The sequence below is a fragment of the Arvicanthis niloticus genome, chromosome 1 (assembly GCF_011762505.2).
Source record: "Arvicanthis niloticus isolate mArvNil1 chromosome 1, mArvNil1.pat.X, whole genome shotgun sequence".
In the NCBI taxonomy this organism is placed as follows: Eukaryota; Metazoa; Chordata; class Mammalia; order Rodentia; family Muridae; genus Arvicanthis; species Arvicanthis niloticus.
The window spans coordinates 3,624,282-3,766,185 of NC_047658.1; the positions used below are offsets into that span (position 1 = coordinate 3,624,282).

Below are 141,904 nucleotides of genomic sequence, written 5' to 3' on the forward strand. Positions count from 1 at the left end.
CATAGGATCTCCCAGAGAATAATAATGATTTATTGTCTTTATTTTTTAAAATATCAGTGAGACAGGTCGCACAGCTGCTGAAAAGCACTGGATCTTGAGAAAAACTGCTGAGTTAGGTCAGCCTATAAAAGTCCTAACTTCAGAATAGAAGCAAGGAACTATGTTACATTGAGGAAGTTTCAATGGGAGAAAAAAAAAAGCTATAGATCCAGTCCAAATTAATAAAAATCAGATTTGACCAGGGAGAGACCCCCCCCCCCGAAGCTCTTGACCTTTGACAGGAAGAAATAAATCAATACATTGGCATAGATCTTTTACATTGATGCAAATTTAAGATTACAACATACTATGTACATGTTTCACCTTTTACTTAAGGTATTATTCCTATGCAATTCATTTTTTAAAATGCATCGTGAAGTCCTAGTCCTTGAAGGCTGCTGTCACAAACTGTTTGGGATAATTAAGAAATTCGTGTTAGTAGTCAGATAATCAAATGCACAGTTGTGTTAGATACCAGTTTAGTTAATTACAGGAATTCTTCTTAGGTTAAACAGATAGTAAATAGCAAAAAAAAAAAAAAAAAAAAAAAAAAAAAAAAAAAAAAAAAAAAGCAGTTCAGATATACTGTAGATAAATGGTCTCCCAAAACCTCAGAGATCTACAGCATATGACATTTAAAAATGGTTTGTTAATAAGAGGCTCTTCTTGATACAGTCAGGTCTGCTCCTGGCAGTACCCCAACTCTATTTCAGAGACGATGGGTTTGGGAGAGCTGCCATATGGAGTTTGCTTCTTATGTGGCAAGCTAGGCACTGCGGCAGACAAAACGCTGTCCAAGCGGGAGAAATGGGATGTAGGAAAGTCGGCTGCTGAGCTTTGCTAAGACAAGGTGAGCAGTTTTTCATAATTCCAGCTTCACAGAGAAGTCTGTTAGACATACTGGGCCAGAGGCTGAATAGATGCTCCAACACTGCTGGGGAACGTTAGTGGCTGGCCAGGCAGCCAGCTGTCTCGGTCACGTCTATAGTTTTGGAAGCTGCTTGCTCGGCACTTCCTGTATACTCTGGTAACATTTATTGCTTCATGGATCTCTGATGGAATTGAAGACTAGATAGTTACAGTCTCACACATAAGCTTCGTGTGTTTAGGATTAAAAAACATTTCTAGGTCTAAGCAGACTTGTAGGGAGCGACCTTGCCTAAACAGTAACAGCTTTGTCAGCCATACGTGCTTACTGGCACAAAGTCTTGGCCTCTGTGGGAAAGTGCTAACCCAGTTGAGAACAAGTATCTATAGATCTTGTGGACAGGTAGCCTCTGTGGGAAAGTACTAGCTTAGTTAAGAACAAATAACTATAGATCTTATGGACAGGTACCTAGCAACCTGTTCTGCTCTGTTCCTTCTGCTGAACTTTTCACCCAGCCAACATTCTGTTCCTGAGAACACCTGCACTCCCCAGAGACAAAGAGACCCTACATCACCCCCCTACCCCATATTCTGCTTCTATGTGTATATAACCTGGTGTGGGAACAATAAAAATTTAACAGCATGATCAGACTTCTTGACTTGCTGTCCGGTTCTTTGCACCCCTTGTCCCCCAGTTCTCTTTCAGATGGTCCCCCAGTCCCAGTTCACCGCCCCGCAGATCAGGGCACAGATTATTTTTTTAGGTTGATAAATGCAAACTATGATTAAAAATGATTTAAGTGCAGACTCTGAACTCTCCAAAGTTGCCGATTACAAAAGGACCGGGCATTGTGAATGTAATTCTTACATGTTAATTTTCATAATTGTTTAAAAAAACTGATCTTATTGTGTATAGTTTATTGTAATAAGAAAAAGACCCTTTTATTGGACTAAAAGGGGGAGACACAGGATCATCTCTTGTATATTGTGTGGAAGCATTGAAGACCCCCAAACTCGGGAGACCCTTCCTTAAGTCTCAGGAAATCACGACCACCCAAAAACCACAAGAAACCATACCTGGATGCAATCAGCAGAGGATTGGGGAGAGTTGGCTAGCCAATGGTCAAAACTGCTCGTTCACGCAGGAACAGAATTTTGACAAAAGGCCAGCAAGCTGAGAGGTTTTTTTTTTTTTTTTTTTTTTTTTTTTTTTTTTTTTTTTTTTTTTAGCATGGGGTGGGAAAAGGAAGAAATTTTCATGCGGTTACACATGATTGGTTGCATTTTCACTCGGTTAAACATGATTGGTTGTTTTACAAATTTTGAACATCAGCAGGCTGTAACACTGGGAAAATCTCAAGGGTGGGGGGTAACCAAGAACAGTGGAACACTTCAGAGGAACCTACCCTAAATGATTTAGAGCCACGTGAAAATCACTCTGCATACTCATTCTTCTCAAAAATGTAGTTTTACCATGTCAGTGTGTCCTACCCTGTCATTACCAACTATTATTTCAGATTAACTATTTCTCACTTGCCATAGCCCCACCCTGAGGCTTGAGGAATGTTAATCCAGCAAAGTGTCCTGATTCAGGGATAATGCTCTCCACCCAGAATGTGTCCCAGGGGCAGTGAAAGTAAAGGACTGAAATCTTGCATCCAGTTCCGTGTTCTGGAATTTGAAACTTGTCTTCTCCTGAACCGACCAGCAGACAGCAGACAACGGACACGGGATCTCCTTCCCAACACGGTTTATTCAGAAACCTTGAAGTATCTCGAAAGGCCCATGAGCTCTAGCTCCCAGCCCTTAAATCTCTGTGTCCTCTCCAATCAGAACCTGCCACGCCATCATTCTTGATTGGTGCTGAGCGCATATGTCACATGGCCCCATCTTACCTACGATGAACAAGCAAACTGCATGCGCAGTAAAGCCTAGCCTACGTGCCACCCAGGCTTCCTAAAATGGTTAGCCAACACGCCAGGGGCGTCTGGCACCATCTTGAGTTCCGCTCCCCACATGCACTCTTTCTGCTCAGGTCTAAGGGCAAAGAAAAAGCCTGCATATTTTTCACAAAATGGTCTTTATAATTTTTCACGCTACAGCATCACCTGTCAACTTAAAAAATTGATGGCCTATTAGCAAATGGCAAGAAATAGAACATGGGAGTTCCAGTAGAGGCTGGGACCCCTGGAAGGAGTCAGAGGTGGGAGATTGTCCCTGGATTCTGAGGAAGTCAGACATTTAAAACCAAGGAGAGGTAACTAGACATGTGGCAGACTTAGAATTGAATAAATGGGTAATTTACAAGCTAGAAGGAGCCTAGGCATTCATTCTAAGTCTGTGAGCATAGGGAACTGGGGTGTGGGTGGAAAAGCCCTCGGTTACAGACTTCTTCACAGGTTCTTTTGTCAATACACTTATGTTTTATTATTTATTATTTTTTGCCAATGCATTTCCAAAGCCCCTACCTGTTTCAGCTGTTAACACCATGCCTGCGTCATGAGAGTTCTTTCACTGCAGGACTGGTTTCTGGATTCAAGTTATCTAACCCTGATCTCACTGGGGATGTTTTTGTTCTGTTTGGTACAACCAGGTCTCACTGTGAAGCCTTCTGTCCTGGACCTTGCTATGTAGATGAGCCTGACTTAAAATCACAGATGATCTACCTCTACCTCCTGAATTCTGGGATCAAAGGCATACATCCCCATGGTTGATCCACAGGATTTACTTTTACTTCATGGATGGAGCTCACAAGTTTAGGAACATACTTTTGAGCAGGGCACAGTGTTCAACAGTAGAGGCCTTGTTTAGAATCCACCAGTGATGGGCTGGGGGCATGGCTAACATTTGAAAAGCCCTGGGTTCAGTACCAACATCATCTCAAAAAGAAAATTCTTGGGACTGGAGAGAAGGCTCAGTGGCTCAGAGCCCTCTCTGCTCCCGCAGAGGACCCAGGCTGGGGTCCAAGGGGCCCACACTGAGTGGCTCACAACCACCTGTAAGTCCAGTTTCAAGATCTTATGCCTTCTTCTGGCCTCTGTAGGTACTGCATAAAAAGTAAATCTTTAAAAAGAAAAATAAAATTCTTCCTTGATTTCTACTGGCCTTAAGGAGGTTGTAAGTTAAAGTCTGTGTTTTAGAAACAAAATAACTCTCTGTAGCTGTGAATGAAAGTTCAGTATCTTTTGATGGAAATTCTAGAGCTAGAATAACTGAAAAAAAATTTAACACTAAGTGTGCTCAACAATATATTGGCAGTGGAAGAGAAAACAAATGAACCAGCAGCAGCATGATAGAGATCACTAAATCTACACCACAAAGTTTAGACTGAAAAAGTATTACCAAACCAGAGGTGGTGGTGCACTCTTTTAATCCCAGCACTTGAGAGGTAAGGCAGGCGGATCTCTGTGAGTTCAAGGCCAGCCTGGTCTGCAGATCAAGTTCTATGACAGCCAGGACTGTACAGAGAAACCCTGTCTTGAAAAAACAAAACAAAAGTGGAAGCCATAATAGAGGACCGAGGGGCTGCTGAGGGGTTCAGCGGCTGAAGTACTTGCTCTGCAAACCTGACAGTCTGAGCACACAGATCCCAGGAGTCCATGTTGCAAACCACAAGTTTGCCCCTGCCACAGCATAGACAGACAGATAAAGTGATAGGGAAAGCCAGGTGTTATGGAATCGAACCTGTAATCTCAGTATGTGGAGGCTAAGGCGGGAGTGGACACATGAGCAGCCCTGGAGCCCAGATCCAGCTCTTCCAAGCTGCAGTCTGAGAATGTCCTGTCTGCCCAGAGACTCTCTGGAGAATACACACATCAGCAGTCACCCACAGACAGCCAACCATGGTCCCACTGTGTATTTTGAAACGCCCCTGTATGCACTGCCAGCCCCTATCCCATGATGCTCAGTCTTGCCCACCTGGCATCTTGAGGGAGAGAAGCTCTCCTGTGCCGCTAGTAGCAGGCTTCGAGGCCTCACTGGTGATGGTGGGACACGAGTCACCTGTGTGACTCAGATCCAGACTCAACCGCAGTACTGCACAGACAGATTGGGACAGACCTGCTGACCCAATCAGGCTTCCTAAGACATGGAGGAAGCCACACCACTCTGCACACATATTAACTGATCAAATAGTAACTCTGAAGTGGACCTAGTCTAGAATATCCTTTGCTTCACTTAAGGATGGAGATCACTGGGAAGCTCTCAAGCAAGGTGTGGTTAGGACACGGCCTCTGACCCTCAGCTTACAGTGACCAGGAAAGTTCTTAAGGTGTTGTTGTCATTATTATTATTAGTGTTGTTGTTATTGTTACTATTATAGTTATTATTACTGATGATGATTGTACTGAGAATTGAATCTTAACACAGAGACACTTCCATGTTCCTATGGAGGCTAAGAGCCCGTCCTGAGACACACTGCACCCATACTGATAATGGCAGGGGATTTAGGAGAGAAGGGCCAGAGCTGTTCCAGCTCAGTTTGTTCATGTCCTGTGACCAAAATGTATGCTACTTTATTTTCATATATGAGTGCATTCGGTTCATAATTCTCAGGCGTCATCATCCACTGATTTGGGTATTATTGTTTTTCATTCTTTATCTTCCCCTTTTTCTCTTCCCATCTCCCAGTAATCTTCTCGTCCACATCAGGACACTGGGCTCCACTCTGAGATGCGGATCAGAGAAGCTAGTAACTCACTTGGACCCACAGCCTCAGCTGCCCCTCACCTCTTCCTAGTTTGAATGACTTTTAGGAAAGTTAGATCAGTTTTCTTTTATGTAAAAACACGAGCCTGGGCTGGGGATGTAGCTCAGACGTAGACTTCCTGCCTCGTCTAGGTAGCTCTGGGCTCAATTCTCAGTACAATCGTCACCACCACCACCACCACCACCACCACCACCACCACCACCACCATCATCATCACCATCATCATCATCACCACCATCATCATCATCAAGCCTTGAGAACTTTGCCTGTCATTGTAAGCTTAGGATAGGAGATCTAACCACACCTGGTTCACAGTAGAAGACTCTTTTCCATCCCCCAGGCATGCTGTGTACTTTAGTTTCATCTCTGCTGCTGTGATAAAACACTGACCAAAATAAGTTAGAGGAGGAAGAGATTGACTTCACCTTGCAGGTTATAGTCCATCACGGAGGGAAGTCAGGACAGGAACTTGAAGGAGACACCCTGGAGAAATGCTGGCTTGCTCACAGGCCCCTATGTAGCTAGATTTTTAAAATACAGGCCAGGGGATAGTGCCACCCACAATGGGGTGGGCCCTCCTACAATGTTAATTAACAATCAAGACAACCCTCCATGAATATGCCCAGAGAACAATTGTATCTGGACAATTCTCTGAAGTGAAATTCCCTTCTCTGGTGACTCCATGATGTGTTGAGTTGACAGTCAAAGCTAACTAGTTAATTGTCATTGGTCGACTGTGAAATGACGTTTGTGGTCGACAGATACGCAAACTATAGTGTGCCTGTCTTTATCTTTCTCCAACCCCCTGCATCCCCATCATCTAAGTGCTGGACTTATGTATCTGTCAGCTTATCCAGATCCCTGCCTTCTAATTGGAGAGTTTATTTATTTAGGACTTAGGGTTTTTTATTTGTCATTGTCTACATGAAGCATCTTTTTTACTCTTCCATTATGCCTTCTTCCGTGTTTAATTGGCTCTGCTGACATTTTTATTGTGAGCGTGCTGCTGCTAAGGTGGCATGCGGCAGGTGGACGGTGGTGTGTGGGAAGCAGTGCTCTCACTGTGTGTGTGGGGAGCGTGGGGTCCTGAACTCAGTCCGTCGGAACTGGCAGCAGGTGTAGCCATTACCGATGGCCCCTCGGCTACAAAGAGGAAATAAGCAGAGCCAGCCTGGAAAAGAAGCGCTGCTGTTTCCAGGCATGGTCGTCAAAAAGCAGGAAGGGACACCCGCTCAGACTTGTGAACAGGTACGCATTTACAATAGCACAAGAAATGTAGAGACCTTTAAACTTCAAACCTAACAATCATGTCCATAGATAGAAAGGCCCAAGGTAAAATATCAATATTTCCCCCGTACTTCTCATCAAAATTGCAGCAATTGGAAAAAAAAAAAAAAAAAAAAAACCTTAACAAAAATGTTGGGCATGGTGGAGTGTTGAGAACCGCACTAATCCCACGTTCGGGCGGCAAAAAATGTCGCGGCCCGAGCAAAATGTTGAGGCCCGGGCTGCCCCGAGTTTGGGCGGCCACTGTATCCTGGTCCAAGCTGCCACTCCGGTCCTCGGGTCAGGGTTCAGCAAGAGAGAGAGGGCAGACTGGAAGAATGGAGACCAGACAGAGTGTGATTCAATCCCGTTTATTCTTCAGTCTCTCTTCCTCTAAGTGTCTGATTCCCTCATCTCTGATTCTGTGATCTCTGTCTGATTCTCTACCGTCTGCCTCTGCCTTCTATATCTCTCACTTCTAAGCCATGCCTTTTGGTCACGCCTTTAATCATGCCCTTAGATCTTGTCTCTAAATCTGATCTCTACACTTCTAAGTCACACTCTTAAGTCACACACCTTTAATCTCACACACCTTTAATCTCACACACCTTTAATCTCACACACCTTTAATCTCACACACCCAAGGTATCTAAACCAAGATTATCAGAGTGTGCTCAGCTGTTGTAGGCTATTGTAATCCAAGTCTCATGTCAGGGTATATGGCTCAAGATGGCTGCAGAGCTGATAGCCGCTTTCTGCTACAAGTGGGCCCCCAACAGTGGCACATGCCTTTAATCCCAGGCGGTTTCTGTGAGTTTGAGGCCAGCTCTGTGGTCTACATAGCAAGTTCCAGGAAGGCCAGACCTACATAGAAAGACACTGTTAGAAACAAACAAAGAAAGTTATTCTCCAACTTACAAGGAAAAGAACTAAATTTAGGAACAAAGTTGGAAAACATCACTGTGGGAATGAGCACAAGGAGAGATCACATGGTGAGAAGCCAGGGTGGGGCCAGGCCGAGGCGAGGCGGGGGCGGGGCCAGGCTGGGGCGAGGCGGGGGCGGGGCCAGGCCGAGGCGAGGCGGGGGCGGGGCCAGGCTGGAGCGAGGCGGGGCAGGGGGGGGGGCCAGGCCGGGGAGGGGCAGTATTGCTCTTTTATATAACAAGACCCCCCCCAAGACCTACATTAATTCCTTCAAATGACAGTGCCATACCCCTTATCTTGTCATAATGGGGGGGTCATGCCTTCAACACACAAACTCTTGGGTGACAAACCACAAAACTACTTGTGTTTACTCAAGAGAAAAGGTGTGTGTACGTGTGTGCTCATGTGAGTGCACGTGTGCTCTTGTGAGTGCGCGTGTGCCTGCGTGTTTGTGTGTGTGTGTTTATGTGCGCACGTGCGCACGCTCATGCATGCACATCTTCAATTCTGCCTTTTATGATTTGTCACATACAATCGATCATGGCTGAAAATATTAAATGAAAAAGAATTTTTGCATGCTAAATTACATTCCGCCTGTTGTTAGTACATCGTGTCGCATCCTATTCTGCCCCAGCCCAGATGTGAAGCACCCTTTACCCAGCATACCCACGCCACATCACGGCACTCTTTTGAGAGAGAAATGGAGAGGGAGGGGAGAGCACGAAATGTGTTCAACATTCCGCATTATGCCAGAGCCAGGCAGTGTTCAACCTGTGAAAGGCACATGAACAGAACAGAAGGGAGGCTCGTGCTTAGAGCTGAGGGACTGTGTAACAAACAGTAAAGGAATGGACGTTGAAGTAGAAAAATGGCCCTTTCACAGCCATCAGAATAACAGTCTGTTGGGTCAGAATTAGTATTGCCTGTTAAAACCGGCAGAGGGAAACTTGGAAAACAAAGGTGCTTTTGGAGTAGAAAGGAAAGCTTCTCCCCGTAGGTGACTAATTATGAAGGGGTGGGGAGATGTGATTTTGCTGAGAGAAATCCCAGCACCTTCTCCATCGAAGCACCCAGGTGGAGATGGCACAAGCTTTCCTGAATGTTCTCACTCATGCTCTCCAAGTGTTTAAATGGTTACATGGAAGTGACTGACAAATCCAAACAGAGATTCTACAAATTAACTTCAGAAATATGGCCGTCATTGAAAACAGTAATTAAAATGGGAGGTTGAGAATAAAGGTGCCCAATGCACCTCCCTGATTAGAATTGGGACACACCATAAAATGCCAGTGGGGACAACTGGTGACATTTAAATAAGCTGTCTAGGTTTAGTGTTGCCTATTGGTATCAAACTTGGTTAAACACTCGAGTGTTTGGCATAAGAGATTAGACATTTATAAAAGTGTACATACTCAGGGGTCAGCATGGGCAAGACAAACTCAGGGATCAGAGAGGATGCGTCAATAACAACAACTGGTGAGTCTGGGGTAAGCATATAAGATTTTATATAATTTTTATTGTTTTTCTAAAAGTTCTAGATTTCAAAATAAAAGCTCAATGTCCATATGGGATTCAAAATCTCATCAGAGACACACCTAGATCTTTTTATTAAAAAAAACAGGATTTCTCTTTAATTGTGTGTGTACACACAGGGGCAGGTGCCTGAGGAGACCAGAAGCACTGGACCCTTTAGAGCTGGAGTTACAGTCAGTTGTGAGCCACCAGATGTGGGCACGGGTTAACAAAACTCGGGTTCCCTGAAGAGCACTCACTCTTTAACCGCTGAGCAGACTTTCCAAGCCCACAACAGTATGTTGTGTATGTAGTGTATGCTACAGTTTTTGCATACATGCACAGGCATGTATGCCATGTGAATGTGTTTGGAGGCCAAAGGATGATGTAGGGTCTTGCTCTGTCACACTCCCCTGTTGTCTGGAAACAAGCTGTCACCAAGTCCCAAGAATCCTGTCTCTATACCCCGAGGCACTAGAATCATAGACCTGGCAACACCCAGCTTTTTACATGGGCATTAGGGATTCAAACTCAGATTCCCATGTTTGTCCAGCAAGCACTCTCACCTACTGAGCCATCTTCTCCAGCCTCATTTATCTCTCTTACCAACGCATCTAACTTTTACATTGTGTGGTTTTCCATGTTAATAAACTCTGAGCGTCTGTCAGCCATCGGAGCTAATGCCCCCTCTTCTCACTGTATGCTTGCAGAACACCATTGGGCTGCAAAGCAGAAATCTCCTTGGAAAAACCAACCAATTAAAAAACAAAGATGCAATGGATATAGTTTTACATACAGTTATAGCTGACACAAATTTACTTTGATGATCAGAGATGCATTGTGGGTACAACCTTTCTCTGTAACCCTTCAAACCACATAAGGAAAAAAAAAAACCAAAGTATAAATCCTTGGCTACAAGGAATTTTAGTCAGCAATTTTATTTTCCATAGCTTTAAGGTTTTAGTAAAAATAATGGCCACTGTTAAGTATAAAGATAAACACATACATCTAGTTAGCATACGGCAAGCGCCTGTTCGCCTGTTACTTTTTGACATACAGTCCATGAATGATGATTTCTGATATTCACAATCTCGCCAAGAGGACCACAACCTGTACTGCTTCCTTTAAAAATGAGTTCTGGTGCTGCTACTCTGGCGTATTACGACTTTAACAGGTGCATTAGATCCTGAGTCTGGAGAAGTATGTCCCTGCTTGTAATTGCTGAAAACTTGAAGATGGAAATCTTCCCAAGAGAAAGTGTCATGCTTTGGAGCCAAGGCTGGCCACAAGCCTATGATCTTCCAACTTCAGCCTTCCAAATGCTGGGATTACAGACACATGCCACCATATCTACTCTGGTGCTATTTCGGGTACGGATTTTCTTTATGGTATCGGAGATAGGAATGGTGATTAAAGCCCTTACAACACACATCACATTTACATGGATTTTCTTCAGTATGAACTCTGATGAGCTTGAAGACATGAGTTCTAGCCGAAACCCTTCCCACACTCCTCACACTTCAAGAGTTTCTCTATGCTACGAATATTCAGATGCACTTGAAGATTTGAAGGGAAACTGAAAGACTTTCCACATTCCTCACACTTGTGAGGTCTCTCCCATGTGGACTCTCTGATGGCAGTGAAGGTCTAGGCTCCTGCCAAAACCTTGTTGTGATAAATCTCCGGTCAAGGAAAACACAGCTCAGTATTTATGATTATAAACTTCAAGCCTAGGTTGGGCAGATTTATCATTACACTACTCTATTCCTCAGCTATGAGATCCCTTACAACTTGAGGTTTTTCTAGGCCACGTTCTTCTCCTCCGTCCTCCTTAGCCTCTCTCCCGTCAACTTCCTCTTCTGACTCCTCCTGTTCCGACTCCTCCCCTTCTGACTCCTCCCCTAAGCCTTTTTCTCCACCTCCCCTTCTACTGCCCAATCACTGGCTCCAGCCTTTATTTTACAAATTCAATTGGACAGAAGATTCACAAGATTCACTCCTCCTCCACAGCCCCTCCCAGGAGTGGAAATACCTTCAAAACAAGAGGCTGGGGCTATCCACAACAAAACCTTTTCCACGTTCCTAACGTCTGTGAAGTTTCTCTCCAGCATGGCCTCTCTGATGACAAACTGAGAATGGTACATAAAGCTCTTCCCACACACGTCACACTTGTATGGCCTCTCCCCACTGTGGATTCCTGATGGGACTGGAGGCCAGAGGCCTGGGTGAAGCCTTTCCCACATACATCACATTTGTATGGCTTTTCTCCAGTGTGGACTTGCTGATGCACCTGATAATCAATGGGCTGACTAGAGCTCGTTACACTCTTCACACTTGTAGGGTTCCTCTCCTGAGTGGACTCTGATGAGCACACGGTGCTGACCCTCAAGCGAAGCCCTTCCCCCACACATCTCATTTGTACGGTTTCTTCCCAGTATGGACTCTCTGGTGGGCTTGAAGACATGACTGTGGCCCTTCCCACGTTCCACAGATGTTAGGAATGAACTATTTCTCTCCAGGATGGACACTCTGAGGTACTTGAACATTGGAAGCCTGACTGCAGCCTTTCCCATATTCTTTGCATGTAGGGCTTCTCCCTGTGTGAACATCTGTATTCTGGGAAAACCTTTCCCACCTGCAGCACATTTGTATGGTCTCTCTCCAGTGGGGACTCTTGGGTGGCTTGTTCATGGTGAATTATGGCTGAAGCCCTTGCCACACACATCACATCTGTGGGGTTTCTCTTCAGTGTATGTGAACACGTGTTGCCTGACTGAAGCCCTTACTACATTCTTCACATCTGTAGGGGCTTTACCTCTGTGGATCCTCTGATGGACCCAGTGTGTGCCCTCTGGTGGCACTGGAAATTTGAGCTCTGACTTAAGTGTTTGCCACACTCTTCACATCTATAAGGTTTCTCTCCTGTGTGACTTCTGTAGTCACAATCAATGGACTGACTAAAGCTCTTGTTGATGAGACACTTGCTCTTCCCACAATTGTCATGTCTATAGGGCTTGCCCTCTGTGTCACTGGTCTGATAACCAAAGGGACTCTTGTTGAAGTGGTCAAGTGGTCACTGGATTGGTCTTATTTCTCTCCTGGGTGTGAATGCTAACTAAAGCAGCCCTCTGCTGGGCAGGCAGTGTGATGAATGGAAAGTCACATACTATGCAGATATGGGTTCCTTCCTCCAGGTGATCCCTGATTAACAGCATCATCAACGAATCTGTCACAGTCATTACATCTGTGGGGTTTGTGCTCTTTGTAAGTTTTAACCCACTGACAAAACAATGTTTTCCTCATCAAACCTGCAAACACATGCAGGTTATGTTTCTCACCAACTGGCCTGTTTCTGCTCTGGATCTGTGACTCATGCAGGTATCTATTTTGACAATAATTCTGAGTTCTTGAGATTAAAAAGTCTTCACGTTCAGTGTGTCTGGAGCTATGTCCTTTGTGATTCTTTATACTGCTCCCATTTTCAGAAACCCAAGCGGAATCATCTCTCGGTAGTTGAAAATGCTTCCTCTGAAGATACCTGGTCAATTCCCATGAGAACTGTTCCCAGATTTGTCTGCAAGACAGCAACTCCTGGGAAAGGTTTCCTAGTGCAAATCTCTGAGTCGCCATCTTATTTTTCCCCTGCTACCTGTAAAAGAGCCATTGTGAGAAATGAGGACAGAATATTAGTGTCCCGGTGATTCCACCAAGCTCCTGCTTACATTGTCATCTACCACCATCAGCTGCTGCGTGTGAAAGAACTGCGGGCACTGCAACGCATGCGCACTCCTGCTTCCACCTGTTCCCAAGTGTTCCTGGACAGTCTCCCCCCCCCCCCCCCCTCCATTCTTTTCTGCAACTCTGCCCTTCCCTGCACTCATGGCCCAGCAGGTACCCCTTCATAACACAGGTAATGGGGAAACTCCACACTAAGGACATGGGGTGAGATCTAATCAAGTCAGTATATAGGTCACTACATCGCTTATCATTTTCTCAGGTTTTCATTGAGGTGTAAGCAAAGAGGGGGATCAGCAGGCTCCTGACCCCCATTTTGAGGCATATGTCTAATGTATACCGTGAGTGCTATGAAGCCTGCAGAGAGAGAGAGCGCTCAGTGCTAATCTTCCAGAAGACCTGAATTTGAATTCCAGAACCCACATTAAAGGTTTTACAACTCCTTGTAACTCCAGCTACAGGGTCTCTAGCTCCATGGGCACCCATACACATGTGGCCTGCAAACACACACTGTTTTTTTTTATTTAAAAATAATTTAAAAAAAAATACAGCTGGGCAGTGGTGGCGCACACCTTTAATCCCAGCACTGAGGAGGCAGAGGCAGGCGGATTTCTGAGTTAGAGGCCAGCCTGGTCTACAGAGTGAGTTCCAAGACAGCCAGGGCTACACAGAGAAACCCTGTCTGGAAAAACCAAAACCAATGAACCAAACAAACCAAGCATGAGAGCTGTGGGCTCAATGACTATGGTACAATAGGATGAATTAAAAGCATATTCTCTTTTTCCTTAGTACCTATGGAAAATGGGATTCTATCACATTCACTTAGAAAAGCTTCAAGCTTAGCTAAGTCAGTGGGACGGGTAGCGACTGTGGATGTACTGTTGAGCAGACTGGGCCAGCATACCCGCTTCTCTGGACCTCTGTTTCCTTCAGCCAAAGCCCTTTTTCTGCTTGCAGTAGGGACACCATATCTGCTTTGAGGGCAAGGCACCCTAAGAAAAGACAAGGCAGATGTATTTAAGGTGAACACAAGATAAAGCACATGTTTGTCTAAATTACATAATCCCCAGAACCTGTGGTGTGAATTGATCATGAATTGCACTGAGAAGTCGAGGGCTGGGGTACAGCTCATTGGTTACTGGTGTGCGCTCTGCAGCCACAAGGACAGGGACTGAACCCCTACACCTATGGAACAAGCCAGGCACGGTCTCACTGCAGTGCTAAGTGGAAAAAACAGAAACCTCACTGGGGCTTGCTGGCTGCCAGCCACATGTCCTGGGAGGCACTGTACTTCAAAGAAACAAGGCAGAGAGTGGTAAAGGAGGGTGCCTGAGGACCTCCATGTGCACACACCACACACAGGCACCCCCTTACACAAAGATTCAAAAGAATTTTTAATAATGTATTTTATGTATATGAGTACACTGTCTTAAGACACACCAGAAGAGGGCATCAGATTCCAGGACAGATTGGAACCATACAGTGAACCACCATGTGGTTGCTGGGAGTTGAACTCAGGACCTTCAGAAGAGCAGTCAGTGCTCTTAACCTCTGAGACATCTCTCCAGCCCCTCAAAAGAATTTTTAAAAGTCAGTGAAGTGGAAATTTCTGGTTTCTTTGGAAACTCAGTTGTGCCGTGTGATGTTTTTCTGGAAACTGTCTTATGAGAAGATGTTTTTGCTGAAGCAGATTGAGAGGATGTTTTGGTGAGAATAGACATGTGGTGTTTTTCTAGAAGCTGCCTGGAATAAGGGTATGTGATGTTTTGCTAGAGCAGACACTTGAAAGAACACGTGATGTTTGGAAAAGCTATAAATATAACCCAACAGACAGTGACAATGCTGTGTGGTATTGGTTTACCTTGCCACTCTTTGTTGGTCATTTGTCATGACTTCACAGAGAGTAAAGCCACCAAAGAACTTCTAGTGGTGTTCTGGTGGCTTCTTGCCACTTCCAGTGACTGAGCCAACTGGCAGAACCTTGAAGTTTCTTCTGGATCGAGCTGCCACTGCTGACTCCTGTGAACTGAATGCTGATGTCCTGACAATGCAGACTGCATTTGTTCCAAAGAACTATTTCTAAACAGGTCCACATTCTCATTCACCTTATTAACGGTTCCTTTCCACTACCTCTGGTGGGTGGTGGGCTAGAAGGGAGGTTAAAGTATTTAAGAACTCATATTAAAAAGAAGTTTGGAAAAAAAATATAAGCCTACAAGTAAGTTAAAAGCAAAAAAACAAACAAACAAGGCCACAGCTGTAACGTGTGAGAGGGTCTGTTTCTATGTTTTAATCCTGCCTCTCACATTCCCACTGACCATCAGGTTCTGTTGTAATGGATTCTCAGTCAGGGAGAAAAGGCACTGAGAATACAGGCATTACTGTGACATCAGAGCAGAAGGAGTGAGCAAGATTAGGAGGAGAATTCAGCAGAAGAAGCCGGCAGGCTTCTCCTTACCATGGGACAGAACAGGTCTTTCCTTAGTCTTACTAAAGAGAACAAAGCTTTCTTCTTACAGACTTGGGTTTAATTCATTTAGCAATAAAAGGTTAGAAGCATTTTCTTTCTCTATATAGTAAAGATTGGAGCTCATTTTTCATCCAGAATAAGTAGTGCTTTCTGCACCGGTACTTGGTCTTTTGCGCCACATACATATGTAAATATGGAATGTGTAAGTATGTAATTGTGAGAATGTATGCGTGTGTGTGTAAGTATGTAATTGTGAGAATGTATACATGTGTGTGTAGGTATGTAATTGTGAGAGTGTATGCATGTGTGTGTAAGTATATGAAGGGTTTTTTTTAAAGATAAAGAGATAAAGAGAGTATGTTCTGTGGGTGTGTGGAGAGGTGTGGGGTAAGGGGATGTCAGCGGGCCCATGTAGAGGCATCTCTTCCCATGAGGGACCAGTCACACACTGGTATAGTATAGAATAGAGTTTATTGAGGGCATGGGGAGGGGAGCCAGGAGGGTAGTAGAGGGAGAGAGAGAGAGAGAGAGAGAGAGAGAGAGAGAGAGAGAGGTAGAGATGGCCATGACCATGTAGAGGGCGGGGGGAAGGGAAGGGGAGAGGGGACAGAGAGGCAAGAAGGTAAGAGATTAAGAGAGTAAGAGAGAGAAGAGGGGGCAAGCAGCCCCTTTTATAGTGGACCAGGCCTACCTGGCGGTTGCCAGATAACTGTAGAAGTGGAGTTTAGACAGAATATTAACAGTATGTAATTGTGAGAATGCATGCATGTGTGTGTAAGTATGTAATTGTGAGAATGCATGCAAGCTGGGTCTAGCTGGTTTGACTGGAAATGCATAAATGCTCATGGGTGTATATGAATTTTTGTGCATATTTGCTTATATAAAAGTTTTTCCTTCTGCAAACGTAATTCTCTTCTCCAGGTTCAATACAAGTTTTTTGCTCCAAACTTCTTCCTGGTCTGACAAGCGAGAGGAGGCATGTGGACAAAAGGGGGAAAGGCTCTAGCAATTCATCCTTTACTTAAACCCCCATTAGGCTACTGGTGTTAATCACCTGAGCCCGAATCGCCTGAGCCCGCGGCTTTTAACCCTCAGAATGAGCAAGAAAGTTTTTAGGACGTTTCAGACCTTATCATCAGCATTCAGTACAGTTAGAGAGCTGGAACTCTGGAGACCCGCAGTCTCTAAAGCCACACCAGAGTCCCACTCTGTGTCTTGTTTCAACCCCTCCAGGCCAGGGGCTCCCAGCAGGAGCCATTAAGTTAAAAAAAAAAAAAAAAAAAACAAATCCATACATACATGTATATAGAAAGACGCATGTAATAAGAAAGGGGTTGTTTTTCTAGCGCTTCAATTTAAGAAGTGTCATTGTACTTGAACTCAAATAATTGCCACATACATACATATTAGCAAGCAGACTGACCACATTAAAAAAGTCCAACTGTTTTCTAATGGCACGAGGCACTGCGAAACGAGGTGTTGAGACCCTCAGTTGTAATTCTAGCACTTGGGAGGTGGAGGCAGAGAGATCAGGAATAAGAAGTCATCCTTTATTAGAGACACTGTCCAAAAAAAAAAAAAAAAAAAAAAAGAGGAGGGGCTGGAGAGATGCTGCAGCCATTAAGAGCACATGCAGAGTTTTGGAGTTCAGCTCCTAGCATCCTTGTCAGGTGACCCACAACCTCCTGGAACCAGTGCTCCAGGGCATGACTGGCCTCCTCAGGCACTCCACACACAAGTGCACCATGTGCACATTCCACGTAATATCTCTCTCTCTCTCTCTCTCTCTCTCTCTCTCTCTCTCTCTCTCTCTCTCTCGTCTCTGTCTCTCTCTCACACACACATTAAAAAAATAAGATTTTTTAAAAAAAGTAGATAAAATATGATCATGTTTCTAGTGGCCAATTTTCGGGATCAAGGGACCCCAGTGATGTGAAGGAACACTCCAACAAGAAAGCATCTTTGATGCAGTACTTGGGGCAATGACAAGCCCCTCCTTCCTGCTGTTTTGGGAACACTGAGGGAAAGGACACATGCAGACTGTTTTCTGAGGGATGTGAGGGAAAGGGCCCAGCATTCTCCTAGAGCCAGGGCCTGGCTTCCAGGGGAAAAAGGACGCTTGGGAACGGGATGGGCCCACAGCAAAAGGCGGACGGCTATGCTGTCGCTGTCTCCGTTGAATTTTAACTGAGAACCATCCCAGCTATTGCCAACTTCCGACTCAAAACAACTGAAGAAACTGGAGCTGAAGTTTGCGGGTTGTGAACCTCCGGTCTTAGAGGGCGCTGCCCTACTTCCGGTCTCTGGGAGCGGCCGTCTGGCAGGCTAAAAAGACTTGAAAGGGATTCAAGGAGATGTGGGATGGACTCGCCTCCCTGGTCTGAAAGAGGATGGGTAGCGTTGCTCTCCAGGGTCAGATGCGGCTTAGCTTGCTCTAGCTCCTGAACTACATTTCCCAGAAGCCATCGGGAGCGCCCGCCCTCCAGATAGTCTGGGAATACACCTCCCAGAACTCTCTCACTACTGGAAGGACCACGTTCTGAACCATAGGGAAAAAAAAAGGTGGGGTGGGAGGCTGTGAGCTTCCCAACTACAACTTCCAGACACCCCTTCTTCTGGCCGTTTTATCCGCTTCACAAAAATTAGTCCATGTATCCTTGGGCTGTTAATTCCTGGAATGTTAAGTAGTTTGTATTACTTTTGGGGTTACTGGCAAAACAAAAACAAAAACAAAAAAAAAAAAAACAAACCCAACTTATAGAAACAACCTGAAAGTTTTCTTTGGCCCAGTTTTAAAGGGATTTCAGTGCATCATGGCTCGAAAGGCCTGGTGGGAACAACTCTGGCTGGGGCGCATATTAATGCAGTTTCACATCTGGTGCCCAGTCCAAGAAGCAGAAAAGGCAAGCCAGAACCAGAAGCAAAGGTCTGCCCTCATGGCCCCATTTCCAAAGTTTTAGCAACTCGGGGGTCAAGTCTTCAAATCCTTGGGGAGTGGGGTTGTCCCATCTAGCCCAGACAGTGCCAGTGTGGAGCATCTTGTTACTGCCAGGCTAACAAAACTCGTCTTCAGCCTATACAGTCAGGAAGGATAATTGATTCTACAAACAAAAACATGAGACAAAAATCCAAGATAGAACCCAAGTGGACAAGGACAAATATTATCCATAAAAAGACAATGCCAAGTTGACTGCAGATGACAGTATTGAGTTTTTTATCTATACTGGGGACAGGACCCAGGACCTGTGCATGGTAAGGAAGTATTCTAACACTGACCTACATCCCCAGGTCCAAAGTGGGTTTTTATATCCTGCTGCTTCTGAGTTCCTATTAAGGCTGTTAGGGCTCCTGTGACAGAGACTTACATCTCAACAGTCTCAAAAGCACGGACCCATTTTACTAACAAATACCATCTTTTCCGTACTTGGCACTAGGGTTATGCCAGCTCAGCAGCACCTTGTCTTTATAAGGCACTTCCACAAAGCCCTGGGGAGGCATTGTTCCCAAAGTTCTCCACAGAACAATTGAAAAAGGTCACGGTTGCAACTATAGCTTCCTTATAATTAATTAATAGTGCCCAGAAACACTGGGATGTAAGGAGCAGAAACACCAACCTTAATGAGGTCATCTTCCTTTTGAAAAATGAAAAGAATTCATGAAACAGGCCAGTGAGATGCTCACTGGGTAAAGGGGCTGCCACCAAGCTTGACAGCCTGAGTCTGATCCCTGGTTCTTTACAAGGTAGAAAGAGGGAACTGCCTTCCAAAAGGTACTGACCTCCACACATACGCTGTGACATGCCCACGCTAGCATGTGTGCTCCCACATACACTGACATATGCTGTGACATGCCTACACTAGCGTGTGTGCTCCCACGTACACTAAGTTGTATTTTTAAAAATTATTTATGTTATGTGTATGAATGTTTTGCCCACATTCATGTATGCATGCCATATACTGGATCGTCTGAAACTTACGTAATGGATGGTTGTGAACCACCATACAGATGCAGGGAACTAGGTTCTTTGCTTTTAACTGACGTGCCATCCCTGTAGCCCCCACACTAAACTGTTTTAAAAATGTAATTAAGAGCAAAAAAGAAAAGAAAAAGAAGAAAAGAAGAATGCACACGACACAGTCTTTTCAAGCACTACTTTATAGAACACTTTTCCTGAATGGATCCCTTGATGTTTTGACCGTCCCTCTTGCTTTTGTAAGGTTTACCGCTGCTGTGGATTCTGTGATGAATTATAAGATTTGACCGCCAACCAAAGCTCTTACCACAAACGTCACACTTGTAAGGCTTCTCCCCCGTGTGCACTCTCTGATGGGACTGCAGCTGTGAAGAGCGACTGAAGCCCTTCCCGCACACATCGCAACTGTACGGCTTCTCTCCGGTGTGGACTCTCAAGTGGACTTGGAGGTTTGAATTCAGAGTATAGCCTTTACCGCACACAGTACATACGTATGATTTCTCTCCGGTGTGAATGCCCTGATGGGCCTGAAGACTCGAAGGGCGACTAAATTCTTTCCCGCAGTCCACACACTTATAGGGCTTCTCTCCTGTGTGGACTCGCTGGTGGATGTAGAGATTCGAGCTACAAATGAAGCTCTTCCCGCACTCCTCGCACTTGTACGGTTTCTCTCCGGTGTGGACCCTCTGGTGGGACCGCAGGTGTGAGTTGCGACTGAAACTCTTGCCGCAGGCATCGCATTTGAACGGTTTCTCCCCAGTGTGCAGTCTCTGGTGGTCCTGGAGGTGGGAGGCCTGGCTGAAGGCACTGCCGCACGCCTCACAATTGTAAGGTCTCTCCCTAGTGTGCACTTTCAGATGGACACTGAGGGCCGATCTACAGCTGAAGTCTTTCCCGCAGTGCTCACATGTGTACGGCTTCCCTGCTGTGTGGGCCTGCTGATGGGTGCGGAGATGTGGGTTACGGCCGAGCTCCTTACGTTCTTCTCCTGGGTGAGCTCCTTGATGAACACAGCCATCTGTGCCACAAGGGACGCCTCTTCCATAGCCGACACATGCACAAGCCCTCTCTCCTGAGTCTAACACTTGGTGAGCATCAGAGCTGGAGGGATCGGGACCGATTTCTTTGTATTGGGAGCTTTTCTGTCTAGTGTGACTCACTCCATTCTGGTCAAATGGCGCCACCTCCACACCGTCTCCCCCATGATCACTGGGGCCATACGACTCCTGACTTTTGTGTACTCTGTGATCAGAGTGGGGATGCAGAAGCCAACTTGTAGAGTGAATGCCCTGTTTACTCTGACTTGGTTCATTTCTCTTGGAGACTTGTTGGTATTGATCCTTACAATTCTGTGGCTCAGTCAGGAAAGTTTTCTGGGTTCTCAAAGTGGGAAGCCGGAGCCTTCTGGTACTGATGGGGACATTTATTGTATGACTCTTTATACAGTTCTCATCTTCAGAAACGTGAGCAGATGACTGGCCCTGCAACTGTGGAGTATTTACCACAGAGTCTTGACACGTGGTTATGTCGTCCGTGACCCACTGCCAGATTTGCCAGCAGGAAAGGGCTTCAGGTGACCCTCCACCTCGGACAGCCCCTCTCTCATGCTGATCCTTAGTTCCTATAAAGACAGAGGTAAGGACGAATGACAAATGTTTACACTTTGAGATTCCAGCCTTAGGTCACAATACCAGACTTTAATGCAAATCAAGGTGACTCTTCAGTGTATTCTTTTCACTATTGGTGAAGTTTTTGGGTGTAAATACTAACAGAACCCACTACAGAGTCTACTGAGCTCCCTACTGTTAAGAACCAATAAGAGCTGGAGAGATGGCTCAGCAGTCAAGAACACTGCCCACTTTTCTAGAGGACCTGGGTTTATCCACAGCATCTAACAACTGTAACTCCAGGCCCAGGGGACCTGACACCCTCTTCTGACCTCCATGGGCCCCAGGCCCACATGTGGTATACAGAACTACATGCAGGCAAACACCCACACACATAAAATAATAAGAGAACTAATAAAAACCAATTTAAACCAATTACTGATTGAATTTTGTTTTCTTTTAAAAATTATACATCTTTCCTACTATATGACAGTGTCAACAGGAAGAAACATTTTGTGGTGCTCAGTTTTCTAGCTGCTACCCAGAATCGTGCGCAGCACAGGTTCCAGCAATAAAGTGCTACAACTGCTCAAAGCACGCTGTTTGGACCACACAATGCCAGCAACAGGGACCGAGAACAGCTCGTCCTAGGGATGAGTAACAGAAGACTTCTCACCTAAATCTTGCTCCCTCTGGGCTGCCCTCCTCATTCGAGGCTTCTCTTCTCTTTCTAAGCGTGGTTTATCTCGTTTGAAAAGTTGATACTCTGTGAACATGCAAAATCACAGATGTCAAAGGGCACGCTCCGGGGGAAATGCACTGGGGGACAGTCAGTGGCAAATGAAACGAACGCACCGAAAACAGTGTGTCCAAGCTTACACACACATAGCCCAGGGAAGAAATACCACTTAGGATGGGACCCTTCCACCACACACAGGCGTGTCAGGAACATAGTCTGAGCCCTGCCTGCAGTCCGCAGACCTCTCTTCACTTGTTCCTTCCCTACAGTGTGTGTTATTTGTTTCTGAGGAATGCTGGTGTTTTCTATTATATCATGTTCCATTAAAAGTTGCCAGTAGAGGCGCTGGAGAGATGGCCCAGTGGTTCAGACTACTTGCTGCTCTCCCAAAGAACCAGAGTTCTGTGTCCAGCACTGACAACCGCCTAGCTCCAGCGTCAGGGTGCCCAATGTCCTTTTCCAGCCTCCAAGGGTGCCCACACAGAGGTGTGTCTCTCACACATTCACACATAAAAATAATAAAAAGTAGTATCTTTTAAAAATGATCAGTATGGAGCTAAAGAGATGGGCCAGTGGGTAAGAGTGCTTGCTGCTCTTCCAGAGGTCCTGAGTTCAGATTCCAGTACCCACATCCTGTGGCTCACAACCATTTGTAATTCCTGTAATTCCAGCCTCAGAGGGCACACACACACCAAATAAGATGTGATCCTGCTGTCATTTTTGTTTGTTCGATTGTTTTTCAAGTCAAGATTTCCCTGTGTAGCCCTGTAGACCAGGCTGGCCTCAAACTCACAGAGATCTGCCTGCTTCTGCCTCCTGAGTGCTGGGATGGAAGGCATGTGCCACCACCATCCAGTAAGATGTAATACATTTTAATAATAATAATATGTGGAGATAGCTTCAGTTGTTGAGAGCATTAGTTGCTCTTCCAGATGACTTGGGTTCAGTTCTTAGAACCCACATGGTGGCTCACAGGTACCAGTACACTTCCCCTGCTACATTTTACAATAAACTCGGTAATTTGGGAGGAGCTAATGTGGGAGGAGAGGAGAGGAAGAGGAGGAGCTAGGAGAGCAGAGATGTAAGAGCCAGGGAGAACCACTCATGTATGGAGAGCAGTCCTGGGTAACAACTTATATCCAGGTTAGTTAATTGGGTATCACTTCCAATTGTGTGGGCATCTTCTTAATTGAGCATTACCAAATAGATAAAAGCCATCGGATAATCTTTAGGCATTAGAGTCTCATTCCTCCTGGGTACTGCATAGATGGCGGGATGGTCTGGGCTCAGCCAAGCATTGTGGAGACAGTGTGGTAGATTGGCAGAGCCATCTCCCACACTGGCGTCTCATAGGTGCCAGGGCCGGTGCTTTGGCCAGCATGAGCTGTGGTCAGAGTTGAGCGTTGGCGGGAGCACCTGCCGCTCTTGGCCTCAGGCCTTGCCTAGTCAGGAATATGGTGGCCCCTTAACAACAAGCCAGATTGGGTGCCCCCCGCTAAAAAAATAACCCTAGCACACACAACCATCTGTAACTCTAGTTTCAAGAGTACCAGGCTATATACTCCTATACATACATATAAACAAACAAATTAAACAAACAAACAAACAAACAAAATGTCCTTAAATATCCAGTTCTGAAAAGACAAGAAATGTTCCAACTCCAAGGTCACACGTATGTGCCAGAGGGCACCTGTCCTCACCCACTGAGAGCAGGTTCCGAAAATTCTCCACCATCACATCTTGGTACATCTTCCTCTGGGCAGAGTCCAACAGCCTGAACTCCTCCTTAGTGAAGACCACGGCCACATCCTTGAATGTTACTGCCTCCTACAACAATGACATATGACCTCAATCTTACAAACAACTGCTGTTAGTAATGTTGTCAAAGTTAAAATAGTCTCAATCTCAGGGGACAAGGGGAGTAAGCTTGTAAAGACTCGGGAAGTTCTAAAAGGAGGCTCCTTGAGATTCTGGAATTATACAACTTGTAAGTCACAGAAACTTCCTGAAACTGACTAGATGCCCAAGATCCCTCAGTCATAGAGTTATATTCAGGTCAACAAGAGTTTCCTAGAAGAGCTTCTCCTACTTATTGAGATGTCTGCAAATTGTACATAAAGTTCTAGGGAAACAGCTCATGCAGCTGCCTTGGAGTCACCCTGTTCCTGGGAGTAACCCCAATAGCTCAGCAGTTCACCAACTTGGACTTGTGTGGTATTTTTACTTGAGTCTATTGTGGATTCCCTACTTGGGGTAAACAGACGTTTGTCTCTGTCTCCCTAAGAGAAAAGTCAATACCAATGTCTTCTAGAGGCACAATGGCCCTGAAAAGGCAGAGGACAGTTAAACTTACAGGGACAAACATGCACTTGGCATATCCTCAAGACCTCAAGTGCTTTCATTCATTCTATTTTTAAAATGACATTTACTCATTGTGTGTGTGAGCTCACATGTGCTCACACACGGGCCTGCATGTGTGTGTGATAGTGTTTGTATAAAAGACAGAGGATGACTTGTAGAAGTTGGTTCTCTCCTTCCACCATGTAGATCTTGGGGAGCAAACTTAGGTCATCAGGCCTGGAGGCATGGATCTTAACCCCTGAGCCATCTTGTCTGCTCTCCAATGCTTTGAGTCTCCTTACATGAGACAAATCCTCTAGCTTGAGAAGGACCACTGCATTCTGACAGCAAGAAGGGCGAGCATTCTGACAGTGAGAAGGGCGAGCTCTACTTACCATGGGCTTTTTACCCGTCCTTCTGGGAGGTGCAGAGCCTAAAAGGCAGAAATCAGAAAAGAGAGATGTCTCAACGGTGCCACTGACCACACGGCTGATCGTTGTCAGAGAGTCAGGTGCATGTTCCATGTAGCCTACGGTCAGAGGGTGACAGTAATACCATGAGCAGTATGTATTCAGGAGCACGTCACAGAACAGTGTGCCCAACCTCAGCATATGAGATCTCCTTGTACTGCTTTTTGCAATTTTCTCTAAGTTTTAAACTCTAAGGAAACTTTCAGTAATCAGTGGTGATAATGACAAGGATGTAAAAAGGAAACAGGAGGTAATGCTAACCCACTGTAGCTGGTGCTCGGCGTGCCTGCCACTCCTGATGGAAGTACACGGAAGGCACTGAATCCCCTCACCGGAGTCTAAGGGAGCGTGCGGTGAGTCCTCATTTGGCTCTGCACACACCATTGCCTTGTCGCTTGGGATTTTTAGCAGGTGAACTGTTTACATTGGACCTGTGTAGGAGTCACCTGTACCTCATTAGAACGCAGACTTCTTGGGGGTAGCTGCAAGAGTTCCCAGTTAGATGGGTGGGGCTGGAATCTGGGCGGAGCTTGAGTCTGGGTGGGGTTTGAAAGCCTGGGTACTGTCTCCAGGAGAGGAAATTCTCTCTGCTGGTTCCAGGTGAGTTTCTGAACTGCTACAGGGGTCAGCCAGTCCCAAGGAACACAGCTGTCATTTGACAGAAACTTACCCAAGAAACCTGACAGAACCATGCTAAAGTAGTAACGATTTTTTTTTTTTTTTACATGATTCTGTAATTTTGGACATCCCCATGTCTATAATGTTAAAAAAAAAAAAAAAAAAAAAAAAAAAAAAAAAAAAAGTTATTTGGAAAAACCAGAACTGGTGAAAACAACTTTTGGAAAAACCTAATACTAGGGACTGGGGAGACGGCTCAGTTGGTAAAGAGCTTGCTGGGCAAGCGTGAAGACCTGTGTTTCATCTCAAGAACACACTGTATCTGAAAAGTCAGGGGAAGAGAGGGCAGGGGCTGCATGCCAGTGGCACAGATCTGTAAACCCAGTGCTGAGAAGGCAGATTGTGGTGTTATCTCGCCTGCTTCTTGGTCACCTGCCCTCACCTAATTAGGCAAGCTTGGAGTCCACAGGGGGATTTGGTGTAAAGGCATTTACCACCAAGCCTGACTGAGTTTGATCCTCAGGCTCCACAGGGTGGAAGATGGGCAGCATCTCCCCAACATGGTCTTCTAATCTCCACATCCACACTGGCAACTCGAGTGCCCCAACCCTACATAAATGTTAAACGGAAAAACAGGGGATGGTCCCTGGGAGCCCAAGGTTGACCTCCGGCATCCGTGTACACACGTGTACACACGTGTACACACACACACACACACACACACACACACAGGTCCAACAAATACATAAAAACCTGCTCTCAAGTTTCCTGTGAGTCTATACTCAGGATACAGGCTGGCTTCCTCTGGGAGCTTGGACCAGGAATACTGAGCCACTGGCTGTGGGTTCGCACGGCCTAGCTCCTGAGGCCAATCTCCCACTTTTGTGGTGTTGAACTCTAAAGACTCAAAACCCAGGGACGTGGTCCCCCAGAGATACTCACGGATGGGACTTGCTGCAATAATATGAGATTTATTAATAAATTGATAAATTGATAAAAAGCCAGCGCACCGGGGTTCCCTTGCACGCTGGCAAGAAGAACCCTGAATTATAGCTGAGGGCAGCTTATATACTATTTTTACAGAATTTATGAGGGCAGTTATACAATTACTTCTTAAACATTAACCATAAAGGCCAAACTCCAACAGCGGTTCCCAGGCTTGGTTTCTGTTCCCAGGCCCGGTTGCTATGTAACTCAAATTTGCACCTTATCTTTTACAACAAAGAGGGTCAGCTTAAGTGGCTTCTGTTTACCCACGTTTTACTGTGTTAAGGGCTCATAAACTCCTATCTTGGGTCTTTCTTCCTGGAATGTTTGTTTGAGTCTTTGGAATGTGCTTCTCCCAGAATATGTCTCTGGGAGAAGTTAATGTTTGAGTGTAAAACTGAAATAGGAGCTTTTTATTAAAGTTTCTACAGTGGCTCCTTTTGAAAGGACTGAGGAAGCAGAATAAACTCCATTTTGTTCTTAAGACTCTATTTAAGTTAACTTGTCCTTGAAGAGACATGGCCAGTGAAGAGGCAAAACCCCAGCAGGAGAGATTCTATCTTGTTCTCCAAACTCTTAAGCTGCCGTCCTTGGAGAAAGCTACTGTCTGCTGTCCTTGAAGTGATATGGCCCCCATCCTTGGGCTCTGGGAAAGAGACCAACATTCCTTTACCCTGTCATGTAATGCCGAGGCTTGGAAACACCTGCTTGCAGTTTTTTCCTTTATAAATCCCCTTCACCTAGAGCAGGGGTCGCTCTCCTTCCTGGGCCATCAGGAGGGTTGGTGGCCCCAGCTCAGCTTGAATAAAGACTCTCCAGTGCTTACATCCGAGTTGTGGTTCCTGGTGGTCTCTTTGGGGTTTCTGCAATCTGGGCACAACACTTTGTATAAACTAACCTCTAATTACAGTCATCCCCTGGTGTACAACCCACACATCCTCCAGGGTCAGTCAATCTTAGTCACATGTGGCTTCCAGCAATGCTTTTTGGGAAATCAGGGCTGCGGGGAAACCAAATATTGTAAAATTACAAAATCCCCTACATTAAATCTCACAGTTCTTGCCCCAGTACCTGGTGCGAGCAGCCAGCTCCTCCCTATAAAGGTCATAGGTGGCTCATAGCTGTGAGTAGCTAGCTGATTCACAGAGGCCATGAGACCTACGTGCTGGCCAGTTTTGGGCAGTTCATGATCCATTTGTTTTCCTCCAAATATGCTACTAGGAAGGTCTAATTTTTTTCTTTTGCAGAACAGCCAGTAAATGCACAGAGAGATCAGCTAGCGGCGGGGGCAGAAGCAGAGCCGGCTATGGGGTGGAGAAGGTGGGCTGCGGGCCTGGAGAAGAGCCGCAGGAGCAGGGAGGGGGCTGCAGGCAGAAGAGGGAGCTGCAGAAGGGGATAGCTTCAGGGAGGGGGGGGCTTCAGGTGGGAGGAGGACTGCAGGGAGGGAGAGGGGCTGCAGGGAGGCAGAGGGGGCTGCAGAAGGGGAGAGGGGAACTGCAGAAGGGAGGGGTGCTGCAGGGAGGAGAGAAAGCTGCAGGCGGGAGGGGTGCTGCGGGCCTGAAGAGGGGGTTGCTAGAAGGGGCTGCAGGACCAGAGAGGGGAGTTGAAGGCAGGAGAAAAAGGGGGCTGCGGGAAAGGGGGCCACAGGCAGGGAGGGGAGCTGAGGAAAGGGAGAGGGGGCTGCAGGCAGAGATGGGGTTGCAGTCCAAGAAAAGGGGCAGCAGGCGCGGAGGGGTGCTACAGGCGGAAGAGGAGGCAGCAGGCAGGGAGAGGGGGCTGCAGAAGTACTGCAGAATCGGCTCGCACCGAGGGCCTGCAGGCACGGGGACGCTCCCTCCGGAGCTCGCCGCTGCTCCTTACCTTTCAAACCTCGCTCCTTCTTTCTCGCCCGAGACGCAATTACTGTCGATCTCAGAAGCATCTGGCGGACATTCTAGAGGTTCCTGGTTAAAATAACTCAGTGCCAGGGGTACAGATGGCTAACAAGTCAACCCGAAGCCGATGAGTTCCCAGAATTCCGCGTGGAGAAGCCGTGACGCTCGGCTCCGTGGTAACGGAAGTGAGGATGCAGAAGCGTGGATGGCTCATCCCCAAAGCTAGGGGAGGAGCATCGCCCTCCCATACTGAATTTCCCTGTTGTTTTTCATTTCTCATACTCCCTAAGAAAGTCTTGGGCAACAATGTCTTTACATTGTAAGATGTCTGCCTTAGGACGTTTATAGGCTTTGGCGCCGGAGAGACGACGTAGTGCGGAGAGCGCTGCTATTACAGAGTACCCGGTACTAGGGAGCTCAAAATTGTAGTCACTCCTGCTCCGGAGGACCCGTCGCCCTCTTGTGGCGTCCCCAGCACTGCATGCACTGACAACATGCAGAGAAAACATCCACATTGAAAAAAAAAAACGGTTTCTAAAAAACGAAAGAAAAAAATAAAACAAAATAAACTATTTATTGGTGTGTTCATGCATGTGTGGGAGCATGCATGCTACCGCACAAATGAAGTCATGTGACCGTGTACGGGAGTAAATCCTCTTCTTGCACTCACTATGTGGGTCTAGGGGACCTAACTCAGGTTGTCAGGCTGGGCAACAGGAGTGTTTACCTGCTGAGCCACCTTGCCAGCCCTTGAAAACTCTTAAAAGCCCAGCACAAGAACCAACTTTTAATAAGGAGTGATTCAAACATGGTTCAGCAATTTCAATAGAAATATGAATAGCAAACAAGGACATGCTTATCTTTAGATAATTTTTTAAAGAGATGGATATATGTGAAATGAGCTGGTACTATAAACTTGTGGGAAAATGCTAGCATGCGAGAACCTAACATGCCGATGTTAGACAAGAATACAAAATGGACGGCTGTGTATTCTTTAGTTATTCTTAGTAAAGTTAAATATATTTCACATATATCCATCTCTTTAAACATAGTAGCGCTTCTAGATGTAAATGGCTAGCTGTTTCAGAACGGCAACCCGTTCTCTTAACTCCCTCCTCCCAGTTTCCAGCTTAGGCCCCTTCAAATATTTCTCCCAACTATTCCTCCCGCAGTTTCCCATCAGTGTAAACAGTCCCTTCTCCCAGTTTTCCCAATTCTAACAGCTCCAAACTATAACAACTGTTCTAGCCTATCTCAGTTCAGCTTCTTCTGGCTCAATTGTCTCCTAGTAGTACCTTCTGCTTTCCCTTCTTGTTCTGCTGGCTCCGCCTCTTCCTCCTGCTAGTTCCGCCCCCGTTCTCTGCCAAAGCTGGCTTTCTTCACCTTGGTCTCCTCAAGTTTCTCAGCCTGTGCTTCTTCTTTACAAGAAACGATGCTGTTGCCTACACAGTGAGCGCTTGCCTTTATTTAACTGGCTCGTTTCTCATCATTTTCTTTTCAATCAACTGATCCCCGTGTTAATTTCATTGATTTTAGACTCAAGTTGGAGATAGTCACTGTGGCCCATAGCTGGCTCAGAAACCACTTTTGGCACAAAAATAAATAAATAAATTAATTAATTAATTAACTAATTTTAAAAAATTTAATTCCTTTTTCTTGCTTTCTAATTCTTTTGGAAAAATTTCAGTGACCATATATGAATTAAACTTTGTCTCCTCCTTTAGCCTCTTTATGAAACTCCAGGCTTTGCATCCGCTGCAGCAGGCAGACTGAATAAAAATTTTCAAGTGACTGCCTTTCTTAAGGCTGACTTAACGGTTTACTGAAGGCATGTGACGTCTTAGGCACCGCTTGGGTATAGAGGTACACAATGTAGCTATATAACTCAAACATTTACTATTAATTGGGAAGAAATGTATTTTGAAACAGTTTCAGTAAGTGATAATTTATTAATCACAAACCAAATTTGCATAGTAGTTCCGTGGACCGCTTTCTGTAGGGGAGTAACGGGATGCTTAAAATCAAGCTGAGACACAGCATAATCTGCAGGGAAACTAGCTCGATGCTTGATAAGCACTGCGCAAGTACTGAGAGCACAGCGTCTGCTTCCGGAAGAGCAGGAAATGTGTCCAGTACAACAGTGCTGGCCCTGAGCAGAGAGACTTCCAGCAGTGCCCATGGTCCTGGGTGTGGTGACGGGGACATGTAAGGGTCCATACTGTGTTCTGAGGACAGCTGCAGTGAAGTCACACAGTTGCAGTACGGGTAAGAGCTGCCAGAAGCACCTTTATTCTGAGGGTTTGGTCACTGGGTATGCAGAAAGCTTGTAGCATCCCTAAATATCATGTGACTGTCACTTATGGTTGTGAAGCCCCACATGAGGATGCAACCAGCAGCGTAAGAAAGTTGCTCCCGTGGAACAGATCCGGTCCCTTCCTTTGGGATGCCTCCAGACCACACTCAACTTTTCCGCAGTTACTGTCTCCTTGTGTTAAAGGGTGAGGTTCTGACTGAAGTCTACATGGCTCCAACTTAGAAACCTTCTCCGCTTTGTGGTCTCCCCAGTAGCCTAATGCATCCTGTTCCAGTCAAAATACTGATTCTGTGACTCCTTTGTCTCCCTTGAGAACTCTAAGAATTGGGATCTTTCAGCTTCCATTTGAAATACCAAACTATAAAACATTATAGAGTTTGTTTCCCCTGTGAGCCTTCTGATTCAGGCCAATCCTTCTGACCCTCGTCCTCAGCATGGACTCGCTGGTGAATTAGGAGACTCGAGCTCCAGCTGAAGCCCTTCCCACACTCCTCGCACTTGTACGGTTTCTCTCCGGTGTGAACCCTCTGGTGGGCTTTTAGGTATGAGCTCCAACTGAAGCCTTTCCCACACTCCTCGCATCTGTAGGGTTTCTCTCCGGTGTGGATCCTCTGGTGGTCATGGAGGTACGACCTCTGCCGGAAGCGTTTTCCGCAGACGTCACATTGATACGGTTTCTCTCCTGTGTGGACTCCACGATGAGCCAGGAAATTGGAGGCCCGACAGAAGCCTCTACCGCACTCCTCACACTGATAGGGTCTCTCTCCGGTGTGCGACCTCTGGTGTGCTTGAAGGTGTGACTCCACAGTGAAGCCCTTCCCACACTCTGCGCACTGGTATGGCTTGTCTTCGCTGTGGACCCTCTGGTGCACTTGGAGAACTGAGACGCGACTGAAGGCTTTCCCACACGTCTCACACCTATAGGGCTTCTCTCCCGTGTGGATTCTACAGTGAACGTTAAGATCTGAACTCCGGCTGAAGCCCTTCCCACACGTGCTACATTTGTAGGGCTTCTCTCCGGTGTGGCCTCTCTGGTGGGCCAGAAGATGGGAGGCCTGGCTGAAGCCTTTCCCACACTCCTCACACACGTAGGGTTTCTCTCCCGTGTGGACTCGTATGTGATTGTTAAACTCCGAGCTGTGACAGAAACTCTTCCAGCAAGCATTGCACTGATAGGGCTTGTTTCCAGCGTGGCCTCGCTGATGGTCCAGAAGGGTGGAGGCCCGAGTGAAGCCCTTGCCACACTCCTCACACGTGTATGGTTTCTCTCCGGTGTGCCTCACCTGATGGGCTTGGAGACCCGATAGCCGACAGAAGGAGTGGTCACATTTTTCACATCTATACCTTTTCTCTCCTTCGGGGAGTCGCCCGTTAGCCTGAAGGGGAGAGTCCCAGGAGTCTTTCTCGCTCCTCTCCTCTCTGTAAGGTTCTTCACCACCGTTTATTCCGCAGTGGAGTTGGAGCCGTGATTTCTGACTGGAATGCTTGCTGTACTCCTCGCCTGCACAACACACAGCATCTCGTTTCAACAGAGAGCCAGTCTCCCCGAAGCTTACTCTGCAGTCTCGAGCCCTGGTTAACTCCCTTGTAACTTGCTGCCAGATTTGTGAGCAGAAAAGCTCCTCCTGTGGCAGGTGCCTCAATCCCACTTCCTCAAGAGACTCCATCTCCTCTAGATTCTTGCCTCCTAAAAGCATAAAGAGAATTCAGAGAGAGGTAGGGTGTGTGAATGCTCTGTTGGCTGACGTTGGAGTTAGACAGTTAAAGTGCAGCCTAAGGCTTCACTGAACCAGAGAACCAACGGCTCTCCCTTCTACCGTCCAGGATCCTGTCTTCTCATGACATGCCCAGAAGCCAAGGTCAGTGCTTCCGGCTCCCATTCACCACGGAACAATGAGAACCACCGCAAGCTCTACAAAGTATCCAAAGCAGGAAAAACATTTCCATCGAGATAGAAGAAGCAAGAAAGTGTGATGGCATACCTTTAATTCCAGCACTAGGGAGGCAGAGGTAGGCAGATCTCTCCATGGCTAGCATAGTCAGGGCTATGGAGAGAAACCATGTCTTAAAAAAGGAGGAGGAGGAGGAGGAGGGAAGAAAAGAAAAAAAATTTAAAAAGCAAAGAAGGAAGAGAAAGAGAAAAAGAAGTGGCCTTTTCAAAGCCTGGGAAGCTGCTCAGTGGCTCTGCCTGACACCTGTGCGGTCCTGGGTCCACCCTCAGGACCGCCACAACAAAAGAGACAACACCTCCCCACCAACTGAGTACGACATGGAAAAGCGGGGGGGGGGGGGGGGGGGGGGGGGAAGGACGACGACGACGACATTCTCTTTAAGATGGCTAAAATCCTGACCCCCCAGGAGGATGGATGGCATCAGGGAGGCAGTTAGGTCCTGCAGCTGGAGACCCTGAGAATGAGTTAGTGACTAGAACAGAGGCCCATGAAAGGCTCCTTGCCCTTCCACCCAAGGAGACCCAGCAGGAGACCCAGCAGGAAGGGGTGGGTAGCCCTGGGAGGAGTCCCTGTCGGGCAGCGGGTCTACTGGTGCCTTGAACTTGGACTTCTGCACTTCTAGAACAGTGAGGCATAGTTCTGCACACTTGTTTCTATTTTTGTATGTGTAAGTGTCTGCCTGCATGCATGTCTGTTCGCCGCGTGTGTGCCTGGTACCCACAGAGGCCGGAAGGGGGTCATCATATCTCCTACAGCAGGAGTTAAGTCAGTTGTGAGGCGCCATGTGTGTGCTGAGAACAAAACCAGGCCACTTACCGGCTGAGCCACCTCGTGTGTGGCGCACACCTGGGGTCAGACTAGAGCACAGGTCCCAAATGGGGGGAGGGGAGAGTGACGCCCACAAGTTGTCCTCGGACTTCAACAAGTGTATCATGGCACACATGTGTTGGCATCACACAAACACACACACACACACACACACACACCATCACATGTACACACACACACACACACACACACACACCATCACATGTACACACACACACACACACACACACCAGCATGATTTCCAAACTTGTTTTTGTTTGTTTGTCTGTTCTGTGTTTTAAAACAGGGTTTCTCTGTGTAGCCCTGGCTACCCTGGAACTCGCTCTGTAGACCAGGCTGGCCTCGAACTCACAGAAATCCACCTGCCTCTGCTGGTTTTTGAGACAAGAATTTCACTCTATGCCCCAGGTTAGTCTAAAACTCATAGTGATCCTCCTGCCTCTGCCCTGTGTTCCAATGTTCTAACTGTGTCATAACAAAAGAAATATGTTTTATGTAAAAGACACAAAAGATACAGATATTAGCACGAATATTTAAAAGGTACATTTTCACCAGGACTAGTGGCGCAGGCCTGTAATCACAGCATTTGGGAAGCTGACGCAGGAGGGTTACAGGTTCAAAGCCTGCCTAGGAAACAGTAAATACTAGGCCAGCCTGGATTGTTATGGAACAATAATCCAGATTTTGTCCCAGATACAAAGTAAAAACAGTTTTTGAAACATATCTTCATGACAGAGTGCTTGTCAAGCACAGGAAAGGTCCTAGAGTCAATCTCTATCACCAGACACACAATCACACACACACACTCACATACACACAAATACATACACTCACACACAAACACATTTATACACTCATACACATATACACACTTACACTTTCACACATGCACACTCACACACACTCACATACACACAAGTACATACACACACATACACTCACACACACTCACATACACTCACACATACTCACACATGTTCACACACACTCACAGACACACACACACACCGTTTTCCTCCTGCAACCTCTCACACTGTTTTTGGCAACAAGCTATACTTTTTACTGGAACGAGAAGTTACCTCCAAGGACTCTGATTTTTCCTCCTCCCACCAACCCTTTCAGACAGGGTCCCTCTGTGTAGCCCGGGCTATCCTGGAACTTGTTATGTTGTAGGCCAGGATAGCCTTACACTCCCAGAGACCTGTCTGCCTCTGCTTCTCAAGTGCTGGGATTAAAGTTGTACAACACCATGCATGGCTTTTCTACCCCCACTTTTTTTTTCATTAAAAATTGTTCAAAAAGGGCCAGCAAATCAGCTTTAAGTGGAAAAGCACCTGCTGCCAAGCCCAAAGACCTGAGTTCAATTACCAGGACTCAAATGGTGGAAGGAGAGAACCGATTCCCACAAGTTGACATCTGACCTCCAGATGCATGCCATGGCACATATGCATCCACAAACATACACACAATGTGATTTTTTTAAAAAAAAATTTAAGGTTTATTTATTCCTGTGTGTGAGTGTTCTGCCTGCATGCCTGTCTGTGCGCCATGTGCATGTCTAGTGCCTGCAGGGGTGAGACGAGGGAGTCAGATCTCTGTGGAACTGGAGTTACAGGCGACTGGGAGCTGCCATGTGGGTGCTAGAAACCAAAATTGGGTTCTCTGACAACCACCCAGAGCTCTTAACCCTAAGCCATCTCCCTCTAGCCCCACAAAGTAAAAATTTTTAATGTTAAAAAAATTGTTCATATATCTACTACATGTGTGGAGGTGATTACAATGAGAGAAGGCACAAAACCACAGCATCACCCTGCCCAATGTGGTCCATGTACAAACTACACAAATTAGTTAGGGGTGGGGCACTAGAATGACCAAGCTCTGTGTCTCACAATGATTAAAAATCCTGAGACCCCCTTCAAGAGCTGCATGTACAGCCAGGGCCACCGTCTGCTACAACCATTCCTCACCCACTGAAAGCAGCGTCCTCAAGGTCTCCAGCATCACCTCTCGATACAGCTTCCTCTGGGCAGCGTCCAGCAGCCTCAGCTCCTCCTCGCTGAAGACCACAGCCACGTCCCTGAAGGTCACCATCTCCTGTGACAGCAAACACATGCCACCTAAGTCTCTCAACAGGGGGTAGCTGTGGATGAGCTGGGGCTTGGGGCGTGGAGTACCTGCTTGGCATCCACAAAGCCCCGGGTCCCACCCCCAGCACCTTGTACACTGAACCACATGACCCCTGTAACATGTTTGTATTTCCAGCACAAGGGAGGCCGAGACAGGAGGGTGACTTGTCAGTTTGAAGCCATATTGAGTTCCAGGACAGGATGGAACCCTGTCTTAAAAACATAAAACAAAAAGAGAAAAAGCACAGAAGGACCACTTTTTATATAAAGTTCCTATTCTTATATGTTAAAAACTCAATGTCAACAAATATGCAATTTTAAATTTATAATGTATGAGGTAACTGGGTTTTATTCTCCTCCTCCTTCTCCTCCTCTTTTTTTTTTATAGTATAGAATAGAGTTTATTGAGGGCATGGGGAGGGGAGCCAGGAGGGTAGTAGAGGCAGAGAGAGAGAGAGAGAGAGAGAGAGAGAGAGAGAGAGAGAGAGAGAGAGGAGAGAGAGAGAGAGAAGCAGAGGAGTAGATCTTCTTCTTCTTCTTCTTCTTCTTCTTCTTCTTCTTCTTCTTCTTCTTCTTCTTCTTCTTCTTCTTCTTCTTCCTTCTCCTCTTCCTCCTCCTCCTCCTCCTTCTTCTTATCATTATTCTTTTTCCAAAATGAATATAAAGAGTCTTGGTTCTTCATGCCATAGACAACACTGAACCCATAACAAAAATCTGAGCTAGTAACCGGCAGCTTAGTGGGTGAAGGAGTTTGCTGCCAAGCCAGACATCCCAAGTTCAAATCCTGAGAGCCACATGATGGAAGAAGAGAACTGACTCCTACGGGTTGTTCTCTGAGTACACTCAAATGCTCAAAATAAATGTTAAAAAAATCCTAGTCTAAATCAGTGAAAAACAACTTGATATTTCTATTTACCTCCTGATCACTAAAATAATATATTTTTCAAATATTTACTAACCATGTTTATTTATTTATTTATTTATTTATTTATTTATTTATAGACAGGGTCTCATAGCTTAGGCTAGCTTCAAACTTGCTGTATAGCCAAGGATGACCCTGCATTTCTCTGATTTTCCTGCCTCCTTTTCCCGAGTGTTGGGATCACAAGGGTGTGGTACCAAGACTGGAGTATGCGGTGCTGGGAATTAAACCCGGGGCCTCGTGCATGCAAGGCAAGCACTCTGCCTGTTAAGCTATGTCCCTAGCCCCATGTGTGTTTCTCTTTGGTACTCTGCCTACCTTTCTCGTATTTTAACTGGCTTCGTAAGTGTTAGTTCTGCCCTGCTGGGGACCAAAGCCAGGGTGCTGAACAAGGAGGCAAGTGCCCCATCCAAGCTAATCGCTGGCCCGTACATCCATTCCTTAGCATCTATGGAGTAAATATTCTCTCCTCTAACTGTGTGTAGAGCAGAGTGTCCCAAACTGGACGATGGTATCATAGGCTTTTCTAGTCTGTGCCTGTCCATCCAATCATATGTAGTAGTTAGTATTTTGTTGTTTTGTTTTTTAAGACGGGGTTTCTCTGTATAGCATTGACAGTCCTGGAACTCACTATGTAGACCAGGCTGGCCTTGACCTCAAAGAGATCTGCCTGCCTCTGCTTTCCAGGTGTGGGGATTTAAAATGCTCAGCATTTTTATTATTTTTTTAAATCTTCAATATTTTTAATTATCTGTATGTGTGGCTGTGTATGTACATGTGAGCGCTGGTGTCCTCAGAGGCCACAAGAGGGTGTCAGATACCCTGGAGCCGGAGTTACAGGCTTGAGCCAGCTGATGTAGGCTGGGATCCAAACGTGGGTCCTCTGGAAGGGCAGCCAACGCTCTGAAGCATTGAGCCATCTCCCCATCGAGCCATCAGTCTTTGTCTTTATTGTTTCATTTATCCAATTATAAATGGATAGTTTATATTTACTTATAATGACAGAAATTAATGACAGGGGTGATTAACATCTGGCATCCAAGGATTTCTCAAATGTCAACAGTTTTCCTTAATACTTCCTAAGAAGCAAGGAGATAAGTGGAACCTCTGAGCCATGGTTCTCAGCCTGTGGGTCACGACCCCTTTGGGGTTTGAACAACCCTTTCACAGCGGTCACATATCAGAGATCCTGGATATCAGACATTTACAGTACGGTTCATGGCAGTGGCAAAATTACAGTTATGAAGCAGCAATGGAAGTGACTCTATGGTTGAGGGTCACCACAACATTAGGAGCTGCAGTAAAGGGTGGCAGTCCTAGGAAGGCTGAGAGCCACTGGGTTTGAGAAAGAGATGAGAATTTAAGGCCGGTAAGAGAGCTCAGGGGTAAAGGTACTTGCCACAAGGCCTCGTAAGCTGAGTTCCATCCCCAGCCCCACGGCGTGGAGGGGAGAGTCACAGTTGCCCTCTGAGCCCCACATGCACGCCAGGCTGTGACACACGTGCACCTCTATGTGGCTACATCCACTCAACAAGGGATCCAGCAAATGTAAGGGAGAAACGGCCCAACTCACCTTGGCCTTGGTCACTGTCCTCCTGGGGAATGGCTAGGTCTTAAGACATGCATTAAGAGAGAAGAGAAGAGAGAGAAGCCGTGAGGACTTGGCCAGGGTGTGACCAGCTCAGTGGCTGCCTTCTGTAGACAGCAACTGCGTCCCTTCCTCAGGGACACTGACTAAGTCACCATGCACCCCTGCAGCTGTGATCCCTGGCCAAGAGTGACCTGCCCAGCTACACACACAAATGATGTGCTTCAAGCAGACGTCCTTCTCTCTCATCTCCAAATCTGCCCTTCATCCTGGGGCAGTAGAAAACGGTGCTTACTTCAGTGCTCTAAAATGCAGGCTGCACAGGTGCAAGAAGCATTCAGCTTCTTGAAGATATAAGGTTTTGCAAACTTGCCACATTAAGAGGAGAGCCATGAAAGACTTTACAGTAGAAGCAGAGACAACTGCATAAAGTCCTCGCTTCTGTGAGATGTAGGTAATCACATTGTCATAATCAATGTAATTGGAATTAACAGACTATGGGAGTCGTCACTGCTGACAGAAATGGTATGGTATGATGTCACACACCTGCAATTCTGACGTTCAGGAGAGACTGAGGCAGGAGGATTGCTATCAGTTCAAGTTGGCCTGGGTTACACAGTGAGACCCTATCTCAAAAGTCATTATAAGACCTAGAAATGCGCTAGTGTCTGGCACACAGGGACCCTGAGTAACGTGTGCACACTAGCACATTGCCCTATGAAGGTTCCTTACGAGTACCTGCGAAGGAGAAGCTACTGTGTGGCCTTGGTCCCAACACTTAAACTGCTGTGCCCATCCTTGGCTATAAAAAGGACTATAAAAAGATAGAATGTCGGACCCAAGATGGGAAGCAAATGAACATACATAGGCAGCTCCCTTGGGGAGGTACCTGGTATTTTAGGACATTCTTACCAACAAAGATGGCAGCTGATGCACTCACGCACTGGAGAGGGCAGAGGCAGGTGGGGGGGGGGGTCCCTGAAATCAGTCTCATTCCACAGCTGGCATCCCAAGCCTTGTCTCTCTGTTGCTTCTAAAGACAAAAAGAGATGGACAGGAGTCAGAGAGAAGTGGGCACCGGTGGAGAGGGGTGAGAGGTAGATACAGGAGCAGAGAAGGGTCAGAGTTAAAGGAAACACTCGGAGGAACCTACACTGGGTACCGGGCGCCAGCATGTAGCGGGATATCTTCCCACTACGTTTGTATAAAGCTCGGCGATTGGGCTTTATGAGAAGTAGGCAGAGTGAGGAGAGGAAGAGGAGAAAGAAGAGGAGGAGCTAGGAAGGGAGGAGGGGGATGTAGGAGTCATGGAGAACCACATGAGGTTCCAGGACGGTCCTGGGTAACGATTTATATCTTAAGGTTAGACATTGGGAAACAACTCTAACTGTCTGGGCAAATTGTTAATCAAGCATTTCTAAATATTAAAGCCTTTAGATGATAATTAAGCTTTAGAGTCTCATTTCTACTGGGTACCGTGTGGATGGCGGGATGGTCTAGGCTCAGCCAAACATTGTGGAGACAATGTGGCAGATTGGCAGAGCTATGGATGCCAGGGCCAGTGCTTCTGGCTGGCCTGAGCCGCTGCTCATGGCCTCAGGCCTTGCCTAGTCTGGAACATGGCAGCCCCATAAAAACAAGCCAGATTGGGCCTTGCCATTTTAAATATTATCATAAAACACCAGCACTCTCATCTGAGGGCATCAAGATGAGTCATTGTCGCACACCAGCCATCAGCTTGACTATAGATGAACAGACTACCCCCTAAGATAGGAAGTTAGCTATGATAGAGAAGGGACACCCCATAACGAATCATGGGTCCCCCTAGGCAATGCTAGCCAGGCAATCCCAGCCATTAACTATGCATCAAGCCACTTTTAGGAATCTGTGTCAAAACAAGGATGGGGAGACACAGCAAGGTCGCTTAGTTATACACACATTTGCTCTAACTCCTCTCCTACTTATTATGTTTACTTAGACTGTGTGTGCAGGGCACATGTGGGGGTCACCACAAGACAACCTGCAGCAGGAGTTGGCACCTCTCACCACACTACATTCTGGGGTGGAGCACAGGTCGTCAAGTTTGGCAGCAAGGATACCTACAACTTCTGCATCTTGCAGGATCATCACCTTTCTCTCAGCCACTTCCTGTCTCTGGTCAGACTGGGACAGGTGGCCCAGCCAAGCCTGCTAGGGTTTCCTAAAGACTCTGGCTCTAAATTCCAGGCAGTTCTGCGTCTTAGTGAGAATATATCCAGGAAGTTATGACTCGAGGCTGTGGATCTGGGCTGTACGGTTCCAACCCAACCTTTAAACCTTAACTTAGCTACCCTGTCTCAAACCCTTCATTGTAGAGGGGGAAAAGCAGTTGTTTTTTTAGGTCTTGGGCCTTGAAAAGAAATCACTGTAGGAAAAAGTGGGGTTTTTTTTTTCTTTGATTATAGAGTTGTTTTTCTGAAGGAGCTTTAGAGCCTTTGTATGACTTAGGTCGCAGGACGGTCCTGGCAAACCTGGAGCATCTTGCGTTCTGAGTATTGCTAAAGACTGAGACTGCAGGGTGAGGAGCTCCTTCAGGAAACACAGAGAGCAGATCTGGGGTTTGGTACAGGAACTTGTTTTACTCTTAAAATAACTGTTGTGTGACAGTCAATAAATATGCTTCTGCATGGCTGTTTGAGGCTCAGTCCACCAGAGGCTGGGCCTCCCTGCTGTCTGCAAGGTCTTACTTCATCCTGGTGTGACCCCTTTCTTTGATTGTCTCTCATGACCCTGATACGAACACTCCATCACTAAAATAAAAAACTATTCTAGATGTGGTGACATACATCTTTAATCCCATCATTGGGACTGGCAGGAAGGAGAGTGACTCCCTGAGTTTGAGGCCAGCCTGGTCTACAGAGGGAATTCCAGGACAGCCAGGGCTACATAGTGACATTCCACCTCAAAACAACAACAGCAGCAACAGCAACAACAATGCCAAGCCATGCTCACTAGGAGCCTTGCTGAAGGAGCCATGACCTGGCCTTCCACTCAGTCCTACTCAAGGTCAGTCTGCAGAAGAAGAAAAACCGTGAATTAGGACAGTCATCCCTGACCAAGCAGTTAATTTGTCCCCTCCCACCCACCAAGCTGGAGACAAGAGAGAGAGAGAGAGAGAGAGAGAGAGAGAGAACAAAGAAGGTGTCCAAGGCTAACCAGGATGGTTGATGGGGACAGAAAGGAGGTCCGGGAGCACTCCCTGCTGCCCCCCAGTGAGAGGCCAGACTGCTGGAGAGATATTAGTACTCACAGGAAGAGATTACAATCCCTTGAAAAGAACAGTTCAAGGCCTTCGTGTCTGTTCTAACACAGAAGACCCAAAAGCTAATGAGAGGGCCAAGTGTGGAGGCCCAGGCCTTTAACTCAGAATCTAAGAGGCAGAGACAGAGAGGCAGAGAGATCACTGTGGGTTTGAAGCCAGCCTGGTTAACATGACAAATTCCAGGACACAGAGAAACCATCTCAGAAAAAAAAAAAAAAGAAAAGAGTTCTGTGATGTGTGATGCTTTCACAGGAAAGGCGCTCGTCACCACATCACCAGTGATCCAGTGATGACCGGAGTCCAGTCCCGAGGACCCACCCTTCCTGTGAGATTTCCTCCACCATGCACATACACAATGTGGCAGGTGAGGGTGCACACGTGCACACACACACTAATTATCATTGTGGAAAAAATTGTGGGGAGCTGACAGAAGGCGGCTATCATCCTTGCAGCCATCTTGAGCCGTATACCCTGACAAGAGGCTTCATTACAATAGCCTACAACAGCTGAGCACACTCTGATAACATCTTATTTTAGATACCCAGGATCTTCCCTTGGTGTGTCAGACTTAAAGGTGTGATTTAGAGATAAGACCTAAGGGTGTGACTTAAGGGTGTGACTTAGAGGTATGGCTTAGAAGTGAGACATATAAAAGGCGAGAGGCAGACAGAAGAGATTATTATTAGGCACTTGGCACTTGGAGGAAGAACATGGAAGCAGTAGTAAGGGCTAGGGACTAGGAACTAGGAACTCAAGACTTGGGACTTGGACTAGGAAGAGAGACTGAATAATAAACGGGATTGAATCACACTCTGTCTGGTCTCCATTCCTCGAGTCTGTCCTCACTCTCTTGCTGAACCCCGACCCGCGGACCGGAGCAGCTTGGGGGCATTGCAGGCTCTAACAATTTAGCCTCCAAGGCTTTTGGCAGTTCGGGTTCCAACACTGATAGAGCGGTTTGTGAAATTTTGACCCCCAAACGTGGGGTAGAACGGCTCTCAACATTTTTGGCGCCCAAACAGGGACAGCTCGGGCCGCAACAAAAAATTACTAAAGAAAAGCATGAGAACCTGAATTTGGACCCCCAGCACTGATATGCAGGTTCCATGAGACACTGGCTCAAAATAATTAAATAAATACATAAAGTGGAGAGTGATCATGGAAGACACTTGGTATTGACCTTTGGCTTCCAGACACATGCATGCAGAAGCATGCATTATCAGCACATGCACATACTAGCACGCATATATGGCCCACAGACAGAGTCATAGAAAGATCGAGAATAAAACAAACGTATTTTAAAAGGTTACGTAACAGGAGGAAATACACTTGGCTTGATGCACCTGGATATATAAGGGCAACAGACCTCCACTGCTCCCTCCCTCCTCCCCTGAATCTGTAATAAGGGTAGGGGTGAGGGTGGGGGGCTGCACTTGAATCACACCATCTTGAGAGCATGCTGGGCTGGGGCTGGGAGCCCTGTTGTTTGGACTATCAGTTTTCAGGCTGTGACTCGCTTTGAATTTTATGCAGCAACAGTCTTGATCTGAGTTACCCCATTTTGGATAAAAGTGCCAAGAAGGAATCTATGTCTTGTTTACACCAACAGCCACAGCCAGGCAATTCATTTGTGCTATTAAAGATATCGACTAGCCTTTAATCCCAGCACTCAGGAGTCAGAGGCTGGCAGATCTCTGTGAGTTCAAAGCCAGCCTGGTAGCATAAAATGTAAGCTCATCGACCATATCGCATATAACTACCTCACCAAGGGACTCTATGTGGCAGCCACACTACTCAGTAGCCTGGTAGCCAGGAGCCTTGTTTGCTGAAGGACTCCTGACTCCTATCTTTGTTCCCAAGTCCAGTGGCGATGATCCAACCTGTGACAATAAACTCATGTGCCTGTGTAACTGTGTGCAGAGTGCAGAGTGAATCTGAAACTCATGATTATTATGTTAAACTTGGAATAAAAGAACCCGTGATTAATGGCCAACCACCAAGCAAAATCGAGATCCCTTGGCAAGTTACAGCCAATGAAACTGACATAGTTTGTGACTTTCTCATCGTTAAGACACGATCTCCCGGATCCCCGAGATCCCCGACCCCCATACGTGTTTGTCATCGGGTTTTCCCCTGAAGATCTGTATCTAGCCCTCTCCTGGGCTCTTCTCTGCACCTGTATCAGCTCTCTGCCTGCGACTTCAGGAAACCTGTCTTAATGCTAAAGTATCTTTAACCCTCTAAGCAACTCCATAACCTGTACACATGCATGCGTGTGGAGTGACACATGGTCTGGGATTTATCATTCGTTATATTAAGCTTGAAATAAAAGAACACATGATTAGTGGTCAACTACCAAGCAAAATCGAGCTTCCTTGACAAATTGCAGCCAACGAAACTGACACAGCTTATGACTTCGTTCAGTAAAATCTGACAACATGGAAAGCTACAGATGTATCCGTTTATCCTTCTACATGACAGGCTCGCGACGAATTTCCTCCATCCATCCCGGTTCCCTGCAGTGTGGGTGTGAGTCGTAGATCCTTCAGGGCAGGGTGACACTAGCTACATCAATGCCCCAAACAACCCTATCAGCATGGCCCTCGCACCCCAATTCCAGACAGCAGTGAAGGAATGTGTGACGGCTCACACCTGTCAACCCAACACACCGGAAGCTGAGGCACGAGGATGACCCAGCCACGCGCTGAGACCCTATCAGTGCGATGATATCTGTGGGATCCAAGGAGGCTCACTGGGAGCCCTGCGCTTCCGTTTCGACAGCCTGGAGCCGACTCCCCTACGGCCGCCCGCCGCCAACCCAGCAAACCTCCAGATCCAGGGATCAGTCGAGGAAGGTGTGGGAGAGAAGAGACTCAAGGGAGGACAAGGGGAGCGATGCTAACAGAAACCACCTGGGAGACACTTGCCAGAATGCTTCGCATCAGCCCGCACAACAGAAGCACCCACAACGCTCCGAGAATTTAAACTACACTTCCCAGAATGCTCCGCTTCTGGTGGCCTCAAGAGAAGCACGCGCAAAGCTCAGAGAACCTGGACTACACTTCCCAGAAATCTCCGCGTCAGCTCGCCCCCGTGCCTGCGTGTTTCTGGACCAGTTGAACTACACTTCCGGTAGTGGGTGAGGAAAGATGGATCGTACACTCTTTTCATCTAGTGTATAGCAACTCTGTGGCGTGTGTGCGTTCCACGCAGGTATTTCCCTAGCCCTCTACGGAACTTTGTATTTGATCGGCGAGTCACTGCTCCGCGCTATACAATCCATACTGAATTTACGATGGTCCTCCAGCCTCAGCCTTCCCCACTCTCAAATGCTGGGCTAATGTGTGTGTGCCATGACACCACGCTGCCTCTGAACTTGACACGTCCCAGGGGACCCTGGAAAATTAAGAGTCCTCACCTCATAGGCGGCAATTTGGCCTGACTGTTGTCCTTATGTACCTGAGTATATAATATATACAAACGTGTTTCTCAAACCAAAATTCTGTCTACACACCACAGCCACACAGTCCAACCACCTTAACCCTCCTGCTGGGCTGCTGCTTCAAAAACACAGGCACATTGATAATTCATACTCTTCTCCTCCCTACCTTTCTCCTCTTCTCCTACCCCCTCCCTCCCTTCTAGGTCTTTTGGAAATCCGTCCACAGGAGAACAAGTTTGGTTTTGTTTGTTTGCTTTTAATTATATCAAAGGACCACTCAAAAGTGTTTTCATCCAAACCATATCTCGGTGTATGTGTGGCACAGTGGAGATGCTGTAACAGGTACACAGAGTAGCAAGGAAGAAGTCTAGTTTTTACATGATATGATTGTTGTGACAATTTTGGAGTTTTGGTTTCTTTGAAAAACACAGAAATAGTATAGGAATGTTTTTCTTTTAACCCCGGGTGTGGAATACGGGGCTGCTTCAGATTCTCCACAGCAGCTATGATTTGCCTCGTGCTCTAGCAGTGGTATGCTTTTGCCAGTTGCAGAGTTTCTGTGATTGTGTGATGTCTGGAATTCTAGGGACTTTTCAGAATGCTAGGGCCCCGCGAGAGCGGTGGGTGTTGGTGGTTGTTGGTAATTGTTCAGTGGGGTTGTTGGCAGTTTGTTGGTTGTTGATTGCTGTTGGCTGCAGTTTGTTAAGTGGTCGTGTGCAAAGAAGAAACATGAAGAAGAATGGTAAACTTGTCCCAAGAAACTCAATGCCCTTAATAAGCAGAAAGTAGTCTATCAGTAATGTCACCCCTTTTCTGAACCCCAACCTTATTCAAGGATCTCGTTCCTTTTTTCTCTCTTATCTAGTGTTAGGGGGCTGAAAGGGTGGGAAAGGATAGAAGAAAGAACCCACAAAGTAGCAACAGACGGCTACCATTGTCCACAGGGAAAGGCTCGAGAAGCCAACCATTAAGTCAGCTGAGACTGTAGCATATGACACCAGTGGAGTTCAACATTACAGCAGTGAACACGTGGAAATTGAAGTTAGAAAAATAGTATCGTTTAATTTATCACACATGAAAAAAAAATTCCATGGGATGCTATGTATAACTTGAATAAAATATGTCTGCTAAAAACTACACCTTTCTGATGAAGGAAACCTAGAGTTCTGGGTCTATGGTATCATATTGACTGCTTCAAGATGTCAACTGCTCAGAAATTACGTTATATATTCAGTACAATCCCAAACAAAACCAGAGTTTACTTTTAAAAAAAAATTACAAAGCTGATTCTAAGTTACTAAAAAGCAAACACATGAAAAATGGTTGACTTCTGTGTGACATGAGCAGAGCCAGAGACTGAACTCCCTCAGTCTGACAAGACAGCCAGGCTACCCCTCAGGCTCATCAGGGAAACTCAGAGTTTTCTGGCAGGACCAATTCCTGCCATTAAAGCAGAATCAAGTAAGAGCAACACCTGTTATTTCCATGTGGCCCCAAGATTCCACTTTTGAGGGAGGGACTTTTAGACGTAATTATTCCTTCCAGAAGCATACCCAATGGTAGCACCTAAAACACCAATATTTATCATCATAGTAAGAGGAGTTGGGAAGAATATGTTTGGGTATTTTGAAGATAAGTGGTCCCTGGCACTGCAGATGTGCAGTTCTGCTGTCAACCTAGGCTTTCTTAAGCACTCCTTTAATTCAAATGATCCATTAGCAAGTGATGTAGCCGAGTCACAGAAGAGCCACAAAGCTCAAGCCAAGAAACAGTGAGAGCATGAACTAGGCCATATGCTATGAATAATATTTAATTTGACCAGAGAGATCAAGTTACATCACTTCTCTTCTGCCAAGACTTCTTCCTTTTGTTGTTTACATTTAATGGACACAGTCTTAGAAACATTACAGATTAAAAGCCCAGGCACCTTCATCTTTAGTGATTACACGCACGTTAGCAAATCTGTGTTGTCCTGGTTCACCGTTGCAAAGCATGCGCAGAGGCTGGAAGCATCATCTGGGTTCTTTTGAGATGGTGAAAAACAGAGACTCTCTGCTTTGACTCCTTTACCCATCGTAGTTTAAGTACAAGGCACTGAGAAGAAAGGAAGGAGGCTAGCTGCCAGGGTATGGGTGTCTTTGTCTTTTTTTTTTAGGGGGAAGATAGTTTTATTTGTTTTATAGGCTCCTTCCTCCTTCTCCTCCTCCCTCATGAGATGTAATTGCAGTGATTAAACACAGCTAACCAGATTGTTTAGAGTATGTTCTCTAGCCAAGTGTAACGTTAGACTCTGTAGATGGGCAAGCCTGATTGTCTGAATCAAAATGGGAACATTTAAATAAACATTACAGCCCTCACTAATAACACTGTGGCTTTGCTGTCAAGTGTAGATTAACTGCCCCACCCCCACCCCAAGAAGGAGGAGGAAGAAGAAGGAGGAAGAGGAGGAGACAGGAAGCTAGCGTCTGACCATTTTGTATGGCTTGGCTAGAAACTTCTGTAAATCTTATGTTTTAGTAAAAGTATTTTTTGTTATCCAAAAGAGGAAAGAAAAATGGTCAAGTTCATTTTCAGGAAGACTGGAGCTGGAAGACTCCTACTGATTCCAATAAATCACATGAAGCTGCTCTTTTTTTTAACAGTTCTGATCACACAGTATCTGGCAAAACAACAGACAAGAGCATCCAGGGACTCGGAGGCCAGGAAAAGATGAACACATGGCTTTTCCATACAAGTGTGACAGAATTCTGTACTGAAAGGGCAGTGAATTGGCTGTCCATATGACCTCCCACTGATGCAAAGTTAGCCGAAATGGATTAGTTGTCCATGGCAAACCTCAAAGGGGGCAGGAACAAAGAAACAAAACAAAAACCAAGCTCAGCTGTCAGGCCCTATATCCAACAGCTTACACCCACCTGTCACCACAGCTCCACGGGACCCGAGGACTGGCAGTGTGGTACCTGCACACGTGTGTATGTACACATGGAGACAGACATATATACATAATTTAAATTTTTAAAGCTTTCTGTAAAGTTAAATATAGCCCTACTATATAATCCAGGAATAGATATTTATGAATCTAAAAGAACTGTTAGATTATATAAAAAACCTGTTAAATTATATACAAAATGGTATGAAATGCTTTTCTTCATAATCACCAAATCTAGAAATCCAAACATTACTCAAGTGGTGAAAGAATAAACAAATATGGTATAGCACACAAAAGAAAAAAATAGTAATTCAGCAATGAAAAGGAATGACAAGCCCAGGGATGAGCTCAGTGGTAGAACATTTGATTAATATGTGAAACTCAGGGTTCAATCCCTAGTTACCCTCCCCCCAAAGACACATAAACAAGAAAGATGAACTAAAGACTTCCACAAAGGGAAAACCTTAGATTCAGAAGTGCACATACTACATTTACATTTTGGAAGAGTTAAACTATGGGAAACCATGGGGACTACAGAGAGACCCAGGACAAAGAGTGCTGGAGCTCTTAGAAATCTTGATTGTGGTGGTTGCCTGGCAGCATTTTTCAAAACTTAGAATGATATATAAAAACCAGTTTTACGCCAGGCGGTGGTGGCACACGCCTGTAATCCCAGCACTTGGGAGGCAGAGGCAGGCGGATTTCTGAGTTCGAGGCCAGCCTGGTCTACAGAGTGAGTTCCAGGACAGCCAGGACTACACAGAGAAACCCTGTCTCGAAAAAAAAAAAAACAAACAAAACAAAACAAAAAACAAAAAAAAACCCAAAAAAACAGTTTTACTTAAATCTATCCACTTTAAAGTTATTTTAAATGGAAGAAATTTTCTTGGTTTGTTTAAAAGAATCCTTTACTATGACTAGGTGAGGTGCACCCCTTTAATCTCAACATTTGGGAGGCAGACAAATTTGAGTCCCACGCCAGAGATACAGTGAGGCCCAACCTCCCTCTTAATTAATTCTTTAATTACCTTTTAATTTAAGGGTTGGGTGTACGTGTGGCATGGTTTGGGCCAGAGAACAACACAAGGGAGTCAGTTCTCTCCACCATGTGACTCCTGGAGTTGAACTCAGGTCCTTGAACAACGGAAAGCTTTCTTTACCCACCAAGCCACTGTCTTCTGGCCAGCCCTGTTTGATCTTCTTGAGACAAGGCCCAGGCTGGGCTCAGATTCATTATGTAATCAGTGTGTTGGTCTTGAATTCCTGATCTTGCCTCCTGAGAGCTGAGTTTATAGGGGCAGGCCACCATATTTGGTTAGAACTTACCACATGCAGTTTATCTGAGAACTTCTATTATAAAACCTAGATGGAAATGTTGTTAAATGTTTCCTTCTGCATCGATTGATATAAGAACCAATAGCCCATATTTAAATCCACATGAAGCTCAAGAACAAACCTAAGCACTGTGCATCATGGGAAGTGTGCTTGTTGGCACTGAGGGTGGGAGTTCTGCAAAAGGGCGCGAAGCACCTTGTGTTCGTAGAAGCATTACAGACCTTTGCAACTGCAAGCTTTTCCACCAGTGCCCAAGTTCCTGAAACAATGACTCTGAGACTTAATTATATAGGAATAAATACCTAGGCCATAAGCTTGGGCTTGTTCCCTGACTAGCTTGTAACATAATTAACCCATTTATTTTATTCAATGAGTATCATATGCCTGCTTAACTCTTCTTAGTTTCATGTGTCTGTCTCCATCATTGTTCGGGGCGATTCTCCTATGCCTGGCTCTCCCAGAATCCTCTCTCTCCCAGCCAGATGTCCTACCTTCTAATTCTGCCTCAGCTCACTGGCCATAGGCTTTTTATTGACAGGTGATGTTTTCATACAGTGCACAAGAGATCATCCCTACAGACCTTGTATTGGAGGAAGTCACATGTATATATACTTGTCAAAACTCAGGAGTGCATAAGTGACTTTTGTGCATGATGAAACACTGAAGTCCTGTCCACAGCACAGGTTCTGCACACAAAATTTTACAGATATTACCTGTGGGGTTGGAAAATGTACATTGACACCTAATTCATATGCCCTGCAAGCTTCTAGAACACTTCCAAGGGCATTTTTTACAGAAAACCAAACAAAAACCTTGTAAATGATTGCCCCTCTTACTGCTTACTGTTACTATTTGTGTGTTGAGATGAGCTCAGAGATGGTCTCACCTGCTATATCTAAGCTGATCCTACAGAAAACCTTTCTCAGCCTCCTGAGAGCTGGAAGTACAACTGTGAACCATCATGACTGGTTTTCTTGATACTTAACAATACCAAACACTATTGTGGTAAATCTCCAACCCAAACAAGTCCGGTCAAGAAACACAACTCAATATTTATGAATATAAACTGCAAGCCTAGATTGGGCAGATTTACCATTGCACTACGCTATTCCCCGGCTATGAGATCCCTTACAACTTGGGGTTTTTCTAGGCCACGTTCTTCTCCTTTGTTGTCCTTCCCCCTCGGCTCCTCCTTTGCCTCAACTTCCTCTTCCGACTCCTCCCCTAAGCCTTTTTCTCCACCTCCCCTTCTACTGCCCAATCACTGGCTCTAGCTTTTATTTTACAAATTCAATTGGACAGAAGATTCACAAGATTCACTCCTCCTCCGCAGCCCCTCCCAGGAGTGGAACTACCTTCAAAACAAGAGGCTGGGGCTATCCACAACACTTCCCCCTTTCTGTCCAATTAAAAGACTCTCTTTTCTCAGATATAAATTGAACACAAACTATATTACCATGTTGTAATTGTCAAAGTATAAGATAGACATAATACCCAGTCCATCATTTTTGTTAACTCTGCCATCTCTCTCAACTAAAAGACTTAGTTCTGAACCTGGCTTATGTCCTGTCTTCAGAATGAATAGCATCTGAAAACCATCCTCTCAAAGTAGATAGCCTGGGTTGGCTGTGAGACTATAAATCTTCAACCCCATCAGAAATCCAGAATGACTTAATTAACTGAAGATATGGGAAGCAGAAAGCATGGCTTCTAAAACTTAGCCAATTTAAATAGAACACTGAACATCTAGACAGTCCGTTATTTCAAAACATTGGAGCATCTGTTCTTTAGCCTTCTGGCCCAGGATCATCTGACAGACCTTGTAATGCAGAATTACTAAGGGCGGATTACTCTGTCTTGGCAGCTATAATCAGTCAACTATTCCGAAAGTGTGTCCTTTTTCTGCACAGTATTTTGTCTATAGATCAAAAGAGGCAATTCTTGCCTAGTGGCTGTCTCACCTCAACTGGAGTAACTCCAAAGATGCTCAATTTCTTCTTAGAATCAAAGACAGGGAAGCTGTCAGGAGCAGACAGGTCTCCAATAAAATGAATGTTTATACAGGAATGCTTGTAACATCAATTCTGAGGACTTCTGATGTTTTTTGAAAACCAACTATCTATGTAAAGCAATCTGAACTGTTGTCTGTTAATTCCTTTCCACTATTTCTAATTAAAATCTAGAAAACACCCTGATGGTAAGCTCTGAGCCATGCAATTGCTATAGGCCCCTGACTCATAAACCAACCATCTCAAATCAGTTTTTAAAAATGTTTAAAAAGGACTGGGTCTAAGCCTTGTATTTCTAAATGAGTTATACAGGCACAATGCCTATACGAGAGTAAAAATATTAATCCCACTTTTATATCAATAAGAAACTCACACCAATGAAAGCCCTAAATTTGTACAAAATAAATTCTATACCAATATAAGAGATTATAGCTTCAACCTGGTAACAATCATAAAGATTTCTACCAATGTAAGATAAACCTATGTAATGTTTCACTTAAGCATAAATTTGCTAACCTAACCCTATTTGTCTATTTCTATGATAGTACTATGTCTCCCCCTTTCTTTCCTCCCTCCCTTTTACCTAAGAAGGAAGGATAAAGAAGAGGACAGGAAAGGTAGAAATCCCTGAGTTTAAGCTCTCTATTTTCCTCCCTGTCCGAAGCTACATTTATAAAGTATCCTTTAAATGACAACACATGTATAATTTCTAAAGTAACCAGAACCATCCACCCCAACATAAGGAACTGGGACAATGATCTCCTTTTGTCTGCTTCCAGCTGAATTGGGGTGAAGAATTCCCATCTGGAGGCACAAGGGAAATAGGAAAATTAGCTTAGTCAAAGGAGAGGCATGCCTTGGAATCACTATGTGCTGAGAGAATTCATTGCTTAGCTGACACCATGACTGTGACAGTCAGAAAGGCCGGACAGGCAAGCTAGCTGTTCTGGAAAAGTTCTGGAAGCAAGTCCTTAAAAGAAGCAGCTTCGATGTAGTTGCAGTAGAATCAAGCACAAAGCTGGAATAGAAGGTCCCGGAGTCTCAGCATCCCCGAGTCGCCCAGTAAAAAGACAATTAGTTGGAATGGACTCAGCTGAAATTGTTGTACCTTTTACTAATGCAGAAATTTCCTTGTTATGGGCACAAGATGAACATTGGGAAAGAGCATGCAGTAACTTCTTGGGAGAGATTAACAACAGACACCCTAAAAGCAAGCAGCTTCAGTTCATAGAAAGAACTAATTGGATTATCCCTCATATATTAAAGGGAACTCCGATATCTGCAGCCCCTACGTTTTACACTGATGCTAGTAAATCAGGAAAGGCAGGATATAAATCAGAAGACCTAAGTAAGGTGTCTGAGAGTCCCTATAAGTCAGTTCAAAAATCTGAATTATATGCAATAATCATGGTGTTGTCAGATTTTCAAGAGTCCTTTAATATAGTAACTGACTCTCAATATGCAAAAAGGGTTGTTTTACACATAGAGACTTCTGAACTTATTCAGGATGATTCTGAATTGACCTCACTATTTATTCAACTACAACAAATTATCAGAAATAGGAGTAACCCATTATATATAACACACTTAAGATCCTATACAGGTCTGCCAGGCCCTCTAGCACAAGGTAATAATGATATCGACCAGCTATTGATAGGAAGCGTGCTAGAGGCTTCAGAATTCCATAAAAAACACCATGTTAACAGCAAAGGTTTAAAGAAAGAGTTCTCTATTACTTGGCAACAAGCCAAGGAAATTGTGAGGCAATGCCCCACTTGCTCATTATACAACCAAACTCCCTTGCCTACAGGAACTAACCCTAAGGGTACTCAAAGAAATGACATTTGGCAAATGGATGTCTTTCATTTTACAGAGTTTGGTAAACTGAAATATGTGCACCATACTATAGACACATATTCAGGATTTCAATGGGCAACTGCCTTGGCCTCAGAAAAGGCTGATTCTGTAATTACACATTTGTTAGAAGTCATGGCCATTATGGGAATACCCATACAAATTAAAACAGACAATGGTCCGGCATATACCTCTAATAAGATGAAGAAGTTTTTTACATATTATAATATAAAACATGTTACAGGCATATCACACAATCCTATGGGACAAGCAGTTGTGGAGAGATCTAATCGAACTCTAAAGGAGATGCTTAATAGGCAAAAGGGATCACTAAGAACCCCCAAAGATAGATTACATAGTGCTTTATTAACCTTAAATTTTTTGAATGCTAATGAACAAAACACCACAGCCGCTGAGAGACATTGGATGGTGGAAAAAACTACTGAACTAAATCAACCTGTTTATATTAAGGATATTCTGACATCAGAATGGAAAGTGGGAAATGTATTATGCTGGGGGAGAGGTCATGCCTATATTTCCACAGGAAAAGAAAAGCTGTGGGTTCCTTCCAAGTTGATAAAAATCAGACATGACAAAGGGAGACCCTCTGAAGACCTCATCGACACAGAAGAAAAGGGAGACTAACACAACCAACCAAATAGGTGATGTATATATGGTGTCGTTTATGTCTCTTATATGGAGACAGCTCTGGAACTGGCTGGGACTAAAATATCTATACAAAGACAAGAACACTTAATTGGGTACTAATTTCTCATGACTTAATACATGCCATCCTTTATGAGGGCATGTATACAAAGTTATATTATAGTTTGATTTAGTGATCAAACTAACCTGAAGAGGGCAGTTGCCTCTCTTTATTGATCTTCATTGACCAAGCTGTGTGCCCTGCATGCTCCACGTGAATGTCTTTATAAAACTACCTGCTGCTTTTAAGTGTTATATGTTACAGGATGAAAGAAGAGAAAGACAGCCCTAGCAAGATTCATACTCGGGGATGCTGAGACTCCTGGATCTTCTATTCCAGCTCCCTGCAAGGCCTTCTGAATTGTCTATAAAACTTTCCTCAGCCTTATCTGGTCTCAGAACATCTGGTTTTGAAGCAGTGACATTTAATTGTCCTGAGGAAGAAAACTCTCCCTGCCTGGCATTGGGGCCTGCGGGAGGCCCCCCTGGAAGTTTTTTGGCAGGGTATTGCCCCATTTGTCTGTTGTTGCTCTACATTCCCTAGTCAAATGTCAGCCTTTCCCACATCGTTGACATATTCCAGAAAGCATAGGCCCCCGTTTTGTATTACTTTGGTTTTTCCTGCAGTCATTTCTAAGATGACCCCATTCACCACAATTTAAACATTTGATATCTTGGGTCATCTCTAGGTGTCTAGTGGCAGCTTTTTCTATTACCATCATATCAGCTGAGCAAGATCCAATATCAGCTGTGTATCTAATCCACTCATCTATTGATGCTGACCTTGCCCTCAGTGGTCTGATTATTTCCTTGCATTCAGCAGTTGCATTTTCAAAGGCTAAAGACTCAATTATTGCCTTTCTTGCTACTGAATCTGATATACTCCTTTTGACAGCTGAGGTTAGCCTTTGTAAAAGGTCAGGGAAGGTTTCTTTTGGACCTTGTATGACTTGAGTAAATGGTTCAAGTCTCTTCCTGGATTCTGCAACTTTGTCCCAGGCCTTTAAGGCTGATAATCTACACAATTCGAGTTTCTTCATCATATACAGCCTGCACCTCTAGTTCAGCAAATCGACCTTCACCAAGCAGTTGGTCTATGGACATCTCTCTTCCTCTGGCTCTATTTTGTCGTGCTATCTTCCTCGCCTCATCTCTCCACCATGCAACCCACTGTAAATTTTCGGCAGGTTCTAGTATTGCTCTTGCCATATCTTTCCAGTCTTGGAGGCTTATTCTATTTTTAATAGCCCAAGAAGTCAGAATTTGTTTTACAAATGGCGAGTGCATTCCAAAATTAGTGACACTTTCCTTAAATTTTCTCAGATCTAACACATCCACAGGTTGCCATTCAAATTCCTTATAACCCTATGGATAAACAATGTCTGGAGGTCTTTGTTGTACATTAACCGGATAGACTAAAGTGTGTTTTCTAATAACCCTTGATTGATTTTCTCTAGTTTCTTCTGTCTCTACCTGAGTATTTTCCTTAACTGAAAATTTAAATTCCTCCCTTAAGGTCTGTGTCCACGCTTCATAGCTCTCCTTTTGTCGTTCTTCCTGTTCCTTGAGTTCCTGTAGTCTGTTCAAGGTTCTGCCTCAACATTTTGAATTTTTCCTTATATTGTAACTCTGATAGTTTGCTGTCCGCTTTATTTTGATTGATTAATTTTTACAAGGTTATTCTCCAAGTCTTGCCTCCATTCCTCATTATTTTCTCTGTGCTGCTCAGTCTGATCTGTGAGCTGCTGCATCCTCTGTTCTATCATCTTTCAAGCTCCTGTCTCCCACCTTCGTTTTCATCTTTCTCTTATTCTGATCCATAATTTCTTGTGTCTTCAATTCTGTTTCCTCTAAGCTTTGTTGCCAAGTCATAAGCTTCTCTTTCTGATGTTCATGCTGCTCTATAATTTCCTGTATCTTCTGTTCTAAGCCCTGCTTCCATAATCTTAACTTCTCTTTATGTTGTAATTATAATATTGCAGCGTCTGCCTTATTTTGATTTGCTAACTGTAGTAAATTATCTTCTAGACTCTGTTTCCAAATTTTATCTCTATCTTCTTGCCGTTGCTTATTTTGACCAATAAAATCCTGTCCCTTTTAGTTCTAGTGTTACTTGTAATCTCTTTTCCAAGGTAAGGAATTTTTTATCTAGGGCCCCGTCTTTTGAGAAAACATAGTAAGTAAATCAAGAGAATAAATTACAATATCAATAAATGATAAGGTATCTATTTTCCCTATGTCGATTCCTGTCAAACCACTCAAAATATCATCACATAAAGCCCAAAAGATATTCATTGTTTTTGTCATCTTTAAGTATCAAAAGATTATGTGGTTTTTTTTTTTTTTTTATATCAAAGAATTACCTGGTCCGGAGCCCTCAGTTCACTGTTTCTGCCTGAAAACTACCTCGCAGGCAATTGTGTTTTAGGATCACCAGTCCCTCCTTGCAGTTTTTATAGGGCACTGAGCAAGCCCAGCTGCAGGCTGAGTGCTGCACCTAACCCTGGCCATAGCTCTCTGTCTGGGGGTTGGGGGAGGAAGCCTCTCTTGCGGTTCTTTGTAGGCCCTCAGACCCACTCAGCTTTCAATACACGCTGGTGCAGCCTAGAAGGCTGCTGCGCTGTATTCAGAGGTTAGGGGGCAATGAACTTTTATCTCAGGTTAGTTGAGTCCTAAGTAATAAGTTGGGCGTCAATTTGTTGTGGTAAATCTCCGACCCAAACAAGTCTGGTCAAGAAAAACACAACTCGATATTTATGATTATAAACTGTAAGCCTAGATTGGGCAGATTTACCCTTGCACTACTCTATTCCCCAGCTATGAGATCCCTTACAACTTGGGGTTTTTCTAGGCCATGTTCTTCTTCTTTGTTGTCCTTCCACCTCCGGCTCCTCCTTTGCCTCCATAGCCTCTCTCCGGTCAACTTCCTCTTCTGACTTCTTCTCTTCCGACTCCTCCTCTTCCGACTCCTCCCCTAAGCTTTTTTCTCCACCTCCCCTTCTACTGCCCAATCACTGGCTCTAGCCTTTATTTTACAAATTCAATTGGACAGAAGGTTCACAAGATTCACTCCTCCTCTGCAGCCCCTCCCAGGAGTGGAACTACCATCAAAACAAGAGGCTGGGGCTATCCACAACAAAAAACCATCACTGGAAAGGCAGGCAAATTATGTCTTCCTTCTAAGGGGGTTAAAGCCTACTGAATAGAGCATGCTTTGAGTTAACTTCAGGCCAGGTTTGGCTTCCTGGGCATCTTGTTTGCACAAATCTGATAAAGGTCAAGATTCTGGATGAAACGATCAAAGATCCATTCTTACTAGTTCCCTCTGGTGCCTCAAACTCTGTGGCAGTCTACTACAGCTCTAGCACACATGCCCAGTTGTAAGATAACTTTTTCATGCCCTGCAACAGCTCAGATTAGATATTTCAGCATTTCTTAAAATATTAAAACCTAAATTTGTAGAGCTTATTTCTTGTGCGAATCCTCTGATGAAGAATGGTCCTTCTGACCCTCGTCCTCAGCATGGACTCGCTGGTGAATTAGGAGACTCGAGCTCCAGCTGAAGCCTTTCCCACACTCCTCGCACTTGTACGGTTTCTCTCCGGTGTGAACTCTCTGGTGGGTTTGAAGGTATGAGCTCCAACTGAAGCCTTTCCCACACTCCTCGCATCTGTAGGGTTTCTCTCCGGTGTGAACTCTCTGGTGGTCATGGAGGTACGACCTCTGCCGGAAGTGTTTCCCACACACATCACATGGGTATGGTTTCTCTCCTGTGTGGACTCCACGATGAGCTAGAAAATTGGAGGCCCGACAGAAGCCTCTACCGCACTCCTCACACTGATAGGGTTTTTCTCCAGTGTGGCACCTCTGGTGTGCTTGAAGCTGTGAACCTACACTGAAGCCCTTCCCACACTCTGTGCACTGGTATGGTTTCTCTCCTGTATGGACCCTCTGGTGCACTTGGAGACTTGAGAACTGACTGAAGGCTTTCCCACACTCCTCACACTTATAGGGTTTCTCTCCTGTGTGGATTCTACAATGAACATTAAGATCTGAACTCCGACGAAAGGTCTTTCCACACGTGTTACATTTGTAGGGCTTCTCTCCGGTATGGCCTCTCTGATGGGCCAGAAGATTTGAGGCCTGGCTGAAGCCTTTCCCACACTCCTCACACTTATAGGGCTTTTCACCAGTGTGAACTCTAATGTGGATATTAAAATCAGAACTGCGACTGAAGCCCCTCCCACAAACATCACACTGATAGGGCTTGTTTCCAGTGTGGCCTCTCCGATGATCCAGAAGATTTGAGGCCCGACAGAAGCCTTTCCCACACTCCTCACATTTGTAGGGTTTCTCTCCTGTGTGGCTTATCTGATGAGCTTGCAGGCGTGAGCCTATGCTGAAGCCTTTCTCACACTCCTCACACTTATAGGGCTTTTCACCCGTGTGGACTCTACAGTGTATGTTAAGGTGTGAGCTGTAACTAAAGCCCTTGCCACATGTGTCACATTTGTAGGGTTTCTCTCCTGTATGGATTCTACAATGAACATTAAGATCTGACCTCCGACGAAAGGTCTTTCCACACGTGTTACATTTGTAGGGCTTCTCTCCGGTGTGGCCTCTCTGATGGGCCAGAAGATTTGAGGCCTGGCTGAAGCCTTTCCCACACTCCTCACACTTATAGGGCTTTTCACCAGTGTGAACTCTACAGTGAATGTTAAGGTGTGACCTGTAACTAAAGCCCTTGCCACATGTGTCACATTTGTATGGTTTCTCTCCAGTGTGGATTTGATGATGGGCATGTAGCCGTGAAAACCAGCTGAAGCACTTACCACACTCCTCACATTTATAAGGTTTCTTTCCAGTGTGTCCTCTCTGATGCACTTGAAGATATGAGCTCTGACTGAAGCTTGCTCCACACTCCTCACATTTATAGGCTTCCTCTGCAGTGTGCACTAACAAAGCTGTCTGACCATATGAATTTTTCCCAGGATTCCCACACTCCTCATATTTGTTTGAGTTTTCTCCAATGGGGATGCTCTGATGATAATGAAACAGTGGCCATTGACCAAAAGTTTTAAATAGTGACTCAGACTTGTTGGATCTGTGTCTATCATACACTCCCTGAAGACTTAAGGACCAGTGGCGGGTGTTGTAACATTTATCATACTTGCAGGGATTTTCTCCTGTAATAACATGAGGATGGTGGCTGCAATTGAGATCTCTTTCAGGTGCCCCTTCTTCATGGCATTCCCTGTGGTGAACCTGAAGAACTGAATTCCGACTGGAATGTTTACTGAACTCATCTTCAAGATGCACAGCATCGCGTTTCAACAGAGAGCCAGTCTCCCTGACGCTTACTCTGCAGTCTCGAGCCCTGGTTAACTCCCTTGTAACTTGCTGCCAGATTTGTGAGCAGAAAAGCTCCTCCTGTGGCAGGTGCCTCAATCCCGCTTCCTCAAGAGACTCCATCTCCTCTAGATTCTTGCCTCCTAAAAGCATAAAGAGAATTCAGAGAGAGGTAGGGTGTGTGAATGCTCTGTTGGCTGACGTTGGAGTTAGACAGCTAAAGTGCAGCCTAAGGCTTCACTGAACCAGAGAATGAATGGTTCCCTTCCTGTAACAGTGAGTATCCTGTCATCTCACTGACATGCCCAGAAGCAAGGTCAGTGCTTCAAGTTTCCATACTTATATTAATCAGACCAGTTTAGCTGTCTACAAATTATCACAAGTGAGTGACGCTGCAGTATGTGGGCGCGTTCGCGCGTACACACACACACACACACACACACACACAAATATAACTTTTTTTAAAAAATTAAAATTGGAAAGTAAGGAAAAATATTGATCTATTGTGGGGTGGTGGGCTGTGAGAGGCAGCTGGGCTCCTGGTAGAGCACAGACCTCAAACCCTGGACCCTAATGCAACGGTAGGTGTTAGACTTTGCTCCTGGGACCCTGGTTCCTTTCACAGAGAGGTCTATGGCCACCAGTCACATAGAAACAGTGCCTCAGGCTCTCCCACATGTAGATGAGGTATCTCCAAGCTCTCAGACCAAGCCAATGGGCGTTATCTGCAGCCAGACCCTGACCCACCCCCAAACTATATATAAGATCCCTATTCTAGAGAAGAAAAGGTGTGTAAGAATCATCCCGTTGTCTGAGAGTTTCTGTTGCAAGAGCTGTAACATTTGGGAAGAAATCTGCTCTCCCCAAAGTGCCTTCAGGACCCTTCCCTCCTTGCTAGCTAGCTGGCTTCTCACTGGCCCAGCCCGAACCGGCTCAGCGCAGAGAGACAGGTGCAGCACCTGAGAGCAACTTGGTGGCAATGCTGGAGACACAAGCAGAGGCAGCAGCTGAGGCAGCTGAGGCGATTCCCACTCCCTGCTCGCACTCTATCCCCTTGGCCTGGACCCCCACACCCGGCCAGGCCAGCGATCTTCATGGGAAGCCCTCCAGAACAAGGACCCACAATCTATGGCCTACACACACAAACACACACACACACACACACAAACACACACATATCCACAAGGAAGCATCCAGATATAGAGGAATAGTATGATATGTTGTGATAATTGTTTTGTACACCATGTGAAGCTGTGTCTCTGTCCTTCCTCACCTGCCTAAGGCATCTTCTGATTGGGTTAATAAAGATCTGATGGCTTATAGCAAGGAAGGAAAGGACAGGAAGGACTTCTGGGCAGAGATGGGAATTCTGAGAGTCTGGTGGGGGGATTTGCCAGCCAGCCACAGAAGTCAAATGTACAATACTGAGAAGTATCAAGCCACATTGGCAGCATGTAGGTAAATATAAGTGGGTTAATTTAAGTTATACAAGCTAGTTGGGACCGAGTAAGCTAAGGCATAGGATTTCATAATTAATATGTCTCCGTGTCATTACTTGGGAAGCTGGCAGGCCTAGGTAGTCCGATGGTGATGATATGATGAAGCTTCATGGGAGTCAGTGCAAGTGGAGACTGATGCTGAGAGTAGAGAGGACCAGAGCAGTATATGGCTGGACCCCAGCACCAAAGGCGTGCACAGGTTAAGAAGCAGGATAGACGGACGAGTTGCCACACTGTTCTCACCTGTAGAGTCCCTGCTCCAGCTAGCCACTATCAACATCCAAGACATGTCTTCTCTCTCGAGCCTGAGCAAAGAATCTTGAGTCCCAGTCTGGTGCCCTATGAAGAATATATTTTAAATTAACATGCCCTGAAAATAAGCATTTCACTGCATCTTCTTCAGGACATTAAATCTAGTCTTTCCCTAACTGATAATCAATTCAGAGGAAGACAAAACATTGTTTGAAAAGACCCAAAATATGCATAGACTTTAGTATACTTTGACAAACATCTATTTTCATTGTCTCCTCTCCCTTGTTTCGCAAACTGTTCTTGGCAATGTCATAGACAGACTGCCAGTGTAATTTCTTTGATGTCCTATTACATTTTTATTTAGTGCACGTATGTGTTCATTCATCCCACTGGTGGTTAGAGACAGCAGGTGGGACTTGGTAGGCCCTAGGGACTGAACTTCAGGTCATCGGCCTTGGCACCAGTCTTGGCACCTGCTGACCATGTCATGGCCTCAACCCTATTTCATTTCACTTCTTAAGTACTTTGTACCATGGGCTTTTTCCACCTGTGCCCCAGTTCCTGAAATAATGACTCTGAGAATTATTGTTTATGAAAAAAATGCCTAAGCCACAAGCTTTGGCTCATTCCCCAAGTAACGTGTAACTTAATTAACCCGTTTAGTCTTTGCTATGAGTGCCACATGGCTGGTTCCCTCTCCTCAGTTTCATGCATTTGTCTCCTCAGAGTTTGGGGCACATTTCCTCCTGCACCTGACTCTATCTCAGAGTTCCTATCTCCCTGCTGGAACTCCCACTTCTAATTTCCTGCCTCAGCTAACGGGACATCAGATTTTCATTAACACGTGATGCTTCTGTATATATGGTACACAAGGGCTTCTCTCTACAATACTTCTTTTGCTTTTTTAAAATGTGTATATGTCAGTGTATGTGTGTGTGAGTGCAGGTGCCATGCAGACAGAGGGTGGCAGAGCCCCTGGATGATAAGCCACCTCATGTGGGTGCTGCGGACCAAACTCTGGTCCTCTGCAGGAACAGAAAGCGTTAACTGGTGAGCTCTCTCTCCAGCTGCTTCGACTTAGTTCAGTAGGCATCTGTAGGCATGATTCGGCATGTACAACCACCCACCAACTGAGATAATAATTTGAGGAAGACAAAAACACACGAGCATGCTTTACTTTTCACTTCATTTATGAAACTGAGGCGCATGTCCAACTCTGAGTCACATGACCGACGGAAAAACTAGAAGCTACTTCCAGAGCTCCAGTCACACCTAGGGCCACCCTGCATGAACCTGACATGCAGCACCTGTGTCTGCCCTCACCAAGTGACACCACATTCCTCAAGGTCTCCAGCATCACATCACAGTACAGCTTCCTCTGGGCATCGTCCAGCAGCCCCAGCTCCTCCTCACTGAAGACCACGGCCACGTCCCTGAGTGTCACCATCTCCTACAACACCAAACACACAACTTCAACCTTGGTCTTCTGCAAGAAGGATGGAGAAACGCAGGAAGGCTGAGCAGGAAGCAGCTCCTGAGCTAAGAACCCAGGGTCCATGTTCCTGTACGATTCACCCACTTTTTTGTTACTGCTCTCTTTTGGTTTCTAAGACAGGGTCTTACTGTCTGAGCCTTGGTTCGTCAGGAACTTGCTATGTAGACCAGTCTAGGCCTGAACTTGTGCCGATCTTCCCACCCTTCTCTGCCCCTGCCTCCCAAGTGCTGGGATTACGGGGGGTGAACCACCCACCATGCCTGGAGAATTCATCTGCCTAATTACATCATTTGCTGTTGATTTTTGGTAGTGGAAATGAAAGATTGAAACCAGGGCCTCGTGTGTGTCAGAAGCCATCTCGTAGAGGCTACACTAGCGGATGACTTTCCTGAGATGGTCCACTCTTTTCTGCATGACCATGATGAATGAGCAAGGCCCAAGAGACTTCATTTCGGGGTTGACTCTTGCTATTGACATGCCTCTCCTGTCACTATTAAATTAATATACCAATTCCTGGCATTAACCCACCCTATTGGGCAGATTTTCGGCAGATCAATGAAGATGTGCTCCTCTGTAGTAAGTAATGCTATACAGACAACAGATGATTTCTTAATTCCTAGTCGTGAGTCTACCCCTAAACTCAACTCCTAAACAAGTGATTTTGAAATCCTCTATAAGAAACACTGTAACTGTGACTCTCTAGTCCTTCATGTGTCACCAGCTATTTGCAGTAGGACAGAAATAACAGATTTTTTTAAAAGATTTATTTATTTGTGTATGTATGTGTGTGTGTGTGTGTGTGTACACGGTAGCTGTCTTCAGACACACCAGAAGAGGACATCAGATCCCACTAAAGATAGTTGTGAGCCACCATGTGGTTGTTGGGAATTGAACTCAGGACCTTGGTAGAGATGTGAGTGCTCTTAACCGCTGAGCCATCTCTCCAGCCTCACATGGTATAGATTTATGATTAAGGAAAACATTCCTCTAGGCTGTAAAACCATTATCTGACAACTAAAGTCATCAAAGGGAATGGTTGATTTATTGTAGGTGCTAGGACAGAAGATAAAATATTGACTGGGTTTATCTATACAAAACTTGAATACTAATAAGACACTAGGCAGATGAATTGCCTCTTGACAGAAACATGCTAACTTATAGTTTAGTTTTTAACTTTTAATAAACCTGTGGAGCTGGTTCACCATCAACCCTAGCTTCTAACAATAAACACCAATAGAACGCCCAAGGCATGGGACAGAACTGGCTCCAAATGGTGCCTGGGGGTGTGAAATGAGCATGCTCTAGAACCACCATGACCGATGAGCCTGCTTTAACTTTTCATCTGGAAATGGTCATTGCTGGATACCTGGGGGTCATTCAGGATCCCCAGATGAACCAGAGTCACCCCAGATGAGGATCCACTGTAGTCAACCAGGAAGAGGGTCTGTGTCTGCAGCATCATGCACCCACCATGACAAGCCACACAGCCCAGCTCAGAGGTGAAGGAGCCTCTCTGCCCCTCCCCGCTAGAGTCTGCTGGGTGTGTGTCCTGTGTGCTGACGTCAGCAGCTGCCTGAGCTTCCAGCCTCCTATCTTTTGAACACACTCAACCCAGTGCTGCCTCACAAGGTGAATCTGAGGAACCTGGCAAGTCGCCTTGTGTGACTAGACCTCTAAACTTAAATACATTTCTCTGCCAATACAACACATTCACATGGTGGATGAAACATGTAACTCGGTTAGTAAACACACCCAGGGTATCACTCAGCAATGAGAAAGAAAATCCCAGCCGTCTTAGGAAAAAATGGCTGTCTTCTATGATTAATTAGAACATGTTGAACAAAAGACTCTCCATACAGAGCAGCCAGAGTATCACATGTCAGAAGCATGTTTTAGAGGCTAAAGAGATAACTCCATGATTAAGAACACTAGCTGCTCTTCCAGAGGACGCAGGTTCAAATCCCAGCACCAATACGGCAGCTCACAACTCCATTTCCTGGGATCCAATGCCCTCTTTTTGGCCCCTGTGGGTATCAGGTACACACATGGAGGAGCACAGACTTACATGCAGGCAGACCACTCATACAAATAAAATCATTTTTAAAAACACATTTAGTATTTCTAAACAATAGGAACAATAGCAAAACTTCCCTGAGTTTCTTCTGGAGGAAAATATTTATTAATATAACTATTATTATTATACATTCCTTAGCACATCAAAACTGCTAAACTATTTAGATATCTGTGAGTAGGGAAAAGACATTTGTTGAATGTACCTCTTCCATCACAGATCATGTCAATTTATGGGAACATGATGTCATTAAAAACATAAGGTAAAGCCGGTTATGACAGTACATGTTTGAAATCCCAGCACAGAGGGTCAGGACAAGGACTGAGACTTTGTGACCAGACTTAACTATATAGTAAGACTCTGTCTGTTAAATTAAAAAAAAAAATCAGGACTTGGGATGTAGCTCAGTGGTAGAGCCCCTGACTAGAATCCCCCAGTGAGGGGCTGGGGGTGTGGCTCAGTGGTAGAGCACCTCCCTAGAATCCGCAGAGTCTGGGAGTGTGGCTCAGTTTTAGAGTACCTGCTTAGCATAAGGAAGGCTCTAGATTTGATCTCCAGCACTTGAATAAAGAATTAAGGCATGTATTTCAAATAATATAAATATTATTTGAAAAGATGTAATTTAAATCCAACACTATGCCATGAGGAAAACAGAAAGGGAAACTGGGTGTTTTATAAACAAAATATAGGCAGTGTGAGTAGATTCAATGTTGCTCATCTTCCCTCCCATGCTCATTTGTCTGATTTCACGGTGATGATTGAATTTATCTATTTTTATTTTGGGTATGAGAGTGTTTTGCTTACATGTATACTTATGTACCGCATGCATACTTGGTGCCCATGAGGGTGGAAGAGAGTGTTGCATGCCCTGGGACTGCAGCCGTGGATAGTTGTCATCATGTGGGTGCTGGAACCAAACAGGTCCTTCATGAGAACAGTAACACTCTAAACTGCTGAGCCATGTCTCCAGTTCCCTAACATAGTTCTTAGCAATAAAAAGAAATTAATCTATATTAAATAAAAGTAATGAGCCTCTAGCAATGGGTTCTTGTTTTAAAAAAATAATTATTTTATGTGCATGAGTATTTTGTCTGTGTATAAGTGTCTACCAGGTGCAGAGGGTGGCGGAGCTGCAGATGGCTGTGGGCGGTAGGAACTAAGCCTGGATCCTCTGCAAGACCAGCCAGTGATGTTAAAGGCCGGTGTGTCTCCCCAGCTCTGCATGGCTGGTTCTCAATTGCCTACCGTTCTCCTTGATTCTCCCTCAGAGAAAGAAACAAGATGCCAGAATCCTTGAGAAATCAGACAACACTTTGAAACCAAGCTGAAAAACTCAACTGGACAGGTGTAATGGTGCATGCCTTTAATCCCAGCACTAAGGAGACAGAGTTCCCTAGTGAGATGGCTGTGAGTTCAAGGTTAGCTTGGACTACATAGAGAGTTCCCAGACAGCCAGGGCTACAAAGCGAGACCCTGTCTCAAAACAAAGCAAAGCAAAGCCAAAAACAGATGAAAAATCTCAACTCACCTTGCCGCTGCTCATCCTTCTGTCTTCTCGGGAACAGCTGAGTCTTGAGAAGACATAATGAGGGAGAGAAGACAGCCCATGAGAGTCTGCTCATTGGTGTCCCAGACTCCATGGATGCACTCCATGAACAGCATCAGCCAAGGTGTTCACTTCTCAGTGGGCTTCATGGCAAGAGTGCGCTGGATTGTGGCCACAGCTCACACTGTCTACTCAGGACCCTGTAAATAACACCCCATGCCAACCCCATGCAGATCATTCACAACACACAGTCTCCTATGAGTCTCTGGGCTACAGTTATTCCAGGGACAGCAGAGATGGAGTAGGAAGGACCCAGATGAGGAGAGAACTGTCTGCACTCTGGCTGGGACAGATATCATGGCTCAGCACCTGGGAAACCTTGAACTCGACGACTAGTACCTCTGTGCATCAATTCTGTCTTTATATTCTGTGAGTGTGTTTTGGTTTTTGGGACAGGGTTTCAGCATTTAGCCCAGGGTAGCCTACAACCCAGGTTGGCCTTGAACTTTTGGTCTTCCCTGCCTGGGCCTCCAAGTGGCATAGCTCGATTCTCTCATCCATAAAATGAAGCTATGTAACAATGAGAGAATTAATGTCACAGGTTGTTCTAAAAATTACACACCTATAAATAACATTGAGAAATCAAGTGTTTCTTTATTTCTAATTCTGTCATGGATTCTTTTGGTTTTCGTGGAGAACATGTGCATAAAATATAGTCAATACTCAAGGTGCAAAATTTAATATAAAGTGTCACAGCCTCCATCTTGAAAGCCAATTCTGACTGTATATAAGCTCATTACATAACTTAAGAGTATGAACACACAAACTGGGGGATGGAGATGCACGCCATTAAGCCCAGCACCTGGGAGGCAGAGGCAGGCGGATATCTGAGTTTGAAGGCCAGCCTGGTCTACAGAGTGAGCTCCAGGACAGCCAGGGCTACACAGAGAAACCGTGTCTAAAACACCAAATAAATACATAAACAAATAGTATGTACACAAAACTGCGGTTTTATGTTAGTAAAATATATAACATAGACTGTATTGTTTTGGGGCTGAAGAGATGGCTCAGCAGTCAAGAGCACTGGCTGCTCCTAAGTTATGTCCTCAGTAACCTTCTACAGGCTCACAAATGTCTGGAATTCCAGTTCCAAGGGGATTTGATGGCTGGCCTCTTCTGACCTCCTTGGGCACTGCACAGATATAGTGCACATACACACATGCAGGCAAAAGTCATACAATAATAATAATAATAGAATAATAATAACTCACAAAGGGGCCCTGAGTAGCATATAAATATGCAGATACTGTTTCTCACACATGGGAAGAAACTATAGTCTGGCCAGCTGTGTGATGCTGGCAACTGTTGTGTGCACCTTCAGCTATGAGAGGACAGAGACAGGGTACCATTCCCAGCACTGTGACAGGCACCAATGGACACATGTGCATTTAGGTATTTTAAGCATAAAGGTACAAAACACCCTTCCGGTATTTTAGGGAGTTCTCGAAAATAAAGATGGCAGGTGTCTCACCTACGGACAAGTGGGATGGAGGCAGGCGGGCTCCCTAAGCCCAGCTTTCACACCACAGGCTTATGAAAACAAAAGTAGACAAGCAAGAGTCATGGTCTCGAACATACAGGACTAGCTCAGATCAAGGGACAGGAGATGGTGGTTTAGAAGATAAAAGAACCCTGAGGGAGCTGGAGAGATGGCTCGGCACAAGACACTCCTGTATTAGGAGGTGTGGCTCGCTGGAGTGTATCACTGAGGAAGGACACTAAGGTTTCAAAAGCCACAAGCCATTCCCACTTAACTCTCTGCTTCCTGTTTGTGGCTCTCTCAGCAGCTGCTCCAACACCATCCCTGCCTGCCTGCCAGTACTTGTCCAAGATCATAACTGTCTTAGTTAGGGTTTTATTGCTGTGAAGAGACACCATGACCATAACAACTCTTATAAATGACCACATTTAATTGGGGCTGGCCTACAGTTTCAGAGGTTTGGTCCATTATCATCATGGTAGGCAATGTACAGGCAGACTTGATGCTGAAGGAGCCAACGGTTCTACGTCTTAATCGGAAGGCAGCCAGGAGGAGCCTGACTCCACACTCTGCAGAGTCTGAGCAATAGGAGACCTCAAAGCCCGCCCACACAGTGATGCACGTCCTCCAAGGCCACACCCCCTCCAATAAAGCCACAGCTAATGGTGCCACTCCCTATGGCTAAGCATTCAAACACACGAATCTATGCGGCCAAACCTATTCAAACCACCACAATAACTATACATCAATTTTCGAATGTTAACGGACTCTACAGATTGCCAAATGTAAGTAAGACAAGGAACATATTTCATCCCTGTTCTGTGGTCTAACCCAAGCCATAGCACCATGTTCTTTCTGGACGTCTGACTCACACTGGCTACAAGAATCACACTTACTCACTGGGTAAGTCTTCCTTGCAGGTCCACTGCTGCTCACTCTGAGAAGAACATAACGGGGGCCATGGAACAGAGGTCCCTGTGACCTAACAGGAGAGAGAAAATAATAAATAAATAAATAAATAAATAAACAAATAAATAGAAACAAGAGTCATAGATTAGTGACAGGTACAATTCCAGAAGAGCAAAGGAAGCCAATCATTTTTCTAACTACATGTTGCATTTTGTTTTGAGACTGGGTCTCACAATATAGGGTAGGCTGGACTATAAAAAGTTTGAGGTCTTCCTGGGCTAAACACACACACACACCACCCCTACACACACACACCCTACACACACCACCCCAACACACACAGACATATACACTCATACACACACACTCATACACACACACAGGTACCACCCCTACACAAAATTCACACATCAGGCATACTCACACACACATGCATCACCCCTACACACATACCACACCTACACACATACACCACCTCAACACACAGGCATACACTCATACACATATCACACAGGTACCACCCCTACAATATAACTCACATATATCGTGCACTCTCACACACACACACATGCATCACCCCTATATACACACTCACACACATTTAAACACACACATCTCACACATACACTGATACACTCACATACAAACACACACACTTACACTACACAAAAATGAGACAGAGTAACAGAGTGACTCTCACATGGGAGTTCATTTTACTCTATTTTATAGTAGACATTTCCATAGTGAAAAACAAACTTTAAAAATAAACTATGAATACTGTGATAATTCCTGGGACTTAAAACAGGTCAGGGTCTACAGAGCTGGCTAAGCAGGTAAGAATACTTGCTGCAGAAGACCAAGGTTTGGTTCCCAGCACCCACATGGCAGCTCACAATTACCCCAACTCCAGTCCCAGGGTATCCCATGCCCTCTTCTGAACTCTTCAATACACAGACATACATGTGAGTAAAACACACTCCCACACATCAATCTAAAAATGAAAAAACGAAGCAGGTCAGAGAGGGGTTGGAGACATGGCTCATCAGTTAAGAGCGTATACTGCTCTGGCACAGATGTAAGTTTGTTCCCAACACCCACACTGGGTGCTCACAATCAGCTGAAACTCCAGCTGCAAAGGCTCCAACACCTCCATGGATACTCGCTGTCCACTGACAGGTGTGTCCGTGTGCGTGTGCGTGTGTGTGTGTGTGTGTGTGTGTGTGTGTCTGTCCATGGGTAGGTATGGATATATATGCGCATACCCACAATTTAAAAAATAAAAGTAAATCTTTCAAAAATTAAAAAGTTCTTAAACAATCAGAAAGAGTCGGGAAAAGCAAGGTTGTGGTGGTAAACACTGAAATCCAAAATCCCAGTTCTGAGGTGGGGACTGCACAAAGATCCTCGTGGGTTCTAGAGCAGCCAGGGCTACACATACACACACACACACACTTTTAAAGAAAATGCCACAATATTCTCAGACACAAAGAGCTATACCCACATAAAGGGTGGCGACCATCTACAGTCACATGAACACAGCATATACCAAAAACTATACAAACAAAAATAGTATATGTGGACTCACAAATACCAAAATATCATATACAAACACACTAATGTAAACAGTACTCTAAATACATACTATATATTACATATATTATGTATTATATTTAATATATTTTGTTACATAAAATGTAATATATTGCATATATGTAATGTGTATACTATATATATTTCTAAATATATATGCATATATATGTATATGTGCACATGTGTGTTTTACTTGTACTCTATAATTGATTCTCAAATCAAATAGATATTATAGGTCCTCCTAATTGCACGAGGGTGAACTAAGGCACAGAAAGATTCTTACTCAGAGGCAGAGTGTGAGAAAGGTGAGAGAAGGTGGGCTTGGCATCACAGATCCGAGGAGTTCCCGCAAACTGGGGCAAGTCCAGGTCTTCCTCCGCCGAGCCCCGAAAATTACTAAACTTTCCCCCAAATCAGAAGACAGCAGCCGCCTGTGTCCCGCAACATCAGCAACACTGACTCAGTTCGGTGGCCCGGAAGAGGTCCTCGCCCATCCCGTAACTAAGTCAGGGAAGTCAAGAGAGGTCGTGAGGTCCTCACGTCCACCCGGACTCACTCACCTCCCTTGCAGAAAAGCAGTCGCAGGACTCCAACCTCGGCAGGAGAAATGTCCGGAAACGTCCTCCAGAACTACAACTCCCAGGATTCCTAGAGACAGAAGCCCACTCAAAGTAGCTAAAGAGACAGCTCAGGCGCCCCATTCCTGAGTAGCATTTCCTAAATTCATTGGCTCTGTTTACTAGCCCACCAACAGCCAAATCCCACCAAACACGCGGATTATACTTTAGTTTTTCCCGCGGAGCGTAGGCTCTTTCTCCGCCAGTTTACAATTCTCCTTTGAATTAACAGATGGAAACTGGGCACGGTAGGAACTTAAGTACTTCAGAGGCTGAGGCAAGAGTCCTAGTTACTATTCTGTTTCTGTTAAGAGACACCATGAGCAAGACAACTCCTAAAAAAGAAAGCGTTTAACTGGGGGCTTGTTTATAGTTTTAGAGGGGTTAGTCCATGATCAGTATGACAGAAACCAGACATGCATGGTGCAGAGAAGTAGCTGAGAGCTGTACACCCGATCCATAGGCAACAGGCAGAGAAATGCTGGGACTGGAATGGGCTTTTCTCTCTCAAAGCCCACTCTCACTGATATACTTCCTCCAACAAGGCCACACCTCCCAATCCTAATCCTCACAGTTCCATTCTTTGGAGACTGGCCATTAAAATTCATGATGAGCCTATGGGACCACTCTCCTTCAAACCACCACAGTTACATGTCTCACATGTAACATGAGACATGTCTCAAAAACACAAGAAACACAAGTTAACCAAGTTGTGTCTGAATGAATACTTCAGCACTCAGTCCCAATTTCCCTTTTCTCAGTTTTCTGCTTTACTTGCTATGATACTATTTTTGGTGGTAAGCTTGACTGCATCTGGAATTGGTGAAAACCCAAGGTTGCTGGAGATTTTTCTTTTCTTTTCTCTTTTCTTTTCTCTTCTTTTCTTTTCTCTCTTTCTCTTTCTCCCTCTCTCTCTCTCTCTCTCTCTCTCTCTCTCTCTCTCTCTCTCTCTCTCTCGTTTGTTTGCTTTGTTTTGTTTGTTCTTTGAGACATGATTTTTCTATATAGCCCTGGCTGTCTTGGCACTCACTCTGTAGACCAGGCTGGTCTGGAACTCACAGAGTTCTATCTGACTCTGCCTCCAAATTGTGGAATTAAAGGTGTGTGCTATCACCATCTGGCCAGGACTTTTTTTCTTAATGAAATCATTTGAAGTGTGAAATAAAAATTTTGTTTTTTTTTTGAAGACTCAGTTGTGTCATGTAATGTTTTCTGGAAACTGCCTTATGAGAGGATGTTTTTGCTAAAGCAGACACATGGGAGGATGTTTTGCTGAGAACAGACATGTGGTGTTGTAAGGCCTCCACAAATGGAGGACCTCACCCAAGCCTCAGGAATTCATGGCCACCCATTAACTACAGCGAACTTGATGTAATCAGCAAGAGACATATTTTAATCTGTATACTGAGGTCAAGACCTGTAGCCCACGCAGGGGCAATGGGGTCTGACCCCGGGGCTTTGGAGACAGAGAGAATTTAAAGCCCAAAACCACAACTCAGGGGGGAAACCACAACCCAGGGGGAGTAAGGGAGGGCTATTGGAGAGCACCTGTGGAAAGTCCCAGCCCATTACTCAGTTTGTGACAGGGTACAAGGAACAGGCTATTCTCTAAGAGCCTATACGTAATCAGCCAAGTTCCTGGTATCCAGGGTGCACAGGCATGCTAACTTGAACTCCCAGCTCAAACCCTATTCAATCTATCTTATGGTCAGTTTTTTAGTTCCTGGTACCCATAATGCTTGGTCACGCTGTCCTGAACTCCCAGCTCTGAACTCTTTTTTATTTTGTCTTGTGGATAGCTAGTTTCTTAGGACCCAGAGTGCAGAACAAGCTGATCTGCACTCTTGACTCCATCTGTGGAAGGTTTAAATTTTTTTAACTCTTTCAGTGTTTTTCTGGAAACTGCCTAGAAAAAGGGCATGTGATGTTTTGCTATAGAAGACACTGGAGAGCTGGGCGGTGGTGGCGCACACCTTTAATCCCAGCACTTGGGCGGCAGAGACAGGCGGATTTCTGAGTTCGAGGCCAGCCTGGTCTACAGAGTGAGTTCCAGGACAGCCAGTGCTACACAGAGAAATCCTGTCTCAAAAAACCAAAACAAAAACAAAACAAACAAACAAACAAACAAAAAACAGAAGACACTGGTGAGAACACACGGTGTTTGGAAAGAGTATAAATTTAACCCAGCAGACAATGCTGTGTGGTATTGGTTCACCTTGCCATCCTTTTCTGATCATTGTTTGCCATGACTTCATAGACAGTAATGCCACCAAAGAACTTCTGGTGGTATTCTGGTGGTATTCTTGCTGCTTCCTCCAACTCAGGCTGATTGGCAGGGCCTCGGGGTTTCTTTGGATGGGTCAGCTGTTGCTGATTTTTGTAAATGGTGTTTATGAGTGGATCAAACTGCCGCTGCTGGTTTATGTGAACCAAACTGCTGATATCCTGACAACACAAATTGGATTTGCTCAAAAAAAAATTTTTTTTCTGAGCAGGTCCACATCGGCCTTTGCTCTAGTGACCTTCCCTTTCTGCTACCTCTGGTGGGAGGTGGCTAAACAGGAGGTTAGAACATTTTAAAAACCTTATTAAAGGTAGGTTCTAAAAAAAAAAAAAATCTAACCCTACAGAAATGTAAAGACCAACTTTTTCTTTCTTCCAAGACAGGATTTCTGTGTATAGCTCTGGCCATCCTGGAACTCACTCTGTAGACCAGGCTTCGGCCTCACAGAGATCCACCTGCCTCTGCCTCACTAGTGCTGAGGTTAAAGGATGAGAGCCATGGAGCAGCAGGAAGACCAACTTTTAATTCAAATCTTTTGAGGTGAGAGGAGCCCTTCATCTGGACCACACCCTCTGCTGGCAGCCTATATCAAGAACATGGAGGGAGGAAGCTTATGCTCTTTTTCTTGCCTGCTCTCTCTCTCACTGGCAAGCCTATTCCTTCACTGGCACTGGACCCAACTTCTTCAGGAGTCTAGCATCCTCTGAGACATCCAGCCTTGTGAACCGAACAACAACTGGATTCTTAGAGTTTCTGTTGATAGACAACCATTGTTGGACTAGCCTGACCACAGCCCGTAAAATGCAGAGATTCATTCTTTAAATTTCCTCTTGAGAACCTGACTAATACACACAGTGTTGTGAAAGGAGAAGGAAGTATAAGGGAACGTCGGGCCAGAGAGACGCTTAGCAGTTCAAAGCTCCTGCACCATTGGAGTTTGGGTCCTAATACCCGTGTGGTGGCAGCTCACAACTCCAGCACCAGGAGATCTGCTGCCCCCTTCTGGCCTCTGTGGCACAAGTGGCACACACAGAGAAATACACATGCACATAAGTGAAAGAACATTTTTAAAATGCTCTGTGTGAACTAAGAAACAAACGATGACAGTAATAAATGAGATATTGGAGCTTGACTGAGTACAAATTTTTAAACAAGCCTGCATGGACTCACGCCCAGGAAGATCCTGTGTGGCTGACTGCTCTCAATTCATGGGCCCTGGCCCTGCCATGGTTCTCATCACAGACACTATCCTGAGCTGGCAGCCTGAGCCGCAGCAGCAGAAGCAGCAGTGAGAACACACCATCGCTGCTCGTGACCTCAGACCTAGCCTAGTCAGGAACATGGCGCCCCCGTATCGTATCACAAGACAGATTGGGTGCCGCTGATTTAAATATCTCCATCAACAGGCTGCCATGAGGAGGCGTGGCCCAGATTCTGGGTGGGTCTTCCCTGTACCCGTGGGGTGGCAGTTGTATTTAAAACGGGTCTTCCTGACTCGATCCAGTTGACTAAAAAGCCCATGACTTGGGCTTTGAGTTAATTCCAGACGTAGTCAATCAGACAAGCTAACACAGCCCCCACAGCTTTCTATTGCTATTTCTGTCTAATGCTCTCCCTCCTAAAGCCTCACAGTCCAGCCGTGGCTTTGAGGTCTTCTCATTCTGATAAATTTCATACCTCAGGAGATTATGAATTATGCCTCAGCGATCATATAACTATAAATAAACGTAGTTATTGTTGAGGTCTGGCCCCCGGCATAGCTGTGGCCATTTTGTTCCATACTCGCCAGCTATTTCATATTGTTGCTGTAATATGCCTGCCAGTCATTGACACTGAAAAATAACTTGACTCAGAGCAGGGTCATGCTGGCCATACACTCTGTAATGTTCTGTATGTTATGAGGTTTGTTAATCTTAAGAAATCCTACAATCCTAAGCTTCACTTAGGACCTATCAATTCAAGGTTACTATGAACTGTTAAGACTTAAATGGCTGGAGCCGGGGCCAACCGGGGTAACACTTCCAGCACCGGAGTAGGACTCACTGTGGTTTCTGCAGTTTTAGCCTTTATAAGCTGGTCCTGAGAATGTCCAGTGCCCTGAGAATGTCCAGTACACAGCTCTTATCATGAGCCGTTGCTCTGGTCCATCAGTCTTTAGGTGTGTATTTGATAAACCATCCCTGTCTGACTGAGATCGTGTGTGTGCGTTCGTGTGGTTTGTGGAGTGACTCCTGGACCCCAAAGGTTATTGTGCAGTATATGGTGTTAGTACTAGTAATTAAAACTGAACTAAATGAATCAGAATTTGCCAGATTAGCGAGGTTGCTGGGGTTATCTGGCAAGCTGCCATCCCTGCATGTGCTTGTCAACTTGCTATTCAGTGAATTGTGACATGGAAAGAGACAGGTCTATGTTTCTGGCATAGCACACTCATGACAGGGGGGAGTTTGGAGGGGTGCACCATGTTATTAGGAAAACCATGGCTTCCTTTTGTGTCCCTTAGTCTTGCTAATAATTTTTTTTTTGCTTGCTTGCTAATAAAATAATTTTAAGATGGACTCAGAAGGAAGCTCGGAGGACAGTTTTACTAGAGTCTGAGAAAAAAACTCGGGTAGGGACAATGTGAATCTCAACAATTACCTGGAGATGAGGAAAAGAGAAAGTCACACAGTGTTAGAGTCTGAGAAAGCTGGCAGGAATTTGGCAAGCAGCTTTGTGGTTGGCGGTGGGAGCGTGGGGATGGGGGTACTTCAAAAAAAGCTGAGAAACCTTTAAGGTGTTTGGAAAAGCATGCCCATGCTTCAGCCAGAATTTGGAAGAAAAAGTTGTAAAGAAAAAAAAAAGGAAATGTTGGAATTCAGACTTGGACCAGGGGCTGAGGCGCATATTTTACATATTAAAGCGGACCTGGCCACCAAGTTCTCCCAGTATCCCTCAGTCCCTACTTGGCATACCCCGTCCTTTATCCTGAACTTTCCAGCCGGGGGGCTGAGCTTCTCCCCTAGAGGCTCTGCCCTATATAATCTAGACATTTTGGTCTCTCTCACCACCACCACCCCCTCTCCATTTTCTCACTCCCCAAGTGCACTCACTCTTTGTCTCTTTGTCTTTCTCCTCCCCTCTGTCTCCTTCCCCACGGCGACTTCCTTGGGACCAGTGAACGGCCCGAGAGCCGCCGCTTCCCAATAAACCTGCCTTTATATACTCCCACCCAGCTTGAATCGGCTCATTTCGCCCGGCAGAGAAATAACATCAGCAAAGTATTGCTTTTTTGAGTTAGAGAAGCAGCAGGGCAGCGAGCTGCTGTAATGAGCACTGAGGGGAAGGGCCTCCGGGAAGGAAAATGGTTTTAACGAGAGAGAAATCACCGGGGGCAGGCACGCACACTGTGTAGTTTGGAATGTCACGTCTCTACCCACAGTTACAGGAGGGAGTAGGTTTTCCTTAATGACCTCAACAAAACCCAGATATCTATAATTTCTACGGGACAATTTAAGTCGCAAGGAGACTATTTGATGCTTATTTGTAGTGTTACCAGGGAAACGGGTGGGGAGCAGTCAATAACATCCTAGCTGGCTCATGTCTATCTAGCAACGGGTTTCACCAGCATCGACATTCCCATCCGAGTCAGAAGTCTGTGGAAAGCCTTGCCTGCATTTTTATAGCCACAGCGTTTATTACATCAGTTCTCAAGTGGATTCAAGCCGGTAAAAGTGTCCCTACGTCCCTCACACTTCTGACTTTCCCCAGCAATATGAAATCTCTGACGGGCAAGCGCTAAGTTGACAGTCACTACCCAAAGGCTCCTCACAGTCTTAGCATTCAGAGAGCTTCTAACTTTTAAAGATGGGCTTTTACATCTCACAAGGCTTGAACCTCAACAAAAGGCCTTTCTGTGTTCTTCTGAAAGAGTTAAAAAAAATTTAAACTTTTCATAGATGGAGTCAAAAGTGCAGATCAGCTTGTTCTGTGCTCTGGGTCCTAGGAAACTAGCTATCCACAAGACAAAATAAATAAAAAAAAGAGTTCAGGATAGCGTGACCAAGCGCTATGGGTACCAGGAACTAAAAAACTTGACCATAAGATAGATTGAATAGGGTTTGAGCTGAGAGTTCAAGTTAGTGTGCCTGTGCACCCTGGATACCAGGAGAGTTTGAGTTGGAAGTTCTCAGCGTGCCCGTACATCCTGGATACCAGGAACTTGGCTGATTATGTAGAGGCTCTTAGAGAATAGCCTGTTCCTTGTACCCTGTCACAAACTGAATAATGGGCTGGGACTTTCCACAGGTGCTCTCCAATAGCCCTCCCTTATTCCCCTGGGTTGTGGTTTCCCCCCTGAGTTGTGGTTTTGGGCTTTAAATTCTCTCTGTCTCCAAAGCCCTGGGGTCAGACCCCATTGCCCCTGCGTGGGCTACAGGTCTTGACCTCAGTATACTGATTAAAATATGCCTCTTGCTGATTACATCAAGTTTGGTGTCTTGCAGTTAATGGGTGGCCGTGAATTCCTGAGGCTTGGGTGAGGTCCTGCATTCGTGGGGGCCTTACACTTCCCATGGAAGAGCTTTCGTGAGTGCGGGCTTTCCCTTGTTGAGTGTGAGGACCAGTGAGACTGAAGCCTTCCCGAGTACTTTACACTGCTGTGGTTTCTCACCAGTGCGAGCTCTTCCACACAGAGAGAGACTTGATCCATAATCAAAGGTCTTCCCATGGTCCTTATATTTATAGGGTCTCTCACCCGTATGAAGTAGCTGGCATTACATAGGGCAATAGTCACTACCAAAGCTCCACCCAGTCTTGGCTTTCATAGAGTTCTCACTAGTGTGGACTTTCTGTGGTCTAACAAGTCTCGAACCATAGCTAGAGGCCTTTCCCCATTCCTTACATTCATGCCAGTATGGGTTCTTTCCATGTCTCACAAACTTCACCCACAGTTAAGACCTTCCTTCATTCCTTGAATCCATTTATAGGTTTTCTTGCCGCTGTGAACTACAGGATGTCAGGTGGGTTGATGACTCCAACGGAAAGCCGTCCCCCACAGACTGACAATCGTAAGGTCTCTCGGCCGGCTGGTGTGGGTTTCCCAGTGCTGTGGAAGTCGGCTGTGGAATGGAGCCTCTCCCACATTCTTTAGACTGATGTGGCTCTCACCTGGATGAACTATTTCATGTTTATTTAGCAAGGTTGAGGCCCCACTATGGACTTCCCCACGCTTCTCACATTCCTAAGGTGTTTTCAAATCAATATGAATTTTCTGCTAACCAGATGACAGATGCGACCAAAGGCCTCTCCACACTCTGAGATCCTGAGGCTTCCTTGCCAGTACAATCGCTGACGAGCAATAAGGCCTAGGAGTTCTTAAAGAGCTCTTCCCACGGTCCTTACTTTCAAAGCATGTTTTGCCCAGGAGTTCCCATTTTTTTTGGTACACGTTTTGTGTCCGAGCCACAGCCTTGCACACTCCTTATTCCAGAGGACTTCTCCCCACTGAGGATTCTTTACTGTGAGGTAAGTGTATTCCTTCCTGTCCTCTTCTGGGTCTGCCTTAGCTCTGCCCGTTATTTCTGAAAGTGAGTGTCTCACTGCCAAGGACTTCATTTTCTTTTTTTTTCTTCCCCCCTTGGAATTTAGTTCAAAACTGTTCCTTTCTGAAGATACACCTTTCGTCTTCTATCTTGACTCCAAATCTGTAAAAGGGAGAAAAAAAAATCATTTCCTTCACAAGGAAGAAATATCTAGTGGTAACAGTGAAAACAGACAGAAGACACAGTGACAGCTGAAATTTGTCCCAGTGAAGTCAGTACCAAACTCATTGCTGACAGCGAGGCTCTGCCCTGTTCTACAAACCCAGATCTGCACTCCGGGGGTACACGCCTGCCCGGAGCTGAGTTTCTTACAAAAAAAAAAAAAAAAAAAAAAAAAAGCCACACCTGAGTTAAACACTACAGCTAATTAAACCTTCAATGATTTCGGGAGTTGGGATGTTTGCAAGAGGAACTGGAATGCCCAGAGCCCAATTATCATAGCCAATCTTAGCCTCCTAAATAGCCACTGGTTGCTTAAATCTGTGTGGGACTTGACTTCTTTGGAACTGTTTGGTAAATGCCTTAGGAACATACAAACAGACCGGTAGCTTCCACCAACCTAAAGGTTGACAATCTAATGTCATTTGATAGTATCCGAGGCCTACAGCAGAAATTCCCCTGGCTTACTGACACCTCCACCCCCACCCCTATGGTTCTGCCATTTGAAGTGTCCCAATTTATGCTTTTCATTATTCTGTTACTCTAATGAGTTGATGAAACTGTTATTCTGGATCATGGTGTCTAGCATAAACTGAACATATGTTCCTGAGCTGTGGTCACTCATATTTGACTTCAGAATAAACTCTCTCTTAATTCTCTTTGAGATAAAAGCTGAGGAGAGAGAGAGAGAGAGAGAGAGAGAGAGAGAGAGAGAGAGAGATATTCCAACATTTGAGGGAGGCAGAGGTGGAAGACTGTGAATTTGAGGCTTGTCTGATCTACACAGGAGTTCTAGGCTAGCCTTGGCTACAGAGTAAGGCCTTGTTTCAATAAGGAAGGTTGGGGAGAAACCTTCAATGTTGGTGGTTTTGCTTTTTTTTTTTTTTTTTTTTCATAGTCTGGTAGTCCTACTACCAAGACTCTGAAAAAAAGATGTAGCCAAGGATGTGTTTCTTTTTGAACTTCTGATCCTCCTGCCTCTAATTTCCAAGAGATGGGATTGAGGTAAGCACCATCACACCCATGTAGATTCTGTGATCTTAATGTTCTGATGTGGAGTTTTATACAGGACATATCAGGTGTGCCACAGACTGTGCACACAGCCTTGTAACTGATAACTCCAGTCTGTTCAAGGGGAAAAGCCAGGTGCCCGTGAATCTAAACCTTCACTCGGAGGCCCTGGCCTCAACCTCAGACTGGCCTTGACAGTGTGCCCCTAGGCAAGGACACAGAAATAGCATCCCTTTGTGCCTCCATCATGTCTCGGAGAAAGCCTTGTGCTTTGTGGGCTTTGTGCATCTTTCAAGTTTCCTGTCTTCTGAGCCTCATAAGGCCCCTGGTTCCCTCCATGAGAGAAAATCTCTATTAAGAAGAAGCAGCTACACGAGAGCCCTAGACCATAGAAAGCCTGACTTGGTGTCCCAAGAAACCAAGTCTGGCCACACACTTCCAGAATCAAACACAAAAACGGTGAGAAGCAGAAAACAAATTTACTCAAGACAGCTATCTTGGGAATGCAGAGGGGACCCTATGTTCATAGTGCAGCCATCAGGGAAATGAACATAACCTTTCAGACTGGAACAGTCCGGGTGTGGTGCTGCACGCCTTTAATCCCAGCATGTCAGAGACAGAGGCAGGTGGATCCCTGTTAGATCAAGGCTAGCCTGGTCTACTTAGTTACAGGCTACCCAGGGCTACATACTATGTGGGGTGGGGGGGGGAGATATTGGAACAAGAACCAAGAGGTCCACATAATTAAGTGCTCCGGGTCAAACTGTGGCTTGACTGGTTGTTATTTCTGTTCTGGTTCTGCACCTCTCTGGGCATTCTTGTTGTTTGCAGTGTTTTGGTTCCCACAAGGTGACTGTTTTCCAGTGGCAACATCATCATGGGAGAGTTGTCTAGAAGACTCCACGTTTATGGTAGGTTTAAGAAGGTGACTGGAACAACAGGTCTGCAGAGACCAGCAAGCACAACAGGTCTGCAGAGACCAGCAAGCGCTCACATTAATTTGAAAGGTGCTGGGGATGAGGCAGGAACTTGCCCAGTATACAGGAGGCCTAGGTTCAATTCTCCTAACTGCAAATTTTTAACTAATAAATACAAAATAGGATACAATGATTTTTTTTCCCCATGAGACTCAGGCAGAGTCACATGGGGAAAGCAGGATTCGATTCAGGAGAGAGAGCAAAGGGCACGGGCTCGCCCTCTTCAGGCAGCCACCTAAGCCACTGCGCCACTGATAGCTTGATGGGTTTTTGTTTTGTTTTGTTTTGTTTTGTTTTGTTTTGTTTTGTAACAGAAAGAAAGTAGACTCCCTTGTACCAAGTGCTGTAGCTCTTTCAAGGACTCTTAAAAGAGCCTGGCCAGTTGTGGTGCATACCTTTAACCCCAATACTTGAGAGGCAGAGGCAGGTAGATCTCTGTTGAGTTTGAGGCCAGCCTGGTCTACATGTCGAGTTACAGGCAAACTAATGCTACATAAAGAGAACCTGTCTCAAAAACAAAACAAAGCTAGTGCCTGCATATGAGCTTGGCCTGATAAGTGTAGCTCTCGCCCCTCACTGGAGAAGCTGCAGCAGACAGACCATCACAGGGATCCACCACTGGTCAAAATGCAGGCTACACAGGATCACAGCTGTCCATCTCCAAGTGATACATTTACAACACGACCCCTATACCTAAGCTCAGGGAACATGGCAGAAAAGAGGGCAGAAAGATTGTAAGAACCAGAAGACAAGGACACCTGCTTCAGGATAGTGTCTTTTAGACATGACAGGGAAGCTGCATCCTTGACATCTCAACAGCTTTGCTGTCTGAGCAAGACTGGTCCAGTTCCTCCCATCCTCCACCCCTTAACTCTCAAATCCAAGATGTCTTCTTTATTACTGTTATATATGTCTGTATAAATACAACCAAGTCCACCAGTGTTGATCATATATATGTATCTGAGTCTAAGGCTGACTGATTGGAATTGGGTAACCTATGGGGGTGGGGAGAGAACGGGACCTCATCCTGGAGAATTGATTCTCCTGCTCTCAACGGCCAGTGATTGCTGGTAGCTCTTCACCTGGGGTCGAGGCCCTGTGGATTCTCTCTCATCCACAGCTGATGTGTTGGCACACACCTGTAACTCTAGCTCTTGGAAAGTGGGGATGGGAGTACAAGGTGACCCTCAGCTCTCAAGGTCATCTTAAGCTACGACGTGACACTCAAATGCACTGCCAGTGACACCACTAAGGAAAAATAGCTTACCCCTGAGTTAAAGTCATGGCCGGCTCTACCTTTCCTCCCTAAAGGTGCCCCTGTTAAGTATTTTGTCCAAGCAACGACGAGAGAAGCTGATACAGCTAGGTTTGACAAACTTTTACTTGTAAAAAGCTAGAGTCTTAACTGCTTAAATCTACTCTTTCACCAAGCGAGAGAGCATTATGCCTAACCGCACGCTCACAGCTCGCCCTGGTACTCTCTTTACCGGGTCTGTTCATTGCACACAGTGATGAGTCACGAGAGACAGTTTCAAACACCTGCGCCCTGTACTTTGACCACAGTGGCGCCACCCCTTCCTTCCTATTCCTCCCCCAGTCTCACTTGTGCTTTCCCGTCCTAGGACGTCCTGTATCTGTATAAACATCTTGGATCCACAAATGAGTAGTGTCTGTGTGCCTGGCCTGTTCTGCTTGATCATGAGGGTCTCCAATCACATCTGTGCCACATTTGGTTTTCACAGATGGATAAAATGGACCTCATGTACACCACATTTTATTCATCCATTTGTCTGCAGAGGGATGCTGGGCCTGTGCTGTAAGGTGGCTATACTGGGTAAGGCTGCTCTCTGCAGATGTTTGGCATCTACGTGGTACTCTGGGTGTATACGCAGAAGTGGTATAGCTGGGCCATATGACGGTTCTATATGTTAGGCTTTCTAGAAATCTCTATACTGACTTCCATAGAGGCTGAACAAGTTTGCATCCCTACTAGTCATCATGTGTACACATTTCCTTCCCTTGCGCCCCTGCATTCTGTCCGGCGTTTGTTTTATTGATAGCCATTGTGCCTAGCATGAGATAGAACCCCTGGCGGCTAAGGATGCTTAAGATGGTTTTTTCCTGTTTACTGGTCATTTGTACTTTTACATTTTATTCATTTTATTTATTTATTTGACACAGAGTCTCACTATGTGGGCTCTAGCCTGCCGGGAACTCACTCAGTAGACCAGGCTGGCCTCAAACTCAGAGATCTACCTGCTTCTGCCTCCCGAGTGCTGGGATTCAAGGCAAGCACAGCCACGTCCCACTCTTCTCTTTTGATCATCTTTATTCTCAGAGATAAAAGCTATCAAGTCCCACGTACCCCGTAGCTGCTGCAGGAGTCTGCCAGATTCAACCGGCAGCTTTTCCAGTGGGGGTGCGACAGCCAGCAGGTCACTGGCATAAGGCCATGGCTTCTAGGTTCAGGAAGCTGACTTGCATCTTGACCTCCAATTCGAGGCTCTGCCAGGTCTTGATGAAGTCCTCGAAGGTGATGCCCTCGTACAGCTGGTCCCCCTTCAGCGGCTGGTCCGACGCCCTGGACGCCTCCTTCAAGGCGTCCCGCGCGATGGCGTTGGCGACGGCGCGCACAGTGGCGCTCTCCACTTGCGGGTTCGCCGACAGCAGGTCCACCACCACCCGGCGGTACTCCTGCAGGGTGATGATCCCGTCGCCGTCCTGGTCGTACATGTTGAAGAGGAAACGCATCTTCTCTTTGCGGTACTGCTCCGCCTCCTCCTTGTTGAGTCGGGGCTGCAGTGGCCGGAAATAGGAGACGATGGTCAGGAAGTCCTGGAAGGTGATCTCCTCCGCCAGCCCGCTGGTCCCCTTGCCCAGGTTCCGGTTGTCGAAAAAGGCATGGACGATCCTGGAGCGGATCGGGTTGAACTCCAAGTCCAGGACGTTGTCGAAGCTCTCTGGGCGGAGGGTGGGCTGGTCTCCGCTCAGCAGCCGGAACCTCTGGTGCAGCTGCTTGATCTGGTCCCAGCTGAACCACTTGTTCATGAACACCTCCTGGATGTGCGCCCACCATAAGTCTGTCCTGCTCTCGCGCTCCCACTCCTCCCTGGACGAATGTGAGGCGCCCATGATGCCCGGTGCGCTCTGGACGACTTCAGGCGCTCAGTGGAAGGGCCCGGGCTCCCTGGACGGTCTCACCTTGCTGCCATTCTGATTTATTAGGTCATCAAAGCAACCTCTGTTAGGGCAGGCCCGTCACAATCCCTGAAGGCTTTTTCCTCCCCAAATTCAGTGAAATGAAGCAGATTATAATACATATATGTGTTGTATATTAATATTACACATTATGTATTATAGATTACATATTATGTATTACAGGTTACATATATTATGTATTATATATTTATTATATATTTTATATTATATATGTATATATATATGTATATATATACATATATAATGTAATGTCTGCCAGATTCAACGGGCAGCTTCTCCAGTGGGGGTGCAGCAGCACCCCCACTATATATATATATATATATATATATATATAGAGAGAGAGAGAGAGAGAGAGAGAGAGAACACACACACACACACACACACACACACACACACACACACACACACACACGCTTTGGTTTCCCTAGGGAATTCCTGGGAAAGCATAAAGATGTGTGTCTTTGTCTTACAAAAGATGCTAAAATGGCCAGTGATCCCAGCACTCGGGAGGTAGGGGCAGGAGAACCCATGTGAGTTTGAGGACAACCTGATCCGTACAATTGAGTCATTCAAGGGAAGGATGGAAGGAAGAAAGGGAAGGAGGGAGGGGTGAGGAGAGGAGGGGAGGATGGGGAGAAGAGAGAAAAGGAGACAAGAGGAGGGGAGGGGAGGGGAGGGGAGACAAGAGGAGGGGAGGGGAGGGGAGGGGAGAGGGAGAGGGGGAGAGGGGGAGAGGGGGAGAGGGGGAGAGGGGGAGAGGGGGAGAGGGGGAGAGGGGGAGAGGGGGGAGAGGGGGGGAGAGAGGGGGAGAGAGGGGGAGAGGGAGAGGGAGAGAGAGGGAATCTCACCAAGATGCCAAGTCCTCATTTCCTAAAGGAGCAGCCTCCTTGGAAAAGACTGACACCCAGCTAGCTCACTCCAGTTACTTTATTCAAACAGCATACAAGGTTAACTGGGGCTGGGAAAGGTTCCAACTACCAAAGCTCTCTTGCCCTTGCTTCTCTTGAGAGCAGACAGCCCCCACAAATCCCAGTCCCTTTTCACCATGGCTAGCCATAATCAAAAGGAAGAACTCCAGGTTTGGCAGGAGTGTCTTAGGACCAAGGTTTGTGCGGCTGCAAGCTCTCATGTGGCACCAAGTGCAGACTTTCCAAGGAGCCATCTCTTCAAGGTTCAGTCTCAAAATAATGTCTCAGCCTCTACTCATTAACCCAAACACAGCAAAGGCTTTGCTGGAACATTTCACTCAAAGCCACACGCAAAGGCTTTACACACCCTACAGGGGAAAGAAGTTTATTCTGCTTACACTTCCTCCCACATCACAGCCCAGCAGCAGGCTCTCCCACTGGGACCCTAACTACAGCGACAGTGCATGACACCATTTGGAACTCTGCCTTCAGGACATGATTTGGCTGTCAATGTCTGGGAATCAGAGAAGCTGTGAGGACCTGCAGGAAACCCTCACAAGATACAATTCCCTTGTCGGTAGATGGGAGGCACATTGGATGCCCAGGAGCCCAGCAACCCTTTCCCTCCTGCCCCACTCACACTGGCAGCTAGTGTAGGCAGCAGGTAAGAGGTTGACTTGAGAGGGGACTCCAGGGATGCATCTCTTGCCAGTCATCACCCTCGCTACTCAAGTGAACCCTCAGCCACACTCCTGTAATTTCAATAAGCTCCCTGAGTGGTATTCTTATTTCTCTTGGGCCTTCTCCATCGGGGGTGAACACAAACAGACTCCCCAGGGAGTCACACTGCAGTCATTTGGGTCCTGGCCTGTCCCTGGAGTTCACTTCAGCTAGGAAGTGAGATGGTAGGGACCTGAGAAAGCAGTGGCATCTGTCCTTGTCTATATAGTGAAAGGACAGGATGACTACAGAGAGTGGGAGGGAGGGCATCAAAGCAGGGTGACTGTAGAACAGAGCCTGGGTCTCCCTGGCTCCTACGTCAGAATCTTCAGACACCTGTCTACTCCCAGTCATCCCTTCAGATGGTCCTGAACGCTCCTCTCCTCTAATTAACATACTGCACATCCACCACATCCACCAGCTGGGAGAGTGCCTGCCTAGCACAAACAAAGCCAGCCCTGGGTTTGGACCCCAGCGCCCCAGAAACTGTGTGTGGTGGTGCACGCCTGTAATCCAGGGTAGAAAGAATTACTAGTGCAAAGCCATTCTTGGCTGGTGTTTTCAAGACCAGTTTGAGCTACATGGGATGCTGTCATTAAAAAAATAAAATAAAATGGTATGTGCATGTGCACATCTGTGTGTGTGTGTGCGCGTGCACATGAGCGCGTGTGTGTGCACTCGTGCACGCGCACTCGCGTCTGTTTTATTCCTTCACTAATCTCCCTAATCTGGAAATGTGGTTTATAATTTATTGTGGCCAGTAGGAGGCGATAAAGTACCTTGTGTCCAACACCAGGGAACATGGCTTTCTGTTTCCACTTCAAAAGCTTTTGGCAAGTACAGGACTCTTTCCTACGTTGTCCAAAAACACCCTGCCTTCTTCACGAGGGAATGCTTTCTCACCAGACACAGGGGATCCTTCCTCAAATCTCTAGTGGTGTCTAAAATGAACTATATTTGATATTTCTTGTTTTAAGATTCTTTTTGAGACAGGGTTTCTCTCTGTGTAGCCGTAGCTGTCCTGGAACTAGCTCTGTGGACCAGGCTGGCCTTGAACCCACAGAGATCCACCTGCTTCTGCCTCCCCAGTGCTGGGATTAAAGGCGTGTGCACAGCCATACCCATCTCCTGTGTTTCTTCCTTTCACTTATGTGTTTGTGTCTGTATCTGTCACATGTAGTTTCCAAAGAAGAAGGTTTAGGTTCCGCTGAGGCTGGAGTTACAGGCGGTTGTGATGTGGGGGCTGGGGACCAAGCTCAGGTCCTCTAGAAGTGCAGTCCATGCACTAACCATGGCACTGCCTCTCAGGCCTTTGGTATTTTATACTGGTTTTAAAAACTAGCTATTAATTTATTTTTATGTGTATGTGTGTTCTGCCTGCGTGTGTGTCTATGCACGTGCATGCCTGGTACCCACAGAGGACAGAAGAAAGCATTAGATCCATTGGACTGGAGTTACAGACAGTTGTGAGCTGCCATGGGGGTGCTGAGGACAGAACTGGGTCCTCTGGAAAAGCAGCCAGTACTCTCAACCCCTGAGCTACATCCCCAGCCCCACTGGCTTTGTTGTGAGACTGGATTTCATGTAGCTCGGGGAACTCCTGATCCTTCTGAGAATGGGTTGTAGACATGGCACCACTACACCCAGCACATTAGGTAATTGTCCCCTGCACCAGACCGGAAATTTAAATCCATGAGTTCTTTTGCTTGGCACGAATCACCGCATGTTAATGAGCATGCAATTATCATTAAGAACGACAGAACATCTAAGTGAGTGGAAAGTGCAGGGTGCAGTGTGTCGGCAGTCAGCTGCTGTGGTGGGTGACCGTGGCTGCCTCCTCAGCACAAAATAAGCTATTACTATAACCCCGTGACCCGTTGCCTGGATATTTAAGTTGTTAAAATTCCAAGATAAAATGTCAACTCTTCTTCACACCTGAAAAGATGTTGCAAAGTCAGGTGTGAAGCAGGCCAGCGATCTCAACACTCTGGAGGCAGAGACAGTAGGGGTCAGGAGTTCAAGACTAGCCTTAGCTATATAGGGAGACTGGGGTTAATCTGGGCTATATGAGATCCTGTTCCAAAACCCACCTCGTTAACACCATCCATAGAAAAGAAGAAAAGTTATCAAGATGAAAAAACGGGAAGTTGTTGCAGTGGCAGGAGAGTCTCCAGAGTTGTCCCCTTTTGTCTGGGGTGGGGGGGTTAGGGGTGTGTGTGTGTGTGTGTTTATGAAGGGAAGTGCCTTTACCCATTGAGCCATCTCTCTGCCTGAAATTTGCTGACAGTACCAGCATCCCAATAACACCTCAAGTGTCCCTGAGCCTTTAGCACATGGCTTTTGGGGGACTCCTAAGATCAAGCCATCACCTGAGCTTGAGATGTGGACTGAGACATTCTCCAGCCCTGCAGCCAATGCTGAGAGCTTTAGTGGACCTCATGGTGTTCTGCAGGTCAGGGGGTATGAGCTCAGGTTACACTTGGAATAGATATTTATTTATTTATTTATTTATTTATTTATTTATTTATTTATCTATTTCTTTATTTATTTTAGTGTAACTATGGCTTGTCTACTACTCACTATGCAGACCAAGGCTGGCCTTAACTCACTGAGAACTACCTGCTATTGCTTCCCAAGTGCTAAGATTAAAAACACACACCACCACACTGGGATTGTTGTTGTTGTTTTATTTTATGTATGCTTTGTCTGTGCACCCTGTGCATCAGTACCCACGGAGGCCAGAAGAGGGCGTCAGATTCCCTGAAACTGTAAAGACTGATGGTTGTGAGCTGTCATGTAGATGCTGGGAAACGAATTCTGGAAAAATAACCAGTACTGTTAGCCACTGAACCATCTCTCCAGCTCCATTTTAAAAAAAGAAAAAAGCCCAAAAAATAAAGAATGAGTAGAGGATGGGGTGGGCTCTGTGATTTGACACCAAGATTGTTCCCGGTGATCTGAGTGTTACAAGTCTGTCATCCCAGGATTTGGAAGTCTGGGGCTTAGGTGATCACGAGACAGAAGCCAACTTGCACAATTTTCAGGCCAGCCCGTACTACAAGATAAAACTCTTTCAAAGAAAGAAAGGAAGGAAGGAAGAAAGAAAGAAAGAAAGAAAAAAGTCTGAGGACTGGGGATATAGCTCAAGTCAGATTGTTAGCCCTCGAGCACAGGGCCCTGACTCTGGACCTGGCACTGTGTTAAAGGGATGGTGATGAACATTTATAATCCCCTCACAGGGGAGGGGCAGGCTTGCTCCCAGGTCTCACTAGCCCGCCGGCCCAACCACGGGCTCCAGATTCAGGGAAAGAGTCTGTCTTTGGGGTTTTTTTTGTTTTGTTTTGTTTGTATTGTTTTTACATTTATTTATTCTTTTACATTTATTTTTGTGTGTGGACATATAGGAGGGAGCCAGTTCTTTCCTTCTTTCATGTCATGTCTGGGGAAGGGAGTCAGGTCATCAGGCTTCGTGACAGGTTTTATCTGTTGAGCCATCTCACCTGCCTGAGAGAGTCTGCATTAGAAATCAAGCTGCACGAGCCAGGTGTGGCAGCAGAGTGAGTTCTAGGCCTCCTGGTCCACATAGTGAAATCCCATCTCAGCAGTCAAAGAAAACAAGGTGTGTGGTGCCTGAAAAGGAAAGATGCCAGCAGGTAACGCCTGGGTTCTGTGCATACACATACATATAGGGCACACACACATGCAGGCACACTTTTCAGAAAGACTCTTAGTTGCTGATGTCAGAGCCCTTTGTACATCATTTGATGGATGTAGCTCCATCAAATGAGGGTCTACATGTCTCACAGGAGACTCCCCTGGGGTACACTGAACCTTGTGTTGAAATTAAATCACACTTTGACTTTACCCTTACTTAATCCAGTTTGTTCTCTTCCCTCCTGAAGGGCTTGGCCCCAGGGTCTTGCCCATTCATCAACTACCTCATAGTCTACTTCCCAGTTGTGCCTGCCCTGCAGCAACATAGATGGTATCTTCATGTGTTGCTATAATCAAATACTTGAGGCTGAGCACCTTACATAGATAAAAGGTTTATTTGTCCAAAAATGCTGGTAGATGAAAGATCCAGGATAGCACCAGAGTCCTGCCACACACCTCACATGACCCAGCAATCACATCTATGTCACAGTATAATGGAGAAGCAGAAGTGTGTGGGGTAACCTTGCTGTAATAGTGTCATACTCTCATGAGAACTAAACCAGTAACACAGGACCTGACTCACTCTGAGTGACAGTGTGAGACCATTCATCAGGGTGGAATCCCCACAACTTAAGTTATTTCCATCTGCCCTGCCTCTTGAGATTTATATCACTTCATCGGCGACACCCTTAAGCAAAACTCACTGGGGCAAACACACATCCAGCCTGTAGCAGACCCCATACCGTTTGAAGAGGTGGAGGTAAAGTTTGCACTTGTCATAGTGTACAACACCACAAAGACATTTCATTGTCTATCCAAGAAAATTCGGAGAGGGTCCCTAGCAGACGTCTGTGCACCCATGTTCATCCATGACAGCTTTCCTCACTAGAACGGACATATGGAATCAGCTCACGTGTCCATTGATGGATGGATGGGCAAAGAAAATGTGGTTATGCCATACAACAGAATATTATTCAGTCTTTAAAAAGAAGAAAGCCAGGTATGGTGGTAATTTCAGCAATCCTCGGGAGGCAAGAGGGTCATCAGTTCTGAGATCTTGTGCCAAAAAAACCAAGTGTGTGTGGGTCTCAGGACAGTGAGGGCTACATACTGAGAGAGTTCCAGGACAGCCAGGGAAACACAGAGAAACCCTGTCTCAAAAAAACAAAACAAGCCTGGCAATGGTGGCGGACGCCTTTAATCCCAGCACGTGGGAAGCAGAGGCAGGCAGATTTCTGAGTTCGAGGCCAGCCTGGTCTACAGAGTGAGTTCCAGGACAGCCCGGGCTATACAGAGAAACCCTGTGCGGGGGGAGGAAAAAACAAAACAAACAACAATAACAAAAATTCAAAAAGAAAAACAAGGATAGCCTACAGATGTTGGAACTTGTGCATACTTGGCTAAGTGAAAAGAGCCCGTTAGAAAAGAGGAAGGAATCCACAATTTTACCTTGTGGTGAGGCTTGCAGTGGAATCCTGGCTGCAGGAATAAAGTGGAATACTCCCTGACAGGTGCTTCCAGTTTCGTGACATGTACTTCCGATTTCCTGTCTTCTCCCAGATCTCAGGTGTCAGGAGCCTCATTTCTAGGTTCCTATTGAATATAGCGACAGTGGAGCCTTTGAGAGTAATGAGGTTGAGATGAGGTCACCAGGATGGGTCCCTGTGATGGTATCAATGATTTTCTAAAGAAAAATGGAGCTGGGGATGTAGCTTAGTTGGTAGAGTGCTGGCCTGGCATGCATCACACCCTGGGTTCGACCCTCAACACTGCATAAAGCAAGTGTGGTGCCTAATTCATCTTTGATTGCAGCACTCCCGATGTGGAGGGAGGGAACTTATAAGAAGTTCAGAAGTTCAAGGTCAATCATGACTATATAGCAGATTTGAGGCTAGCCTGGGCTATACAAGAGTTCACCAAAACAATAACAACAACAAGAAACAAACAAACAAAAAAAACAACCAGGGGCTAGAGAAATGGCTGAGTGGTTTACAGCTCTTACTACTCTTGCAGAAAATCCAGTTTCTGTCCCCAGCACCGAAATGTTGGCTCACAACCCTCTGTAACTCTGGTTCCAGGGGACCCAAAGCTGTCTTCTGGTCCCTGAGGCACCAAATATACATATATATATATATATATATATATATATATATATATATATATATATCACATACATTCTTTCAGGCAAATACTTGTATTATATACATATATATGTATAGACATATAGACACATAGTCGTACAAACATAGATACAAAATATACATGTACACACACATTTAGTGTGTGTGTGTAGAGAGTGGGGGACGCTCAGCAGGTTAAGGGATTGCTGAGCAAGCATGAAGACCAAAGATCAACCCCCAAGCACCTTCATAAAAAGCTAGACACGGTAGCCGGACACCGTAGTGGGATGTGATAGGAGATCCTGTAATACAGCCTCGGGGACGTGGAGACAGGAGGATCCGGGAGGAAGAAATAATGAGACACTCCCATCTCAAAGTTGTAAGATGAGGAACAGTGAGGTGATTCAGTCAGTAAACACACTTTCCAGACAAGACTGGTGAGCTGGGTTCGATCCCAGACTCCACGCAGAGGCAGAAGGAGACAGAAGAGGAGGCAACTGACCCACACATGCGCAGTGGCATGGATGCCACACCTGACTTCCACACATGCGCAGTGGCGTGGATGCGCCCACACACTTCACACATGCGGCCACTAATATGAATAAGAGGGAGAGCAATGACTGAGACAGTGTCCACCTCTGGCCTCTGCATGTCTGCACACGTGTGTGCTTGCATCCACATACATGTAAGCATGTATATATGCATAACACATACAAATAAAAATAAAGGGAGAGAGACATGCAAACCTGTCTCGCCATGTGCTTCATTCACTATGTTAAGACACATTGAGAGGGATCCCACCAAGCCCTGTTCTTAGATTCCCCGGGCTCAAGAATCACCAGCTAAAGCAATCTCTATGCCCTATATATTATCCAGCCTGTGGCCAAAACACCAGGGCCTTGGGGGAGCAAGGGTGAAAGAAGCAGAATTTGCCTAATGAGCCTGGACTCGCCCCTTCGCAGACAGAATCTTCCAAATATTGTTGGTTTGTACAACAGTGTGAACATATGTACACCACTGCACTAAATTTTAAAAGATTAAAATCTGCTCCGAGGAGGAAATATTGACGCACCAAGCCGAGTGTGTGAAAATAACAAAAGAAAATATTGGCGCACAATATACATAACTTAGTTTCCAATGAGACATCAAGCCGAGTCCTCGAAAACTAATCTCACTGTAGGTAACACAAGGGAACAGAGATTGGCTGGGTGAAACGACACGTGACTTGGGGGCTAACTTTTGAAAACCCAATACAGTCACCACACGCTAAATTAATGGTGTCATTTGAAATAAGGAATACTAAATATTTTTCAGTTAATGGGTCTCAAAGACTTTTTAGTTTATGAACCATTTAAAAACCATTGCTTGGAGCCTGTCATGGCAGCGCACACCTTTAATCACAGCGCTCGGGAGGCAGAGGCAGGAGGATCTCTGTGAGTTCAAGGTCAGCCAGGTCTAAATTGTGAGACCAAACTAAATCAAAAAACATGGTTTGGGTGGGGTACAAAGATGACTCAGTGGGTAAGTGTGCTTTTAGCCAAATCTAACGACCTGAGTTCCATCTACAAAACCCACATGGAGGAAAGGAAGAGTCAATTTCCCCAAGATATTCTCTGGTTTCCACACGCATGCATGGGTGCAACTGCGAGCATGTGCATGTGCGTGTGCGTGTGCGTGTGCGTGTGCGTGTGCGTGTGCGTGTGTGTGTGTGTGAGTGATAATGTCTGTTATAAATAATTAATAATGAAAGCAAAACAAATAAATGAAAGTCATTGATTGCTGGTGTGATGGTACATGTAACCCCAGTACTGGGAATGGTGAAGCAGAGAAATCGTAAGCGTAAGGCAGCCTGGGGTTGCATAGTTACAACTCTGTCTCCAAAATAAAATAAAATCACTGCTGGCTCTGGCAAGATGGTTTAATGTGTAAAGTGAAAACATGGAGACCTGAGTTCAAATCCACAGGGCACACGAAAAGCTAAGCATAAAGCACATATCTGTAATTGCAGAACTCCGGGGGCTGAGATGGGAGGTAGAGACAAACAGAACCTCTGGCCACCCTACCTGGCACATCCAACAGTGAGCATCAGAGAAAAGACAGTTTCTCAAATATAATGGGAGACAAGGATGGATAGCCAAGATTGTCCTCTGACTTCCATATGTGCCCTGTGCCACACTTGTACACACGCACGCACGCATGCACGCATGCACACACGATCACACACACATAAATACACCAGACAAAGATTTTTTTTAAAACCATTGCTAGATTTCCAAGATGTGCCTACATCTATGCATCAACACCGTGTGTGTGTGTGTGTGTGTGTGTGTGTGTGTTCTGGCTAGTGAACGGCAAAGCTGGAAACAGATGGTAGATACTATGATATTGGGTAAACTTACAGAAATTAAATCTGAGAATATTAGTCTGGAGAACAGACATTTGAAAATAGGCATGGAGCATGGTTGCCTTCCCAGGGGTTACATCATTAAAGAAAACTGACTCTAGCTCTCCTAGAAGCTCCAGAAGCTATCAACCGCTAACACCTCCTCTGTGAAGGCTGTTGCTCTGTGCCCATCTCTCCCTTTCCATGTTGAGATTTTTGTCTGGCTTGAGCTTGCTGTTGCACCACTGTGAGTTTTTACCACCACTGCATCTGGATTTGCCTGCTTTCTCTAGACCCCTGAGCTGTTGGAGGAAGTGATGCAATTCTGATGTCCCAATTAGGGTTGAGCACCCTGCAGTCACATTCTGTGCACATTGACCAGTTGTGGGTGAATTTGAAATCAGAGTCAACACTGGGTATCTCCCTCAGTTGCCCTCCTCCTCCTCCTCCTCCTCCTCCTCCTCCTCCTCCTCCTCCTCCTCTTCTTCTTCTTCTTCTTCTTCAATGATTTTTTTTGAGACACAGTTTCTCTGTGTAGCCATGGCTGTCCTGAAATTCATTCTGTCAACCAGTCTGGCCTTGAACTCTCAAAGATCTGCCTGCCTTTACCTCCCAAGTACTGGCAATGAAGCTGTATGCCACCACTGTCTGGCTTCTAAACAGCTTTAGTACTTCTTGTGTTTATTAATTAACTTTAAGTGGCAAGATGACACACCACAGTCCCGAGTTGAGGTCAGATCAGAGGACATTTTGTGGGAGTTGGTTCTCGCCTTTCATACATGGACTCCAGGCATCAGATTCAACATAATTTGTTGTACTTTTTGTCTTGTGACATGAGCCCTGGTCATTAGGTTTATTTTGGTTTGACTGACAGCCTCCTAAACTTTTCATTTAATGCTAGGGGTGTGGGTGGGGCTCTCACCTCTTCAGAGGGTGGGTGGTGAACTCACTAGGAATCCCAGTAGGATACTTTGGAATCACTGCCACCTGTAATCATTGCCTCCCACAATGAAGAACTCCCCATGTGACACCTCAACCTCTTCACAAGTACCTCTTCACAAGAACACTCACAAGATCACACACACACAAGATCACATACACACATAGGCAATATCACATATATACACACACAAGATCACACACAATGTCTCACACACACACAAGATCACATACACACACAAGATCACATACACACATGCAATATCACACACATACACACAAGATCACACACAGTGTCTCTTACACATACAAGATCACACAATATCACTCACACACACAAGATTACACACAACATCTCTCTCACATACAAGATCACACACATAAGATCACATACACACATACACAATATCATACACACATATACACAAGATCACATACACACATATACAATATCACATATATACACATACAAGATCACACACAATATCTCTTGTACACACATAAGCTCACACAAGATTGCACACACACAATATCACATACATACACACACAAGACCTCTCTCTCTCTCTCTCTCTCTCTCTGTCTCTCTCTCTCTCTCTCTCTCTCTCAAGTTCCGCCCTTCAATTCTGCCACCTTCCACAGTAAGTGCAGAACACAGTGTTCTGTACTTCCAAGCTATAGTCCACTGTGTGGGGGCCGAGGCTCCATCCACCCTACCCAGCAGGGACCCAAGAAGCAGGATGAACAACATGGGCACCAAACAGGTTCTGGGAAATGAGGCCTAATGGGAGGGGCAGAAGCCCGATGCCAAGTGAGCGGAGGAGCCCGTGTCGGTGACTACCCACAATTGGCTCTGTGTCGCCCTAGAAAATGAGCACCTACTGTGGGCCTTGTGGTGCAAACCTGTAATCCTAGCACTTGAGAGGTGAAGGCAGGAGTTCAAAGTCATTTTTGGCTACATCAGGAGTTTGCAGCCAGTTTGAACTGCATGGAAATACCCTGAGACTTAAAGTGACCTGGGTTCAATCTTCAGAACCATTGTAAAAAGGGTGCTGGGTATGGTGTGCATGCTTGTGATTCCATTGCTGGGAAACTGGAGACAGGCCAGGCAGCCTAGACATACGGATCTCTGCATGTATGAACATATGTGTGTATGCACACCTCTTCTGAGATCATGTGCACAAGCACACACATGCACATACACATACCATACACCAACACATACTACACACACACACACACACACACACACACACAGTAAATAGATGTAATAAAAAAATGTTGAGTCAGCATGGCTGTGCACACTGTAATGCCTCTGGAAGCAGAGGCAGGTGGATCTCTGCAAGTTCCAGGCCAGCCTGGTCTACACATGAAGTTCCAAGTCTCCCTGGGATACATAGTTTCCTGTTTCTTCAAAAAAAGAAAAAAAAAAAAAAAAAAAAAAAAAAAAAAAAAAAACCCAAACAAACAAAAACAAAACCACGCCGGGCGGTGGTGGCGCACACCTTTAATCCCAGCACTTGGGAGGCAGAGGCAGGCGGATTTCTGAGTTCGAGGCCAGCCTGCTCTACAGAGTGAGTTCCAGGACAGCCAGGGCTACACAGAGAAACCCTGTCTCAAAAAAACCAAAACAAACAAACAAACAAAAAACCACAAAACCCAAACAAACAAAAAAGCCTCTTTTGTGTTGTTTTGTTTTTTAACATAAAGAGGAAATATTTTTCAATACTATTGCCTTAAATTAGAATTAGACTCAGTTCCTTTAAAACAAAGGATATAAGGTGAGAGGTATTTAATCTGCAAGGCAGCACTGGGCGGTGGCTCCGGGGAATCTGAGCACGTGGAGTTTTTCCTGAGACTGCAAAACTTCTCTCTCTCATTAGGCTAACTGTGTCTGCTCACTGTGGATTATCAACATCAGGACCCTGCCCTGCCACAGAGAATGCAGACAAGGGTGCTGTCGCCCCTGGTGACTGTATGTCAAAGACACAGCTCCCAGGCCCTGGGGGTGAGGGAGGGAGAGAAAGGGGGGAGAGAAGTATTCTTAGAGAAATTCTTAGAATTTCTAAGTATTCTTAGAAAACTAGACTGAGGCAAGGAGCTAAAATTACAAGGCTTTTGTGGGGCCAGAGAAATGGCTCAGTTAAGCACTCATATTGCTCCTGCAGAGGTTCGATTCCCAGCTCCAACAACTGTCTGTAACTCCAGCTCCAGGGGATCTGGTACCTTCTTCTGGCCCTGCACACATGTGGGCATCTACACACATGCATCTTCTGCTCACACATACAAATAAAAATAAACATTAAAAAAACAAAACAAAAACAAGATCAGGCCTGAAGAGAAAGCTCAAGTGTTAAGAGCACTGCTGCTCTTTCAGAGGACGAGGGTTCGATTCCCAGTACCCCACATGGTAACTCACTACTGTCCGTAGCTCCAGTTCCAGGGGCCTGATGTCTTCTTCTGATCTCCACAGACACTGCATGCACACAGTACAGAAAACATCCATCCACGCTAGATAGATAGATAGATAGATAGATAGATAGATAGATAGATAGATAGATGATAGATAAATGATGGATGGACTGATGGATGCATAGATGATAGATAGGTTTTTAAAACTCACAAAGTCTTGGATGTATAAGTGTGTAGAAGGGGTGGAGGGTAGGGTGCTTGGTATGTATGATGTGTGTGTGTGTGTGTGTGTGTGTGTGTGTGTGTGTGTGTGTGTGTATGCATGTGGTGGAGGGAGGTTGGAGGAGGAAAGACACATTCCCCGTTGAGTGTAATATTTAAAAAGGCAGCGCCCTACCTGGCTTGTTTTTAAGTAGGTGCCATGTTTTCGACTAGATGTGGCCAGAGGCCAAGAGCAGCAGCGAGCTCCGGCTGCTGCTCAGCTCAGACATCGGCTCCGGCCAGCTTAAAGCACTGGCCCTGGCACCCAAGAGATGCCATCATGATGGCTAGATCAGCCAATCCACCATGCTGTCCACAATGTTTGGCTGAGCCCAGATAATACCCGCCATCCCGCCGTATCCGGTAGAATGAAGACTCTTAATACTCAATGGCTATCCAACATTTATATATTTGCAAATGCTCAATTAACAAGATGCCCACATAATTAGAATTGTTAACCCAATTAACTAACCTAGATATGAATAACCTCCTGAGACTGCTAGAGACACTTGGACATCCCCGGCCATCCTCTCTCCTCCACCTCCTTCGTCTCTTCTCTCCTCCTCCCCTCTCCGTCCACTCTTTGCTCCTCCCACATTAGCTCCTCCCAAATTACTGAGTTTTACTGTAAAATGTAGTGTGTGTGGGGGGGTGGAATATCCCGCTACAATTCCCTTTCATCCTGTCTTGAGGTGGATCTCTCACTGAACCTGGAGCTCACACAGTCAGCTAGGCTGGCTGCTCTTCAAGCCTCAGGGCTCCTCCTGCCTCTGGTGGTCCAGCACCAGACACAAGCTGCCGCTCTTGGCTTTTTGTCAAGATCCTGAGTTCACACTTGCACGACAGACACTTCATTGATTGGCCCATGTCCTCAGTTCCATGCTTTTTTTTTTTTTGTTTTGAGACAGAGTCTCCTGTAGCACAGGCTGGCTTCTGATCCCATGTTGCCAGCAGGACCTTAAATTCTGACTCTCTTGACTCCACCCAGTGCTGGGATAATGGGCTGTGCTGCTGTGGCCGGCTCCCCTTATGACTCTGTCTTCAGTGGCCCTCGAAGAGACGAAGGTGTCAGAACTGACAGACATGGTGTCTGCTGTCAATCAAATCATCCCCGCCCCTCTGCCCTCGCCTGGATCACTAATTCAGGAATTTTCTCAAACAGCCTTCTCGCTATCAAATCTCCATCAGCTTTAATTATAGGTATTGTGGAAGCAGGTGGTTCTCCATTTATTTAATAAGGGTTTATCAACACTGTCTGTGGGTGCATCCTGTCTGTCAGGGTGTCTCTCCTCCCCTCTGACTTTGTCTGTGTGTCTTCATTTACATCCGTCCACACAGGATTGTGTCCTCTTCTCTCTCTCTCTCTCTCTCTCTCTCTCTATATATATATATATATATATATATATATATATATATATATATATATATATATATAGTGTGTGTGTGTGTGTGTGTGTGTGTTTGTGTGTGTGTGTTGTATAAAACTCAGAGAACAACCTGTGGGTGTTGTCCCTCCCCTTCCACCATGTGGGTCTAGAAGATCGAACTCAGGCTTGGTGGCAGGCACTTTTACCCACTGAGCCGTCTTGATCATTCTTCTGCATCTATTTTTTTTTTTAAAGACAAGATCTCTTGTATCCCAGACTGTCCTCGGAACCATCTTGTACAGTTTTATGCAGTTCTGGGGCTCGAACCCAGGACTTTCCAGATGCTAGGCAAGCACTCTACCAACTAAGCTACCTTCTCAACCTTTCTTTTAAATTTTTGATTGTTTTTGTTTGTTTTGAGATAGGGTTTTATGTGGCTCAGGTCTCAAACTCACTAAGTAGCAAGGACAATCTTGAATATCTGATCCTCCTGTCTCTGCCTCCAAGCACTGCGTTGGCAGGCTCAAACACCTGGCTCACGGAGTGCTGGGGGTGGGACCCAGGACTTATGTAAGCAAGCGCTATACGAACTGAGCCACAACCCAACCTGACATTCTGCGTCTTGTGGGTGACCGTCTTTTATTTCTCTCCCTCTCTTGATGGTCGGTCACCCATTCTTCATTCATTCATTTATTGTCACAGACTTTCCTGGAGGCTGCAGAACCATCCTTAGTCCAATGGGGGAGAGAAACAGCCGCCCATCCTATGTGATCAGAAGCGGCAGGCAGAGAGGGTAACAGGGAGATACTGGGGGCTGACGAGAGGCAGTGGAGTCAGAAGACGGGGTCAGAGACTCTGGAGAGAGAGGAGGTCTGGGTGTCACATCTGGAGATTCAGCCTGGGGATTACAAGCCCATGTCTGGGTGGGTACTCAGTGCTGGAGTGGGGGTGGGTGGGAAAGGAGCAGGAACCGGGGGACCAGCCGCAGACTGTCGCAGAATGTAGAAAGGATGATACCAACAGACCTGTGAAATACAAATCACCCCCAAAGTCAAAGCCCCAGGCCCTTAATGCCTTCCTCAGGACCCAGGAACCTGAGTCCCCACCCCTCTTATTCCAACCGCCCCACCATGATTACCTAGAAGGAGACAGCCCACGTGAAGGAGAGCGGAAGGGTGGGGTGGAGGATCCTGGAATCCTGGCCAGGCTGGGTGGCCAGGATGCCTGGGGATCAGCAGGGAAAACCAGCCTGACTGCACGCCAGAGTGGAAGGAGCTGTCCTCGGGGTCAGATCTCAGCTCCATCGGCTGCCATGGGGATCCCCAGGATCTTCCTGCTCTGCTTCCTTGGGAGCGTGCTCTGCCTGACAGGTACTACCTATGCTGAGTCTAGTGGGTAGAAGAGACTGAGCCAGGACTCCTGGGTCTCGGGGAGGAGGGTTAGGATCTAAGGGAGGAGGGCTGGGGTCTGGACCCCTGGATCTGAGGGAGAAGGGCTGGGCCTGGACTCCTCAGTCTGAGGAAGAAGAGTTATGGCCAACACTCCTGGATCTGAGGAAGGAAGACTGAGGTCTGGGCCTTTGGGTCTGAGGAAGGAGGGCTGGACCTGGACACCTGAGTCTGAGGGAGGAGGGCTGGGGTCTGGACCCCTGGGTCTGAGGGAAGAGGACTGAGGTCTGGACCTCTGGGACTGAGGAAGGAGAGGTAAGGTCTACATTTCTGAATCTGAGGGAGACGTGCTGAGATCTAGACCCCTGGGTCTGATGGAGGAGGGCTGAGCCTGGACACCTGAGTCTGAGGGAGGAGGCTGGATGCTTGTTGTCTTGAATCTTGGGATGGTGGAGACTATCATGCTCCCATTCTCATCCCCTCTGCACCTCCACACTGTCATCTCCTATGACACAGGCCTTCCTTCCCCTCCCACCCCCTCATTGAGGGCATTTCTGGGGTGCAATTGGGGCTCTCCCTAGAGCTGGCAAGGACCTTAGCTCTATCTTTGAACCCTCTTCTACAGGGACTTACTCACTTGAGTATGGATGAGCCGTGGAGGAAAAATTAGAAGGATATGAGGCAAACCCTCCTTGCACAAGGCTTAATTTGTGTGTATTTGCTCATCATTGGATGCAGTTTGGTATCTGTGTGTCCTCCAGTTGGCAACTGCTTGTGCTTCTCTGCACCAGATTTCAATATCTGTGTGTGTGTGTGTGTGTGTGTGTGTGTGTACGCATGTGTGCAGGTTCTTGCTACCCAAGCCTGACAATCTTTTAAGTTTGATCCTCGGGACCCACATGGTGAAACGAAAGAATTGATTTCTAAAACTTGTCCTCTGACTGCCACATATGCCCTGGGGTGGCATCCACACCTGTCTCTGTCTCCTGAGTGCTGGGATTAAAGGCATATACCACCGTGCTTGGCAACCACATAAAAATTTTAAATGTTTTACACTCTGCAGGACTGTAACCCCAGCGTTCCACCAGTCTCAGCTGCACTGTGAGTTCCAGGCTAGCCTAGGCTACATAAGACCCTGCCTCAAAGAAAAAAAAAGTTCTCTTGTCAGTTTCTCTCCTTCACTTTCTTTAAAAGGAAAAAGAAAAGAAAAAGATGTGTGTGTAATTTTCCACACACATGTCCACTGACCCTGTGTTATTTCTGTGGCTTGCATATCCATATCTGTGTGTGTCTTCTGCCTATTTATTTCCCTGTTTCTAAATATCCTGTATCCATATATGATTTCTTTGATGAGGTCATTTGTTTTCTCATTCTTTTTGCCGTGTGTAGTGTGTATGTGGTGTGTGTGTGTACACATGTGTGGAGGCCTGAGGTTGAAACCAGGTATCTACCTCCATCGCTGTCCGCCAAGTCAAGGGAGGGAGGGAAGAAGAGCCTCATTTGAACCCAGACTGTGCTGACTTGCTTGCTCTGGGAATCACCTCTCTCTGCCACCCTTATACTAGGGTGACAGGTGGTCTACCATACATGGGGTCTAACCCTAGGCCTCACACTCAAAGGACAAGCTTCAAGCTCTCACCCCCACCCCAGCCAGGGTGTCATTTCTAACTGCATAATTGCTCTCTCTTTGCACACGGTTTTCTCTACCACAACTTTCAAGTTCTTAAAAAAAAAAAAAGTGTTGCCAGGCAGGGCAGTGGTGGTGCATGCCTTTAATCCCAGCACTTGGGAAGCAGGGGCAGGGGGATCAATGTGAGTTTAAGGCTAGCCTGATCTACAGAGTGAGTTCCAGGATAGCCAGGGCTACACAAAGAAACCCTGTCTAAAAAAAAAAAAAAAAAAAAAAAAAAGGCTGTCGTGTGTGTGTGTGTGTGTGTGTGTTGGCACATGCCACAGCTCACATGTGGAGGTCAGAAGACAATTGTCTAGAGTTGATGCTCTTCTTCCACAACGTGGGTCCCGGGGGTTGAACTCAGGAAGTAAGACTTGGCGGATAGCATCCTTGGCTGCTGAGCCATCTTGCACTGAGAGTTCTGGCTGGGTGTGTGTTACCCTACCCTTTTCCTTCCACGGGTGTAGTTGGTTTCTGGGTGTCTGCTGGGGGATGGGCAAAGCAGGAAGAAATCACTCAGGCCCTTATGTAAATGACTGAGGTCTTCCGGGACTGTGGTGGCGCCTGGTGATGCCAGGCAGGCGCAGCCCTTGCTGACACTGTTCTGTCATGGTGACACGGCAGCCTGCTGTGCATCTGTCCCACTCCGTGTGGAGCCCTAGGCTCTGTGAGAGCCCCCCACCCCCGACCTGCTAACACACCCCACCCTTCTCCTAGGCTCCCAGGCCCTGCAGTGCTACAGCTACGAGCACACCTACTTCGGGCCCTTCGACCTCAGCGCCATGAAGCTCCCCAGTGTCTCTTGTCCTCAGGGGTGCTCTGAGGTGGTCTTGTCGCTGGATACCGGTGAGGACCAGAGGGCAACAAAGGGATATGCAGCCCCAGAAATAAAGAGGAGACGGAGAAAAGAGGGACAGAGAAGAGAGAGGAAGAGAAACGTATTCAGTAGAAGAGGAGAGAGATAAGGGAAGGTGGAGGAGTGAGGATGGAGGAGAAGGCAATGACTGAACTTGGTGGTTCACACCCAAGATCCTCACACCTAGAGGTAGAAGCAGGAACGCTGAGTGTTTGTATCCAGCCTGGGCTACAAGGCAAGACCTTGTCAGCGGGAAAGAGAGAAAGAGTCATGGTGGCACAAGTCTCTAATACAAGCACTTGGAAGGTAGAGGCAAGAGAATCACAAGTTCAAGGTCATCCTTGGCTACACAAGTTTTAGGCCAGCCTGGGCTACATAAGACCTTGTCTCAGAAAAACGAACAGGACTGGAAAGATGGCTCAGTGGTTAAGATCACTTCTTCCAGGGGACCCAGGTTTAGTTCCCAGCATTTACAACGGGGCTCACAACCATCTGCAGAGATGGGAATCTATCGCCCTCTTCTGGCCTCTGTGAGCACTGCATGCATGCATCATACATGGGCAAATCGCTCTTTCATATAAACTAAAAATAAAGTCTTTTAAATCAAGGAGAGAGAGGAGAGTTAAGAAGAGAGGGGAAGAGAAGGGGAGGGAATGAAGAAAAAGGAAAAAAGAAAAATCTCAGGCTAGCAGAAGACAGAATGGAAGGAGGGAGGAGGCAAAACTGACTGAGAGGAGGAAACATGCAGGAGACATGCAGAAGTGAGGGAAGAGAAGGCTCACTCCAGGCCTGGTACTCTCCTGCCCAGGTTACCGCAGCCTGGTGACAATGGTCCGGAAAGGATGCTGGACGGGCCCCACTACCGGCCCCATGCAGACCAACCAGGATGCTCTGCCTCCTGACTACGCGGTGGTCCGAGGCTGTGCCACTGACTACTGCAACACTGACCTCAAGACTCACGACGCCCTCCCCAACCTGAGCCAAGGTGCGCTAGGGGGCGTGGCTGGAGAGGGCGTGGCGTGGCTGAAGAGGTCGGAGGCAGGGCTGGAGAGGTGGGGCGGGGCTGGAGAAACGGGGTGGTACTAGAGAGGTTGGGGGCGGGACTGGAGAAGTCGGGGCGGGGTTGGCTGGGGCAGAGCTGGAGACGTCAGGGGTGGGGCTGGGGGGCGGGGCTGGAGAAGATATCGGGGGCGTGGCCTCCGCTGAGCGCTGCTCCGGCTGTAGGATGCCAGGCTCCTTTTTGGCATGAGCAAGTACACTGCACAGCCTGCACTGCCAGCTAGAAGCAATGCTCTAAACCTCATCTGCTGTCTTCTTCAAGCGCCTAACCCACCGACGCTCAGTGGCACCGAGTGCTATGCCTGCTTGGGGACCCACCCTGAAGACTGTTCCCCTGAGAAGTCTCGACGGGTCCAGTGCCACAAGGACCAGAGCGCCTGTTTTCAGGGCAACGGCCGGATGAATATTGGTGAGGGGCTGGTATGGTGGGATGGCGCTGAAGGCCAAAGGGCAGAGGTACCAAATAGACATGGTTCTCTGTGGCCTTGGTCTGAGGGAGGAGGCAAGACTGAGGTCTCAGGGAAGAGGTATGGTTCTAGTCTGAAGGAGACGTGTCTCTGATCTAAGGGGAAAGGCCTATTGTAGACTGAGGGAGGAGGCATGCATGACAGGAAGGAGACTTTTCTCTGATCTGAGGGAGGAGGCTTGTCTGCACTGAGAGATGTGGTCCTGATCTCTAAAGAGACCTGAGATGTGTTAGAGGACCGAGGCCTGACCCCTCCTCACTGTCCACCCAGGCAACTTCTCGGTGCCCGTGTACATACGGACCTGCCACCGGCCCTCCTGCACCACCATGGGCACCACCAGCCCCTGGACGTCCATCGACCTGCAGGGTTACTGCTGCGAGGGCCACCTCTGTAACAGGGCCTCGGTGACACAGACCCTCCCTGGCACCACGTCCTCGGCCCCTCCCCAGTCTCCCCGAATCCTGACCCTGCTGATCGCTGCTCCGCTCCTGGCCATCGCTCTGGGGGCATCTGTCGGGCTCCCCGCATAGACAGCGCCTCCAGGATCTCTCTGCTTCTCATCACTCCAGCACCTGATGTGGGCTCCTTTAAAAATGATGTGAAAATAAGAGCCGCACTCCTGTCCTTTCAGTCACAACCTTCCACCCGTTCTCTGTCCCTCCTTACTGCCTCTGGTCCCACTCACTTCCTGAAGGCCCATCTATCCAGTACATTGAACGAGGTCCAGCCAGCTTCAATAGTGCCGTCCCCTGGTCACCAAGCCTTCAATACACGAGTCTTTTGTGACCCCTCACAGCAAACCACACCACTCACCTTAAAAACCACTTCCATCAAGGATGGTGGTAATCCCAGCCTGTCATCCCAGCACCCAGGAGGCTGAGGCAGGAGGATCGCTACTTCAGGGCCAAGCTGAGCTACACTGCAAGTTCAGGTCCGCCCTGAACTACAGTGTGAGACCCTTTCAGGCATGGCGGTTCACACTTTTAATCTCAGCACCACGGAGGCAGCGGCAGGTTCGAGTTTGAGGTCAACCTGGTCTACAGGGTGAATTCCAGGAAAGCCAAATCTTCACAGTGAGACCCTGTTTCGAAAGAAAGGAAGAAGAAGAGAAAGAAACAAAGAAAGAAGGAAGGAAGGAAGACAGAGGGAAGGGGAAACAAACCCCCAGCTTTTCAGTGTCTCTCTAAAGCAGAATTGAAATTTATAGTATAACTCTGCAGTCCCTCTTGGGTCCACCACCCCAACAGAAATTGGTTCAACTGGTCCCCCAAACTCTATAGACTAGTAGGACAGTTCATAATAACTATAAACTGGAAACACCCCCAAATAAATATGAACAGCCAAATGGAAGGAGAAGACCGTGATCTAGCCACACAATGGGGCACTGTGCAGCAGTGGAAAATGCCAGCTGACAGTTACCTGCAGTGGCCTTGAGAGAATCTCTCTCACACACACAAATAGTGTTGAGCAAAATAGGAAAGACACACAGTAGAACAGGTTATGTGATTCCATTCAAACAACGTATGAAAGTTGCTAACAGCTAGTGTGTGCAATTAGAAGAGAGGAGGGTGATTATCTTTGCGAACAAGTGACCAGAAGAAGAAATGTGGAGAGTTTAGAGGTCTGGACATTGAGTTGTGGGATCTAAGAACTCACTGATCTGTTTTTGCCTTTTTTTCCCCCCACTAAACTTTTTGCTGTTGTTTTCTTTTATTTTGAAAGGAAAGGTCTCATGTAGCCCAGGCTAGCCTCAAACTCATTTGTATAACAGAGGATCCCCTCACCTCGACCTGCGAGACAGATGCTGGGATTACATGTGGAATCCATCACACCTGTCTTTTCTCGTCTTTCCACGTGTATATTATTTGCAATAAAATGTTTTAAACACGTACAAATTTTCTTGATGGGAAAGGGACAGGTGGAAAGGTTGCAGGGGGGGTCAACAAAGCTGACCAACCTCTGAAGAGTATTAGGCACAAGTAACAGAGCAGAGGAAAGAGTCTGAGCTCTGCCTCCCCACACCAGCTTCTGCGTGTTAGGCAGCACATTGGACAGCAAGGATTGAGCCCGAGGAGGTGCCATGAGCCTGTAGTTCCAGATACTGGAACATGGCATGGGGGAGTCTTGAATTCAAGGCCAGTCTGTGATACAGATGAGTTCAAGGCCCGTAGAAATAACCTCTCTGTGTCAAAAGTTAACAATAAAAGGGGACTGGGGTGTAGCTCAGCTAAAGGGAATCCCCAGCAAGGGTCTGGAGGCTCGGCTCTGTCATGGAGGACTTGTTTAGCATATGTGAGGCCCTGGATATCTCACACCCACCCCACCCCTACCTCAAACATTGCAAGTGTAAGGAAAAAAAAAGGCTAAATATTTGACCACAACCCAATATTTAAAAGATACACCTATGACGAGGCAAGCCAAACTTGGTGGCGCTGAGTGTTTTCTGTTGCTGTGATAAAACTCTGATTAAGAGTGACTTGGGGAGGAAAGGGCTAATTTCATCTTCCAGCCTTTCCATCAGCCCAAGGTGCCATCCGTAGCAGTGGAGAAGTCACCGGGCAGGAGTGGGAGGTGGCTGGGCACCTGTGTCCATAGTCAGGAACAGTGGCGCATGGCGCATGCTCAGTTCACTTCCTCCTTCCTGCGGTTAGGTCAGTCTTCCCATCTCTATTAAATCAACATGGAGCCTCCCTTACAGGTATGCCCAGAAGCCTGTCACCTAGGTGACTCTAGATTTTGACAAGTTGACGTCACATCCCAGGACTTCAGAGGTGATGGACAGAGCCGGAGCCAGGTCCAGAGGAGGATCTTGCCAGGAGGGAAGGCTCAGTGGGAGGGGCGCTCCAGGCAAAGGAATTAGTCTATGTAAAGGAGGCTCGAAGCATTCATTAGATGGCGAGAACACAGGGCAGAGGCCAGAATCAGAAGAAACAGACAGACTGGAAGAGGCATCCTGCAACCATTTGGAACCTGTTCTTCTGGGCTGGTGTGTCCCCGGCCTCAGCAATTAGTCAGACCCAGCCCTGCCCGCCTGGTTTGGAAAGATATAGTCACAGACCTGGAAGCTCATGGTTGGTGAAACTGGGGCGTGAGTCAGCTGGGTAAGGTGGGGGCGGGGCACAACCCTTATCCATCACTCCAGGGTGGAGGAAGATTAGCAGCTCAAGGTCTGGTACATAGTGTCTAGTCTGAGCTACGTGAGACCCTGTCTCAAAACAGACCAAAAAAAAAAAAAAAAAAAAAAAAAAAAAAAAAAAAAGGAGTATGATCCAATAAGGGAAATCCAGAAAGGAACTTGAGGGACAGGGACAGTTTTGGTGGCGTGGGTGCCTGAGAAGAAGACATCTTTGTGACAAAACAGTAAGAGAGGAGGTTTTAGGGACACTTGCATAAAGAGTTGGATAGGGTCAGTGAGTAAAGATGCCTGCCAGAAAACCTGATGACCTTAGTTCAATTCCTGGATCCCACAAAGTGGAAGGAGAGAATGGACTCCCCAAAGTTGTCCTCTGACCTTGTTATGATTTGAATATGTTTGGCCCAGGATGTGGCCCTGTGGAAGTAGGTGTGGCCTTGCTGGAGTAGGAATGTCACTGTAGGTGTGGGCTTTAAGACCCTCTTTTTTTTTTTTTGGTTTTTCGAGACAGGGTTTCTCTGTGTAGCCCTGGCTGTCCTGGAACTCACTCTGTAGACCAGGCTGGCCTTGAACTCAGAAATCTACCTGCCTCTGCCTCCCAAGTGCTGGGATTAAAGGCGTGCGCCACCACCACCACCGCCCAGCTAAGACCCTCATCTTAGCTGCCTGGAAGCCAGTCTTCCACTAGCAGCCTTCAGATGAAGATGTAGAACTCTCAGCTCCTCCTGCACCATGCCTGCCTGGATGCTGCCATGCTCCCACCTTGATGATAATGAATTGAACCTCTGAACCTGTAAGCTAGTCCCAATTAAATGTTGTCCATATCAGAGTTGCCTTGATCATGGTGTCTGTTCACAACAATAAAACCCTAGCTAAGACAGCCCTCCACACAAGTGCCACATCACACACAAGTGCCACATCACACACAAGTGCCACATCACACACATGTGCCACATCACACACACATGCCACACCACACACATGCCTCATCACACATGCACACACTCACACTTACACTATAAAAATAAATAAATGAATTTTTAAAAGTTGTGATGTGGTGACATGTAAAGGTGAAAAGGCTGAGCACGGCAGAGGAGCATAGCAAAAGCCAAGCTATAAAACCAAAATAGAGACAGGGGGAGGGACTGTCAAGGGTGACTCTCCTCCCAGTCTCTAAGGTCAAGGGCTGCTTAATATTGAAGACCAGAGAGGAAAGGAAAGGCTGGGGTGGGTATGTGAGGGCTGTGGGTTGGGAACCAACTGCCTTTGTTTGAAGACAGCATTCTCCTGTGGCGGTGGGGAGGACCAGTGTGATCCTACCAATCCTGTGGGAAGGCTGTATCCTCTCCGAGAGTGGCAGAGGCTGGGGGCAAGGGATCTATTCTTACTACAAAGAAGATCTTTGTGTCTTTTTAAAATCAGTGGTACTGAACACCTTTAATCTCAGAACTGAGGGGGCAGAGGCAGGCAGAACTCCATGAATTCAAGGCCAGCCAGAGCTACCCAGAGAAGTCCTGTCTCAAAACACAAAACAACACCAAACTAGTGTATTGTACATTTAATTACAAAATAATTATATAATTTCCCTTCTCTCTAGTCCCATCCACCCCTTCCAGGTCCTTTTCCAAAGTTCACGGAGCCTCCTTCTTTCACCACTGTCATATACACATATAAATGAATAAACATGGTTACAATCTTCTGAGCCTGCTCAGTGTTGCTGCCTGCATTACTCAGTCGGGGGCTCGTCTCTGCGAGGGCTAAGTCTCTCTCTCTCTCTCTCTCTCTCTCTCTCTCTCTCTCTCTCTCTCTCTCTCTCTCTCTGAGCCTTTGTAAATTACCTATAGCTCTTCATCTAGGGACCTGTGGGATCCTCCAGTCCACGTTAGGAGGTCACCTGCTGTGGGAATTGTTCACATAGGAATTGTTTGGCTCCTGCTCCTGAGCTTTGGACCTCATTTGAGACAAGGTTTCATGTAGCCCAGCTGAGGATGACTTTGAACTCCTGATCCTCCTGCATCCACCTCCTGAGCGTGAATCTCTATATGCTATGTGTTTTCTACACACATGATATGGATCATTAAAAATAGCATTGCCGGAATGATAGCGGAGGCTGGAGAGGTGGCTCAGCAGCGGAAGGCCTACTGCTCTCTTAGAGGGCCTAAGCTTGGCTCCCAGCACATACAGCATATCATATGGCAACAGCTTGAGACTCCATTTCCGGGTGTCTGATGCCCCCTTATGGCCTTTGTAGGCACTACAATCACAGGAACACTGGTGAAAGTCAATCTTAAATAATAGCAATGACGATAAAGTGTGGTGGATACCTGTAACCCCACATTCAGGAGGCTGAGGCAAGACCACCCACGAGTTTAAGGCAACATGACAAGACATTGTCTGAAAAGGGGAGTGTCATGAGTTTGAGGCTAGACCTATGGACTTAGTTTTTCATTTTAATTTTTACTTATGTTCATTTATTTACTTTGTAGGGTGGAGAGGCATGTGCTGTGGTCAAAGGCCAGAGGACAGTGTGTGGGAGGTGGGGAGCTGACTTTCTGTTTCCAGTATATGGGGCCCAGGGACTGAGGACAGATCATCAGGCTTGGTGGCAAGTGCCTTTACCTGCAGGAATATCTCACTCACTCCAAGCTACACATCTTTTAAATAAATGAATAAGGGCTGGAGAGATATTACAGTTGGTAAAGTGTTTTCTTTGGAAGCACAAGAACCTAAAGTACTTATATTTGTGGGGGGAAAAAAGGTCTGCCCAGTCTACAGAGCACAGGTTACACAAAGAAATCCTGTTTAAAAAAAGAAAGAAAGAAAAGAAAAAAGATGTCAAGTGGTGGTGGCACACGTCTTTAGTCTCAGCACTTTAGAGGTAGAGGCAGGTAGATCTCTGAATTCAAGGCCAGCCTGGTCTACAGGGTGAGTTTTAGGACAGCCAGAGCTAAACACACACATACACACACACACACACACACACACACATATAAAATAGATGCCCATCAAGGAATAACATCCAAGTTTGATATTTAGCCTCCACACATATGGCTACACATGTGAACACACAATCACATACCCACACATAAGCTAACACATGTACATTCATACAATAAATGGATGGATGGATGGATGGATGGATGCACGGATACAGAGTGGGACTGGGGCTATTAAGTTAAATGCTAAGACCTAAGATGTTTTATTAAGACACATGAGAATCCATGGGTCTTGATGTCCTGGGGTGGGCTGGCACCGAGCCTCTCTGGATGCTGAGGAAGACCTGGCTAGATCAACACGCGCACATACAAGCATGTGTGTATAGATAGACAGGAGATAGACACGGTGAATCATACAGTGTTCACGGGCCTGTGCATCCCGCCCATTCACACTCATGTCTGTCTTCCCGCAGGGATACAGCGCGTCAATGTTTGCTTTAAGCAAGACCCTGTCCCTTCCTCAAGATGTTCCCACTCTCTCTGTTGTCCCTGAGTGAAGTCCCAGCGTCAGCACCAAGGACAGAGCCACCGTTATCAGGACCACAGACAGCAACTCACTGGATTAAAGGGTCAGGGCAAGTACTAGGAAAATGGAGAAATGGCGTTCCTCCCTCCTGTAGGATGGTGTGAAGTAGGCTGGAACAGAAGAGCCAGTGACAAGTATCCACAGAGGGCTGAGGCATCTGCTCAGTAGAGTGCCCATTGAGCAATCATGGGAAGATGGACCCCACATAAACTGGATGTGATGGTGTGTGTCTGCAGTCTCAGCGCACAGAATGTGGAGGCAAAGGATAAAGTGTCCAAGGTCATCTGGCTGCATAGTAAGTTCAAGGCCAGCCTGGGACCCATGAGACTCTATCTCAGAAAATATTATGCATCATCTTTCTAGTGTACCAAACACTGTTCTGTACCATATGGATAGCAAGGAGTCTATCATTAACAAGTAGACAAATAAGAAAGTAAGTTCATGGGGGCTGGAGAGATGGCTCCATGGTTAGGAGAGCTGGCTTCTCTTGCAGAGGACCTGGGTTCATTCCCAGCACCAACATGGCTGCTCACAACAGCCTGTAACTCCAGTTCTGGGGATCTGACATGGGCATTGGGCACACTCATGGTACACAAACAAACATGCAGGCAAATACTCATACGCACAAAATAAACATAAATACTAAAAGAGAGGTAAGGTCATTTTACTCTAGCATGGACCCCATGTAATGACAAGTCAGAGAGACAGGATGACCAGAGTGAATACAGTGTAGCATCAGTTCCCGTTGCCTTGGGATGGAACACTTGACAGAACTCACCTTCTGAGAAGGAAGATTAATTCTGCCTCTCTGTTTTTAGTGGTGCACGCCACCATGTAGAAGGACAGCATGGTGGGCTGCCTGTTTAGTTCTGGGTGGTCCAGACAACAGAGAGAGGTGAATGCCGGTGCTCTTCTGGCTCTCTTCCCCCAGTTTGTCTGAGGATCCCAGAGCACCAGTTATCATTTGGGGTGCTTCTATACCCTCTTCAGCTTGTCCTCTCTGGAAACACTCTCACAGATACATCCAAAGGTTACAGTTGAAATGGGCCACGATGGGCCAGCCAGGTGGCTCAGAGGGTGATGGCAAACAGATGCTTCAAGAAGACCTAAGTTCGGTTCCAAGGGTTCACGCAGTGGGAGGAAAAAGCCAGTGTCTTAAAGTCGGCAGTGACAGTGACAGCAGAGTCTGTTTGAAGAGGTAATCAAGGAAGATGAGATACTGTATGTAGCTTAGTGGTGGACGATTGTATAGCTTGCATAACATCCTAGGTTCCACCTCTAGCTGTGAGAGAGAGAGAGAGAGAGAGAGAGAGAGAGAGAGAGAGAGAGAGATTTTATGTCTGAGCAGAGAACTGAATACAGTATAGAAATGAGTGACTCACAGTGGGAATAACTTGACACTTGCTGAGACCACAAGACATTTCTGCTTTGCTGAGACCACAAGACATTTCTGCTTCTATCCTCCCAGATCTCAAAGCCACCATGCTGCTAGAAACCTTAAGTTCATCCCACAGAGAGGGATATTGGAGGCGAATCCAGATATTGTAAGCAAGGAGATTGGAGGACACTCGTCCAATTCAAAAGGACAGACACGTGTCAAGAACCTGAGGCCAAAAAGAGTTTGGTGTTGTTTGTAGATCAGTGAAAATAAGTCAAGGACTGTGGTGAGAGGAATTCTGACAGAAGTCAGAACACAGAGACAGAGAGAGGAAGAGGCAGGAACACATAAAATAAAAGCAGAGGTTGGCCAAGGAAGACTGAGACAAAATAATATTGGCCAGGGCTGAAGAAATGGCTAAGTGCTCACACTGCTTGCAGAGGACCAGAGTTTGCTTCCTTGAACCCACATCCAGTAGATTTCAACAGCCTGTAACTCCAGAGTCTTGTGATCTGGTGCCCTCTTCTGGCCTCTGCTGGTACCTACACTCGTGCGCACATTCTACACAAACAGACCCATGTAGTTCTGGACTCGTCTGTTGGTTTCTCCTATGGTCACTTAGACAGCTGTATTCTGCCACCCTGCATCTTTTGCTTACAATATCTTAACTCTCCTCCAATGTCCTTCTCTGTGAGATGAACTTAAACTTTCCTGCAGCATGGTGGCTTTAAAGTCTGGGAGGACAGAAATAGAGATTCCTTGTGCTCCTAGCAAGCACCAAGCTATTCCCACAGAATCCTGTTCATTAAAGCAAGTCACAAGCCAGTCAGATACAAAGAGGAGAACTGTACAGCTGTACAACTGCTTATGTGTAAAATTCCATGTAGAAATAAAGTCAACGACATGCCAAGATCAGAGCCAGGGGCTTCACATGAACATGTGTCTTAAATCTCAGCATTTGGGAGGTAGAGGCAATCAGATCTCTGTAAGTTTGAGACCAACTGGGGCTACATAGTGAGAATCTCCCGACACTCTGTGTGTGTGTGTGTGTGTGTGTGTGTGTGTGTGTGTGTGTGTGTGTGTTTGTAGTCAGATGTAATGTCACATGTCTGTAGAAGGTGGATGTAACAGTGCACACCAGATATTGCCTCACATGTGAGTCTGAGGCAGAAGGATTGTGGCTTTAGGGGATACATAGGAAAGCCCTGGCTCAGATTTCCACAGGAAGGAGAGGCGTGGGAGGAATGGGGTATGGTGGCACATGCCCATAATCTATGTGACATCTGAAGGCAGGAGGATCAGAAGTTCATGATTATCCTTGGCGACATACTGACTTCAAGGCCAGTCTGAGCTATCGGAGAACGTACCTCCAAAACACGAGAAAGGCCTGGAGAGGTGAGTCACTGTTAAGAGTATTTATTTATCTATCAGATATACTGAGAATTTTGGTTTCTTTAAGCACAGAAATGCTGTAGGGATGTGTTTTTGTTTCAATTTGTCTACAACAGATAATAATGATTTGCCTAGTGCTCTGGTAGGGGCCAGCTCCAGATAGTTCCTGTGATTGCGTGACGTTTGGAATTCTGGGGACTCATGAGAGGGTATAAAAATGCCAAAGCCCTGAGAGAGGCTGTTGCTGCGGCTGCTGCTCCCCTAGCGGCTGCTGCTCCCCTGGCTGCTGCTGCTCCCCTGGCTGCTGCTGCTCCCCTGGCTGCTGCTGCTCCCCTGGATGCTGCTGCTTCCCCTGGTGGCTGCTGCTCCTCCTGCTCTTACTGGTTGCTGGTTGGAGATATCCTAACAATGAATATCAAACCTGCCCAAGGAACTTGATGTTTCTAATCAGCAGGCAGTAGTCTAATGATATTGACACCCCCTTTCCCCTCTAACCTTCTCTCTCTCCTACATAGTGTGGGGGGAGGGCTGGATGGGATAAGGGTGTAGTAAGATGGTAGAAAAGGGAAACCCACAAAAAGTAGCCAAAAGTCAAGTTGCGATCAGAGAACCAAAGTTCTGATCCCAATACCTATACTGAGCAGATCACAAATGCCTGTAACTCTGGCTCCAAGGAATTCAATGCCCCCTTCTGGCTTTTGTGAGTAAATGTGCACACGCATGCATACACACATATACACATACAGAGAGAGACAGACAGACAGACAGACAGACAGACAGAGAACATACTCACACATACACAAATTTTAAAATTTTAATTTTACAGCCCTAAATAGAACATACATACAATACCCCCTTCTCCAAAGGTTCAGGGATCACTGTGGAAAGAGTGTAAGCACAGCCCGCAGGGCGGCTGCACGTGTGAGTTCACAGCGGTTGTGACTGGAGGCAGATGTAGCAGTGCACACCAGCTACTGCAGCACGTGTGAGTCTGAGGCAGAAGGATTGTGGCTTTAGGGGATACATAGGAAAACCCTGGCTCAGACACCCACAGGTAAGAGAGAGGAGAGAACCCACAGCTTGTAAGTTGAAGAGCAGAACTGAGCACAAAGTCCAATACCTAGCAGAGAAGCTACTGACGGTTGTTAGCTGCTACATCTGATGTGCCACCCACACTTCAGTGGAAGATCACACAACCAAGAGTTTCTGAACAACACAAAAAGGACGTGATGCAGAGGGTCGGGTAGAGAGACACTCACAAAATTGGGTGGAAAGGGGATCAGGGGTGGAACTGGAAAGAGGGAGGGGGAAATGTGATCAAACACGTTATACAAAATCTCAGCTGGGCATAGTGGAGGATGCTCTTAATCCCAGCATTGGGGAGGCAGAGGCAGGTGCATCTCTGCCAGTTCAAGGCAGGCCTGGTCTACAGAGAGAGTTCCAGGACAGCCAGGGCTACACAGAAAAATTCTGTCTCAAAAGAAAAGAAGTTTTTAAATGTGCAAACAAAGCTGGTGAGCTCGCTGGACATAAAGGCAGCTGTTGCCAAGCCTGACGGCCTGAGTTCGTCCCACAGGACTCACACGGGAGAAGGAGAGAACCAGGTCCTGATCTCTCAGGAAAGCTGTCCTCTGGCCTCCACACACTTGTTGTGGAATGTGTGCATGCCGTGTACATCCCCAAATCAACCAGTCGGTAATGTATGTTGGTTTTTTTTGTTTGTTTGTTTGTTTGATTGGTTGGTTGGTTTTTTGTTTGCTTGTTTGTTTTTTTCTGGCTGTTCTGAAACTTGTTTTGTAGGCCAGGTTGGCCTCGAACTCACAGAGATCCACCTGCCTCTGCCTCCCAAGTGCTGGGATTAAAGGCGTGCGCCACCACCGCCCGGCCTCAGTGTATGTTTAGAACAAAGAACAGTATGGGTTGTTGTTTTGTGTTTGTTTTTTGTTTTTTTTGGGGGGGGGTGTGGTAAACTACGTAGAAAAAGAGGACAATAAAGGAAGAAGAGGAAGGGAAAGAAGGGACGAGGCTGACCGCTGCAATGTAAGAATAACAAATGAGTGCTCTCAGAGACAAGAGGAAGGGACAGAAGTTCAAACAGAAAGGAAAACTTGTAACTGGAAAAAAAAAAAAAAAAAAAGGAAAAAAAAAAGAAAAAAAAAACCACCAGACACTGAGATGGATGGAATGTTGAGCACTCTCTCCCATGGCCCGAAAGTGCCTCCAGGGCAGGGTTGTCTGTTTTGTTTGTTGCAATATCTCCAGCTCTTAGACCAGTGTGGGGCATTCAGTAGATGCAAAGAAACTTTTGTTACAAAGCCACAGAGTGCCTGCAGTTTCCAAAATGACCACCAGGTGGGAGTCTTCCAAACCTTGACGCCTCCGTGAGCCAAGTCCCAGAGCTGGCTTAAGTGTGTTGTGCTGCCACCAGCCCTGGCCTTTCAGGGTGTCTTCCCTGGGGCTCAGCGTGCCAGTCCCAACACATGCCCTGGGCAACAGCTGACCTTTCCGCCTAAGACACCCTCTTCCCTACTTCCCTCCAACACCAGCCAGTTAAACAATCCTTTGTCCTTGGCCCCTTCCGGCTGGGCCCCGAGGCTCCTGGGTCTCTTCCAGGCCCGGAGATGGGGCTGGGACAAAGGTGGGGCATCTGGGATACCGCCAAAGAAATGTCCTGGGGACTTTGAATCAGCTCTTCCTCTCTTCCTGGATAGAACTATGGGATCTAGCCCCCTTCTCACCTTGAACCCAGAGCCTCCAGGGTTCCAGGAGCCAGCCCTCCCTCGGATCCACTGGTCCAGGTGCCAGCCTCCTCCCTCAGACCTAGGGGTGCAGGCCCCAATGCTCCTCCTTCAGACCTAGGGATGTAGGTCCTCCTATCTTAGACCCAGGGGCCAGACCCCAATCTTCCTCCCTCAGACCCAGAGGTCTAGGCGCCAGCCTCCTCCCTCAGACCGGGTCTATACATCAGCCTCCTCCCTCAGATTCGGGGCTCCAGGCCCCAATCCTCCTCCATCAGACCCAGGAGTGCAGGCCCAGACCTCCTGTCTTAGAGCCAGGAGTCCAAGTAACAGCCTCCTCCCTCAGACCCAAGGGTGCAGACCCCAGTCCTCCCTCCCTTAGACTAGCTCTGCACCCTGCTTTTATACTCCGCAGTCCTCTTACTCTTTCCCCCAAAGACCCCGTGTCCCTCCTGCGCCCTCAGTGTTTCAGTATTGAACTCAAGGCTGACTCACAGGAAGCTTCGGGGCCTGAGTCACTCCCACCTCTCAGTTCAGCCCCTCCCAGAGCTGGAAAGAGACAGAAAATGGGACTATTTCAACTGCCCGTTGCTTCAGTATAGAGTTTGGTGTCCATTTCCCACAACCATTACTCAATGGCGCCACTGGGGCATCTCCCACATCCAAACGTCCCGGATATCTATTTATTTTCTGTGTATTAGGAGACAAAATTTGTGTCTAATGTTCATGTCTAAATTTCAAACTTTTTCTTCACTTCTGTGTGTTTTCTCTATCTCTTTCATTTTGTTGTGTTTTAGGGGTTTTTTGTGCTACAGATAGGATCCAGGACCTTAGGCTAGGGTTCCATCACTGAGCCACGCCCCCAGTCTTGTCTTTTTTTCCCCTCATCTCGTCTTTTTGATTCTCTCTTCCATCTCTGTGTATGCATCCAGGGTCTCAATGTCCTTTCTGCTTCCGGTTCTCTGGTCCTCTGTCTCCCCATCTCTGCTTCTTTCTGCCTTTGTGTCTTTGTGTCCCTTGTCCATCTGTCTCCATCTGTGACCCCTGCTTTGCTGTTCCATTCTCTCTTCTTTTTCTGCCTCTGTCCTTCTGTGGTCACCATCTTCTATTGCCTCTGCTCTCTTCAGCCGAGTTCTCTCTGACGCTGAGCTCCTGTTCTCTCTCTCCTGTCTCCACCTCGCTCCTCGTTCTCTCCCTTCCCCCCCCCCCGCCCACATCCCTTCCTCAGCTGGCATCACGGGCACAGGTGTGGACAGCAGGTTACTTCCATTTCTATCTTTGCTGCACAAAGAAACTGAGAGCTGTGTACAGGAACTAGGGCCGCACATGAGTCAAAAGCCAAGAACTGCTCCAGTCGCTCCAATTGCACAGCTTCTGGGCCCCAGTTCAGGTACTTCTGAGAAATGTGCACAGAGACAAATATCGAGGGAGGGAGGGAGGGAGGGAGGGAGGGAGGGAGGGAGGGAGGGAGGGAGGGGCCAGGGGAGGTGGGGAGAGAGAGAAAGAGAGAGAGACAGGCTGAGAAATCACCGAGGGTCCAGGAGTCAGGTATGGTATCAAACATCTATAATTTCAGAAAACTGGAGGCTGAGTCCAATCAGGGATATAGAGTCACTTTCCTGTCTCAAAAAAAACAAAACAAAATACAAAAAAAGAAACCAAACCACAACACAGGCTTTGGAGGCAGAGGTGAAGAAAAGGCTGGGGGCGTGGCTCAGTGGTAGAGCCCCTGCCTAGAATCCCCCAGTGAGGGGCTGGGGGCGTAGCTCAGTGGTAGAGCCCCTGCCTAGAATCCCCCAGTGAGGGGCTGGGGGCGTGGCTCAGTGGTAGAGCCCTGCCTAGAATCCCCCAGTGAGGGGCTGGGGGCGTGGCTCAGTGGTAGAGCCCCTGCCTAGGATTCTCCAGTGAGGGGCTGGGGGCGTGACTCAGTGGTAGAGCCTTTGCCTAGAATCCCCCAGTGAGGGGCTGGGGGCGTGGCTCAGTGGTAGAGCCCCTGCCTAGGATTCCCCAGTGAGGGGTCCCAGTATAGCCCAGTGGTGAGCACATGTCTAGCACACAGACTACCCTACGTTCCATTCCAACAGTGAAAAATAAAAACCCATGAAGACATAGAGTGAAGGAGATACTAATAAGGAGTTGTGTGCAAGGCCCAGAGATGTTCCTGGGGAGGAGGAAGCAGAGATGGCTCCAGGTTCCAGGCAGCAAGCAGGCAGGGATGCCCTGGTTGCAGCATGAGGAGTCCCAGGCTGCAGCATTTTCTCCAAGTAGACACACGTGTGGTGTCCGGGTGTGACTGGGTGTGTCTCCAACCTTCTCCAGCCATGTGTCACTGAGTGGGATCATCATCACGTGTGCCATGGGGTGGGGCACCCCCACGGGGTGTGTTTCTGTCACTGGGCGTGTCTGTGTGTGTGTGTGAGGTTGGGAGTCTCCGGGTGTGTCTGTGTGGGTTGCATTGGTGCCAGACATGTCTGTCCACGGGCATCTCATTTTCCTGTGGCTAGCGGGTGCGCAGTCCTCAATGCCACAGGACACAGGCTGGGGGGAGTCCTGACTGAGCCTTTCCCTGAGGCTGGGGACCGTGAGGTGAAGCACCAGACCACAGATCCCTTTGTGGCCTGTCTTGGTGTCCCTGTTGTGTCGTGTGTTGGCATGGGAGCACTTAAGGCCCTGACACATGCTGTGTGGACCCTTGTGTCTGCTCTCTTTGTTGTGTGACCCTATTTGAATCTCCGTATCTCACACAACATCTCATTTCCAGAGTCACATTCACCGTGGGCCTTTGCTTTGTCTCCTGTGAGGTGTGTGTGTGTGTGTGTGTGTGTGTGTGTGTGTGTGTGTGTGTGTTCTGTGTTGGACAGGGTGTGCTAGTCTGTGGAGATCAGAGGTTGATATTACAATATCGTCCTCAATTTCTCTGCACCTATATTTTTGTGCACTGTGTGTGCGTGTCATGGTACACATAAGAAAGTCCCAGGTCAACCCGCAGGAGTCTGTTCTCTCCTTTCACCATGTAGGCTTGGGAATTGAACTCAGATTCTCAGGGTTGGCAGTCGGTACCCTTAACCCCCATAAGCTACGTCACTAGTCCTGCACCTCATTTTTTTTTTTTTTTTTTTTGAAACCAGGTCTTTCACACCAGCAGGAACTCACTGATTTGATTAGAATGGCTCCATCCACCTGACTGCATCACCTCCCCACCCAGGGCTGGGGTTGCAGGTTTGTGCCTCTGCACCTGACATTTAAAAACTACTTGTTTTATTTTAGACTTATTTGTGTTTGCGCATGCGTGCATGCATGAGTGCGTGTGAGCATCTGTGCATGCAGCTGCGTTCATGTGCATGTGCACTGCGTATGCCAAGTGTGTGCAGGTGCCAGTGGAAGTCAGTGGTCGGGGGCAGGGAGACACTGGGTTCACTGCAGTTACAGGCTATTGTGAGCCACCCAGTGTTGATGTTGGACACTAAACCAGAGTCCTCTGCAAGAGGAGCATGGGCTCTTACCTGCTAAGACATCTCTCCAACCCCTGCACCTGATTTTTCACAAATGTGCTTGGGATTCGAACTCAGATCCTCACACTTGTGCACAAACACTTTATCAACTGACCGTCTTCCCAACCCTGTCTATAGAGGTTGCATTATGGTGTGTGTGTGTGTGTGTGTGTGTGTGTGTGTGAATGTAACGCCCTGTCAGACTCAGTGAAATGGCCTTGTTACTCATGTCAGGATATATGTTTATGGTGAGGGTCTTTCTCTCCCTTGAGTGTGTGGTGTCTCTGTGGCCGTGCATGCTGGAGTGTAATGCGTACAGGTATTGTGTGTGACTTTGGATTGATGGTGTGCTAATCTGGACGTTGGTGTTCTTGTGGTCTGAAGCCAACCCCACCTCCTCCAAAGAATATCATCCTGGGCTGTGTCTTGTGTGGCTAGAATGTTCTAGAATGTCCAACTTTGGGTTGAAGCTGCTTGCACACTCCATTGACTCTTCTCTAGTTTGAATCGTGTACTGTGCTGGGGCATGCAGAGTGTCAAGTGCACTAGTGTGTGTCAGGAGCAATGTCGGGGTGTGTGTGTTTGAGCCACACACACAATGATGCGAGCTACTGTGCATTTCCTGTTCTCTCGGTGCTGGGTGACAGTATCTGCCACCCCCAGGTGTTTGCACATAGCGAGTATCACTGTGTTTCACATTTGCACACCCTTGTGTGTCTGTTGACACGTGTGTGTTGTGCCTGGTGACTTACAAATTGGTGTGTCCAGACATGTTGTGTCTTTGTGCCACTCTTGGTACATGTTCCATGTAGTCGTGGTGCTTAGCTCTTTGTGTCATGGAATATTATGGGGTTTTATTTGGTTTTTGGTTTTGGACACAGGGTCTCTTGTGGCCCAGGCTGACCTTGAACTCACAGTTGACAATGACTGAGACTTGCGGATCCTCCTGCCTCCAGCTTCCTAGTGTCAAGATTCAGGCATGCACCATTGCACGCTTTATGCTGTGCTGGGTTCCACCTCAGAGTTCCTGTGATTCAAAGGAGCCCGCTAACAGGTTGCACTCCATCCCTGGCCCCATTTAAAAATTATTATTTAAAGATTTACTTTTTATTTATGCATGTGTATGTATGTGAATATAACCCACATGTGTCGGGGAGCCTGCAAAGACCAAAAAAAGGATGTCTGGTCTCCTGGAGTTAAAGTTACAGGTGGTTTTGAGCCACCTGACAAGTAGGTGCTAGACACCGAAGTCGGTCTCCTTTTGAGAGGAACACTCATGTTTAATCCCCGTGCCCTACTTTCCGGCCCCTCCCCCGCCCCACTTTGAAGATTGTATGTGACTGCGGGAGCACAACCTTTGGGTGGCCCCACGTGCAACGGGACGCTGCTGCCCTGCTAAGTGCTGGCGTGTGTCACACCATGTGTGTGTGGTGTCTGGGTGTGGCTGTGGGTTTCTGAACTTTCGGGAGTGTGAGTCACTTCTGTGGAGGTTGTGTGGTGTGTGCTGGTGTGGTGGGCTCTGCCTCCGGCTCTGTGGAGTGCTCTGTGGTGTCTGGGTGTGGTGGGTTGTAGGTGTGTACCACAGAGTGCAAATGGTTGCAGACTCACAACCTATTGTGTCAGAGTGTGTCTTTGCCCACGTGGATGGACTCTTCTTCCTTGCCCGGGGCCACAAGACACACCCCAGCCCCTCCTTAGTCTCAGAAGGGGATGGGATGGGTAGCCTCCCCCTACCCGGGGACCTCCCCGTCCCTCCCCGCCCTGCCCTGCCTGCTGCAGTTACCACTCCCCAGAGGGCACTGGGCTAGGCTGTGCCTTCCAGCAAAAGTCCCAGAGTGAGCGGAGCAGGCCGCTGGCCTGGAAGCCAAGCTGGCTGCCATTTGCGTACTGAGAGGTGGGGGACCCTGGGCAGGAAGCTGGCTGAGCCCCAAGACCTCAGGGGCCATGGGCGGGGAGCTGGTGACTGGCCTGGGGGCCCTGAGACGGAGAAAGCGCCTGCTGGAGCAGGAGAAGAGGGTGGCTGGCTGGGCGCTGGTGCTGGCGGGAACTGGCATCGGACTCATGGTCCTGCACGCTGAGATGTTGTGGTTCCTGGGTTGCAAGGTGAGCGGAACCCTTCCACATCGCAGGGGAGGGACAGGGAGCCTGGTGTGTGGGGGGGAGGGACGGGGGAGTAGGGGCGGTTGGGGACAGGGAGCCTGATTTGTGTGGATGGGCGCTGGGGACCAGGAACCTGGTGTGAGGGAGGGGGCTGGCGTCTTACACCCCTGGCTGTGAGGGAGGAGGGCTGGGGTCTTATACCCCAGGAAAGAGGGCTAGGGTCTGGACCCCTGGGTATGAGAGAAGAGAGCTGGTCTGGACTCCTGGGTCTTAAGGAGGGGAACTGAAGTCTTGCACTTCTTAAGGTCTAAGGGAGAGGGCTGGGTCTGGTCGTGTGAGGGAGGCAGATGGGGGGGTCTGCACCCCTGAAACCTGAGCTAGTGTGATATCATCTTACTCCTTTCCCCCATCCCATGCGCGCGCGCGCGCGCACACACACACACACACACACACACACACACACACACACACACACGGAAGGGAGCCGGTTCTCAGTGTTACCTTTTGAGTGTTATCAGAGCACTGGGGGCCTGGGCCTTCTAGAGGCCCATGCAAGGCAGACCTTTGATAGCCCAGCTCTGGGGAAGAGAGGGCGAGGGAGAAAGACCTTGTCATTGGTCGTCTCCTTGCTCCTTATCTAGCCTCTGCCATTTACCCAGTGCCACCAGGCAGTGCCCTGAAGTAACCGACAGAGGAGACCTGCAGAGTGGAGTCTCTGCCCCACCTCTACCTACAAAAGTGCACTGTCCCCAGAATGCACCTGCTGTCACTCACCAGACAGTGGACTGTGGCTTGAACACCTTGTCCCCATGGAAGAGGAGACTTGGGGTTCAGACTCAAGAGTCTGCAGAAGGAGCCTCAAAAAGTCTCACCAGGCACTGGGGAAATGGGGGTTGGGGGGGGGCAAGAGGATCAGAAGGTTCGGCTCAGCCTAGGCTACTTACTGAGTTGGAGGCCAGCCTGGGCTACACAAGACCTTATCTCAAAAACAGAAATAAATCCAAACAAGGTGGGGGAAGGTGAGAACACACTCAAGAGAGCTATCAATCAATCTCTGGAAGACCAAGGAGTGCAGGTGGGGCTGGACAGGTTGTAGCAAGCCCCGGGGATATTCTGCCCCTGGTCAGGCTTGTGGCATAGAGAAATGGAGGGCAAGGGTTGGGTCTGTGGCTGGAGGGGGAGGCATACTTACTCAACAGAAAAGTTGGAGCAGGAGCTCTGTGTATGTGTGTGTGTGTGTGTGTGTGTGTGTGTGTACGTGCGCGCGGGGGCGCGCATGTGGGTGGGTGTCTGTGTGTGTCGGTGTGCGCGCGGGCAGGTGGGACTTTCTTTGGGAGAACTTCTGGGCCCTGGTGCTCAGCCCTGCCCTGTATTTGTATTTGAGGATTGGAAGTGGGCAGCAGCCGCTGTAAAGTGACCAGCAGCCACATGGAGGGTCAGGGCAGGCCAGCTTCCTTCAGCCAAGTGGCCAAGGAGAGGGCAGCCACTGCGAGGGGGTGGGGCTGTCCAGAGCCATGCCAACAGGAAACATGGCTGGGGCCTAGCCGGCGCTCCCACGCTCCTGCACCGCGCCCAGTAGGGGAGGTGGGGACCTGGGAGCCCTGGCAGAGGGATGGAACCAGAGATCTCTCTTACCCCTCGTTTCTCCTTCACTGCCTGCCCAGACCCTTTCCTCCAACTGTGATTCCTGAAGAAACGATGCCGCTCTCTGAGCCTCAGTTTCCTCATTCGTTCAAACATATTCGTAAGCACCCTCACAGCTCTTTTTTGAGACAAGATCTCTGGTAGCCCAGGATCGCCTTGAACTGGCTATGTGGATGAGGATGGCCATGTATTCCTGATCCTCCTACCTCCACTTCCCCAAGTGTGGCTTGCACCACAGCACTCAGTGTACACAAGGACGGGGGCCAGACCTAAGCGCTCTTCCAAGTGAGCCGCACCCCCACCCTAAGCCCCCATCTCAATCTAGCTTGTTTTTCACCAAACGAAGACACCTGCTCCTCTGGAGGAAGGGCGGGTGCCAAGGCTGTAGGAAGGAAGAGACAGAGCTCTCTGGATGAGGTGAAGCGGAGAAGATGGGGCAGACAGAGATCTGGGGAGGGAAAGCCAGTCCACAGAGGGAGGGAGGGACAGAAGGAGGAAGGGAAAGAGGGGAGACAGAGAGAGAGAGAAAGAGAGCACCACAATGACAGAAACCTCCAGAGCCACTGAGAAACCGCAGTAGGAGAGATGCACACGAAGGATGGAAAGGCCTTGCGTGCATAGGCACCCCCTCCCCCAGAGCCGGGCAGTCGCTCAGTTGGTAGAGTTTTTGCTTAGCATGCGCAAAGCCCAAAGCGGGTTCGATCTCCCGCACTGGACTGTGATGTAGCATGCCTGTAATCCTAACGCTTGGGAGGACTAGAAGCAGACGGAACTCTCAGAGAGAGGGAAGTAAGAGACCTCCGTTTGGGTGAAGAATTGGAAAGGGACCCTCACCCCCGCCGTAAGAGTAATTAATGAACTGCATTGTGGGGGAGAGGGGAAGTGGCTGGTGTCTGACGCGATAGGGACTGAGACAAACTGAAAAACTGAACGGGGAACTGGGGAAGTGTGAAGGATATCGGGGGAGGGGAAGGCTGGGGACAACAGCACCATTGTTCAGACTGGGGTGGGGGTGCCCCCCCCCCCGCCAGGAAACTGGCCCTCTTCCCCTGCTCAGAGAGGCGGGGTGCTGGCGCGGGCCCAGCTAGGGAAGCTGGCAGAGGGCTGTGGAGGAACAGGTGCAGGGTTCAACGGAGAAACCCAGGCGAGCCCTGTCCTGGGACAGTATCTCCCCGTGGGCATCGGCCCATCTTAGGGAACTCAGCAGCTCCCACCGCCAACTCTCTAAACCCTTCCTCCCTAAATTCTGGATCCCTCCAAGGTATTGCCACACAAAGAGAGGAAGAAAAAAAAAAAGAACCTTGCTGGTGCTTTATGTAGGCCCTGAACTTCCGCCCCATGTGCCCTGGGCATACAGCCAGGGGAAGTGGTAGGAGAGGGGAAGAAGGGGCTCACGAAGCAGGACTGGGGACCCCCACTCTGGGGAGCTGGGGCTGGAGGCGTCTTGGGGTTCATTCCCCAGATTAGAGAAGGGCAGAATGATGTTCTAGGCGACTTGAGTGACTTAAGTGACAGTCTCTAGTCTTTTCTGGAATTGGGGTCGGGGCAAGCACTGCTTGCTGGAGCGGAAAGGGCTTCCTCTGGAAGCTGGCTGTCATTTTCTAGACATCACATGCATACACAAATGAGGAACTACTTTTCGTAGGGAAAAGAAAAGAATGTAAGTTTCAAGGCTCCCAGTGGTGGGGGAGTGGAGGGTGGTGAGGATCTGAGACGTGGTTGTCTGGCTTAGATCATGTCCATCTGCCATAACCCAGGTAGACTCCAAATTAGAAATCCTCCTATCTCAGGCTACCGCGGGCTGGGGTCCTACATGTGATCTACACACTAAACTCAAGAACGGTTTTGAGGTGTCCTATCAGGAGGGCCTGGTTCGGGAGCCAGGTCGTTGGGAATGTAGAGACGGCCTTTCTGAAGGAAGGGACTGGGCATGGGTGGACTGGAAGCACCAGCTCACTGTCTTTTGTTCTCCCACAGTGGGTGCTGTACCTCCTCCTGGTTAAGTGTTTGATCACCCTGTCCACTGCCTTCCTCCTTTGTCTTATTGTGGTCTTCCATGCCAAGGAGGTCCAGGTAAGCTGAGTCCCACCCCTCAGCTTTGCTCTCTATGTATTAGGCATGTAATTCAGTGGGGGAGCCCCTACCTAGAATCCCCCAGTGAGGGGCTGGGGGCGTGGCTCAGTGGTAGAGCCCCTGCCTAGAATCCCCCAGTGAGAGGTTGGGGGCGTGGCTCAGTGGTAGAGCCCCTGCCTAGAATCCCCCAGTGAGGGGCTGGGGGCGTGGCTCAGTGGTAGAGCCCCTGCCTAGAATCCCCCAGTGAGGGGCAGGGGGCATGGCTCAGTGGTAGAGCCTCTGCCTAGGATCCCCCAGTGAGGGGCTGGGGGCATGGCTCAGTGGTAGAACCCCTGCCTAGAATCCCCCAGTGAGGGGCTGGGGGTGTGGCTCAGTGGTAGAGCCCCTGCCTAGGATCCCCCAGTGAGGGGCTGGGGGCGTGGCTCAGTGGTAGAGCCCCTGCCTAGAATCTCCCAGAGAGGGCCTGGGGGCGTGTGGCCTAGTGGTAGAGTGCTCTCCTAGCATACTGAAGAGTGGTTTTTACTTTCACATTAAAACAAACAAACCTCACAGAGAGCAGCAGTTCGTGCTCTGGGACCAGTGTTCAATTTCCCTGTTGTGAGACCCAGACCTCAATTTCCAGATTTGTAAATTGGGAAAGCCACTACATGAATCTCTGTGTATGAGCATTCATCGAGTCACATGTCCAGGGGACAGAGCAGTCCCTAGGGCATCCGAATGCTGCATAAATGGAGCTGAGTATGGCAGCCCCCACCTGTAGTCCCAGCACTTGGGAGTCTGATGCAGGAAGACCACTCACTCACTTGAGCCCAGCCTAGGTTATAAATTACCCGGCGCCACAATATACATGCTAGGATGCTAGGGACAGGACTCAGGGAGTCAGGCTTGGCGGCGAATGATCACTAAGCCATCCCGTAGGCCCTGGCTATTATTTCTGCCAGCAGCCATAAGTGGAGAGAGCCCTCAGGGATGGGCACATAAGCCCTAGGAGGTCGACGGTTCTGCTCAGTCATAGCTTATAGAACTTGTCAGCCCACACAAGAGGCGTTCAATTCATGTAGGAGGAGTATTCCTTCCGGAAGTGGGCCGGAACTAGCCAGGAGAGTTGGAGAAACTGGAGCAGGTGGAGAGATGACTTGCTGGGTTCTCGCCTGCTTCCTTCCCCAGCTCCACGCCCAGCTCAGCTATCTCTGTCCAACCCTTTCCAGGCCCAGGGCGTCCTCCATATCTTATCTTGGGGCGCAGGCCGGGTGTGCCACTGCCTGTCCCGCACCTGACCTCTGTCCCCGTGTCTGACCCTTCCCTGCAGCTGTTCATGACTGACAACGGGCTCCGAGACTGGCGCGTGGCGCTGACCCGGCGGCAGGTGGCGCAGATCCTGCTGGAGCTTCTGGTGTGCGGGGTGCACCCGGTGCCCCTACGGAGCCCGCACTGCGCCCTGGCGGGGGAGGGCACCGACGCGCAGCCCTGGCCGGGCTTCCTGGGCGAAGGCGAGGCGTTGCTGTCCCTGGCCATGCTGCTGCGTCTCTACCTGGTGCCCCGCGCGGTGCTGCTGCGCAGCGGGGTCCTGATCAATGCGTCCTACCGCAGCATCGGGGCGCTCAACCAAGTCCGCTTCCGCCACTGGTTCGTGGCCAAGCTATACATGAACACGCACCCGGGTCGCCTGCTGCTGGGCCTCACGCTGGGCCTCTGGCTCACCACAGCTTGGGTGCTGTCTGTGGCCGAGAGGTGAGGGGCCTAGAGCACAGGGAGGAGACACTAGGGTCTGCTGGATATGAAGATGCAGGCTACAAGGCGGGGTGGGGGCCAGCCAACATCAGGGGAGGCTCACACTTTTCATCCTTCTTGGCTGAGAAGTCGCAAGTCCTTGAGGTGGTTTCCAACTTCTGAGCCACCTAGAACACACACACACACACACACACACACACACACACACACACACACACAGGGGTGGAGGTGGGGGAGAAAGAATTAGCGCAAGGGAGCCCAGGCAAATCCACCCTTTGGCAACCATAGTGAGTCCGGATTCAGACTCTGGTAGTAGGCTAATCCTAGGAACTACCTTGTTGGAAGGAACAGCTTTTCCTAATTAGCGGGTACAGTAAGTGCTTGCTGAGTCTGGAAAGCAGACATTTGAGGCAGTTTTGCTGGGGGAATTCCCTGCAGGACCCGGCTGTTGCTTAGCAACTGTAAACAGATGGGGGAAGGGCTACTCCATTCTTATGGACCCTCAGAGTCTCAGAGAAATCCAGCCTGTGGTCTGAGAGCTGACAACCAACAGGGCCTTAGGGCAACAAAGCCAAGCCTCTGGAGCCCAGGCTACCTCCAACAGCCCTGTGCCTCAGCCTCCTGAATGCTGGGATTACTGATGAATGTCTCTGTGCCCTGCTCGGGACAAGCCTTTTTAAGAGATGTCAGTCATGTTGATTCTGATCTATCACTTGAAGGCCATGTACCGTCTTTGTGGGAGTTAGATAAAGGTGTAGCTTCCTCTGGGTATCTAGACAGCTCCTGCGAGCGAGCCTCAGGCTGCGTCTCAGCCCCGTCTCAGCCCCGTCTTAGCCCTCATCCGCACACTCTTGAGTCTGGCAGCACTGGTTGCCTAGCTGAACTCAAACAGGCTCTAGAGAAATGGTTCTCACCCCACTTAATGCCGTGACCCTTTAGTACAGTTCCTCGTGCTGTGGTGACCCCCAAGCATAACATTATATGTGTTGCTACCTCAGAGCTGTAATCTTGCTACTGTTATGAATTGTAAGGTAAATATCTTATATGCAGGATATCTGATAGGCAGCCCCTGTGAAAGGGTCATTTGAACGCCAAGGGGTCGAGACCCACAGGTTACTGCTCCAGGTCTTGCCAGACCTGGAATTATACTTTGCAGCCCAGAGTGGTTGAGCATCTGAGAGAGGTCACACAGCAGAGAAGAGGGCAGAATTTCTAGCTTTCTCTCCAGATGTCTCTTGGTGTTAAGAATGTGGCAGGAAGGGGAACAGTGTTGGGGGGAACCCCACCAATACCCCCAGGCTGGGGTTTCAGAACTAAGTCCTCTCTGCTCACAGGCAGGCTGTCAATGCCACGGGGCACCTCACAGACACACTGTGGCTCATACCAATCACATTCCTGACCATCGGCTATGGGGACGTGGTACCCGGGACCATATGGGGCAAGATTGTCTGCCTATGCACCGGAGTCATGGTGAGTACTGCCCCCCAAGACCCTCTCCCGGCCCACTGCTGATACTCACGGCTCAGGAAACCATGGACCAACCTAGGCCCTCCCTGACACCCCTGAGAAATGTGGGTGTCTGGACTCTCCTCCCCCAGCCCCACTTCCTTCTCTTCTTCATCTTCTTCTCTCCCTCCCTTGCTTCTCCTCCCTCTCTTTTCCTCTTACTCCTTTAAGTTAGGGGTTTGCTATATATCCCAGGCTAGCCTCAAACTCCCTATGTAGTCCAGGCTAGCCTTAAACCCTCAATCCTCCAGCTTCAGCTTTGAAGCATGCTGCACACTACAGATGGCCTAATCTGAGACTGTTGGCCCTTAGTCTTTGCTAGAACGCAGGGTTCATTTCCTCAGACCCAGGCCCTAACTTCCCAGTCCCATTTCTTCCTGAGCCAAGGAATCCAGTCCCCTGTCCTCCCCTGGGGGAGCTGGGTGGAAAGTTGACATCTGAAATATGTTTTGGGAACCAGGCTCCATAGATTCAGACCCCACTTTGTCCCTTGCCAGCTGTGGAGCTCAAGCAAACCACATGATGCTTCTGGGCCTCAGTGCCCCCCTTTGTGAAGTGGGTGCAGCCAGTACCTTTCTTGTGGGGTTGTTGAAAGGGCAAATGAAGAACACCATGCCAAGGGTTCAAACAAGAAGCACAGGCAGCACTCAGTAAAAGCAGCAGGGCTGGGGGTGGGGGAGATGACGGTTTCGGTAATGGATCCTACACATCTGTTCTAACCCCAGCTCCTGAGCTCTCTGGGAGGAAGTGGGGGCTGGGGGACAGTTATCGTAATGGAACCCACGCATTCCTGCAGTTTGCTGTTCCACACTTGCTCCTGAGCTCTTCAGACAGAGTCAGAGCCTCCTACCTCCAGGCTCTGTCCCCCCACAGTCACCCTCCTTCCTACTTCAGACCCCCCCCACTACTATCCAGTTCCTCCCACTCGGCTCCTTCTCCCTCTCGGGGGCCCAGCCCCAAATGCCTTGGCCTACCCCTTCCCACAGGAGACCTAAGCCACCAGCTCCCAGCTCTGATGCTGCCCCAGGACATGCTCAGTCCCCTAAGCCTTGAACCCATGGGCGAGCAATGGTGTGGCCAGCAAGTAGGACACTCACACAGTAGGTGAATGAAAGCCAGAAAAATATTCCTGAGGATTAGAGCCCCTCAGGGCTGTGTTGTTTGACAGAAAGAGAAACCAAAAGAATGAGACATGATAAGTAGACACACACACACACACACACACACACACCCCGTGGCTGGCTCAGAGACTCCATAGCACGAGATAGTAGCATCTTTTAAATACCTTTAAATTATGTTTAATTATTTATTGGGAGGTTGCATGTCAGGGCCCTCATGTCGAGGTCCAAGGGCCACCTTTAAAGAGTGACTCCTGTCCTCCACCATGAGGGTTTGGATGAGGATGAGACACAGGTCACCAAGTGGCAAGTGCCTCTTACCCTTGGAGTCATCTCAGTGTTGCTTCAGTGTTGTTTATTTTGGGGGGAGGAGGATGGACAAAGGGCTCATGTAGCCCAGGCTGTCCCCAAGCCTGCCGCAGAACAGAGACTGATCCTCTTGCCTCAGTGCTGTCTCCTCTTCCCCTGGCACTGGGTCTATAGATGTGTGTATCACAGAGCCTGACTCTGGAGCAGACTGGTCCTCTGTGCTAGTCTCTGCTAGTGGCATCTGGTGACATTTTCAGATACTGGGAGGACATGTCTGACCCCTAGAGAGGCTGTCTTCTAATTAGTCATTTAAACGAAGAGGCATTCAAGCTGCAGGGGAGTGATGGGTAGAGCATGCCTGTGAATCCAGAACGGGAGGATTGATCCCGATTTGGGGGTAGCCTGGGCTACATAGAAAGACTCTGTCCACACCTTAAGACAAACGGGGCTGAGATTTTGGCTTGTCCAACATTCATGAAGACCTGGGTTAGGTCCCGATAAGGTATAAACTGGACATTGTGATAATTGCCTATACCCCAGCACTTTGGAGGTGGAGCAGCACATCAGAAGTTTGAGGTCCCCCTTGATCACAGTGAATTCAGGCCAGCCTGAAAGATAGTTCTGTTGATGGTGGGATGGCAGAGGCTGTCCCTGCCCTCTGTGGCTGTGAGAAGTCAGGAGGGAGCGAGTGACACTGTCACATCTGAGTCCCACAGAATCACACGCCTTGCTTGTGTGCCCACAGGGGGTCTGCTGCACGGCTCTCCTGGTGGCTGTGGTGGCCCGGAAGCTGGAGTTCAACAAGGCGGAGAAACACGTGCACAACTTCATGATGGACATCCATTACGCCAAGGAGGTGAGGCTGGGCACCCGGCGAGCAGACTGGAGCTGTAGTTCAACGGTTAGACCCTTGCCTAGCCCACACAAGACCCTGAGTTCAACCCCAAGCACCATGTAACTGGGGCATGGTGACGTCGACCTGTAATCCCAGCACTCAGAAGATGAATGGTGGAGGATCAGGAGTTCAAGGTCATCCTCAGCTCTGTAGTGAGTTCAAGGCCAACTGGGCTGCAGGAGACCACCCTGTATTTTAAAAAGCCAGTTCCCCTTAAAGTGTGATGGTTTATGTGTGTAACCCAGTGCTCAGAAGGATTAGGCAGTAAGATGACAGGGAATTTGAGGCCAACCTAGGTCTATATAACAAGACCCTAAAGGAAAAAAATCCAGTGCCCCCACTTGTAAGCCTTCCAGATTCCAGGGGGCATCTCTCTCCCCTGACACTGTCATTCCACCAGATGAAGGAGTCAGCTGCGCGGCTGCTGCAGGAGGCCTGGATGTACTACAAGCACACTCGAAGGAAGGACTCCCGAGCTGCCCGCAGGCATCAGCGAAAGATGCTGGCTGCCATCCACACGTGAGGGCCTCCCTGTGTCCCTGTCATCTCTCTGCCTAGCGTGTGTGTGTGTGTGTGTGTGTGTGTGTGTGTGTGTGTGTGTTTGCGCGCGCCCAGGGCTGTCCAAGACACCCATGACTCAGTGCTAGTGACCCTGGATTCCCAGGGTCCCTCCTGCTCTGAGGCAGACTGCTCCTTTGTGTCCTGGTTCCCCTCCCCTCACCCCAACCCTCTGACTTACCCAGGGACCAAGCTTAGAACTGAATCCACCTCCCCACAGGTTCCGCCAGGTACGGCTGAAACACCGGAAGCTCCGGGAACAAGTGAATTCCATGGTGGACATCTCCAAGGTACCAGGACCCTCGGGCAGGGTCTTGGGGAAGGGGCAAGCTGGGACTGCAGATGGAAAGCAGGGAGATGAACCTGTGGAAAGGGACTGTCAGACCTAGACACGGTAGCTCAGGCCTGGAGCCCCAACACTGGGGAAGTGAATGCATTGTGGGTTCAAGACCAACCTGGGCTACCAGAGATCCTATCTCAAAAAAAAAAAAAAAAAAAAAAAAAAAAAAAAAAGAAAAAGAAAAAAGAAAAAAGAAAAAGAAAAGAAAAAAAAGGCAGATGGTAGTGGCACATTCCTTTAATTCCAGCACTCGGGAGGCAAAGGCAGGTGGATTTCTGAGTTCAAGGTCAGCCTGGCCTACAGAGTTAATTTCAGAATAGCCAGAGCTGAGAGAAACCCTGTCTCAAAAAAACAAAACCAAAACCCAAACAACTCCCCACACACACACACACACAAGGCCCAGTGAAAAGGCTTAGTGACCTGAGTTCTCTCCCCAGAACCCATATAAAGGTAAAAGAAAACAGACCCTACAAAGTTGTTCTGTGACCTCCAGTTTTTTACCGCCTCCCCCCCCCCCACCACACACACACAACAGTAACGAATACGAATTTGTTTTTAAAACAAACTGACACATGAGAGGGGAATAACCACGGGGCGGGAGCTGATACGCACAGGTCTGCAGTAAAGATTACAGGACAGAAAAAAAGCCTCCCACGCTTACAGAAGACGCCGGCCCCTTTTAGACTTAAAAAAAAAAAAAGAAAAGAAAGAAAGAAAGAAAGAAAGAAAGAAAGAAAGAAAGAAAGAAAAGAGAAACACCAAAGCGCGCCAATGTTTGGTTTCAAATCATCTTTATCACTTACATGTGGACGGATATAAATTTCCTTCCAGGTGCGACTCTTATGCAAATAAAACTGGGCAAACTTACAGAGCAGCTCAAACACTGACAGCAAACTCCACTTAAAAAAATTGTTTTAAGGGACACCGTGACAGGTGATGACATTGTTTCAGCAAAAGCCAGTTCCTGACGCTCTTGTGAAGCGGGTGCGGGAGGGCAAAGGGGGTCCCCTCATTGAAAGGCTCAGATCCTTCGCCTCCACCAGCAATGATGACGTCACGCTCCTTGGGCCTGGCTCACGCCGGCCCTTCTTTATGCGTGGCCTCTTCTTGTTAGCGCAGCACAATTCAAACAGTCACCCTTGGCACTAAGGCCACGGTAAACAATAGTCACAGACACAGGTCTCCAGACTACATGGCACGTCTCAGAAAACAGGGTGGTTCGGTCAACCGGAATAGGTGAGCCGCTGTGGATGAAGGTTATAGGGTCTGAGCACAGAATTCCAAGGTTCCCACAGCAAGCTCGCAGACAAGGTTCGGGATGAGCGCTTGCCTGGCATGCGTGAAGCCCCCGGTTCAATCCCCAGCACTACAAAAACCAGGCATGGCAGTACATACCTATAATCCCAGCATTTGGGAGGCAGAGGCAGGAAGATCAGGAATTCAAGCTAATTAGGGATAAAAAGATGACTCAGCAGTAAAAACTAGTTCCTTCCTCTTGCAGATAACCCAGGTTGGACTCCCAGTTCCCAAATGGCAGCGTTCATCTGTCTGTAACTCTAGTAACACAGTAAATTCAGTTCCAGGTTAGGCTACGAAAGACTTTGCCCCACCCCCAACCCCCAAAAGAGAGCAGTCCTCCAGGGCCAGAGAGGGCTCAGCAGTGTTCTGCAATCCCACTCTGTAAAGCAGACAGGGTTCTTCTACGTCCTAACTCGTGTTTCCCTCCCACTCAGATGCACATAATCCTGTGCGACCTGCAGCTGGGTCTCAGCGCATCGCACCGTGCTCTGGAGAAGAGAATCGACGGGCTGGCAGGAAAGCTGGATGCCCTGACGGAGCTGCTCGGCACTGCCCTGCAGCAACAGCAGCTCTCAGAACCCAGCCAGGAGGCCACATAGCTGGTGAGGGGGGCAGGGATGGGCCAGGAAAAATCCGGAGCCAGGCACCTATGACCAGCCTGATGTGGCTGTTGCCTATAGACAAAGCCACCCTTTCTTTCTCTTAAGCTGTCTCACCTTTTAGAACTCTTGAGTTCGGGGCTGGACTGGGGAAAAAGGGAGCGATTCTTTCTGCATTTGTCAGCGTCATTTCTCACTCTTTTGTGCGAGAGGGCGTGGTCAAAGGACTGGAGATGGACTCTAAGGCCTTGTGTATTCTAAGCAGGGGCTCTACCACTGAGCCACACCCCCAGCTCCTCACTGGGGGGTTCTAGGCAGGGGCTCTACCACTGAGCCACGCCCCCAGCTCCTCACTGGGGGATTCTAGGCAGGGGCTCTACCACTGAGCCACGCCCCCAGCCCCTCACTGGGGGATTCTAGGCAGGGGCTCTACCACTGAGCCACGCCCCCAGCCCCTCACTGGGGGATTCTAGGCAGGGGCTCTACCACTGAGCCACGCCCCCAGCCCCTCACTGACAGGGGATCTACTACTGAGCCACATTCCAAGCCCCTCACTGGGAGATTCTAGGCTCTACTCTGAGTCATATTCCCTAACTAGTGGCTTTTGCCTTCCTAGCCCTCTCCCTTTTTGATTGGTCGCTGTCCCGGTGCACACCTGTACCCTCCTCTCCTGGGCTTTGGCACCCTTCTGTTTTCCCACCTCTGGACATTCCCTGGCTTCTGCCAGCCTCCTCTGGCTTCCCTGCCTCTATGATTTCTAGCCTGTTACCGATCTACCATCTCCCCAGGACCCACAGAAGAATCAGGCTATGTACCCAAGGACTGAACTCAAGGACATCCTCCCTGCCAATTCTGACCAAGATCCATGAATAAATCACCTCAAGATGCCAGGACCCAAGTGGATCCACGTGGAGATGCATGGACTCTGGTAGTGGCAGCCATGAGTGGACACTGGCTTGGACCTCCCACGGCAATGGGAACATGGTCACCACTACACATTATGCCCTCATCCAAAGCCCTTTCTGCTGTGCTGCTGTTCACGGCCCCTCAATCTCTATTGGAGGAGGAGGTGCCTGGGGTCCAGGATGCTAGGAAGCTTCAGTTAACCGCGGGCCGGTTTCGCTGAAGAAACCAGGTCCGAGCGGCGGGAGGTGCTGCCCCCTGGTGGACACCAGGGAAGACGCCGCTTCCCCCGGAATGCAGAGACTGCGCGTGAGGAGGGTGAGGGGTGCTGCTCACCAATCCACCCTCATACTTTATAATAAATGGTAAACAAAGCCAAACGCTGCCGTTTCTTTCCAGACACCTAAGTCCTTCAGATCGTGCTGCAGGAGGCACTTGCCCTGTCCCCAACTTCAGTTTCCCCAACTGTAGAGGGGTCTGGTAGCATATGCTTCCCCAAATGTTCTCACTACTCAGGAGGCTGGGTTACCAGATGACTTGGGAGGCGGAGGCAGGAGGATCTCTGTCAGTTCAAGACCACTCTAGTGTGCATAGTGAGCTCCAGGACCTGGTCTCAAAACAACCAAACAAAAACAAAACCAGTGGAAGGCAAGAACTTGAGTTTGTAGCTAGCCTCAGCTAGCTTATTTATAAGGTGGAGGCAGGATTAGTAGTTCAAGACCAGCCTCAGCCACATGAGATCTTGCCTCAGAAACAAAATGGGTTGGTACGATGGCCCGGGAGGTACAGGAAATGGCTGCCAAGCCTGACAACCTGAGTTCAATCTCCAGGACCAGCGGGGTAGGTAGGAGAGACCTGACTCCCACAAGTTATCCTCTGATATGTGCATAGTGGCACATCCCACCCACCACCCACGAATAAATACACATTACAAGAAGGAAAAAAAAAAGTCCCCTGAAGTGCCCGCCCCCAGCTTTATAACCCCGGCTGGTTGAAATCAACACCCTGCTAGATCTGAAGCCAGAGCAAAGGGTTTGGATCGAGGCATGTGGCCAGCGTGATCTTCATTCTGCCCTCTACTTGCTGTGTGACCTAGGACAAGTGGTTTCACTTCTCTGAACATTTGACTTCACCTGTGAAATGTCGTCTCTCCATGGCACAGTTGTGATGACCATAAGGAGACACAGCACCACAGGGAGGGGGGGGGCGTGGGTCAGTGGCTAGTATCATCCCAATTGCAAGGGATCTTTTGGACACGTGTTAATCATTTCTACACATGGTGTGTGGCTGCCCCGTCCGTTCATGCCTACCCTGGTCCTAGACGCCAAGTCACACACTGAGAGATGAGCAGGTACCCACATGGTGGCACACAGCAATTTCAAAACCGGTCACGTAGAGCTGACTGGGTCTCAGGAAAAGGAAGGGCCAGGCACTGACAGAGCACCTACTGTGTGTCCAGCATTTTGAGCCCCACTTTTTATTTTGTAATGTTTTGGTGTTGTTTCGTTTATGTGTCTCTGTGTATGTTCTTGAGTACATATGCACGTGGAGGCCAAGGGTCAAGCTTGGGTGTCATCCTCGGACTCTGGTCCACCGTTTTGTTTTGTTTCTTTTTCTGAGGCTCACCATAGAGCCCCGGCATTCCTGGAACTCATTATGTAAACCAGGCCAGGCTTAAACTCACCAGATCCACCTGCCTCTGCCTCCCACGTGCTGGGATTAACGGTGTGCACCTCTAGGTCCAGCCCCAACCTTCCTTTTCTTTTTCCTTTGAGACAAGATTTGTCACTGAAAGGGAACACACCACAGGATTCATGGTCGGAGAGCAGCAGGCATTAGCCTGTGCCTGCCTTCTCAGGCACCCACAGCCTGGCTGTTCTCACATGGGTTCTGGGGCCCATGCCTCATGCTTGGTCCCCATGCACTGTGCCATCTGAGGGATCTCCCCAGCCCTGCTGTAGTACTTGAGACAGGGTCTCATTATGTAGCCCTGGCTACGCTGGTACTTTGTAGTCCAGGCTAGCCTTGAACTCAACCCTTGTGCCCCAGCCTCCTGAATACTGGGATTACTGTCATGTTTGACCTCTGGCTAAGTACCCTGGTTTGTTTTTTAAATACATTTGGGGGGGGTGGCACACACACACCATGGGCACATGTGGAGGTCAGAGGACAGCTTGCCATAGTCAGTTCTTTCCTTTTACTATGTAAATCCCAGGGGTCAAATGCAGGTCCCCAGGCTTGGTGACAAGCACCTTTGCTCTTGAGCTCTCATGCCAGCCCAAACACCTTGCTCTTTGTGAACCCTCAGATGTCACCACCCAGGCCTCAACTTTTCCATTTCATAGATCTAGAAATTGAGTTTGCAGGGCATGAAGGCCTAGTCCAAGGTTCCAGCCAGGAAGCCACACATCCGGCTGCAGAGCCCAGCTTCCCAGCCATCCTGTCCCCTGGCTGGTCTGCCCGCCTGCCCTGCCCCAAGTGAGTCAGAGACTAGTGGCCTTGGGCCTGGGACCCAGGTCTGCATTCCTGCTACCCAGGCTGATTCATCCTGGCTTGGAAGGGGAAGCCCAGGCTTCGAGTCATTCTGGCTGAGCTATCTTTGGATTTCCCTACAAGCCCTCTGTCAGTCTCGCCCCTGGGCTAAATTGGAGTGTCCACCACGCACTGCCTCTGCTGTCCTTCCTCTGATTGCTGGCTCACCTGGAGGCCGAGCAGCGGTTCCAGAAAGAGACTGGAGGGGTTCCAAAGATGCCCATCCCCTGAGAGAAGTCCTCGGGCCTAGGGCTATGTCCCATCTCCTCACTCCTTTGGAACCACTGTTCCTCTCAGATTGCCTTCAGCTGGCCTACTCCTCCTTTAGGGGCTTAGATGTCCCTTCCTCCAGGAAGCCCTCTCTAATATCCTGTCCTGTCATAATACTATTGATTGGGCCAAGCACCATGTTAAACTCCTTACATAGTTCACAAACGGAAGGAAAGAGGGCACATTAGGGGGTTGGCTTTGCCACATGAGTTACTGACTCACAGACCGATTAATAAATCTGCACAGGCCGGAGTTGTAGCTCCGTGGGACAGTGCTTGCCTAGTGTGTACCAAGCCCCAAATTCAAATTCTGACACTAGACAAAAAAAAAAAAATTTAAAGAAGAAACCTGGCAAAGCCATAGCAAGGGGCTAGGGGAAGGTGGGAGTCATACCTGTAACCCCAGAGCGCAGAGGCTGGGGACGATCAGTAAGCTAAGTAAGGGTCAGTTCGTGCTGCAGAATGAGGTTTTTGTCTTTTAATAAAGAGACAAGGAGTCATAGGGAACTGAGGTGTGGTCCTGCACCCCACTGCTTCGCCATTCGGTAGCTCGGTCAGCCATTGGATTATATTTTAGCATCATTTATTCTTCTGTGTTCTGTGTTTGGATTTCTTTAGCTAGGGAGATGGGAACAAGCCCCTCCTCGCCCCATCCCAGGATGCAGTGATAAACCACAGCATGAGTCCGCCAAGGCCAAACAGGGCACCATCACTGGGTTCATTACAGGGCCTGAAAGGGGGGCTTACTGTAGGGGCGAGGGTAACCCCAAAGCAGCCATGCCACTTGGGGGTCTAACCCCAGCTTGGATGATGGCTTCCCCATAACCCCACAGATGGAGTGCCCCTTCAACTAACGGTCCCCAGTCTGTGTACTCCTGAGCCCATGAGACCCTGTGCAATCAGGGCAAAAGTACATACAGCTGGCCGGAGGTGCAGCAGGGGAAGGCTAGAATTTTGGGTGAGGGTCCGATGACTGTCTTCAAGCCTCTTTCTATGAGGGGACAGACAGTGGGACCAATCTCCAGGGCCTTCAGTAAGTGCTCAGAGCTGCTCTGCTGAAGTTAAGGCCATTATGCTTGGAGTCTAGCTGGCTCTCTACATTTTCAGTGCCAAAGGTCCCAGCGTACCAGGAGCCTCAGTACCTGTCCACAAAGAACACATTTTATATGTCTGGGTAGCTGGAAGCACTCTGCCTTCAGAGAAATCAGATGGGGAGGTGGGATGGTGTAGTGCTTGCTAGCATGTGCTAACTCCTGGATTGTATCCACAGCAACACACCCCCACATACACACACACACGTACACACACGCACACACACATGAACACACATGTACACACATATACACGCACACACATGTACACACACATGTACACACACCCATGTACAAACACCCATGTACACACACCTCATGTACACAACCATGTACACACACCCATGTACTCACACATATGTACACACACCCATGTACACACATGTATACACATACATGTATACACACATGTATACAAGCACACCCATGTACACACACGTACATACACACATGTACACACACATGCCTGTACACTGGCACACATGTACACACTCATGCAAGCATATCCATGTACACACATGTGTGCACATGCCACGCATACACACACTCATGTGCACACCTTCTTTAATAGTTTTGATGGAAACAAAGTCAGACACCAGGAGTTCCCACAGGAGATCTCAAATCTTGATGTATCTTGTATCTGTCCCTCAGTGGGGCTCAGATCCTGACACCCCGCCCCTTCAGTAACATTTCCCTTCCCTGTCATCATTCAACGCATCCGAAAAGCCCAGCACCAGGCAAGAGCTGAGCTGCAGACATTGAGTCAGAGGGTGCTGACCTCCAAGGCTCAGTCTGGCGACTTGAGTTACTTCCCTCTCTGGTTTCGTTTCTGCCTGCACTCCCATGAGGATGTGTAGGGGGAACAGGGCTCAGAGAGGAGTAAGGGAGTGGCCAGCGGCCAGTCTCCCTCCTTAATGTATATCACACTCATCATAGCCCTGAGGACCTTCCTAACATCCAGCCTGATTGCACCCTTCCCTGCTCAAAATGCACAGTGGCTCCCACAGCCTTTCTGTCAAGGGTTGACTACAAGGCTTAGCACAAGACAACAAAGCTCTCCCTCATCCTCTTCCTCATTGCTTTGTGGTACCAGGGGTTGAACTGAAGACATCATATGCACTAGACAGCATGCTACTGTTACACTATCTCGACCCTCACTTTAGATTCCATTCTAAGCAACATTCTAGGACTTCAACCATACTCCAGCCCCTCACTGGGGGATCCTAGGCAGGGGCTCTACCACTGAGCCACGCCCCCAGCCCCTCACTGGGGGATCCTAGGCAGGGACTCTACCACTGAGCCACGCCCCCAGCCCCTCACTGGGGGATTCTAGGCAGGGGCTCAATCACTGAGCCACGCCCCCAGCCCCTCACTGGAGGACTCTAGGCAGGGGCTCAATCACTGAGCCACGCCCCCAGCCCCTCACTGGGGGATTCTAGGCAGGGGCTCTACCGCTGAGCTGTATTGTCAGTGTGAGTGCTGGTTTGTGCAGAATTCGGAGGTCAACCTCAAGGTCAATCTTCAGGAACAACTTACCTTAGTTTTTGTTGTTTTAGCCAGGGTCTCACTGGCCTGGAGCTTGCTAACGAGATTATGTGGGCTGAATAGTGAGTGAGTCCCCACCTCTGACATTCTTATCCAGCTTCTGTACCTGGGTTCTGGACTAAGTTCCTCGGGCTCTTTACCAACTGAACCAGCTCTGTAGATGTCTTATTTGGATTTTAGAGACAGATCTTGCTATGTAAACCCAGGCTGGCCTGAAATTTACTATGTAGCCAGGCAAGGCTTAAACCACTCTCAATAATCCTCCTGAATTCTGCAATTACAAGCATGAGCCATTGCATCCAACTGTTTTTTTTTTTAATAACAGAATTATTTTCTTACAAATGAAACAACTTTTAATCTCAGTCTCAATGTACTCTTTCAAATCATGGTGTCATCCCTGGTGGCAAGCACCCCTGCTTGCTAAGCCACCTCACTGGCCCTTACTCAGTGGATTTTGAGAGATACACTCACATGACTCCTCACCACCCAACCCAAACGAGAAGTCCCCACCCTCTCCAGGTTCTCAGCCTCTGTACCCTCCACCCTGATCACAGCAGTGTTGGTTTTCCATGCCGTTCCTGTGTAAAACTGGGACCAGCCGGTGTGTCCAAGGTGTTCACCTGCCAAGGACCAGTTTCTTCAGGTCTGGGAACTGAGGGGAATTCTCAGCAGATGGTATGTCCCTAGGGCAGTGGTGTTCCGGGGGTGTCAGTGTCGCCAGGAGCCTCCACTTGGAGTTTCTTTGAGGATGGCCCTGTTCCCTGTCCTTGCCCGCTCTCCCCACCCCCTTAACCCCGCTCCTGCCTCCTGTCCTGGTAGCTTGGCGTTCTCTTGCCCTGCCCCATTCTCCCCTTCCCTTAGAACAGATGTCTCCACTGTTGGTGCTGTGATTTATCACCACTGTAAACATCCACACTCAGCTGGCTGTGCAGAGACCTGCTTGGAGCCTTTGTGCTGGGGACTCTCTGCCAACATACCACAGCCAGGCAGTGCTTTTTATGGGGCAAAGGGAGTGCCGATGGCAAAACCTTCCTGACTCTTACCGAGATGAGATGGCCCTTCTGTCCTGTGCACCCTCTCCCACTTCCTTATGGACAGACGTACTTGCCTGTAATCTCCCAATCTCAGTAAACGGAGGCAGGGGGATCGAGCATTCAAAGTCATCCAGGAGCCCAGAGTATGTGAGACCCTGTCTTTAAAAATAAACGAGACAAAGGGAGAAGAGCAAGGAAGGAAAGAAGGGAAAGAAGGAAAGAGGGAGGGAGAGAGGGAGAAGTAGTCTGGAAAGACGTCTTGGGAGCGGGAAAGTTACTCCACATCACTGTAGGACCGCCATCCATCCTGTATCCTTCATCTTTACTGAGACAGGACCTCACTATGGAGACTGCTAGTGACTCTCCTGCCCCAGCCTTCAGAGGGCTGTGATAATAGGCATGTGACACCATGCGGGTTTTTGTTATTGTTGTTTTTTCTTTTGGACACAGTGTTTCTCTGTGTAGCTCTGACTGTCCTGAACTTGCTTTGTAGGCCTCTAACTCACAGAGACCCACCTGCCTCTGCCTCCTGAGCACGAATTAAAGGCATGCACAACCAAGAGCGACTAGCCACCACACTCTTTATGTACTTTCTCAACAAAGTTATATTTTTCCCAAAAAGGGACAGACAACTACTGACAAACTTCTCCTCACAGATTATATATTTTAATTTTGGGAAATTTTGATAGTATAGTTAGTATAGACTGGGGAGCTTAAGAGCCTTGCCTTGGCTGGTGACACAGGGTTGTGATCACAATTCCTTGGGAAGCCTCAACAATTGAAGGACTGTCTGAGCTACAAATACAAAGTGAATTTTAGCCTGGGTTGCTTAGTGAGACAGTTTTGAAAATGAAAACATTAAAAGAGGGGCTGGGAATGTGGCTCAGTGGTAGAGCCCCTGCCTAGAATCCTCCAGTGAGGGGCTGGGGGCGTGGCTCAGTGGTAGAGCCCCTGCCTAGAATCC

General features: G+C 47.5%; 5 protein-coding genes and 1 pseudogene across 20 annotated transcripts; 2 read left to right on the plus strand and 4 right to left on the minus strand.

Annotated features, from left to right (window-relative positions):
- Positions 1–19,657: 19,657 nt before the first annotated feature.
- LOC117718504 (zinc finger protein 112-like) lies at positions 19,658–29,930 on the minus strand. 4 transcript variants are annotated; one of them, XM_076929367.1, is made up of 6 exons: positions 28,116–29,930; positions 27,154–27,255; positions 24,576–24,613; positions 23,541–23,667; positions 21,778–21,867; positions 19,658–21,115 (listed from the first exon to the last, which is right to left on the minus strand). In XM_076929367.1, the coding sequence occupies exons 2-6, from the start codon at positions 27,167–27,169 to the stop codon at positions 19,671–19,673; spliced, it is 1,716 nt and encodes a 571-aa protein (XP_076785482.1). In that variant the 5' UTR covers positions 27,170–27,255; positions 28,116–29,930; the 3' UTR covers positions 19,658–19,670. The 4 variants fall into 4 exon arrangements, with proteins under 4 accessions (XP_076785482.1, XP_076785475.1, XP_076785480.1 ...); XM_076929360.1 differs by having other exon boundaries at positions 24,576–24,709; XM_076929365.1 differs by lacking the exon at positions 27,154–27,255.
- Positions 29,931–30,058: 128 nt separating this feature from the next.
- On the minus strand, positions 30,059–68,168 carry LOC143433701 (uncharacterized). Of its 11 annotated transcripts, XM_076929387.1 has the most exons (7): positions 68,087–68,168; positions 65,629–65,671; positions 38,772–38,892; positions 37,845–37,883; positions 35,191–35,317; positions 32,426–32,488; positions 30,059–32,130 (listed from the first exon to the last, which is right to left on the minus strand). In XM_076929387.1, the coding sequence occupies exons 5-7, from the start codon at positions 35,312–35,314 to the stop codon at positions 30,812–30,814; spliced, it is 1,506 nt and encodes a 501-aa protein (XP_076785502.1). In that variant the 5' UTR covers positions 35,315–35,317; positions 37,845–37,883; positions 38,772–38,892; positions 65,629–65,671; positions 68,087–68,168; the 3' UTR covers positions 30,059–30,811. The 11 variants fall into 11 exon arrangements, with proteins under 11 accessions (XP_076785502.1, XP_076785506.1, XP_076785517.1 ...); XM_076929391.1 differs by lacking the exons at positions 65,629–65,671; positions 68,087–68,168 and adding an exon at positions 44,088–44,204; XM_076929402.1 differs by lacking the exons at positions 65,629–65,671; positions 68,087–68,168 and adding an exon at positions 44,073–44,147.
- Positions 56,188–68,168, minus strand: LOC117717520 (uncharacterized). Of its 2 annotated transcripts, none has more exons than XM_076929285.1 (5): positions 68,087–68,168; positions 65,629–65,671; positions 61,858–61,984; positions 60,526–60,621; positions 56,188–58,926 (listed from the first exon to the last, which is right to left on the minus strand). In XM_076929285.1, the coding sequence occupies exons 2-5, from the start codon at positions 65,641–65,643 to the stop codon at positions 56,900–56,902; spliced, it is 2,265 nt and encodes a 754-aa protein (XP_076785400.1). In that variant the 5' UTR covers positions 65,644–65,671; positions 68,087–68,168; the 3' UTR covers positions 56,188–56,899. The 2 variants fall into 2 exon arrangements, with proteins under 2 accessions (XP_076785400.1, XP_076785397.1); XM_076929282.1 differs by having other exon boundaries at positions 68,083–68,162.
- Positions 68,169–76,238: 8,070 nt separating this feature from the next.
- On the minus strand, positions 76,239–83,474 carry LOC117720359 (calcineurin B homologous protein 3 pseudogene; annotated as a pseudogene). The gene is made up of 2 exons (XR_013108742.1): positions 82,681–83,474; positions 76,239–78,270 (listed from the first exon to the last, which is right to left on the minus strand). The product of XR_013108742.1 is annotated as a calcineurin B homologous protein 3 pseudogene (transcript).
- Positions 83,475–99,497: 16,023 nt separating this feature from the next.
- Positions 99,498–105,640, plus strand: Lypd5 (LY6/PLAUR domain containing 5). The gene is made up of 5 exons (XM_034485139.2): positions 99,498–99,668; positions 102,076–102,204; positions 103,023–103,199; positions 103,536–103,682; positions 104,011–105,640. The coding sequence occupies exons 1-5, from the start codon at positions 99,611–99,613 to the stop codon at positions 104,268–104,270; spliced, it is 771 nt and encodes a 256-aa protein (XP_034341030.1). The 5' UTR covers positions 99,498–99,610; the 3' UTR covers positions 104,271–105,640.
- Positions 105,641–121,162: 15,522 nt separating this feature from the next.
- Positions 121,163–134,849, plus strand: Kcnn4 (potassium calcium-activated channel subfamily N member 4). The gene is made up of 9 exons (XM_034518395.2): positions 121,163–121,497; positions 125,116–125,211; positions 126,521–126,942; positions 128,277–128,412; positions 130,621–130,731; positions 131,171–131,289; positions 131,549–131,618; positions 133,402–133,569; positions 134,355–134,849. Exons 1-8 carry the CDS (start codon positions 121,339–121,341, stop codon positions 133,564–133,566), a joined length of 1,278 nt encoding a protein of 425 aa, XP_034374286.1. The 5' UTR covers positions 121,163–121,338; the 3' UTR covers positions 133,567–133,569; positions 134,355–134,849.
- Positions 134,850–141,904: the final 7,055 nt, after the last annotated feature.

Coding starts and splice junctions, on each gene's coding strand:
- Kcnn4 (XM_034518395.2), top strand. CDS start 121,339: ATGGGCGGGGAGCTGGTGACTGGCCTGGGGGCCCTGAGACGGAGAAAG. Junction 125,212..126,520: donor TCCATGCCAAGGAGGTCCAG/GTAAGCTGAGTC, acceptor CCTTCCCTGCAG/CTGTTCATGACTGACAACGG. Junction 131,290..131,548: donor ATGCTGGCTGCCATCCACAC/GTGAGGGCCTCC, acceptor ACCTCCCCACAG/GTTCCGCCAGGTACGGCTGA.
- LOC143433701 (XM_076929372.1), bottom strand. CDS start 35,335: ATGTGTTTGCTGTCACAGGAGATGGTGACCTTCAGGGACGTGGCTGTG. Junction 32,489..35,190: donor GAGGACGCTGCTTTCAGTGG/GTGAGGAATGGT, acceptor TTCTCTCCATAG/CCCTGACTATGCTAGCCATG. Junction 32,131..32,425: donor CCCTAGTGCTGGAATTAAAG/GTATGCCATCAC, acceptor TTATGCTTTTAG/GAGGCAAGAATCTAGAGGAG.
- LOC117718504 (XM_034516172.2), bottom strand. CDS start 28,176: ATGCTTCTGAGATCGACAGTAATTGCGTCTCGGGCGAGAAAGAAGGAG. Junction 24,710..28,115: donor GAAGGAGCGAGGTTTGAAAG/GTAAGGAGCAGC, acceptor CTCTGACCGTAG/GCTACATGGAACATGCACCT. Junction 21,116..21,777: donor CCAGAGGGAGCAAGATTTAG/GTGAGAAGTCTT, acceptor CTGTCTTTATAG/GAACTAAGGATCAGCATGAG.
- LOC117717520 (XM_076929285.1), bottom strand. Junction 60,622..61,857: donor GAGGAATGTGGTGTCACTTG/GTGAGGGCAGAC, acceptor TATTCTTCATAG/GGCACCAGACTGGGACTCAA. Junction 58,927..60,525: donor CTGGAGCAGGGACTCTACAG/GTGAGAACAGTG, acceptor TTATGCTTTTAG/GAGGCAAGAATCTAGAGGAG.
- Lypd5 (XM_034485139.2), top strand. CDS start 99,611: ATGGGGATCCCCAGGATCTTCCTGCTCTGCTTCCTTGGGAGCGTGCTC. Junction 102,205..103,022: donor GGTCTTGTCGCTGGATACCG/GTGAGGACCAGA, acceptor TCTCCTGCCCAG/GTTACCGCAGCCTGGTGACA. Junction 103,200..103,535: donor CCTCCCCAACCTGAGCCAAG/GTGCGCTAGGGG, acceptor GTCTTCTTCAAG/CGCCTAACCCACCGACGCTC.